At 43.0% G+C, this 118,628-nt stretch overlaps 7 protein-coding genes across 13 annotated transcripts; 1 reads left to right on the forward strand and 6 right to left on the reverse strand.

Moving 5' to 3' along the window:
* Positions 1–8,211: 8,211 nt before the first annotated feature.
* LOC147197065 (septin-5-like) lies at positions 8,212–17,144 on the forward strand. 3 transcript variants are annotated; one of them, XM_086124642.1, is made up of 13 exons: positions 8,212–8,501; positions 9,588–9,690; positions 10,320–10,445; positions 10,716–11,036; positions 11,283–11,379; positions 11,490–11,576; positions 12,126–12,249; positions 12,324–12,458; positions 12,916–13,033; positions 13,147–13,248; positions 13,455–13,551; positions 13,642–13,804; positions 14,120–15,529. In XM_086124642.1, the coding sequence occupies exons 1-13, from the start codon at positions 8,464–8,466 to the stop codon at positions 14,364–14,366; spliced, it is 1,758 nt and encodes a 585-aa protein (XP_085980768.1). In that variant the 5' UTR covers positions 8,212–8,463; the 3' UTR covers positions 14,367–15,529. The 3 variants fall into 3 exon arrangements, with proteins under 3 accessions (XP_085980768.1, XP_085980767.1, XP_085980770.1); XM_086124644.1 differs by lacking the exon at positions 8,212–8,501 and adding an exon at positions 15,758–17,144 and having other exon boundaries at positions 9,395–9,690; positions 14,120–14,219; XM_086124641.1 differs by lacking the exon at positions 8,212–8,501 and having other exon boundaries at positions 9,384–9,690.
* A 3,818-nt stretch (positions 17,145–20,962) lies between these two features.
* mnta (MAX network transcriptional repressor a) lies at positions 20,963–35,160 on the reverse strand. Its single transcript, XM_086125893.1, has 6 exons — positions 34,885–35,160; positions 31,656–32,268; positions 31,482–31,523; positions 31,221–31,332; positions 24,696–24,888; positions 20,963–22,823 (listed from the first exon to the last, which is right to left on the reverse strand). Exons 1-6 carry the CDS (start codon positions 34,955–34,957, stop codon positions 22,174–22,176), a joined length of 1,683 nt encoding a protein of 560 aa, XP_085982019.1. The 5' UTR covers positions 34,958–35,160; the 3' UTR covers positions 20,963–22,173.
* A 1,760-nt stretch (positions 35,161–36,920) lies between these two features.
* Positions 36,921–49,871, reverse strand: mettl16 (methyltransferase 16, N6-methyladenosine). 2 transcript variants are annotated; one of them, XM_086126108.1, is made up of 10 exons: positions 49,783–49,871; positions 49,414–49,565; positions 45,689–45,876; positions 45,386–45,526; positions 44,805–44,920; positions 44,496–44,638; positions 42,709–42,778; positions 41,628–41,717; positions 38,670–38,843; positions 36,921–37,848 (listed from the first exon to the last, which is right to left on the reverse strand). In XM_086126108.1, the coding sequence occupies exons 2-10, from the start codon at positions 49,539–49,541 to the stop codon at positions 37,255–37,257; spliced, it is 1,644 nt and encodes a 547-aa protein (XP_085982234.1). In that variant the 5' UTR covers positions 49,542–49,565; positions 49,783–49,871; the 3' UTR covers positions 36,921–37,254. The 2 variants fall into 2 exon arrangements, with proteins under 2 accessions (XP_085982234.1, XP_085982233.1); XM_086126107.1 differs by having other exon boundaries at positions 49,414–49,577.
* A 344-nt stretch (positions 49,872–50,215) lies between these two features.
* Positions 50,216–71,373, reverse strand: pafah1b1a (platelet-activating factor acetylhydrolase 1b, regulatory subunit 1a). The gene is made up of 11 exons (XM_086125389.1): positions 71,205–71,373; positions 64,846–65,135; positions 60,456–60,540; positions 58,177–58,251; positions 57,732–57,938; positions 55,803–55,971; positions 55,134–55,236; positions 54,805–55,033; positions 54,056–54,157; positions 53,753–53,909; positions 50,216–52,988 (listed from the first exon to the last, which is right to left on the reverse strand). The coding sequence occupies exons 2-11, from the start codon at positions 64,875–64,877 to the stop codon at positions 52,915–52,917; spliced, it is 1,233 nt and encodes a 410-aa protein (XP_085981515.1). The 5' UTR covers positions 64,878–65,135; positions 71,205–71,373; the 3' UTR covers positions 50,216–52,914.
* Positions 71,374–72,245: 872 nt separating this feature from the next.
* On the reverse strand, positions 72,246–87,948 carry cluha (CLUH binding protein of NUMT mRNA a). 4 transcript variants are annotated; one of them, XM_086124960.1, is made up of 27 exons: positions 87,633–87,948; positions 83,281–83,459; positions 83,026–83,197; positions 82,655–82,798; positions 82,418–82,545; positions 82,093–82,247; positions 81,169–81,294; positions 80,883–81,030; positions 79,940–80,032; positions 79,352–79,786; positions 78,951–79,210; positions 78,510–78,877; positions 77,911–78,012; positions 77,623–77,723; positions 77,369–77,521; positions 76,799–76,861; positions 76,473–76,717; positions 76,313–76,397; positions 76,084–76,237; positions 75,725–75,864; positions 75,305–75,385; positions 75,088–75,213; positions 74,802–74,923; positions 74,625–74,718; positions 74,414–74,548; positions 74,260–74,333; positions 72,246–73,885 (listed from the first exon to the last, which is right to left on the reverse strand). In XM_086124960.1, exons 1-27 carry the CDS (start codon positions 87,769–87,771, stop codon positions 73,741–73,743), a joined length of 4,167 nt encoding a protein of 1,388 aa, XP_085981086.1. In that variant the 5' UTR covers positions 87,772–87,948; the 3' UTR covers positions 72,246–73,740. The 4 variants fall into 4 exon arrangements, with proteins under 4 accessions (XP_085981086.1, XP_085981085.1, XP_085981087.1 ...); XM_086124959.1 differs by having other exon boundaries at positions 87,624–87,948; XM_086124961.1 differs by having other exon boundaries at positions 78,597–78,877; positions 87,624–87,947.
* A 962-nt stretch (positions 87,949–88,910) lies between these two features.
* Positions 88,911–98,494, reverse strand: ccdc92ba (coiled-coil domain containing 92Ba). Its single transcript, XM_086124963.1, has 3 exons — positions 98,354–98,494; positions 95,016–95,063; positions 88,911–92,612 (listed from the first exon to the last, which is right to left on the reverse strand). Exons 1-3 carry the CDS (start codon positions 98,484–98,486, stop codon positions 91,906–91,908), a joined length of 888 nt encoding a protein of 295 aa, XP_085981089.1. The 5' UTR covers positions 98,487–98,494; the 3' UTR covers positions 88,911–91,905.
* Positions 98,495–99,995: 1,501 nt separating this feature from the next.
* tlcd2 (TLC domain containing 2) lies at positions 99,996–117,745 on the reverse strand. The gene is made up of 4 exons (XM_086125864.1): positions 117,180–117,745; positions 116,944–117,026; positions 112,608–112,690; positions 99,996–102,815 (listed from the first exon to the last, which is right to left on the reverse strand). Exons 1-4 carry the CDS (start codon positions 117,356–117,358, stop codon positions 102,435–102,437), a joined length of 726 nt encoding a protein of 241 aa, XP_085981990.1. The 5' UTR covers positions 117,359–117,745; the 3' UTR covers positions 99,996–102,434.
* Positions 117,746–118,628: the final 883 nt, after the last annotated feature.

Here is a 118,628-nt window from a genome sequence, read left to right on the forward strand (position 1 = left end):
CTAATTGAGCCCGTGTCTTCATCCAAGATCTGGGTGTAGAAAAAGGAAAGGATATGGGTGTACTCTGTTGGAGCAATTCGTGACGCGTGCTGTTGTACCGTTCAGCTTACCGTATTGTTGTAGTGACGCTCTCAGCATCACCAGGTGACAACACAGGTGACAAGAAACGAGCCCGCCCAGTCTAGGGAATAAGTAGAATTTTCTAGGGTTCCGTTGTAAAATGCTGTTCAAAAAATGTTGAATAATGATTTTGATTTCTTTTTATTGCTTCCCTCAAACAATTTGCTTTACCTGATTATCCGCGTATTTATTTCTGTCATGTTTTGTGTTGACGTAACGATGCTTCTCGGTGGTTTGTAAATCGACAAGGCTAAGCTAGTTTAATGGACTCTGTTCAATAAGACCAAGGGAAGCAAGCCACAGGGTGTGCTTTTGTGAATGTTAAGAATTCCAAGCCACACCATATGGGTCTTGTTGAAGGATCAAAGCAGACGTGGCCCCCGCCTCACTTGCTTCATTTTTTGAGCCTTACCTTCTCTCCTTTTTTGACTTATTTTTCTCCTCTTCCTGGACTTCACTGGTGTCTTCTGATGGAGCGCCAGGGTCTCTCTCTCCAAAATTGCCGACACCACTTGCAGGGATCACTCCCTTGGGTTGCTTTCTTTTTATGTTCTCATGATCACATACCTGTGGCCTGTGTTGACTCCCTCTTTTTTTTTTCTTCTGAACTCTAAAACCACACCGGGATTTTGTCTCTTTCTATGTGTCTCCACCCTCAATGGCCTAAACAAAAAGTTAGCTGTGAATTAAAAAAAAAAAAAAGTTGTTTTTTTTTCATTAGTCAGCAACTATATGCTTACTTGGCAGATTTGTCAGTTTTCCTTGCTATGCAATTTAGGACGGGTCTGCAATGTTTATGACTTAACGCCCAGGCTAGGGAGGGAGGGAGAGAGAGAGAGAGAGACTTCACTATTCTTAAGGTCGTTAATTCCATTTTGCCACTCTACTTTTTTATTTTTTATTTTGGTCAAGTTCAAATTCAACCCTCGAGCCGGCAGCTGCTTTCATTTCAGTCTAGCAGAGATACAACCCAACCATAATTGCTGTATTTAAATATTTCTGTCTTCCAGAAAATCACATACTCATTAGCTGCTGCTCTGTGTGTGGTAGTTTTAATTGCAGGTGTTGACTTCATTTTTTCGCGTGCACGTGTTTAGTTTGTACGCCTCGTGAACCGCCAAATAAGCGTGCATAGAGCGTGGCTAGCATTTACGGAGTACTTTATGGAGCCTCCTCTTGTATTTAAGTGCCATAAGCAGCTAATGACTTCCTTATTTTTACTGCTTGAAAACCTTTCCCGGTCTCCTTTTGACTTCCAGTCTGAAGGAAGGAGAGTTGAAAAACATCCGATAGTTTGAGTCGGTGAAGCGGTTGCCATGGGTAACGTTTTATGGGCTGATCTATTGTGGCAGCTCTTATTCAGACCGCATCCTGAGTATTTTGTGTATTTGTAAATGTTTTTTTTAATCAAACATTTTGACAAAAAGGAAAGAAAAGGGGGTGCTCAAGGATTTAGTGTTTGCCATCTGACATACTTTTCCGACAAATTCTTCCTCGACACATTCCAACAATACGCTACTTTAACAACCGTGCTCTGTTGTGAAAGCACTCCAGTATATAAATAAAGCTGAATTAAATTGAGATGCATCACCTGTTTGTGTGCAATGTGTCATTTGTGGCACTTTGTGAGGGAGAGTGAACGGCACCGTCATGGTCAAAGTCGTGAACCAATAAAAATTCAATGCATAATATCCCAAGACCTTTTTCACCATTTCATGCTAACTTAATTTGGTCAATTGCAACACTTGTGAATATTCCACTCGAAGCACACAGTAGTGCTAATGGATTCTATGTTGAACACCGTCTTTCTTTCTTTGCTCTGTGAGATTACTTTTCAATTGATCTACAACAAGCACTGACCACAATTTTCAGTACGAGTTTTTGTTTTTCAGTGATTGTGGAGACAAAAGCCTTGTGTCACTCCTCTGAATGAGCAGCCGCAGTGTTGCATAGCCCTCCTTCTATCTCGCTCGTTCGTCTCTCTTGTTTTGCTGCCCAGTCTCCCTGGGACCTGTGCCAGCAGGGGCCCCCCTCCCTCCTCTGCTGCATCACCATACAATGAGAGGTAAGGATAGAAAACTTGGCCATCTCATTTGAACACCTGCATTTGTGTTGTCACTTCACCTCCAGATATCACCCTTGTGAGAAATCTATGGCCTTTGTCACATACTATAATTCTGCTGAGTTTTCTTGTAAACTTGGAGGTATCGTTGTAGAGTAATCGAGGAGGTTGGAAATATTGTAACGATTCACATTTTTACTTCTTTCCAACAACTTTGTCCACATTGAGCCAAACTCAAACAGGGACTGATGAACAAGGCGTGTGTGCTGAATTGGAAGTTTTCCGCTTGCTAGTGTGTAGGCTATTATTAGATTTAGCCTGAGAATTCAGACTAAGGTCAGCGATCAGATTCCTGCTCCCAAATGGTGGAAGGGAACCATTGGGAACAGTAGCTCAGAGAAATGATCTCAATTCATGAAAGCCAACCAGTCCTTCCCATATCTCACTGTGATGTGTGACTACCTGTCAAGAATTTATTTTATAAAGGGATACTACCGAAAAATGGGCACTGATAATTTTCAGTGGGGGGGGGGGGGGGGGGGGGGGGGCTGAAAATGTCAATCAGAGTGGCAACATCAGATGGCTGCCCTCTGGCTTCAGCCATCAAGGGCCTATTGTGAGTCCACTCATTTACCATATTTTCCGCACAATAAAGCGCACCTTCAATGAATGGCCCATTTTAAAACTATTTTCATATATAAGGCGCACCGCATTATAAGGCACATAGAATAAAAGATGTAATAGTGGCTGCTGTAACAAAGCGCTTTACAGAAGATTTGGTGGTTCAACATTATATTGAGATAAAACACTTTTGTGTGTGTGCGTGCGTGCGTGCGAGCGTGCGTGCGTGCCTTTTAATGTTTTTTATCTCTGTTTATTTTGCAATTTTTTTTTTTGTTGCCTTTTACTTTGACACATTTGATTGCAAATTTAAACCATTCAATTGTCTCCATCTATCCAAATACAACGATTGGCAAACATCACCAGTCTCTTAATCCAGCAAGACAGTTGTGGATTGACTCGCATGGAGTCTGTAATACTGTATTGTGACTGGCTTTACACCAGATGCATGGAAAGCGCCCATCTAGAGCTGAATTTAAAGCCACACAAACGATCGCACCTCAAGCGAAGCAATCAGTCCTCGGTCACACGTGGCCTGCGTGAACCCAATAAAGCCTCTGTCAGATTAGTGTACCATCTGTTGCGCTACGGATAATTCATGCAGCATCGGGGTCAAAATGAGAGTGGTATGTCACGCCTTAAAGTATTTTCTGGGTATGTCTAGATGATAATGATTTGCTCTTGCAGCCTCTCTGTGTGACATCAATATGCTCCTTTTAGTTTATCGTGTATGCGCAGCACTTGCAAAATCAGTTGGGTGTTCTTTCTGAACGAGCCACGGTGCGGCTGTCTGCCAACGAACATTTTTGTAAAACTCCTTTGAGTTATGTACTCTTGTCTTATTTTGTGACCATTTTGTGAGCCATATTTAACTTTCTAACTGGAGGGTTGTATTCAAGTATGGAATGTGAGCTTTATGGCCGTTCGTCATAGTCAAGCCAATCATTTTTGTCCTTTTGGGGTCATGCTGTGGAGGGTAGTGCATGTGGAACGCCAAAAGGGAAAATCATTCTCCCACTATTCTCTCATTCAATTGTGATTCTCAACCCTCCCTAATTTGCCCTTGACATCACCAGCCACGGTGCCATCGTCCCTGGCAAACCATTGACTTGAAACAGTTGTCTTACCAATAGGAGGCTCCCTTGTCCCAGTTCAGTTGAAGTATTATTTCTCTGTATTGGCTTTGTTTCTTCTCTCAGTTCAGTTTAACTCACTTTAAACTCCGCTCCTGATGCTAAATCTGGCCTTTGCTGCTCAATAGAAGTGAAAAAGCAATGAATTGAATCAATGTTTCCCAACCTCGATTGAGTTAAGGCAGCGGTGGCAGCGGAGTTAAGGCAGCGGTCCCCAACCTCCCATTGAATTAAATGAATGTGAGAATAATTTGGCTGCTTAACGGTTTTTCCACTCAACTTGGCACCTTGTGCAAGGGCAGAAAGCTCATTGCAGACACTGATGTAATTTCTCACATTGAATCTGCTGGAGGCACAATGCACACACTGTTTCAGCAGATCTGAGACTCAAGATTGATTTCTTTTGATTTATTTTGACTTCAGTCACGTTGTGATAAATTGACTGTCGGTGCTGGACAGCACCCGGGCACTTGTGTTTTTTTGCGCCTGTAAATGGCAGCGTTTTTCACATCGCCATTTTGTTCGGCGGAGATGTCGGCGCTGTTGGACAATCTGCGTTGGTGCGGCTGGATGGATGGCTTGTGGAGCCGAGGATGAGGAGAGAGGAGTGTCGGCGCGAAGTGCGAATGCGTATTTGGAACTGAGAGTCGCCGCTTGGAATTGAAACGGATTTACATGGGACAGAAGTCAACCAATCTCTCTTTTTCGTCAATGGACGCTACAGCTTCTTGTTTACTTTCAAACTTGGCGTGTAGCCAACGTGTGCACATTTTGAGCATGACGTCTCCGATTCGCTGGTGAAAGGACACTTTGATTCTCTCCTCTTTCATCTAGAACTGCTTCAAACAACAAAGCGTTTGAGGGAAAAGTGGCTGAAATTGCAAGACCGTCCGTGTTTTTATGTTGTGTGTTGTTTATTATTTTACTTTATATTAACTGTTTTGTAACGCACCTTGTTACAGCTGCAGCTGTTGTGAAAGCGCAATATAAATCAGGATGTATTGTATTGAATAAGACATCATGTCGTTTTAACACCGGATTTGGATTAACTGTTCCCTGCAAATGCTGAAAGGAGCTCAGTCACCAGCACACTGACTTCCTTTCTCCTGAGCCGAGTGAAGTTAACCGCCCGGCAAACGGGCTCCATCTTTATCTATTCTCTCTCAACTCCCGTTACATACCCGCAGAAGTCATCCAAAGCAGAGGTGGACATGTATGTTGCGGTTCATCTCCCCATAGCTGACTTCATGTTGTTCTTCCTTGGACCACAAACTGATTGAGCTTTTTCCAATCAACTGCGCTTTCTGCTGGTTGCGGCCAACTACTTCTCTTAATTTTGCCTCGCTTGAACTATTCCGTATTTGTTTTCAATATGAATGAAAGATAATGACAAACTCATGTGTATGTGACTCCGGTCGTTTGGTTGGAATTTGCTCGCAACACACACTGTGTCATGTGACATTCTGTGCATGCTTGTGCTAATGATGCAGCGCAGTGGAAAGCAGTCAGAATAGCATAACATGAACGATTACAGCTCATTACTTATAAATTCAGACGGTTGGCCTCGCTGTTCTCTCTGGCTAATGTTGCTAAATGAGCCTTAGACAGATTGTGTGCTGGCAGGTGATCACACTCAGCAGGAAGAGAGCACATGGGTGTCAGTGGGCACAAAGACCGGGTCAGTCACAAGTGATAACAACCAACAGATAGATTGACATGAACTGCCCGCACTCAAGTCAAATAGGAGCGTCATTGCTTGTTTTTGTTGTTGTTGTTGTTTTTTTTTGGCTTGATTAATCTCACTAAGCCTTTTCTTGTAGCCATCAAGTGGAAGCCCCCCCCCCCTCCATACAAAATATGAGTCATTGTTGCACCATTCCACCGCATGGGGAGCGGGGTCCCGATATCAGTGTGATCAAGTGCTTGAATACCTTTCCAGCCGGAATGCCTCCATGTCGGATAAAGGATCTTGATAGAATAGAACAGGAAGTGTAGGAAGTCGAAGTATGGGAGAGTCTCGTCTCCTGGCTCGTTGCTATTGTAAAACAATATTTGTGTTCCGACAAAAAGGTGGTGGAAGTCTACTCGAGGGCACATTCGCATCCGCTGCATTCTACTTGGCAGCAAGGCATATCTCGTCCAAAGAAACTATTCACTCTGACTCTGCACGCAGAATGTGTTACCTCCATAGTTTATCCATCCATCCATCCATCCATCCATTTTCTGATCCGCTTTATCCTCACAAGGGTCACGGGGCTTGCTGTAGCTTATCCCAGCCGTCTTCGGGCTGCAGGCGGGGGACACCCTGAACCGGTTGCCAGCCAATCGCACGGCACACAGAGATGAATAACCTTCCGCATTCACACTCACACCGATGGACAAATTTGAGTGTCCAATCAGCCTGTCATGCATGTTTTTGGAATGTGGGAGGAAACCGGAGTACCCGGAGAAAACCCACGCAGGCACAGGGAGAACATGCAAACTCCACACAGAAAGGCCGGAACCGGGATCAAACTGTGAGGTTGACGCGCTAACCACTGGTCCGCCGGGCTGCCTGCATAGTTTCGTAGTTTCCATAATATATGCTCAAATGCTGACACACTCACGTCTGTCCAAATAACACCAGGAACAAAATGAAAAAGAGCAAGTGTGTCGTGACTTTTGCAGCACCATGTATATCGATTCAAACCTTTGACATTTTAAATCTCCCTGACGGCACGCCGTCATATAAGCGGTGATTGCCTTTTGGACAAATCCTTCACTTGTGAGCAGCAGGGGGCACTGTCCTTCCTTCCCTGCACTCGTTGCTTAGGGAAGAGTGGCAAGGCCGCAAACTCGAGCATCGGAGAGGTGCATTTTGGAACATTGGCACTCGCAGCTTGAGGGTTTTGCTGTGGTTCAGTGGAACTCCCTGTCTGTCTTGGAGCCTGGCCACATCATCTTACAATGTAAGCAAGTTGCAATATGATCCCCAGAGCCGCAGACACAGAATGTCACTTTCTTTCCATCTCCGACCTAAGTGGGTGTGTGTTGGTTCCTGTGTGTGCGTACGTGCATGTGCGTATGTGTGGGCACTGTCAGCCCTTTTTGGCAGTCTACAGTAATCAGCGTCGTGATGGCCAGAGGAGGATTAAAGTAGGCAGGAAGTAAAATCTCCTCTGTGTTAATTCACTCTGCCCTCTGTCGTCACTGTCACTTCTTGACATTAACATGTGCACACCTTCTGTTAGCTATTAGCGCAGCACACTTGGTGGGGAGCTATTAACTCGTTCAGTACCAGCCAATTCTAAACCAAGTCTGAAAAGACGTTTAAAAACGTCTTTGGGAGTGAATGAGTTAAGATTGAGATCACGTTGCCTTTGGTCTTTCCTCCCATGGGGTGAAAATGAATTCTGCTGCCGTGCGTGCCCCTTTGCTCTTAAACAAACAACACCATTAGAGCTTTCGCCACCACTTCCGCTGAAGTTGTGCCGAAAGGACTGTCGGCCATGTATTGTGTTCTCTCCAATCCATGCTGTCAGTCGGTTATTCTGGTCTTGCATCAAGAGTACCTTCTCATCCCACCAAGATTCGTTGGACTAGTTTGAACAACTTCTGCACAAAAATCTGAAACAATTGTGTTTTTGTTCAGCAATTCATCATCGATTTCTGTTCCCGTTGCTCCTGGGATGATCACTTTTTTTGTCTTCAAGCTGTGTCCATCTAATTCGTGATCATATCCCTCCCAGATCAAGAGTATTGATTATTGTTGTGGGCTTGTAAATGGGTCAGTCGAATGTGTTCCCTCCAGAGCTGAAAACTGCTTTCCTCACAGACGTTCAATAACATGTCATATTGTTTCGAAATGAGTTTTGGTCGCATTTCCCATGTCACAGAAGGGAGCATTAGATGCGGGCTACCCCCTTGAGAGCTGCCATAAATCGTCGTCAATCAGCGCGGCTGCGGCAAAAGCCCACAGCCACCATCCAACAGTAACAAGGCACCGCAGTCAACCTCGCAACTGGTTTATTTTTGCGTTGGGCTTCTTGTCCCGCCATTGTTTCTCAGGGCCCATGTGGGATTCCCATCATAACATTCCTATACGTTCCACGTCTTTTCTCTCTATTGGGACTACAGGAACTGATGGAGTTGGTCCTCAGATTGCAGCCAAAACAGTTTCTGTTCAACTCTGAATGCTTGCTACACAATTTTGGTGCGTGACTGTGAGATTTCTGTCATTACCTCTGAAAGTGCTTCGGTGGAGAGGGACTAGTCCGATCGAGCATAGCATCAAAGTGGAGAGTGAGAAAGTTCATGCCTGCATATGGGCTCATGATTAGCAGCGCCGCTGATTTTCAAAGGCACGTTTCCAAGGACGCAACTAACTCTTGCTTGAAACATTGGCACCAGCATCTTGCTGAGCCTGAATCTGCTGCGGATTAAAGTCGGTGTTTGTCTCAGTCGCTGTACACAAAAGCCTGCCATTGGCTTTGCACTTCATTTGATTAAAGTCATGCATTTCTTGGTCTACCTGCGTACAACCATCAGATGACGAGACCTATCATTTTCCACCCCAACATTTTCAGGTTAGCTAATATTATTATAATATTATATATATAAATATTAGCTAATTAAGCGGTGCTTGAATGACATTTATTTCAGTTCGGGAAAACCGAATTGGTCCATGTCTCCGATGAGACTGGCCGCAGTGGGAGCCTGGGGCTGCCGTTCTAATTATAACCTTTGGAATTGTCAGGAACTGTTTTTTTTTGTTTGTTTGTTTTTTAGTCCAATTGTAATAACTGCTGTCAATATGGTGTTGCACATCATGAAGGACAACGGTGCCATGTGAACGACATGAGGTTGAAGTGAGATTTTTGTTGCGAGGTTCCAGTGGGTCAGGTTTTACTTGCTTGCTTTGTTGAGTCTGTTGAATGACTAATCTGTTCCCTTCGGTGGGCTTAAAATCATCTTGATACACATTATACAGTACAGTACCAATACAGATAACCTGTGTTGAGCTGGGCTAAAGGAAAGACGACGGCAAACCTAATCATAGTTTGACCTTGTGGCATGAAGGTGATGTCGTCACAAAAACGTATTTGGTCCTTGACCCACTCCACTCTACGTTCAGTCATGCTTTTCTTGTTCCCTTTCAGCCATGACTGAGTTTTCCCCACGAAGCATGCATTCGATCACATCAAAGCGCAGCAAGTCAGTTTGGTTCTGTGAGAGGGGAAAGGCTTGGGCTATTATTTAGTTTCGAATGTAGTTCCACAATTCCCTTAGTATCAACTCGGAAGAAAATATAACGGCAAGTGTTTTGACTCACTTAACATTCTCAGGACCTTCAATGACTTGACTTTGGCGGTGCCTTAAAGGATTCTGTACCCTTGACGTCTTCATCTTGAGAGCATAACTTTACCTTTTTTTTGGTCCTGGAAAAGGTTCAAACCATTATTTCAGTGTCCAAAAGAGCAAGATCTTCTCTCTATCAATCTAATGGGCTTCGTAGTGCATGTTCCCTCTGCCCCAGTGCCTTTAACTCATCAATGTGTGCGATCGGTATCCTGCGGGTGCTGAGAGGGTCGATGCCGATGTAGGACGCAGCATCCGGCGGTGGCGATGTATAAAAACCGAGACTCATGCCTCCCTTTCCTGTTTGCTGCCAGAGAGGCCTTGAGGAGAAGATTGTGGAGAGAAGTAGAACGGGGCTTGGAATGCTCTCGTAGACCTTCAATACCCTGCATGAAAAAGCGGCCGCTTCTGCAGAGGGTGAGCAGGATTGCGTGATCTTGTTTGTTGTGACCTTACTTTGATCATTCCATGTGTGGGGCTTTCATGAGTTAGCAGAAAGCTCCTTTAATCGGCTGGTATCTGTGAAACTTCATGGCGTGAAATTGAAATGTGCGCACAGTAACGAATACTGTAACCTTGCTTACTTTTGAGCTTCAAATGGTTTTAGGGGCAAACATGTCCCGTGTCTGCGCTTATGTAGGTCACACAACTGAGCGTGTTGGACATTGATCTCTCAGCTTTGGTCGTAGCACAGCAAAGCGGGTCACTCGTTTTCCAAATCGAGTGCAACTCTCAATTGCTCCGCGCTCCAAAGGTGTGCTTGCCTGCCTCATGACAAAACCATGGAGAGATTTTATGAACTGACATGATGGGATGATTGCAACACACGCACTCTCCTCCATCAACACATCATTTTGCAGTGAATGACATTCTGGATTTATTTTATTTAATACCCACCCCCACCCCACCGTCCTTATTGTTCTTATCGGTTTTGACGTTTCACGTTATTCTGTTCACTGAGCATCTGGTTTTCCCACCATGTGGTCTTGACCCCCCTTCTCTTCCGTATCAAACCATTCCACATCCATACTTGCTTGCGGTTGGAGATTGCCGAATTCACTGTCGCCCCACTTGCAATGGAGGACAGTGACCATGAAATTCCATCTTCATCAGACGAGCGGGACTCCTGTCCCGTCTCCCCAAAGCCAAGCGGCAACCATGATGGCGACCAGGTACGGCTCACTTGGTGATTCGTCAAGTCACAGCGCCAATGTACCGTACGGGTTGACTGATTGGCCACAAGGTCCGTAGCACCGATACCAAACTCCTTTTTTCATGAATGAGCAAGGACGGTTGTAAAAAGGAAACGGGACGGTGAAGCGTTCGTACTTTTGGAGCTCTTTGAAAAGCTCGTCGCCAAAAGTAACACTTGGCCATCTACCACCTCCTTCTCCCTCTGCGTGTCTCCTGTTCCTCCTCATTCAACCCTGACACGTCCGTAGCATTCCAGCCACTCCGAAGACTCCGAGCTGGAGAACATTATGCAAGAGCCCTGCCGTCATGTCGAACATGAGCATGACCACAGTCCGCAGCAGCGCCATCTTGGCCAAGAGGCTCACGATGCAGACAGGGCAGCCGAGGGCCAAGACCTTCCTCACAGCCCGTCCTCTTTGCGCCCCCCTGTGGCGGGTAGGGCCCAGTCGGATTGGGGTTCTGAGCCCGCTTTACCTCCTCTGAGTGCGGACTTTGACTTGCCCTTCCCCGTCAGTCCCTCCAGGCCCAAAAGTCCATGGGCCCGTTTTGATCCGTACAGCAATAACGAGGTAACATACAGTGGGGGGCACCGAGGAGAAGATTTCTGTCTCTATGTGTGTGTGTGTGCGTGAGTTTTAGAAGTCGGTTGTTGTTCTGGAGCAGGAAGTGAGTGTTGCTTTGTTGCCGCTCGTGCCACTGCGTTTGTGTTGACTGATTCACATAGCGCACATTTGTCACAAGAGGTCCACATTATCTCCTTCGACAACCCCCCCTTGAGTGTCATTGTTTCCATTTTCTTTCTCGATGATTTTCAGGATCAGGACAAGGAATACGTGGGTTTTGCAACACTTCCCAACCAGGTGCACCGCAAGTCAGTCAAGAAAGGATTTGACTTCACCCTAATGGTGGCGGGTAAGGCCTCGTCTCAACGAATCCGCATCAACACTTGACCCAAAAAGCCAAGACCCAAATCGTAATATTTGACCTCGCTCGTCTTCTCTTTGATGGACGTGTGCTTCTAGGCGAGTCTGGCCTTGGAAAATCCACCCTGGTCAACAGTCTCTTCCTCACAGATCTTTACAAAGACAGAAGGCTGCTGAATGCCGAAGGTGACCGCAGCACTGCCTCAATTCTTCTTCTTCCGGTGTTGGATTTCTTCACGTTTGGTGTCCTCACCACATTCACCTCAATGTTGAGGTGTTAAAAATACTTAAAGTGCACCGTTTTATCACCACTACTTTCTAAATGCAGCGTTTCCCCAGCACAGTAGCAGCTTGATTCAAATAATTAGGCTGCATTGACCACCTTCGGTTGGAATGAAACCTTTCGCAAACAGAGACATTTTGTACCGTTTTATTTTTTGTTCAATTTCTTGCCGTGTGTCCTCAAATGTCATGATAGTGCAGTCACAGTCAAGCCGCTTGACTAATGAGTTGACCGTCAAGTCACTTATATGGTGTCAACTTGGAATGGGCTTGGAGGAATGGAACGTCGTTGACCTTGTTTTGCGAGGAGCGACTCGCGCCGTGCCAAACCAAGTTCATTGGCGTTGGGTGGGAAACCCACTTGTGAATTGGAATGTGTGGGGAAAATCTCGAGGGAGTCGTTGGGGTTTGTTAACGGCGCATTTCGAGCTATTGTTTGTGTCGCACCTTTAGAACGAATCATTCAAACAGTCGAAATCACCAAGCACACTGTTGACATTGAGGAAAAAGGAGTCAAGCTGAAGCTGACCATTGTGGACACCCCGGGCTTTGGCGATGCGGTTAACAACACAGAATGGTACCGTATACACACGCGGTCCGTTTCTGCCGTCGGTTCCTCGCGTCCTCACAAAGCGCTTGTCTCTTCTGTAGCTGGAAGCCAGTGGCCGACTACATCGACCAGCAGTTCGAGCAATACTTCAGGGATGAAAGCGGCCTCAACCGCAAAAACATCCAGGACAACCGCGTGCACTGCTGCCTCTACTTCATCTCCCCCTTCGGCCACGGGTACGATAACGCTGCCGCGTCCTTCGAGGGATGACGTGCCTTTTATCTGGGCCCCGAGAAAGGATCATAGTTGACCCACTTGCAACAGTCTGTGTTTACAGCCTCTCTGTGGCTGGCAGTCGTGACAAATGAAGCCTTAGCGTCGGCATTCGCTGCACTTTCGCTTTCGTTTGCCCTTAAATAACGAATCGAACAAGCGGTTCGTAGCCCATCTTCAGGACCGCCTGCTGTTCTTACACTCTAATCACGACATAATGTTTACGGAGTACATTTTAAGACCACCACAAGGCAGAAAGTCATGCTTCAGGGGGGCCCTTCGAAGTCACGGCGGTTGGTGAAATTGCTCCCCCTGCTGACATCTGGTGGTCATTGCACAAGCCCAACAGTGACTCATTCTCCTTCCTCATCCATTCGCACACTGACAAGTCTACATTCAGACTCATGTGGTGTTTTGCAGCCTTCGGCCACTGGACGTGGAATTTATGAAAGCCCTGCACGAGAAGGTTAATATTGTTCCAGTGTTGGCCAAAGCAGACACGCTCACCCCGAGTGAGATCAAGAAGAAGAAATTAAAGGTCGGGCTACTTCCTGTCTGGTGCCTGTTGATCTGCGAGTTGCATAGATGATATTGGGGGGGGGGGGTTCTAACTCGTGGCCAAAATACTGATGTTGTCTTAACTTTGTGTAGATCAGAGAAGAGATCGAGCTATGTGCTATTAAGGTATACCAATTCCCCGACTGCGACTCTGACGAAGATGACGACTTCAAGCAGCAGGATTACGAGCTGAAGGTGAGACTGAAGCCTTTTGTGCAGCCACAAGGTTTTTTGTTTTCGTTTTTGGGGTTTTTTTGCGCCAAGAGCATTGGGCATTGGATCCACACGATATGGCGCTAGGAGGGTGCTACGTTGGTGATGACTGTATCCCCTTCCCTGGTTGCTCTTCCAAAACCGGAACCACCTAACATTGAAATCTTTGTACTTATTCCCGCAATAAGGAAAGCATTCCATTTGCCGTCATCGGCAGCAACATTGTGGTGGAAGCCAAAGGGAAGAGGGTGCGAGGTCGTCTGTACCCTTGGGGCATCGTCGAAGGTAAGGACCCCCTCACGCAAATGTCCAGACACTAAATGTGACGCACGGGCCTTGAACTTGTCGCCGGTCCTCACACCGGTCCTTCTGCAGTTGAAAACTCGGCGCACTGTGACTTTGTGAAGTTGCGCAACATGCTGGTTCGAACGCACATGCAGGACCTGAAGGAAGTGACCCGAGAGACCCACTATGAAAACTACAGAGCCCACTGCATCCAGAGCATGACCCGCATGGTTGTGAAGGAGCGGAACCGCAAGTATGACGCACAGACGTGTTGAACAACAACATCAACCCCCCTCCCCCCTACCCCCCCCCCCCTTTTATTTCCTGACGCTCCGACAATATTAAATGTTTTGATCAAGTACTGTCAAAGCATTGGGAAAGATGATTCGTGCAATCATAGTCTTAATCAGGCTCAGGAATTTGCGAGTTGTGTACAAAATCAATGATGTCAACAACAAATTGAAGCGGTTGTTTCATACAGTGGTGCTTCACGCGCCTGTGTGTGTGTGTGCGCGTGTGTGTGTGTGTGTGTGTGTGTGTGTGTGTGTGTGTGTGTGTGTGTCTCCAGTAAGCTAACCAGGGAGAGCGGCACCGACTTCCCCATCCCCGCAGTGGGCGACATGACCGACAGTCAGACGGAAAAGCTGATCCGGGAAAAAGACGAGGAGGTACGGCCGGGCGACCCCCAAGCGGAGTCGGCCCACCTTCTCGGGCAGCCGCCGGCCGATAACGAGCAGCGGTCACAACAAAAGTTTGAGACGGAGTGCGGAAGCCACACCGGGGCCCGCTCGCATCTGGAGGACGAGGCCCTTTAAGGGTCCTCAGCTCGCACGTTTACCCACAATCCACCGCGGCTCCCGCTTTCGCTTCAAGCTCCGCATTTGAAATAAGATGCTGTTGTCGATGCTTGGTTCTTTCACTTCTCATGATTTTTTTGGGCTTTTTTTTTCTCAATGTCTCTACTCCTATTGGTCACATGATCGCCGTTCATGTTGTCACTCTCCACATTGTTCCAAGTCCTGATCTCGCAGTTTAACTTCTGGCTGCTCATTAGCACTGTACCGTCATTGGTCATTTCCCCATCGGCTGTGTTCTTCCTGTTAGTCGTCATTCTTTTTCTTACTCTCTCTGTTCTTTGGCTCACATTCTCACTGTTGACATTCTTCTTCAGAATTCTTGAGAGCCTGTGCGTCACATCCTCCTTTTCTGAGTTGTTTCTCGCCACGCCATTCAAACTCCTGTTGTGCGCGTTTCCACTCATCACATTGCACTACAACGTTGATTTGCCAAAGATGAATTTGAGTGACACTTTGTTCTTTCACGGGCTCATTCAGTCTTCTTAACATAAGCACTTAAGCCTGATGAAAGTAGAAGCCTTTTCCTTGCTCTTGCTGTCAAGAAACGGGAGACAAGAGTATAACATCACGTTGGGTAAAGGAAGTCCGTCTCTCACAGAGTTCTCCAAATAAGAAGAATTTAAAAAATAATCAGGATGATAATATTTAAATGGCCCACCAAACTGTATACTTGCCTTACAAAAGTCCGCCAGTCCAATGGGAAATGCTATCCGCGAAAATAGAAATTGGCTTAGTAGCATCTCAGACAACTGCTACTGCAGCAACTCATACAAACATTCTCTGCGCTGAGGGAACGACTATGACGAGAACTTATAGCTGAGGAACTTCTCTGCCTTTTCTTCGATTTTTTGCTGCTCGCCATCCAGTAGACCTCACGCCGAAGGCACACGACTTGAAATTGGGTGCTTGCCTGTCAACTACTCCCATTAAAAAGTGCTCTCTTAAGAATCCGTCGCGAAGGGTGTGAACGATGAGCCGCCATCTCGTGGGGGGGGGGGGGGGGGTTGACTGCATACTGAACGCTGTCGTCGATTACGGAACAGCTCGTGGTGCATCGACTTCCTTTTTATCCCACGTGATCCTATTTATTCCTCGAAATAATAAAGAGACTATTGTTTCAATGTTATTGTTTTTTCTTTTATTATTTGGTCATTATTGGTGGATACGATCTATCAAGCAGTATGTCAAAATATTGAGTGCTCACCCGCTCAAGCTGCATTTTGCAACGATAAGTGTGGCGGCGCATGGGGTCACGTGACCTAACAGGCGGCCGCGTTATCGACTGAATGTGGCCTTTCGTGCCCAATCAGAGCGTGTAACGGCTCTTGTGTTGTGATTTGTCCCGTCAGTTGCGGCGCATGCAAGAGATGCTGCAGAGGATTCAGGGCCAAATGCACACCAAGAAGGACGCCTTCTGACACGCCGTGTTGCCCGCTTGGACTTTCGCCTCCCATCCCGTCCCAACGACCTCATCAACCTCATCGGTGCCCATCGTGGCACTCGGCAGGATGAGGTAAGAAAGCGCCACTCTGTAAATGGGATTGGAAAAAACAAATTAGATGCTTGTTCCAAAATGTCAATGAATCCATTTCTCACCTAAACCTGTCAAACGTTTGTTTATTCTTTTGAAGGGCATGTGTTTTTTCATTTTCCTGGTGCCGGTTTTTTGGTTATTTTTACTCTTGGTCAATGTGACCTTATCAAATCTGTCATGTCTTTTTTTTTTTTTTTTAATATAAAACACCCCAAAAAATGTCCTACGGATTGTCTGCAGAAAACTATTTGGCAAAACTGTTCATCATCATGCGTTGTATGAGTTGAATAAATGAAGATTGTTTTTTTGGATTTCAAGTGCCACAGTGTCGTGTTAGTGGCAACACTTGCAGGTGCCGCTCAATCAATTACAGTATTGGAGACATATTTATTTAGTTCAAAAAGTGGTAGTGAAAACTTTGCAGACGGACAATTCCTACCTGATTTCTACATGATAGAAATACATTTGAGTTGTTTTTTTGTTTTTTGTTTTAACTAAACAACTTCCTAAATTTTGTCCTCCCTATTTTGGAATTGAGATGCATCTGAAAATAGGAATGTTACATATCATAAACGCAACACTGCCTGTCATGCTTTTTTTTTTTTTAATTCCCAGGGATAGAAAAGCATGTTTTTGTATCGCCTCAAGAGTTTATAGATCCGTGAAAACCAGTTAAGTCGCGAAAGTAATGAACAGACAAATGTTACTGTAACAACTTGCCAAACTTGACGCCGTTTTGTTTGCCTTTCACAACATATATGAATCATGTTATTTATGGGCATTGAAGAAATGTAAAAAACAGTCTGCTTAATTATAATGACAGGAATGGAGTTTTTGGGTGGGGTTTTTTTTTTTTTTTTTTTTGGTACCACTTGAAGTGATCTCTTGTGTTACGACAAATAGTAATGTTGCCATTTTAGTCCATTATCTTCCTGGACTATTAAAGAGAAACATATTATTGAGTTAACATTTTGAATGTTTTACTAAACATTGTGATTGTGAACCTCATTTGTTATTCATCACAACTTCCTGTTTTTTTTAATCTCTGGCAACCTTTACTTTTGTGTCTTTATATTTTATTTTTTTTAATGCTTCTATGATATTTATGTTATATCTAAATTGCAAATTGAATGGCTGGGAAAAATATGCAAAAAAAAAGAATAAATCCAGTGCTAATAAAAGTATAATTTCATGTGTCCCCACCCCGTGTGCATATTTTCATGTGACTGCTTTTGCTTGTGATACTTGATGTATGAATGGGACATAGTGATGCAATAAGAGGTGCAGAAATATCCAATTTCAAATGTGAACTGTTAATGTGACATGACAGCAAATTTCAATGTAAGATAAAGCTCTCGACATTTGCAAACAAAAAACATTTTATTAAGTCATGTTTGATATAGTTCTTATTCCATATAATTTTCCCAGCCTTTTTCATGATAGTGACATCTAATTCAGCCCAGCTTTGACAGGCTATTTACAAGTACAACTTTCACCATAGGGAAAACACATGTAAAATTATTTATGTCTTGCAGTGCCACCTTCCGATACACTTATAAGAATAATAATAATACATTTCATTTATAAGCGTCTTTCAAGAGACTCAAGGACACTTTACAACCAAAACTAAACTAGGTGTGACGCCGTGGGGCGGAATATTAGCCACCAAAAACTAAACGTGAATAACTTTTAAATAGTTTATACTGAATTTGAATTACGTGAATTGAAGGTCAGTGGCTCGGATTATGGATGGATTTGTATATTTTACTCTGAATCATATTGAATAACTGAATCTGGATTGTACAACCTGAATTTGAAACGATAGACTTTTTTTCTTTGAAACTGTATTTGATCTTCACTGAAAATTAAATTTTATTTATTTTCATATTCAGTCTTACAAATACAAAATGACGTTTTTTTTCAACGTCAGATTTTGTTTTTGAATTGAGGTACTAAATTTTGAATTAACTTTATGGTCAAGTATGAAGTATTTGGTTTGTACTGCAGCAAAAGGAATCAAAATTAATTTCATTGTATTTCAGTGCAGAAAGGGTTCTTTTAGGCAGCACCTCTAACTGTTCAATCACCAACGTTTTCACAAGTGATCTCTTTGAAGTGAACGATGAGCCGTTTTTCGACGAAAAAAACGACCATGTGTAGTAAGGCGTTTTTAGCTGAAAAAACACGACCATGTATAGTAAGGCGTTTTGAGCCGAAAAAAAAGGAACATGTATAGTAAGGTGTTTTTAGCTGAAAGAAAACGACCACGTATAGTAAGGCGCTTTCAGCCGAAAAAAATGACCATGTAAAGTAAGGTGTTGTTAGCCGAAAAAAACAACCATGTATAGTGAGAAGTTTTTTGCTGAAAAAACCGACCATGTATAGTAAGGCGTTTTTCGACAAAAAAAACGACCATGTATAGTAAGGCGTTTTGAGCCAAAAAAAAGGACCACGCATAATAAGGTGTTTTTGGCCGAAAAAAATGACCATGTATAGTAAGCCGTTTTTATACGAAAAAAAGACCATGTATAGTAAGGCGTTTTTCGACGAAAAAAACAACCATGTATAGAAAGGCGTTTTAACTAGAAAAAAACGACCATGTATAGGAAGGCGTTTTAACTAGAAAAAAACGACCATGTATAGTAAGGCGTTTTTAGCCTAAAAAACCACCATGTATAGTAAGGCATTTTTAGCCCAAAAAAACGACCATGTATAGTAGGGCGTTTTTTGCCCAAAAAAACGACCATGTATAGTAAGGCGTTTTTAGCCCAAAAAAACGACCATGTATAGTAAGGCGTTTTTAGCCGAAAAAACCCCGACCATGTATAGTAAGGCGTTTTAACCCGAAAAAACGACTATGTATAGTAAGGCGTTTTAACCCGAAAAAAACGACTATGTTTAGTAAGGCGTTTTTAGCCGAAAAAAACCCGAACATGTATAGTAAGGCGTTTTAACCCGAAAAAACCGACCCTGTATATTAAGCCGTTTTTAGCCGAAAAAAACGACCATGTATAGTAATATGGTTATAGCCGGAAAAAAAAAATGTATAGAAAGGCCTTTTTGGCCGAAAAAAAAAAGACCATGTATAGTAAGGCGTTTTTAGCCGAAAAAAACGACCATGTATAGTAAGGCGTTTCTGGCCGAAAAAAAACGACCATGTATAGTAAGGTGTTTTTAGCCGAAAAAAACCCGGCCATTTATACTAAGGCGTTTTTAGCCGAAAAAAACCCGGCCATGTATAGTAAGGCGTTTTTAGCCGAAAAAAAACGACCATGTATAGTAAGGCGTTTTTAGCCCAAAAAAACGACCATGTTATGTATAGTAAGGCGTATTTGGCCGAAAAAACGACCATGTATACTAGGGCGTTATTAGCCGAAAAAAAACGACCATGTGTAGTAAGGCGTTTTTAGCCGAAAAAAATGACCATGTATAGTAAGGTGTTTTTAGCCGAAAAAAAAAAGACCATGTATAGTGAGGCGTTTTTAGCTGAAAAAAACGACCATGTATAGAAAGGCCTTTTTGGCCGATAAAAAAAGACCATGTATAGTAAGGCGTTTTTAGCCGAAAAAAACATAGATGTATAGTAAGGCGTTTCTGGCCGAAAAAAAACAATCATGTATAGTAAGGCGTTTTTAGACGAAAAAAAACGACCATGTATCGTAAGGCGTTTTTAGCCAAAAAAACGACCATGTATAGTAAGCCGTTTTTAGCCGAAAAAAACCGACAATGTATAGTAAGGCGTTTTTAGCCCAAAAAAAAGACCATGTATAGTAAGGCGTTTCTGGCCGAAAAAAAAAGACCATGTATAAGAGTAAGGCGTTTTTAGCCGAAAAAAACGACCATGTATAGTAAGGCGTTTTCACCCGAAAAAAACGACCATGTATAGTAAGGCGTATTTAGCAGGAAAAAAAACGGCCATGTATAGTAAGGCGTTTTTAGCCGAAAAAAAAACGACCATGTATAGTAAGGTGTTTTTAGCCGAAAAAAACCGACCATGTATAGTAAGCGTTTTTGGCCGGAAAAAAAAAGACCATGTACAGTAAGGTGTTTTTAGTCGGAAAAAAAGACCATGTATAGTAATGCATTTTTAGCCGAAAAAAAACGGCAATGTATAGTAAGGCGTTTTTAGCCGAAGAAAACGACCATGTACAGTAAGGCCTTTTTAGCTGAAAAAAAACGACCATGTATAGTAAGGCGTTTTAACCCGAACAAAACGACCATGTAGAGGAAGGCGTTTTTAGCCGAAAAAAACGACCATGTATAGTGAGGCATTTCTGGCCGAAAAAAAACGACCGTGTAGAAACGCCTTACTATACATGGTCGTTTTTAACCAAAACAAACGACCATGTATAGTAAGGCGGCCTTACTATACATGGTCGTTTTTTTCATCTAAAAACGGCTTACTAGACATGGTCGTTTTTTTTCCGTCTAAAAACGCCTTACTATACAGTACATGGTCGTTTTTTTTCGGCTAAAAACGCCTTACTATACATGGTCGTTTTTTTCTAGTTAAAACGCCTTACAGAAGTTGGTCGTTTTTTTTTCGGCTAAAAACACCTTTCTATATATGGTCGTTTTTTTCGGCTAAAAATGCCTTACTATACATGGTCGTTTTTTTCTAGTTAAAACGCCTTACTATACATGGTCGTTTTTTTTCCGGCTAAAAACGTCTTACTATTCATGGTCCTTTTTTTCAGCTAAAAACGCCTGCCTATTTATGGTCCTTTTTTTCGTCTAAAAACGCCTTACTATACATGGTCGGATTTTTTTTCGGCTAAAAACACCTTACTGCACATGGTCTTTTTTTCGGTTAAAAACGCCTTTCTGTACATGGTTGTTTTTTGCGGCTAAAAACGCGTTACTATACATCACTGGTGTCAAACTCATTTCACATGGTGGGCCACATACGGCCTCGGTAGATGTCAAGTGGGCCGGATCATTAAAATGATACCATACTTTGCTATATACAACCAAAAGAATATGTCTTTCCTTTGTTTTGGTATTAAGAAGCACAAGAACATTTGGAAAATGTTGAAATTTAATGAACGTATCTTTTACAAAACATTTCATGAAGCACCTTACATTTCCTTCGACAAATGTACAATTTATTTTATCATTCACATATATGCATTGCAACTGATCCCACTGATTGTACAAACTTTAACAAGTAATTGGTCTTGAAAAATATAGTAATGCACTTTATGATTAAACAAGATTTATAAAGAAAGGAAGTTTTAAACCATTTACACGTGCATATAAAATCTAAATGTAATCCCTGCCTACACCTTACAAACTAAGGAGAGTGCTATTAAATGTGTAAATGTGAGAGTGCTATTGATAGCGTCTGCTGTCATGGGTCTGTCTCAGTGACGGACTGAGGCTGCTGTTGTCTTCTCTGGTCAAAGCAGTGTCCCCTAGCGGATACTCAATGAATTGCACCTTAATTGTGTGTAATCAATGAATTGTGTGTGTGTGTGTCTGTGATGAATGGAATTCCGCATCGGTGTGCAATTGTAAAACAAGGATGGGTGTTGAAAAAATAAATCTGAAACTGCATTTAAGGGTGGCTCAATACTGGCTGGCCATATACGGGCCGCAGTTGTAAATTGATTTCTGGCCCAAATACTTCACTCCACAACTGGCCCTCATCTGGTTTGCCAGAGTCAAGCCAGTGCCTCCTTTGCCACTCCTGGGCCGTGTTCGGCCCACATGCATTATGCCAGTGCCGACTCAAGGCCAGCTGTTCCAGCTTCATGCCGAATCCGGGCCAGATGCCTTTGCTGACTGGGTCAAATGTAAAATATCTCAATCAAGGTTGGGAAACAATAGTTTAGTGTAAACATCTGACAGGACAATGAGCCAACACAAAAGCCGGAGAGAGCAATGAGTGTGTTAAATTAAGGTACCTAACCTTAGGGGACAGCAGGGGGCGGTATTGCCACAAATGCAAGTCCCTGAGGACTGCAGCTCTGCACCACAGCGAATCCAGTCCACAATTTGAATGTGGCAGAAGAGCACGAGTTTGCAGGCGGAGGGGCGGGTCTTCAGTTGACTCCCATTCTCAACGTGCTGCTTATGGCGGGTCGAGTCACGTCGAGCCCTGCCATTGGCCCACGCCAGCAGGCCCTTCCTGTCCCTGACTCGAAGCAGCAGACGTGACACCCGGATCCACTGAGCCCTCCTTGACAGTCGGCGCGATGTTCACGTACAGAGGGGTGTCGATGAGCTGCTTCAGGCGAGTTTCAGAGTGCTGATGGGAAAGGAGGGCATGGTCACCATGGTGACAGGGTTGAGGACAGTCTGGCCCACAAGCTGCGAGTGGTGGGCTACTACGGTCTGTTTGCCCATGATGGCGGCACCAGGTGGGGGTGGGTTAGCAGCGCCGTTGACGTGGCCCAACGTGTGCGCAATGTGGCTGATCAACGCGGGCTGTGTGACAGCCACTGGCTGAGGGTACAGGGCAGGGAGGTGGGGGCTCAGGTGGGCCACCGGGTGCACGGTAATGTGGCCGATGGGCGGCTGCCCCGGCGCCAGCTGGGCGATGTGTTTCGGCCCACCTGCCTGGATGACATGGTTGACCGCTTGGATGACGGACGGGTGTGAGGCAGATGCGTGGGCGATGACGGTTGGGTGTAAAGTGGGCTGGCCAGCGGCGGGGGCCGCGCCGGGGACAGGGAGCTTGGCCGGCGGCTGCAGCGCCGACACCTGATGGGCGATGAAGGAGCGTGTGGGGGCGGTCACAGTCAAGGAGAGGGCGGCGGTGGCGGGCGTCAGGTGGAGGTTCTCGCTTTTGTGGGCCTGAGGGGCAGCGGGCAACTCGCTTGGAGGTCGCGCCATCACTTCTTCGTCCTCATCGTCCTCGTCCATCACCTCTTCGCCTTCTGCAAGCACACACAAACGTCACTTGACCACCTGGTCAACATACACCGGAGTCAACCTACATACACCAAATAGAGAAACACTAAACAATATTTAGTATGCTGAGAATGACTGCATGTATTAGGGCTGAATCATTTGGAAAAATCATCTCACAGGAATTTGTTTTCCTTACTTTTTGCCATTTTATATGCAATTTTTTTTTCCAAGGTCCACTTCCCAAATAACACTCATCAGCAATCAATTTGTCTGTATGACAAGAAACAATATCAGATTTATTTAACATCTTTTGGTTTTATGGTTTACTCTTAGGCTAAAATAAGGGCATGTGAAACATGAATTACATAATTAAAATGAATTAAGTAAATTCCTTTCTATTACATTCTCATTCAAGTCAAGTACAACTTTATTGTCAAATGTGCTGTATGTGTAAACAGCATAGATGAAATTTCCTCCCTCTTAAACAGACAACAAGAGGAGCCGCTGCGGGTGCCCGCGCCGCATTCTCGTCCACATCTAATGTCTAGCGGGCACCTATGTATTTTTTCGCCATACTGTAACTACAACTACTTCCTGTTTTCATTTCTAAGAATCATGGGAAATGTGTAGTCCTCCTAACCTGATGCTGCAGTCAGACCGCACGCAAGATGATCATTTCTGGCCACGAGATGTTACTTACAATGGGGGGGACAATATTATTGCAGTCTGTGTGACCGAAAGGTAAACTCAAAGTTAAATTCCTTACTATTTACTTTCACATTCATGTTCGCATTCTCATCAGCATCAAATTGCTAGCAGGCGTCCATGTTGCCATCATACAAGAACTAGAACTATTTCCTGCTGCCTTGACTAAGAATCATGGGAAATATCGTCCTACTAGCCTAATGCTGCAGTCAGACCCAACGCAAGATGAGCGTTTCTGGCATGTTTCCAATGTTACAATGTGACACCAACGCGAGGTCAATGACACAGCCAACTTCCAAGAGCTGGCGTGGCAGAGCAAAACTAGGTTGCATACTGGTGAGTGTGGTTTTGTTTTTTTACAGCAATTGAACTGTCAACCAAGACAGCATTTCTAAGTCAAGTCATAATAACCGCCGGTCACCAGACTAGTGAGGCTCAAACTTATTTTTCATCAATTGGAGAATTCCCTCCTCTTTTCCACTTGAAGCAACCCCTGCAGAGTTGCACGGTGAACTTTTAAAAGCAAGTTGAGACACGCGGCGCTAGTCTATGTATCGGGTCAGGCCTGAACCTAGCATAGTTGTGCTAAAGCTATCAAATTAACATATGGGACAATTAGAATAATTTATTGAACACTTAACTCATTCACTCCCAAAGACGTTTTTAAACGTCTTTTCAGACTTGGTCTAGAATTGGCTGGTACTGAATTAACAGCAAAAAATAAAAAATAAAATAAAATTTAAAAAAAGAACCCGGTGCCTCTTATGTAGGAAACGTTTTCAAAAAAGACCCATTGATACTGTGCCAAATAATATGGTGCTACTAGAGTACAGAGTATGCAGACTACTTAGAGTAGTAACTTTGTCAAAATAAACAATAATTGGTTAGTGAACAGTAACCGGGGGGTGAGGTTGTAATACACTTTAATGCAAAAGAATTTTATCCGATTCATCGATGCAATAGTCTAAAAATATATGATAGTGATAGCCCTCAATAGTATACCAATATCTGCACCACAGTCATGATAATATGATCATTGATTTCGCACGATCTGTATTGAATTTGAGGATCACCTCCCCCAGGATGCGTGAAGACATCAAAATGACGGCGCAAGCCCACATGAGTGCCTCAAGAGTAGCAATTGTTTTCGGTCCCGTAGCAATGACTGCTTCCGAGCGCTATTTTGTGCCCACCTGAGGCAGTGGAAGTGGAAGCTTGATCCTCCTCGGGCTGCGCCGTCTGCCGCAGCACGCGCTCAATCTCCACCACGTCCATCCACTGGCTCAGCTCGTTCTTCAGCTCCTGCAAGTGCTGCTGCGTGGCGATCTTCTCGCGGGCCAGGCGCTCCATGTCGTGCTCATACTCCTTCTCTTTGCGCTTCAGCGTCTGCCGGGCACACAAACTCATGAGGGCCCGTGGAACAATACACTTACTGCCTTTTGTAAATTAAAAAAATAAATAAATCAAACATCCACCCATTTTCCATAAATTGCTTATTCTCACGAGAGATCATTTGTTTGCAGAAATTGCACGCCCTCTTATAACCGAATACGTGGATGTGTTCAGACTCAACCAATCCCCATTTGTGTTTGCTTTTTAACAGAAGCCTGAAGGGTTTGTGCCAACACTGACGGCTTTTTGGAACTGTCGGTAAGTCCTCCTACTTTGACGGAAGGCCCCGGTTCCATTTCAAGAAAAACAAAACATGACGTGTCTGGATGGCGTTCTTTTTGAGATGAGTAGTGTTGTGGATGGATCAAACATCTTTTGCTATGATGGCCAAAAGGTTCAACAACCTTCAACGAAGAAACTGTGTGTAGACTTTATAGTTTATGTACTTTGAAGCATTTGATTTTAGATTCTTTGATGTTTTTAAACTTGTGTGCTGCTGTAAAAAACTGGGATTTCACAGATGTGGGACTAATAAAAGTTTTTTTTCCTTGAATGTCACTCGGCACACAACCAATCCTGACCTGTTAAGTGAAATAAAACGTGTGTGTGTCTGTGACGTGTCGCGATATGATTGTCAGTAAGCAGACAACTTCTGGTTCCATTGTAACTGCGGGTGTGGACCCTGCCAACCAAGTATACTATTTACTAAAGAAATAAGCCACTAAAACAACTGTCATAAAATAAAATGTCGGGAAACCGATGCAAAAGGAATTTGTTTGATCCTGCGAGTAATTCGTTTTGTTATGAAGCACAGTTTTGGTTTGAGGGCACGTTAGGCAAGATGAGGCGGGGCGGGAGAAGGAAAGTGGGCGGTGCTTCCAGGCACTGACTCGATGACCCAGTTTCCCCCCCTGAGCTGCAGGTCAGTTGACACACAACTCAGCACTCTTCCTAAATCAAACATCAAAACTGGCTGAGAAAAGAGCAGTAACTGTGTGACACGCATGAATATTGTACAGTTATTTTGGAAAATCTAAATCCATGTGCACAGGGAGGGAGTACGCAGAGTGATATCGAGTCCAATGAGCATTTCCTGATCGGGCGGACTTCCTGCTTGTGCTCACTCGACACGGCTGTGTGCGCACGTCAGCCTAAAATGCATGCGCCCCGTCCCCGCGTGTTTGTGTGTTTAAAGGGCACGTTTCGTCAGGCAGCGCACGCACAACACATGACTACATGAGAAAAAAGGCGGGCACCTGTCCCTTATCTTCATCCTGGATTAGTGGCCTCCCGCCCCGTGGGAGAAACATTGCAGCCCAACCACAAAGCTTCAAAGACCTTCGAATCACAACTACAAATTCAACGATAGTTTACTTCATGAAAGACGAGGTGGCATACAAATGCTGAGCTCCAGTCAGTCATGGAAAAAATTTGAGCTCAGTAAGCACGAAGCAAACGTTTGGCATTTTCCTTCACTTTTTTGTGCACGTTTTGGAAAAGCACACACCACACTTACATTCACCAAACTTGAGGCATAATAATAAACATGTTAAATCAACACCGCTCTAACAGTGCCATTCAAAACTGAGCATTAGTTCATATAAAGGATTTTTTTTTTTAACAGTGCTTTGATATATATGATCAGAACACGCAAAACGGATTTTCAGCTGGTCTTCCTCACAAAGTTCAAAGACATGCACGATTGGTTCATTTCCGTCTAAATTGTCCATACGTGCGGATGTTGTCTTGTATTATTTTGTCATTTTTTTGTTAACTTTTCTTTTGATGGCGGCGCGGACACCCGCAGCGGCTCCTCTTATTTTATGTTGAGAGGGAAAAAATTTCATACACATACAGCGCATTTGACAATAAAGTTGTATTCAATGTCTGTGTGAATGGTTGCTTGCCTCACTCTGTGACTGACTGTCGCAATATGTGACGGTGGCCCCGCCTCTGGCCCCAAGTCAGTGGCTCCAGCTCATCCATGACACTTATGAGGACAAGTGCACTCACTAATATGAGGACATGATGTGATGTGAGAAGCCTTCCTTTCCAACTAGCACCCAATGACAGACAGCATCCCTTGTCATCATTGGTTGTCAAGGAAACAGCTCCAAGGTTCCCTCGGCAACCGAGACCATTCACAGCGTTGAATACGCAAGGTATTTCTCAACTGACGTCTAGTCCATCACAATATACAATGAGGGAAAGACTTAAAACAATGACTGCCACGGCGACGCACCTCCTCGCGTCTCCTCAAACAAACTATGAGTCAAGGAGATCGAAAAAAGAGGGCAAGGTGCTGCGCAAACACAGTGACCTCACAGAGCTGCTGTGCGTCCGTGTGTGTGTGTGCGCGCGCACGTGGCGGAGACAACAAATGCGCCCGTCCACGTAGAAACAAACCCTTGAAACCTGAGAAGCCACTCCAAGGCAGATGGCCCCCACATGGCGTCCCGCTAATCGTGTCGACATCGACATCGGGTTCCAAGCACCTTTAGTTTACCAACACATGACTGACACCACCTCTGCCCCCCCCCTGCACCCCCCCCTGCACCCCCCCCCCCCCACTTCCCACAAACACAATTCCTGAGAGATAAGACCTAACCAACTTTGTTTACGTGGTAATCTAGATCAGGGCAGGAATCGGCCGCGCCGAGCATGTGGGTGTGTGTCAGGCAAACACTGGTCAAGCTGGCTGTCACAAGGGAGGAGTGGAAAAAAACAAAAGCGCGGCGCACATGGCCTGACAGAGGGGGGAGGGGGGAGGGGCGGGCAGTGTACACCCTGACTCACTTGTGCAGCAGTTGAGGACAAGCTGTACTGCACCATCTTAAAGGGCCAGCAGCGTGCGAGCGAGGCCACGTTGCGAACACGCCGCTAAAGCCGGATCTCGGGCCGGTGGTCTTGTGACTGCGTGCTGAGACTCATCTGGCCGCGCCTTCCAGCTGGAAGGGGGCACTTCGTGTGGTGCCCGACAGCTCACAAGTGAACCTTTGTGTGGAGAAAATCACCTTTTTGTTCTTTGACAATGGAAATAAAAAGTGGACACACCCGTATTTAAATGTTTTCAAAATTATTTTTGTGACCCCGCCCCCCCCCCTCCTCTGCCTCTAAAAAATGTGCTCACGAAAAATATATATACACATCTATAAATCTATTGACATATTTTCAAGAGGGGAAGTAAGGGAAGTAAAATTATACAACTCAGATGAAGTGGTTGCACAAGTGTGGACTCTGGGTCGAAAAAAAAAAATCTCCCAACACGTCAGACAGTACATTATGGTCTAACAAAACCAAGGATGAACTTTATGGCTATAAAACCAAAAAGGTATGTTGGGCAAAAACAACCCTGCTCATCACTGAAAGCGCACCAAACGCACAGTTAAGCATGACGGTGGCAGGACAATTGCTTTGGGGCTGTTTTTGATCAGCTGGAACTGGGGCCTCTGTCAATTAGGAACAATTCCAGAGAGCAGTCAGTGTTGGCAGGAAACCTTCAGAACCGTTTTGATATCGACTGGATTAAAATGTGGTCGTTGATAATCCAGATTTTACCCAGTTTCCACCAAACCTGACAATCCAGTGGCGATATAGTAGACAGTTCAACTGTTGCGTAATTTGTTTTTGTTTTTTTAACTTACTTTTGACCTTCTATTCATCACTACTCAGTTCTAGGCTCAAATCCAGCCTTACTTCCGGGTCGCCCTCCCAAGTAGTCTGTCTACCCCCCCCCCCCCAAAAAAATCTACATTTTAGGTCAATTGGTAATGACTGTACATTGACTGAAGGTTCTGAATGTGAAAGTGGATGTTTGTAAATGTTCCCCGCCACACACGAGCAACCAGTCCAGAATCTGGCGCCTCAAACTGCGAGTACTCCCGAGTCATGTCTGCTGCAGCGCTGGGCGGAGGAGCAGCACAGGCGGGTGACGTCAGGCGGCTCGAGCTAGCCATGTGCTCGCTGCTCATGTGGCCTTAAAAGCTCAGCGAGGCCCGCAAGGGAGGGGCGGGGCATGTGGGAGGACTCGTACTGCATTAGAGATTAGTTTTCAGCTCCGACGGGGGCCGCCTATACGGTTTTCTTGCTCCGCGCACAGCCTTTGTTACATGGCCGACATTCAGAAAAGACAAGAGGGACGGATGTTGACCGCAGCTGCCGATTGACTCGCAACGAGTCGGTTCACATGGCATGAAAGAAAAGCTCATTTGGGACCATCGATGTAAAAAACATTGGTCTGAAAATCCTTTCCTCATAGATGAGCTGAAGCACTGCAGAATTCAGTTGACTGCTCACACTTGTTCTTGCCTTGGACGTCGACTACAAGATGTTGAGTAACTCGCAAGAGCATGAAGAATGACGCGTAAATTAATTAAAAATACATGTCAAGCACATGACTGACTTGCCCTGAAGATATTTAAAATGAAAGTAAAAAAAAAGCCTCCTCTCATTGGTTAATGGGCAACAGCATAAATGTTCAACTTGAAGCCAATCTTTGCCGAACCTCACCTGTGCTCCCTTTTGGGAGTTGGAAATTTCCGCCACAGTTAATGTGCATTTACACTTACATCAGCTTCATCATTGTAATTGCTGTAGGAAGGTTACGACAACCATTCAGACGTCTCTGGCAAAACAACATGATTATTTGTATAAAAGGACTTCTCTGCGGGTCAAGCTCCACCATTGGCAGCGGGATTGGGTAAAAAGCTCTGCACTCACCCTGGCCTACTTTCCCTCTGTATTATTGACAGTCAGACTGCAACTATTCAGCATCGAGCGTTACCGGCTTCTTCGAAAGACGATTATTTTCCACAAGCCCTCAAGAAGCCACATTATTCTGTAGTAAGTATGGGAACAGCTTGTGGACTGAAACATTTCAACTGCCTGAAGACAAGAGAGCTGAATGGTGCTAGTGGTGTGTGTGTGTGGGTGGGGGGGTTAAGAAAATGAAGAACGCGTATCTCAGTTTGAAGCTGGAACGCAACAGGCATGTGTAAACACCCTAATTGCATGTAAACAATACAACAATACATTTACACTACAAATATTATTATATAAATAACGTTTAATTGCCGCAGGCTGACTCTTCCACTTAAATAAGGCATACGTAATGATCAACACACCTCTAATTTGAAAATATTTAGACGATAATTATCTAAGCTTTTCCTGTAGATGGAAGACGCCTGATTCGATCTGACGCTGCCCTGACACATACCGGAATAGCGCCATTTCAGCAAAAAAAAAAAAAACTGTCGTTTTATCGTTTTATGTTGAGAGGGAAGAAATTTCATCCAGCACATTTGACAATAAAGTTGTATTCAATTCAAATTCAATTCAATCTGTGCAATACAATGCCAGTCTACTATATTTAACAAGAGTGCAGGCAGACTTTTTGATAAAGTGTCTCGCTAGATTGCACCGGTGTAATTAAGTGTCCAGTGAGTTGAATTTGAAGCGCAATTTGGAAATAAACATGACAGAATATTTTTTTTTTAAATAGTTCGGGACCATTTACAGACTAGTAACAATGTTGTGATGTTTTTTTTAGTAATGGCGAGCGTCAACACACCTGTACTAATTTAAAAAAAAAAAAAAAAAAAAAAGTTGAGCCCTTTACAGCTCAAGTCAGACCTCAACTTTTGAACCAGTTTCTGAATTTGGTGTGGCGCAATAAATCGCATGTGATCCGGACAGGCCTCGGTCACTTCCTACTTCTCCGGGAACCATTTCCAGATGTTTTGAATCATTTTGGGATTCAGATTATGTATTCTTGTTGGACAGACGCTCTTTGAGATTGTGTGCTGTGCAAAGAAGAGTGACATCGTGGCGGAAGTATTATAGGGTAAGGTGTGTCATGTACACAAGGTGCTAAACCTTTGAGCGGCGGACAGTAAATCTAGCAGGAAAGAGGACACGCGTCGTCTTTTATGTTAAATGTTGTGTAAAGTGCTTTGGTTTAGCTGCTGCTGTTATATGCTCTCGTGGGTGAGTGTACAGTAGTGGTACTGACCTCTTGAGCAGGTTAAATTATAACATGCACATCATCATGTCAGTCAATTTAAATCCAGCACAGAAAGAGATTGTTTTTTATTTTTATCTTGTATGCAATTCCATGGTCATTTGAAAGATGCGGGCATTCGAAATCGTCTTTCAACACAAAGGCACGACGGCAGCCCAATGTTGTCACATTGTGTATTCCATACACAAGCTATGCTATAATGCCTTTGAGTTCAGAAAAAGCTCATTAGTGAAACAATCGACCGCCATTAGGCATTTCAAACGCAGTCACAACGGGATCGGAATCAAGTGTCAGCCTGCATTCCTACCTGGATGTATCTCAGAGCACTTCTCAGCACACTTAAATTGGAGGTTTTCTTTTCATCGATGTTGGGGATGTTCTTTTTCAGGGTCTCAAAGCACTCCTTCAAGTGGGCTCGTCTGATGGACACACACACAAACACAAACACACACACACACACACACACATTTGAAACAGCCCGCTCGTGCACTTTTTTTGGCGCGTCCACATTGTGCAATAACACGGGAGAAATAAAAGGGAGCATTTTTGAGGCGGCGCTTGAACCCACCGGTTTTTCTCGAGCTTGTTATGCACTTCTCTGGTACCTGCCCTGTCGGGAGCACACACCAGAACACATTCAGGTTTTGACATTCCAACACGAGGAGGCTGATTTGAGAACCGCGTGTCAGGATGCATTCCTGACGATACACAAACAAGTTGAAGGTCAATTTGATCGCCTTACCCTCCGGGTCGTTTCTTTTGGTCAAGTAGTCGCCCGTCATCAGGAGGACTCGCCCGACTGCTGGGGCCGTTGACCAAGGGGGTTGGCTGTAGGGTCTGGGGGTGCACTGCAGGCGGATGGGGGGGTGAGACGATGGAACCTGGATAGCGCTGAAGGAGCTGTTGGGGAGTCTGCTGCTGTTGTGTGTGAGTGCTGTTGGTTTGAGCGAGGAGCTGCGTCGGGTGATGTTGATGGTTCTGCGGGGGCAGTTTGTGGTTCGGGTCATGCGGTTGGGGTTGGGGGGAACGCGGCGGAGCTACGACACCTTGTTCCTGAGGGGAAGGAGGCTCCCTTTTGGGGGAGGCTACAGGGGGAGCGGCGGGGTGGGAGAGCAAGGCCACAGGGAGAGAAGGGGAGCCGGCGGGGTTGGGTTTGACAACCGGGATGGGGATGACTGCGATGGGCATGGAGGGGCGAGGCAGGGACGGCGGGATGGAGGCCGGGGGCCGCTCAGTGATAAGCTCCTCTGCTTTAAAAACATTGTTGATGTGGCCTCTGCAGTTGTACTTGTTCACGTCAGCGAGTCTTTGCTCTGTCAGCAGATCCAGCCGCAGCTTCTCTTTCAGTTCATCCTCTGCGGACAACATCCAACACAAGACTTCCCATCACATACGTTACGTCGCAACATTTAATTGAACACCTCTAAAAGTGTACCAACGCCTCACTCATGGATCGACTGCAGAAACCTATCCGACTATCCCTTTTCAGTTGAGATTGGAACCCGTGACTGTACAGCAAACACAGTTCAGCCGCCTCCTGGAATCCTTGAACACAATTACTACCCACTGGACCTACACAATACCATTAGCCATAATCGCATTATTTTGCCAACGCAAAGCACTTAGGTGAAAATGAAAGTCCATACTGAAGCTGCAGGTAAATTGATGAGTTAAGCTGGTGTGATTAATAATGTTGGACAGGGAAGTAATTTTTACAGTTAAAAATCAGGTGACTGAATTGATGAATTGATCTGTAGTGGCTACCATGCTTCAATGAGCAGTGTTGTGTCAGGTGTATGTATTGAAGCCACAATAATAAGCACAACACTGCACAACTGGAACACACACACACACACACACACTCGCACGCGCTCGTGTGGCATGTGTGCACACGCAGTGTTTCCGCATGCAAAGATTGAACTTTTGAATATTAAATGCAGCACTCTCCAATTCTACGCAAGTCACCGGTGACGTATAGATCTTGATGAAAAGGTCTTGTTGCTATGGCATCCGTGATGTCATTCATGGAACATGGTGACTAAAAGTCACATTCAGACCCCCACATCCATTCGCACTTTTACATCTGGTTAAAGACAAAAATGAAATCAGCGAACGTAAAAATGTCCTTTGTATGGTAAGAAGTCCATTCTGAGTGCTGCGCAGTCGAAAGAAGTCTGATGGCAGATGTTTCTACAGGCTACAAACTAAGAGTGGCACCACTTGAAGGCATTCAGAAACAAGGGCTATTACATAACTGCAGCACATAGCAAAACTGGCCTAGTTGTCTACATGCAGTGACCTGCTGCACAGCAGCTAGGAGCAACAACAGCAGCAGGAGGAGCAGCAAGACATCGAACCAAATTGAGCAATGCGGGGAGGAGCCACGTGGAAGAAGTTACGCACTCACTCCAAGGCGATTCGAAAAACTGTAAACATCTCCAACAGGCAACACCAGTGTTTCAGAAAACGTATTCAATCACGGCACATGCTTCACACCAAACAAATCTCACCGCATAGCTCCAAACTGAAATGTCACAAATGAATAAAATAATCGATGGCCTCAGGCCAAAGCCAGTGACGTTTATTGATTTAATTCTCCGATGCCACAGTTTGGCAAAACATTTCTTCACCATGTGTTTTTACTATTGGCCGATTCACGTGTATTCCTGTTAAATAAATATTGAACAATGTCAAGTTTCGAAAATGTTTTTCTCTCTTTGACGATGCAAAGTTAATGGTTGAGCAAACCAGCCAGTTTGGGGGTCCCCTGAAAGGTGACGATTTTGGAGGTACAGGTATGAGGATTCCAGGGCATCAAGAAAACAACATGTTTGTTGAGCCATGAACATTGCAAGAGTGCAAACTATTATCAACACTAAAGATTGGTCAGTCAGGAACTTGTAAAAACAACATACCCATGTGAGGAATGATAAATAAAAAAGATTTTTTTGGGGTGGGGGGTGAATTTGGACATGGGTTCCTGGTCAACAGTGCCGATCTTTAAGACAACGATTTACAGTGACTAGTGAAACAAATTACCGGTAAATGCTCTTTCACTTGATGGTAGAAGGGACAGTTAACTCAGATCCACTTTTTGCCACTTATACAACAGAAATATTGCTTTGTGTGCACCAATGTGTTCTTTTTAATTTATTATTATTTTGTTGTTACAAGCTTGAGTTGTGAGCTTTTAAACGCCTAATTCAAAAAGGTACCACTGTACATACGTTTGGCGATTTGGCTCAGTTGGTATGGCATTTTTTTCCAACCATATCCCTTTAAAGGTTCGGGGCGGGCTAATGTGATAAACGGGCATCAAAACAAAGGAACTTTATTAGCGTATCATCACAACAAAAAAGTATCATTTCCACACATATCAAAAATAGATACAGTCTACTAGCTTTGCATGTAGCATCGCGTCTCCGTGCGGTAGTGAGGCATCTGCTGCTCATAAATAATCTTCGGGAGGGGTTGCCCGGCCCGCACGTGGTAAAATGGGCGTGTCCTGATGTACACGTCATCGTCAGACGGCGCCCTCGGGAGGCTATTTATATTTTCACTAAATACAAACAGTCAAAGGCTGCAGCCTGTGGCGCGCAGGCTGGTCTTAAAGCCCGCGCTGCACCACGCAGTCGACACCGCAGGGGGAAACCTGACAGGAAAACGTAATGTGAGCCACGCGACGTCGGGGTATTAAACAGTGACACCGCCCATTCACACGATCACCGCGACGGTGCGAAGAAACACCCAAGAGCTCCACATATTCGTAGACCTACACTCAGATATACTACCTGTGCAGAAACACAAAAACCTTTTTTTTAAGTGCACTCTAGTGCTATTCGGCATTCATGCGTCAGCGATGATTGCCAAGAGAGTGAATCGTCAAAACAAACTTGAAGGTATAACTCACGTGGTGGACCAAGTTAAACCAAAAAGAGGATATAAACGACTGTAAAAAGACAACTTCTTACCACGTGCTCTCTGTTGTTGCTGGGCTTGCAATTCCAAAAACCTGGCAGCTTCCAGAAGCGTTTCGATGCTCATTTCTGTCCGCTTGGAAAGATTCCCAGTCCAAAAGCAAACAAAGAAGCGATGGGGGTGATGTAAGCGAACGCGTAAGAAGTTGAAGGGTGAAAGCAAGCGAGATCGAGATACCCGCGCAATGGAGGGCAAGAGCGGGGTAACCGGAGTGGACACCCCCTTGAGTGCAAACTAGTGGCTAGAAGTTGCGAACAAGATGGCGCTCAAAGTAGTAGGAACAAATAAGGTTTGTGAATCACGCAGCGGCGAGTAACCGCCCACTCACCCCAACGCCACGGGGAGCCGTCAAAAACACGGAGCGAGAGCGCACTGGACGGGATTGATGGCGATGAAAAACATCCACAAACTATGAGCACGGAATGTCACACAAACCCAGAGTTAAGTACAATATTGCCTTTGCTTACATGCTCAGGAAAGACCTGGCACGTATTCTACAAAGATCTTCAAATAATGCTAACGAGCATGGCTTCTAGAATGTAACGCGACGATCTGTGAAAGTAAATTTTATATTAACAAAAATGTCAGGTACTTGCGAGTAAAAGTATTTTAGACATGCCAACGGGAGTTTCCCCACGTGCTCGACGAAGCTTTTCAATTCAAAAAATACTAACTGCCATATAGCTCGTGGGATGTCACGCAAAAGGCTTTGTAGCGACTATTTTTGTAAACGTTATTGTTGGAATTCCACCTCCTTTGACAAAATATTGCGAGAAGGCCGTCAAAAAGTTGTCAGAAACGTGTGTGCGTGTCACACTCAAGGATCTTCGCGTAACGTTTGAAGCTGTTCATGAAACTATGGTGACGTAATTGGCGCTTTGGCTGGTTCTATCGCGTCAAAATGCCTTCTTGTGTGATGTTTGGATGACGGTTTCAGAGCAAAAACACACACACATACTCCGCATTCTTGTCCCGTTTCCCGTCTCCAAAGAAAGAGAGAAGAGGAAAACTAAAACGTTTGATGGCCACGTTTGTATGACTTCACTTTTCCGGGGAGAAAGGATAACATAACGAAAACAATTCACAATTTGGCGCCAGTCACAGGAAGCAAAGAAGGGGTGAAAAGTCACGGCACGTTTGTAAATATGCTCCCTCTTGTGGAAGATGGAAGAGCTACTTGCATCCGGAGAAATGTTTTTCTAAAGCCTATGTACTGTCCAGTATTTCAGGTTCCCTTTACATTATCGACATTCAAGGACCACGAATAGCTCGCGGGCCTGTTCTGAAAATAGCTCACGAGTGATAGGACATTGTGATTTCCTAGGATTGTTGTGTAAATCATAATCTGAAAATGGAAACAGATTTATAGAAATAAAGTGCTGTATGTGATAAATCTGCTTCTCAGTTGTTAGAAATCACCAATGTCTTCACACGAACGATTTAAATGTTAATTATGAATAACATACAATATTAAGGTAATTTGAGCAAATGGGTTATTTCACATGAGCCCTTCGCAGTAATCGGTTACCCAAGAAGTAGTTCTCAGTTTCAGAAAGGTTGGTGACCCCTGCACGAATGCAGTCTGCAATAAGAAGAAAGTTTTGAAGCGAATTCTGATTAAACAGAAGTCATTACCAGGCAAATATATGCCATATAATATCAGGATATTAAATCCATCTATTTTCTGGTGCACTTGTCCTTGTCCTTCGAACAGGACCGGGTACAACTTGGACTGTTTGCCAGTCAATCCCAGGGCACATAGTAGACAAACATTCACACTCACACTTCTACACTTGAGTCTTTTCAATTAACCTAACATGGTTTTGGAACGTGCGAGGAAGCAAGAGAAGACCCACCCAACCACAAGGAACAAAACATGCTCACCTGTACACAAGATCAGACGCAAGATTCAAACGGTCGACCTCAGAGATGTGAGGCACATGTGTCAATCACAAACGTAGCGTGCTACCTGTCAGGAATACATTTCCTGAAAAACTAATGGCAATGTTCAACATAAATCATACCCATGTTTAAGATATAGTCCATTTATTTTTGGGTCCATCTCTTAACCCTGTATCAATGTTTTTATTTTTTAATCAAAACCAAGAGAATAGTAATCCCTGTGTAAATCCTGAAAAGCATCACGGAGCAGCCAACATTTTATAAAATCACATTTATTCCCACTGCTTGGCAATAATGTGTAGCAGTGATTACCTAAAAAGGTAAACTGTCAAGTCCAACAAATTTAAATCACTGACTCACACTGGTTCACGTACAAAACGGTGGGCTGCAATTGTTTCAACATGCCAAAATCATCTCAGATACAGTTTTGTATCCATGATCTCAACTGCGGCTCTCTCTGTTCATGATTTGGCAACAGCCTTTAAAAGAGTGTTCCTCAGATAGGTGCACAGCTGGTTCATCAGATCTTTATTCTGACCTTCCACCCAGTGCATCTCAATCATTGCGTCGCCCTCCTCCTGCAGCACATTCAGCAGACATTTAAACAGGAAGTGTTCCACTGACCCCGGGCTCGCTGGTTGTTTTGACGCCATCTTGCTTGTGGCACTGGTGCCCTCCTTCAGGCCACATGTCCCTGCAGAGCTGCACTCGGGCATTATTTCCCCATCTTCACGTGCAACCTTTTCCAGGAGCTCCCGATTCATTTCACCAGCGGCCTTGGTAGCCTTCATGCTTTCGACGGATGGGGCACTGTTGCCAATCGACTCTGCAGTTACATGATGGTCAGCTGACTCCCGAGTGGCATCCTCCTGTCTGTTTTGGGCGAGGGAGGGCGGCGCGGCGGCAGCAGCGGTGCTGTGATGTGCTCTTGGCAGCTCTCGCAATTGCCGCATTTGTTCGCGTCGCTTCTGTCGGCCGTGGATCCAAGTGTTTTCCACCGCGGTCAGGAGAAGGCGCTGCTCCTGCTCCCTGCATGGAACGCGCTTGTGAAGCACCTGCAAGCAGAAGAAACAAAATATATTTTCACTGGATTCAAGGATCTATTTTCATTAGGAAGACTGGTAGGATTTTTTTCCTGAGAACATCTGGCATTAGTAATAAACTAGTACAACCGAAAGTGTTGCAGCCCTCTGCCAAGGCGTGACATTTTATCACCATCAGTCATTTTACATTTTGCTCGCTTGAGTCAACAATTATTTGTTATTCGACAGCCCAACTATTAAAAAAAGCTAAACATCCAATTTGGCCTTATAGAATTTCCGAAATATGGTTTATATGGGAAGCATGGTGACGTATCGGTAAGCATATTTGCCTCAAGAGTGCTGAGGTCCTGGGTTAAAATGTCGGTTCAAACGTCGGTACGGGTCATCCTGTGCTGAGTTTGCACAGACTTTCCCTGCACCCAGTGGCTTCCTCCCACATTCCGAAAACAATGTCAAGTTCATTGCGGACTCCAAATTGTCTGTCGGTGTAACTTGGAAGCGTCAGTGTGAATGGTTGTTTGTGCATAGGTGCCCTGTGAATGGCTGCTCAGTCCGGAACAGATCATGGTATAGCCCGCCTCTCACCTAAGATAGGATCCAGCTCATCGGCGTCCCGACTGAGGACAAGCGTTTAAAAAAAAAAAAAAATTGGGTTGATATTTAATAATAATAATAATAATAATAGATTTTATTTATAAGCGCCTTTCAAGACACCCAAGGACACTTTACAATAACAAATAACACAAAACAATACCATGTTTAAATATGATTTTCTGTGTAATTAAGTCCCCAAACTTAATAGAACAGCCTGCTCAAACGAAAGAACAACTGACCCGCAGCTCCGTTAGCGCCTTCTCCATACGAGTTGTGATGGCTTCCAGAGGATGGCGGCCAGTGCAGCCCAGACCACGGGACTTCATCTGGAGCTCCCTCAAAGCCACATGGGGAAGGGTGAAGGAAAGAGGTTTACGCGCTCTGTCCAACTTGCGCTTCTTACTGGGTGGAGACTGACGCAGGCCGCAGGAGGAAATCACAAAGAGAGAAGTGGGGTCAAGTTTTTACTGATGCTCTCATTGAAATTGAAGTATTTCGGGAAATCCACACGTTTGCACTTCATCTCGTGATGACTACAACGGTGAGCCATTATTATGTTGCCCATATTTGTAATTCCAGTGCACAGACGACTGCATAATTTGTAGTGGCCACAGTTAGCCTAATTACAGTTAAATGTTGATTTTATTATTTTTTTTCTACTTATGCCCCTGAATCAGTCATGCATGTGCGATGTCAAAATGGGGTGACTACCTTCGACACGTAACTTATTTTATGGTACATGTTTGTAAATTGTACACGCACCTCTGCCATGACATCTACTGCTAAGTGTAATACAGCTTAGTTGACAACATATAAAGATATTGCAAAACAAATTTAATTCAATTGTTCTTATTATTCTTATTTCTTACCATCTCAACAATTTTGAGGTCAAACAGCATCCTAAAAAAAAGTCAATTTGAACTCAAGATATTCCACTGCATTTTGAGTCCAGGAATTTAATGTACTTTGACTTCATGTACACTCCGTGCCTCGTTTCTTTGATATGAATATAAAATGTTCGTGTGACATAAGAATCATTATTACTGTGAGCATAATGCAGCGAATGTCTGTGGTGGTTGTGAGAAAATGGATGACTGGATTCATGGACACAAGAGGGAGCTGTGAGCACATCGGCTGGACCTGCAGGGCCTTGTAATAATGCTCCTTACGCTTGTCCTCTGAAGTCAAACTGCAATGGCGCTAGAGGTCATTCGCCAACCGTATCTGGGGGACAACATGACTAGTGCTGCAACGCTTCCCTGCACACCCGCATGCCAGCGACTGTGCGTTCCACGTCACTCACAAGGGCTCTGCAAGCTGGCGCAGGGTCTGCAGTGACAGAGCAGACAGTATGGCCGACTGACCTACAAACAGCAGTGGGGAAGGAGTGGGCTGTGACCTTCACGGGTTGCTGCCGTTCTGAGAGTCAAGTTTGCACACCTCAGGGTCTCTATCGTATGCCTGATGACTTTGTGTGTGTAATTGCCATTCTTAATGTCAGTGAAAGATGTATTAGTGGTCCTTGAGAGCACAATTGTTTACAGACAGGAGAATTAGAAGGATGTCTGAGGCAGTGTAGTCCTCCATCACAACCAGCTACAATAATAAGCACTGCTTGAATAATACTTAGTTTATCAAAGACAGCATTACAGTATTTATTTATTTTTTGGTATCAAAAGCAATCTGATTGTGCAGAGGTACCAAATGTTACAGCCGGTAGGAGGGGACCACATTGTCCCTCCCTGCTCTTGTATTTAAATATACTGTAACTTGCGCTTGGTTTTAAGTACCGGTAATTTACGTTCCCAGAAGACACAGTTACAAAATGTTCTCATGTTTAATTAGGGGCTTCATAATGGACCTTCTCTGATCTGTCGGTTTAATAAAGCTTCTTTGCATTTCATATTTTTTAACCCCACCACACACAGGCACGCAAGCAATCTCCCCAACACATTAGAACGAGACAAGCCTTACATGTAACACTTTGATTCAATATATCTCTGCCAGTGTTCCCATATTCAAACGATGTTTGTAGCATTTTGAGGAAATCACATTGCCCCATCAGTGGTGAGCTATTTTTAGAACAGGGCTCATGTGCCCGCATGCCCGTTGGTGATGCCTGATTTATGGCCAATTAGCGCTTTTTGTACCAAGACAGACATCTTGCTAGGTCACCTGCCATGCGCTTGCTATGACTTTCTGCACCTAAGCTGTATGTCAGCATAACAATTATTAGCGTGTTAGCATTTGCGAATTTCTCCATTGTGAGGCAAATAAAGGTTTTTCTTCTTCTTCTTTGCAGCATTTCTCATTCAAAACAGTACACAAGCACAGGGAAATTGTAAAACTCCTGACCAGTGTATCTCAGTGCTTTACTCACTCAGGTCCCTATTTTGCTAATTGTTTTTTGTAACTCTGGATAAAATGGTTATGTGTACTGTATACTGGTCTATAGTAGTATATTAAATTTAGAATTGACCTGGTAGTAAAATGGCGAAGTAGGTCACAGTTGCATGCGCGCCACGTATGTGTTAAGACCACATGTAACATTAATGAGCCTGCCTCATGCACATACACGTATAGCTGACATCCATAGGAAGACATGCATCTGGGCAGAAAGAGTCAGCCATGCATTGCTTTCTGTGCATGCAGAAGCCTCTGTCAAAACAACACACATGCCGCGTGAAGGCAAGACGAAAGGAGCATCACAGGAAAAGAAATATAGGGCAATCCTTCTGCTCAACTGATTTGATAGCGGAAAGGCCAAAATAGCCGAGTCCAACAAGACAGAGCTCATGCATCTACTGAGCAGCCAATTCCAGTTGTTTTTCCTCTAGCACACACAAATGAACACCATTCCTGTTGACTAATACAGTTTATTGTTATGTTTTCTCCAACACTTTCACAGTCAACACAACTCAAAGCCAGTGTGCGCGCACATTTCTTATACCCCGGCAACTGTTGCCAGGTTACCGCTAAACTAAAACCGTATAAAGCTCACCCTGGAGGAGGAACAAGAGTGTGTGATGGAAGATTGAAAGATGCAGTTGGGGGGCAGGGTGGGTGGGGGGGGGGGGGGGGTGGAGGAGGAGGTACATTATATAGTAGATGGATTCTGGGTGTTGGTCTGGCTAACCAGCAGGCGGAGACAAGCTCGAGCATTAAAGTGGCCCACCGTGGCCTGCAAAAAGACTTACCGGAACGAGGACATCATCATAGAAGCTCCAGGCCAGCGCCCACCGCATGGTGCGCCCCTGGCAGAACTCTGTGTGCGTCACTTTGGGTACCTGGGGGGAAAATATAAATACAAATTAATTGCAGCGGTCTATATACACGTGCTGGTTTTTACTAGACAACTTCATTCATCTATTTTTTTTATAGCTCTTGTCCTCATTAGGGTTAGGGGTGAACTGAAGCTTATCCCAGTTGACTTTACCCAAGAAAGAGTAGAGATGTTTTTATTGTCTTTATGAGCGCTTACTTTTTTCCACACTGGGGGCTCTGCACGGCAAGTCAGAGCCGCTCTAGTTGCATCGCCAGGGCTTCAGCAGTGTACTGGGTGGGGCGTACGGTTGCTCACATGAGATTGGGCTGCCCAATCAAACAGGCTAATATTAGCAAGTCATGAAATTGGGTTGTCAAGTGTTCTAGAATATTAAGACATTTTGACAAAGGGATGTTCAGACATCTGATAAGTGGAATGTGAAAAAAAAATCAATATGTCTCCTTGAAACGCATATGCCGACAGACATGGCTACTCCAAAAGAAAATATCTATTAGCATCTTAGCTATGCCCAATTTTTAATTTTTTTTTTATTACACCCCCTTTAATTTGGATAACAAGCCTGCTCTCTGGATGCTTGCCAAAGATGCACTCTTGTTGATGAGCAGCCATGGCAGTCTAAATCCCTACGAGGGTGCAGGTGCAGCAAACCATAGGACTGGATGTCTTGCTCTTTCAAGCATGTGAGAGAAGCGACTAGCACGGGACTATAGGCGTGATCCAGTCAGGAGTCACGAGCTGGGCTATTAGTTCCAGCTAATGACGCTCGTGGCTGTTAGCTGCACACCGCCTTGTGAGGCAGTCATGCGCTGCTAACAGAAATCAGCGCCTGGCCCGCTTGTGACAATTTTTGGTTGGCATTTTAGACACAGGAGATCCATTTTGGGTGCCTGCTCCCCTGGCAGAAACGACTGTTAAGTTGAACTGCTTTGTAAGATTCAGCTCTTGTAGCACAGTACACGCCAATGGCATGTTGACTCCGATGGGCCACTCACCCCTTGCTTCCTAAGCTCCTCCTTCAGCGGGGCCAAGCTACATTTCTTTCCCAGCATGCAACTGTACCACCTGCAGAAACAAGCATCCACATTAACCTGTTGAGCACATTAGCGGTCGACTACTAAGCATAGATTCGAACAAGCGGAAAAGATGCAAGACGTGAGAAACCCACAGTGGAAATACTATTCTTGACAACACTTTCAGGCAACCTTCCCACAATACAGGGTCTGAGAAATGTTGGAAGTATTACAAACAGCACACTGATTTATCATAAGGCATGTGACTCATAGGGGGCAGTCTAAATTCAAGAGGCCTGCTAGGCCACGCACATGTTGCGCCTCCTATCTTTCAGGTATTTTTAAATGTGAGTGTAAACAATACAATCACAATTTCACAAAACAATTTAAGCCAGAGAATATTGCAACATCTGCATTTCATGGGCAGGGGAAGTTCACTTCCACAACTGCATGGAGAAGGTGTTTTATTTTAATGGGTAAGATCTTGATTTGGATGAGTTTCGAACAAATATGGCATTTTAGAGCAATATTAAATATAATAGTTTTGAAATGTGTCCCCAAGTGCAGAATAATGCTACAATAAAAAACTGTACTGTTCCTTAATTTCTTACGTTTGAGCAAGAAGCGGTGTCCACTTCAGTGTACTTGAGAGCGTTCTTTGTCGTCCCCCCCACCCCTAATTTTTAAACCCAATTCTTAAAACAGTGAGTTATCAGCGGATTGCTGCATGTCGCTATAACAGATATATTTGGAGGTCATAAAGGCCATTTGAGTATGAAAATGCTGAGCTGATTGGGGCAGAGTAGGTTAGTTGTGACATGTCCGCATTAGCTGACACAATGAAATATTGAACAGCTCTGACAGTGACAGATGTTTCCCACAGTGGGGAGCAACAGCCAATGTGGCTTTTCAGTCAACTTTGAGTGTGCAGCTGCTAAATGATGCTGATCACATTCATGCTGTTTTTCCAAGTGCAAATATTTTTACCTGAGAAGAAAATCTTCATACCAATGGCATGATAAATGCAGATCATTATCTTTGAAGAATGCATTTGCACATGCCGTATTGGGCGCAAAAAGGGCTTGCCCCTATAACACAGAAATAAAATGAAGAGGGGGGAGAAAGGAGGGTGGGTGTTGGTGAGTCTCAAAGGACCAATTGGTGAAGCTGGCAGTGTTGCCATGGACACCTGCAGGCTCTTTTGTCCCAGCATTATTTCTGGTTGGGAGTGACAGCCGGCTGCGGTTGGATTGGGCCAAATGCCAATCCTTGAAAAGAAGGAATCATTTACATGCTCTCCCACTCTCTCTCTCTCTCACACCTGTAAACATGCATCACCGTGACACAAGAGCAGGCAGGTGTTAACATCCGTCTTTCTGGGACACACCGGTGTGGCATGTCTAATTTGTTTTAATAGTCCCTTGCTGCAGCACTCTCTCACTCTGCTGCCCTGGTGACAGCACTGTGATGAGGGAGGGGCTGCTAAAGTGGTACCCACCCAAACACACATGCTCCCCGTGGGGTGATTGTCTGCCAAAATCATTAAAGTGACTATACGTGACAGCTCCATCAATGTGCGCGCAACCATAATTTGCCCACTTCCCCACTCTCAGGATGCATTTCAACCTCTCAGAACCTCTCGAAAAAGTCAGAATCCATCTGCCACTTCAGACATTTTTAACACTCTCTGTGACAATTTGGCTTCATATTTTGACACGTTTGGTTTGATTACCGCTATCCCTGAAGGTGAAGTTGTCTTTGTTCCTCACCTCAAGCGTTTCTTGAGCTGCAGGCTGTCATGAATGATCCTCTTAACAAACTCCAGTTCGCCGCCCTCCGCCATGATTTCTGTCACCCCACCCGTGTTCACCGAGCTGGGAGGAGGTCGCCGTGCGTTCCTTGAATTGACCCCCTGCAGCGAGCAGCAAGACAGACAGAGATTAAGATCCAATCCTATTAAATGTCTGTTACTAACTGTGTAAACAAATATTGCTTCAGACAGCCATGCAGCGAACATTGGGATTTCTAAATGTTCATCCCGCTGCTCGTAAACCAGTTGAAAATGAGAGAAGATTCACCTTGGCTTCAAGCTGGTTGGCAAAAAAAGGAGGGTTGCACATGCAAAAGTCATACACAATTTCCGTCTCTTCTTTCAAAGCGTCCATCAGCAGAGTCTTCTGGGGAACTTTGACCACTGTCGTAGATAAAATAACAATGCTCAATTAGCAATGCTACAAATTGCCCCTCAAATCAAATCTGACATTGATAAATTAATGTGACAATAGAAGCAATCCTCTATATCCGGGTTATAGTTGTCTCTCCTAACACACACACACAGATCAACAAATTAACTAAAATATAACATGAACTGGCATGCCATTCATCCATTTTCTACCCCCTGTCTTTCAGGACAACTGGATTATGGATTAACATGGACACATCAATTATTTTCACGTAGTGCTTTGGGTTATTAGAAAAATCAATACTGCAAGCAAACCGGTAATTGAAATGAATAACTATATTGTCTTCCAATTTGCTGTTGTTTCTCTCAGTTGCCTATATCAATGGATTGGATTTCAGAATGAACTGCAGCCATCTCTAAACAGTGACAAGCACCTAACCAGTGGCATTGTTGAAATGTTGCAAATTGCAAACTTACCTTTAACCAGGTCAGACAAATGGTTCTGCTCCACGTTCCTGGTAGCGTAGTCAAAGCATATATCATCCACTTCGGTTGCAAGGAAGTACCAGCCGTTCATTGAGGCTCCCAGCAACGGGTAGATACAAGATGCACCAGTGCCTCAAAAAATAAAAATAAATCAAAGAAATCTCTTGGGAATGATAAATTCTGATTATGAGGCAATGTTACAATATTATTCAATACAATATAAACCAACAATAACAATGAATTACATCCGTGTGATTAGGACTGAGCCACAGACTATTAGAATGTTTCGGCTACCGATGTCAATGCCTCTACGCAATTGCTTCTGGCCATCGATGAGATCCTCCACCCAGTGGATGTAGTTAAGGCGTAGAGGGACCGTGGGTATGAGGCGCTCCAGAGGGATCTCGATGCTCAAACCAAAGTCCTCCTTCAGAAGGGTGCAGGTCAGAGCTCGCACGGCCTCTGGCTCCTTGAAATTCACTCTTGAAGGTACACAAGAGAACAAGATGCAGCAACGTTTATCTTCTAATTAACATTACAGGGCTCATCTTCAGCAAACAGGTGAGGCGTGATTGGTATGTGTCTGCCCAGAGCAACTATGATTTCATTTTCATTCGACAACAAGTGGAAAAATGGCTGTACATTAAAATGGACAAAAACACCTGATTCAATTTCTACACAGCTTGCTGGTGAGCTGATTGTTTGAATCAGGTGTGTTGAAGTAAAGAGAGATCTAAAACAGGCAGGATATGGCTCTCGAGGAACCAGGGTTCCTCACCCCTGATTTAAAGCAAGGTGTGGGGAAGAACACATTAAGTGTAATGAAGGGTGCTGATCATTTTGTGTCAACTCTGTAGCAACATCTAATTACCCCTCCAACCGCTACCCGTCCACCTCCCGCCACACACCATAGATAAGCAGCTCATTAATTTGCAATCCACAGTTGAAGACAATGAAATTCACATTTTCCACACAATTAGGACCTCACGCATTATTTGCCTAGGCCCCAAATGTTCATCGCTGTAGTTTGAACTGCTACAGCTGTCATATAAGCAGACGCGGTGGCAGCAGACTGAGTGGGTGGGTGAGACGCTCATAAATGAAGCTTTGCCAAATGTTTTTTTGCAGCTTGGCAGATGTAATTAGACACCTCTCAGGGCTGACAGCGTCTGGCACGCAAACCATTCAACATGGGCAGTTTTCAATGGATAACAAGGGAGGGGGGAAAAAACCCACGAGTGAAAGAGATGCAAATACCAACTACATCAGGGATGGGCAATTTAAATGACAGGAAAGGACCACAATTTTTACACCAGCCCACAAATGACAGAAATTCATGCAAAACTGATGGCCATTAAAATGCCCCCCCCCCCTCACCCCAAGACACTTATGAACTGCCAATGCACATTTTACACTAAAAATGGTGGTTGGACATCCCCGCCCCCTCCCCCCGTTTTGTATTGATGGTGTGGAAGTGTTTTGTTTTTTTAATTTATTCAAGTACTGTACTTACTGCATTTATGACTATGGCGTAACTTTTAGTTTTATTTTACAATGAACCCCTATTTATTGCGAGAGGTACATTCCAAACTCATGAAACCCATGATGAAGGAGAAGCAAAGAGCCACTTTATTTATTTATTTTTATTATTATTTGGGTTTTAAATCCATAGCATGATGGTGAGGCTACAAAGCACAATGAAAGAGTGGACGACAAAAAAGAAACAAAGCAGTTGCACTGTCTCAGATCTTCTGACGTTCCTTCTTCCTCAGAGGCATCATTAGAAAAAGATCAATATTCAGGCAGCAGGGCTGCTCAGGCCAGACCTCTATTTTTAGCCTTGAGGTGTGAATGCGAGTGTGTGTGTGCGCGCACACTATTAAAGAGGACGAGCAGCGCTGCAAGCGGCATCTCTATGGCAACCCCATCTACCGAACAGATGAAGGGAGAGCACGCAAGCTCGGCCACGTTGGAGCAATGGCCGGCGCCAGACTGAGCACATGAGCGTACCCGCGCTTTACGTTTACGATGTCACGTGGGTTTACAGCAGTGAGCTTACGTGCTCATTCTTCGCAGCGGAGAGGAAACGACTTGGGCCAAAACAGCTCTATGAATAAAGTGATCAAGTGACACAATTTGCTGCTGGACAATTTGTTGACATGTTTTAGTATACATAGTGAACAAGGTGACTTTCAAGGTACCGCTCAGAGTACATCTGCGATGGCACACAGTAACTGTGAGGCAAAAAAGCAATGAATGATTTCAAGATGACATGATGGTTCTCATGCATGTTAGAAAAATATGGGCCATTTGGAAAATAAGCTGATGCAATGAAGACAGAGGGTTACTATTTACAGTGCATTCAGAAAGCATTCATCGCGTTTCCCTTTTTGTTATGCAACAGCCTCATCCAAAAACTTTTTTTTTTTCATCCCTCAATTTCTACACAAAACACTCCATAATGACAACGTGAAATGTTGTTTTGTTAAAAAAGAAAAACAGCATATGCATGTACTGTAAATATTCACAGCCTTTACCGCAATACTTGTGCATCAACAACCTTTGGCAGTAGCCTCAAGTCTTTTTGAAGACGCTATCGCAAGCGTGGCACGCCTCTCTTTGGGTAGTTTTGCCCATTCCTCTTTGCAGCACCCCCGAAGCTCCATCAGGTTAGATGGGAAGCATAGGTGTACATCATTTTCAGATCCCTCCAGAGATGTTCGATCAGATTCCACTCTGGGCTCCATCTGGCCCACTTTAGGACATTCATCGAGTTGTCCTGAAGCCGTGTGGCTTGACCGTGTGGTTAGGGTCGTCGTCCTGTTGGAAGGTAAACCTCGGCCCAAGTCTGAGGTACTGACCCTTCTGGAGCAGGTTTTCATCCAGGAGGACTTGTACATTGTTACATTAATCTTTCCCTCAATCCCAACGAGCTCAGTTGCCCCTGCTGAAAAACACACAGCATGATGCGGTACCACCATGCTTCAGTGTAGGGATCGTATTGGTCAGATGATGAGCGGTGCCTGGCTTCCTCGAAACATGACACCTCGCATTCATGCTAGAAAGTTCAATCATTGAAGTCCTGCTGGTTCAGATTCATCCATTATTGATCCATTTACAGATAATAGAGGCCACTCTCCTCACTTGAACCTTCAAAGCAGCAGAAATATTTCTGTACCTTTCTCCGGATTTGTGCCTTGAGATAATCCTGTCTCGGAGGTTTGCAGACAATTCTTTTGACTTCATGCTTGGTTTGTTCTCTGACATGCACTGCCAACTGTGAGACCTTACATTGACAGGTGTGTGTGTGTCTTTTCAAATCATGTCATATTAACTGAATTTATCACAGGTGGACTCCAATTAAACTGTAGGAACCTCTCAAGGATGATCGGTGGAAACATGATGTGCCTGAACTCAATTTTGAGCTTGGTGGCAAAGGCTGTGAATAAATACAGTCCATTCCAAAAGTGATTGTGATTAAAATCACCATTCACTTTGTTGAACTGTCCAACAAAGGACAAACACCACATTTACCAAACCAGTGCTTGCTCTTCAGCCTGTAAGTTGGTGATGCAACAATGGACGACAACTAAATCAAGGGCAATCATGGAGTAGAATTACATATCTGCATGTAAACCCAGTACGACAGTGATGATGGAGTGGCCATTACACAACCTCAGTATATGAGTCTACAGCCATATGCTCACACTTTGGGCCACATGGAGAGGAAGAAAGAATTGTCTCATGGCCAACTAGCTCTAATACTACGATCTGTGTTTGTGTATTTGTCAGCTATGTCCACATAGCATTAGACCTCTAACACGGATTGTACTGATTAGTTTCCATTATTTATTCAGCTGGTACAATTTTGCTCTTGCATGACTGTGAGCGCAGCCGATTAAAGCCTAAAACATGCACACGCAGATTACACTGCTACAACTACGTTCATTTACTCTACTTTAGTAGCTGGGCGAATCGTCTCCGTCGCATTAAATTGGCACACATTATTTGATACTTACACGGCCCGTCCACTCAGGTTGGTGTGCACATGTTCTTGGAATTCTGGGTACTTGGAAGCCAGGTAGGCAAAGTCTGGTGCTTTGTCTTTGTAGCGGTTTCTGGGATGCATGGACTTGTTCAGAGACATGACAATAGTCCGGTGGTAGGATTCCTATACACAAAACTAAAGATAAGACAAGGTTCGTTCAATTTTAAAGAGTCGATAGGTTCCGTTAACATTCTGTCTCTGTGGACAGCTTTTGAAAAAATTAATACAGTTCGTGCGTTTTGTACTTCAATGTCAGCTTGGCGCGTCAGAAAACACGAACTCAGCTAAACCATATCAAATACGTATTAACAACCATAACTCAACTCTCATGTCAACATACCTTTTGCAATTCTTATGAGAATGCCAAGTTGCTTTAACACAAGAGGCTCGCGTTGTCCACACGTTTCCCAGCTTCACTCGCGCTTTTCCTGTTTGTGTGACGTCAATACTCTGCGCCGCAGCTGAGCCTTTCCACAAGCTTAAAGCCAATGTCAGCAAAAACTCGTCGGAGCCGCCCAAACATTTATTTATGGCTTTATTTCGCTTCTTTGTATAGTGTAGTTACCTTCATTGTCACAGTTGCAATAGGGCACTAGATAGCTTACGTTTTACTTATTGTACTAGATAGTACCCACTTTACACGGTGTGCCACTTAAAATTCAACGTTTTACGGAATAAAATCAAATGCGACTCTTCCTCCGAGTTATGACGTGTTTCCAGAACATCTCTAGTGAATCGCATACCCACCAAAAAAACCCACACAATTACACAAATAATGCAATTTGTTTTTATTATATTGCAAACAATAATGACATCCAGGTATATTAACAGTAGCGTGATGAGTGAGACCATAATAGTGAAAACATCATGAACTCTCAAGTAAGAGCTTGTTGTGCAGTCTGAAGCCCTCAATGAGGTTCACACGCATGTTAGAGAGGACTGGTTGACTTGAGGCAGAAATGACACACAGACAGCAAAAACTCAGTCAGGCCACTCAGAAGCCAGACCAGAGAGCAAAAGGATTGCTTGGGAAAGGAGAAACTTTGCATTTAACACAGCAGCTCTGATCCATAAATTCTTAGAAAAAGAGCTCCTAAATGTCGTATCAATTTTCTATTCAAAATCTTTCATTTAAAATCAAATGGAGGAATAGTATAATAAGGCCTGACATGTCTTCGTGTGGCCCTGAGGGTGCGAGCATATTTTTCTAAAATTGGTCACAATGCTGGACCAAATGAGGCTGGTTTCTTGGTTAAACCAGATTATATTGACTTTTTTTTGGTATCAGCTTTGAACACAATACTTTGTCATTCTCATGCCAAATTCAACTATTTTCCCACTACAAGTCAGGCAGAACATACCTAAGGGATAGGTGTAACACTCCCTTCGAAATTGAGATTTCTCCTTTGGATCATCCTGGTCTGACTCACTGTCTTTGAATGTGTAGGGGTGAGAGGGGTGAGATGTTGGTGGAAGAGCCACACACAAAAAAAAAATCAGTCCATTCATCAAGAGAGGGATTGAGTAGTCTAAACATACTAGGCCATCCTCTTCTCAGCACCAGTCATGCTACCGTCTCAGTTAAGCCACTGTGTACCTTTAAATGTGTTTAGACAACTCAGCCTCAGATGTAGGTAACCATGCAGCAGCACTATATATCAACAGATCATGTTTTACATCGCGAGCAGGAGCTTCAGCAGCAAAGCACCACATTCAGTACACAGGTGAAAAGAAAACTGCAGCAAAGAAGCTTATGAATTTATTGAAGCAATCAAATTCTTTATAAGCCAAGAACTTCAATTGGAAAATATGTTTTTGCAATTATCAACATCAGTAAATTTGTTTTGGATCATTATGACAGGTCCAAAGATTTGGTGGAAACGGGGGTGTGCAAGATAAATGAACCATAGCCTTTGATCATTCATTTCATTTCATACGAGGGGAAAGTAATGGTTGGTTATGTATATATTTTTTTCTATCCCATTCTATCCGCTGTTCTTCCCAGTTAAACATGAGAAGAATCCCACTCAGAAACATGTCAAATGGTCCGGGGAGTTTGTCGGTAGAGATGCTTATATTACAGAGAAGATATGAAGCAGATCACTTAGGATGTCCGCAGCTAACATTTTCTCAATAGACTAAAACTACCCCCCACTTTCATTCAGGTCATCCTTTGACACATTACAAAACTGCCAAATGGCTTAACTAGCTAAATTTACACTTCATATTTTCACAGAAAACCAATTTAATTTATTTTTATTGAGCTGAACATCTTTTTCACCCATCAGAAATTAAGATATCGTTGCAAATTCCAAGTATCAAACCTGGGAGCATGTTGACTCTTCATGCTTTTTCCTTTCCTCTTTTTGGAAGAGAAAGTTCATGTTTGTAGCCATTACAGGCCCCAAGCGACAACTCTGTATCTTTAGTCTATACATCCTTCCTACATTACACAAACACCATAGCAGGGCAAAATTGCTGGGAGCTGAGGGGTAAAGGGAGGTAAGAGGAAGCGATCTTACAAAAGAGACACCCCCAGCATCTTTTATCAAGTGCTCAAAATTAGAAATTGTGTGATCCCTGATCTCCACTCAGGCACGCACACCGACAGCCTCCACCAAACTTCAGCAAATAGCTCAGCGGTGCTATTCTTAATAGGATGGTTCACCTAAAGTCTAATATTTGTTCATATGCCACCATGACAAGAGTCAAAGCTGCAGTTTATCCACCCCCTACTCACCTTCCCCCAAGGTCCAAAGACAACTGTTGGAAAAATGGTATATACAACCATCAAAATATGAGCAAGCTCCACATGAACAGAAATTGTATGCACACTTAAGAAATGATGGTATAAAGCTACAGATTATTTCAGTAACAAAGGCCGACAGACAGTCTCATCATATATGCTTTTTCTGCCTGATTGCTCAACGGTTTTAACAAGCTAGGCACCATCAGACTAGGACAGCAAGGGAGAGAGAAAGAGCGGGAGGGGGAAAAAAAGTTCTAAAAAAATAATGGACGAAAATAATCTTACACATAAAGACACTGTCATTTCTTAAATTATTTTTTTGTGCCCTACATCAAAAACATCTGCCTTCGGTTGGTCAGTAAGGCTGCGTGACAGACGGCCAGCCCTGTGTTAAACCTATGGTTCTTCTAGACGTTATGCAAATTTACAGTATACAAGTTTTGATTACCATGCAAGAATACTTTTTTTGTGTGTAACATTTAATATTTGATCTACATCCAGGAATAATTTACACAGAGGGGGCAGATTATTAGACCAGAGAGCGCGCAATGGGTAAGTAACCATAGTGGCAGGTGCAGCCGAAGGAGATGAAGATGTGCGGGTGAAGTTTAGCTTAGGTGAGAGGGGGTTTGGGGGTGGGGCTGTAATGACAGGGTGGGTGGGAGAGGATCCAGAAGACCATCTGGGTAGTCGGGGTGCTGGTCCAATCTTTGGAGGTCCTACTCAGCGGCACTCCCACACTTTTACTGTCTGATCTACACTCCCAGTGACCACATAAGGAGCAGCCTTGTGGAAATCTGAAATGAACAAAGATCACAACACAACAAAAGTGCATTACATGACCTTTACATAGACAATAATATGTAATAAATGCAAACTTTATGATCAATTAATGTGCAACACATGGAAAATGCAAGGTCTTTTAGTTCCTCAAATAGTTGTCTAGCACTAGACGTTCATTTGAAAGGGAGGCCTTCTAAATGCTGTGGTCTAAATGCTTGCCTAAGGAGCATGACAGCATGAGAATTATTATTCTGTGTAATGATGGAATGTGTTCCTGCTCATGTGCGCGATTTCTGTTCATGTGTCCATTTCCACTTGGTTCCTGCAATCCGCCAATATACTACTTCAGACCGAATGTGAAATATCACGATGCGCCGGATGTCTCGTACGTGTTCACCGTGTTTGTATGCAGGAGGGAGTGACTTCACTTTGCTTCAAGTGGACAAGAGGAGGAGTACTGGTCCTCTGTCCAAAAAGGTTTACACACCGCCAGTCAGTCTGGTGACCAACAGTGCGTTACATGACAGAGACAATTACCATAGCATCTTGACATGCTTCAATCAGAGAGAATCCAGTCACTTTTCAAAAATATATATATTTTCAGCCTCGAATAATGAACCAGAAGTACTGAATTTATTTATTTTTATTCTTTCATCTGTGTGGTGCGGTCAAAAATGGGCCATGGCCCCACGGTGGTTGGGGAACATTGGTATAAACTACTGGCAAGGACAGCAGCTGAAGACATAATATCCGGGTAGAGGAGGGCAGGTCTGCTTACCCAAAGAGGTAACAAAGTGTTCGTGGGCACTCAGGGTTTTCATGCAGCGCTTGTTCTTGTAGTCCCAGATCCTTAAGGTCTTGTCATCTGCACAGGTCACAATAAACTTTCCTCCTGGGTGGAAAAGGAGGCCACGCACCCAGTTGTCATGGCCTACCTGTGATACAGAAAAGACAGCATTCACAAATGAAGCAACTTGTCTTTGACTAAAAAGAGAGAAAGAAATAAGAGAACGAAATAGAGAAAGAAGGGAAGAAAGAAAAGAAAAATAGAAAACATTTATGCGCTTGAAATAGACCTCACCAGTGTCATAAGGCACATGCCTATGCTAACATCCCACAGCTTGATAGTTTTGTCTCTGGAGCCAGACAGGAGGAAAGGGCCTGGCTTACCACTCTTCTTGCTCTGGTTGGACAAAACACACAAACAAACAAATCAATCTATGTGGCAAAATTACTGCAGGGTAAGTAACTCATTATTTGGTATGCTTGTATAGGTTTAGTCAAATAGATGCACAAAACAAAGGTATGCGAAATCCATCTGGATCTTAATCTTCTAACACACACACACACACACACAAAATTTGCCAATCTTTTTTGCCAATATGCTCACCCCGAGTTCCCTAATGATATACTCTGACGTGAAAGTTGCACTTGTAATTATGTTGAATAATTAAAGGATTATACATATTTATTTTCTTTTTTTTTACTATAAACAAATGATCTTGTTTTGAAATCTGTTCAAGTGAATGATTTATTGACCATTTAACCATGACCATGGAAAATGTCGATTTCAGGGGGAATACCAGTCGAGAGCCCGCGAGTTGAACAACATCTAACACAGGCTTGTGTTAGCAAAGACTACAATGACTTAAACCCAGAAAATAATACTTAACGTCATCTTACCTGATAAACCAGCCTTTAAATCAAGAAACAAGGATACGATTGTGTCAAGCAAAAGGTTGTGTAAATAACTTCCCACTTGTGCAGCTAGCTCATCTTTTTTCCATCCAATAATCCCTACTGATATTTAAGATCCAAGCAGGTCCTCACCTCAGAACCAGTGGCATCGAGTATGGTGGGATAAGCGCTCTCTGGCGCCCACGAGATGCACTCCACCACATGCTCATGCTCCCGCAGTTCAGCTTTGCACTCTTTGTTTGCCACAACCCACACGCGCACCGTTTGATCATTGGAGCAGCTGGCAACCAAAGTGCCATCCTGGTTGGGTCGCACCATGCGGACCCACTCCCTGTGGCCAGTGAAGGTCTTCACACAGTAACTGGTGGGCAAAAATATAGAGATGAATTAACAACCAGTGAATTTGACCAAAGAGAATGAATTTTGACCTTTTCAAAGAATTCAGAATTGAAAGACATTACCCAGTTGCCACCTCCCACATCTTCATGGTTTTGTCCCTTGAGGCAGAAATGATGTGATCTCCGTTGGGCATAATGGCTACAGATGATACATTGTGGTCATGTCCTAAAAAACAGAGTTGGATGCATAACTGGATCGGGATTCAGAGAAAGTGCTGCTCACAGGCACAAAAAAAAAAGATAAAGCATTATTTGATTTAGTTACTCCAATATCATACATTAATATGTGGATCTAATTTGAGTTTTGAAGGTGCACGTGATAAATCAGAAAACTGGAAATCCCTGGATCAGAGACCTGAAAACTGGTACATGCATCAATCATCCCCTTTCCAACAGCGTGACTGATCATGCACATTAGTTATAACAACACAGTAGCTCTCATTAAAATACTTAAGTGATTTTTCGAGAACACATTTTTTTGCTCCCCCAAAATTTATCCAAAATCAACATGCATTAATACACAAGTTCAACAAAAGCACAACATGTATTCACATGTAGACGTTTACCGATACCTAGGGGTTGCGAAAAAGGTGTATTTTCATTCCAATATTATATTTAATGTCCAATGTTACAAAATTATATCGAATAATGTGGTGTTTTTTACACAATTCCCCCATGTAACCCCTCATGTTTTTGTTTATCTAACATAAGGTGGCTTGTTAGAAAACCTACCATGCATAGTCCTGATGCACTCAAAACCTTGGAAATCCCACAGCTTGATAGTCATGTCTGCAGAGCAGGATGCAAGCAGTTTCCCAGTCTGGTCAAAAGAGATGTCCTGCACGGAATCTGTGTGGCCCTTCAGTGTGCGTTCAAAGTCTCCGGTCTCATAGTCCCACACCTTAAGAGCACATGAGCAACTTAGACCACACAAGTCCATTTTACAAACTATGCAATTTCTGGAGAATCCACTTCTATTAATTTCAAACTGAGACCATTTCCAAATAAGAAATGTCTAATCATCTGCACCCCCTCTGGGAATTTACTTTTACTGGGAAACTTTTCACACATTTACATTGCTAAATACAATAGACAAAAAAAAGTACAGCCTTAAAAGATCACATTAAAAAGTTCCAACAATAAGTTTGACTGGAGATTTCTAAAGGTCTCTATGGTCAAGAAGTAATTTAAGTACTCGTGAGGGGTCAAACTATTGTTGGCTAATATGGAGCACCGACAGTATAAGTGATCATCAGAGGAAGAGGGGTGGATTCAAGCCAAAGAAAGCTGCTCATGTTTGGCTTTCAAGCAGGCAGTCACAGAGAGATATATTCTCCTCGCCTCATTGCTTTCGGTGGGGGGAGTTTGTCCAGACGGTAATGGGAGACCCCACCGTCAATACTACAAACTCCACCGGTTCCTTCTTACTCCCTTCCATTCTTAGAGGGGCTAAATGTGCCAGATGGCGATGGTGAGGTACAAAATGCACAGATTCACTTGATCAGCACATCGTGGATTTCATCAGCATCCCGGGCAAATAAGGCTTTACAGCAACCTGTATCTTAAAGCTACCAGACAGACTGAGCATTATCACTGCCTCTTTTTTTTTTGCGACTGATTATTAGGTGGGTGGTGGCACATTGCATAGTAAAAACAAAAATGAATGAAAAAAGATGGTGCACATAATGTACTTTGTATATTCAGTTTAGTTTTCAGAGCTATTTTAGCTTGTGGTACTTGTCAAAACAATCTGAAGCATGCAAGTTCTACTCAGTTAAAAATTCAACAGGGCTCTTCAGAGGTAGAATAAGTAGGACACTGAATAAGTGCAGGCCAGGGGAAAGAGAGCGTAGCAGAATTTAAGATTTGGGCCCAGAGCCTTGCTCGTCTGATGGCGGGTGGGCTCGGTGGTACAGATGCTTCTTAGGAGGAATGGAAATGTGGTACAATGCCAAGAGGAGCAATTGCATTGTGGGCAAACTGTGGTTTTGGAAAAGGGAAGATGATGCCAAAACAGGGATCTGAACTACTGCTGTGTAGGTGTAGCCAAGGAGAAGACAACCATGTGCTCCATATTAATAAAATCTAAAGAACAAACATAATAGAGGTTGCAATTGTCTGGTGAGTAAAAGTCACTCCTTAGCAAGAGAAAGTGAAAGTAACAACATTCAATACGATTTCCGACACAATAGCCTGCAAGTTACTTCCATTTAGCACTGCTATATGTCAAATTCCCATTACATTTGTTCCTGCAAGCAACATCAGCAGAACTATAGGCTTCCCTGCCCAAAATTGGTTTTGCGTAGTCATGTCTTCTTTCAACAATGACATCTTAGAAAGTCTGGCTCAGTATGTATATTTATGAGGATAAACCTCTATTTTGGCTACTGTAAACATTAGCAAACTATGATCTTTACAGTTTCAAACAAACCATAAATAATGAAGAACTAAATTTTTAAATTTTTTAAAACAAGAAAACAGATTTGAATGCCATTTTCAAGAGAAATATTTTCCCACCTCTTTAAGATCGTTGCAGTAATGCATCGATGCAATGAGTGGCAAGATGTGGAATGCTACTCCAGACCGCAAAACATTTGGAATACAGTATTCGAAAACGATACACAGAAAAAAAAATGTCTAGTGCCTTTCAGTCGCACGAACCTTTATTGTCGCATCCTCTGAAGCAGACACCATCACACTGAAGACTGGGTGGAAGATGACTCTGGTCACAGGACTGCGGTGACCACTCAGCGCATACCGTTCTGGAGGGCGTGGGACCCACTCTTTGGGGTCTCGCTTTTGACTAACTGGTCCACCCAGGGTGATTTCCTCCTTTGCTTCATTCAGTTTAGATTCAAGTTCCATAACCTACAACAACACAGACCAAGCAAGAACGTTAGCAGATGGAGGTGTATTCAAACAATTTGAAGACAAGTTTCAATATTCTTAAAAAGCTTTAGGAGGGTCATTTTGTCTTAATTTAGTGTTGTTAAGCGATTACTATGAATTAACAATAAAAGTAAAGTGGATTCAGGAGTGACGTCACAAACTATTCACAAGACTGCAATCGACACAAACCTCCTTTGAAAGTAGCAAATAAACAAACCTTCTTTTGTAATCTGATGACCGAAGTCCATTTTTTTTCCAAAAGGCCGGCATACTTCTTGTCCAATTCTTCATTCTGTAAGGAGATGACAGTTGAAAAATCATCAGAATCAAAAAAGGCCAGTGAGAATGGACCAGCTGGAGTGGCAAGCGAAGGACATGGCTTACATGAATGTATGTTGCACATACAGCGCATTTGACAATAAAATTGTACTTGACTTGACGAAAGAAAAAATGTACACGCGCACATGCAATCACACGTCCTGATCATTCTTATAATTGCTCTTCTGCACACAAAGTTCATGCATTCTGCATAGTAGAACTGAGGAAGTTAACCTTATGCACATCTGCAAGATGTCTTGGCAACTCCTCTCAAAGCAGATTACAAAAAAATAATAATAATAATTTACATTAACAAATAACAGTTGCATACTTTGCTTTAACTCATTTTGGATGACAACATGACAAGTCTGTTGAATCATTTTTCATTGAATGACAAAAACATGTCAATAACTGTATAAATCAAAAGGTAGTTTGAGTCTCATTTACCCTCTCACTCATCACTGAAGGCATCAATATTGAGTGGTTGCATCACTCCACAATTTCAGGATTTCTGCTTTTGTTCAAAGGCAAGGCTGACGAGCTAGCTGTGAAATTGGACGATCGTGGCAATCATCACCCTCACAGGGCTGTTAATGAGGCTTTTTAATGATTTCATAGTTACCAGCAGCCTCAAGGCACTGTGCGATGGAGGAGAATGCAAAACTTCCAAAGAAAACTCATTTCGTTTATTTGTGTGTGTGTGTTCCCCAAACAAGCTTGCAATCATGTAATGGGCCATCTGCCTGGATGCTAAGCAACATACACATGATGCACAAAAAGTGCCAGACTACACTGCAGGGGGCCAACCTCTTACCAATGGGCATTATGGATCCAAATGTCTAAGATAGGGATCTCCCAATCACGCTTTACCATCCCAGTTCGAATCCAAGTCTTAATCTATTTGTTCTCCAAAAATAAGGATATATTCAGTGCTTTTCCGATATCTCTAATTAAGGAGGAACTGGATGAAATGAAATAAACTCATTCACAGTATCAATGAAAACACACTATATAGCCTGGGCACAATTTGAAGATCTACATTGTGAAATATTGCCGTAGAACATCGGTGTACAATGTTTTGCAGAAGATGCATGAAGCTATTTAAGATATTAAAAAATTAGCTTTTTTTTTAAATCCCGTAGCACCCACCGCAAAGCCTTCAACTTCAGTTTCACCATCATTTAGAAACATCTCATGAATCCTGCCACAAACTGCAAAGATTCATTAAAGTTGGATGTACTGTCACCTTAAATGCCGATTTTTAATTTGCAGATACCTTAGAGAATTCAAGATGGAAGCTACTGATGGTGATATAAGAGCTAGACTTTACACTGATCTCATCGGCTGGATCAAATCGGACGAGATTTGATGCAAAATCTGTGATCAAATGTAATCTCATTATTTGCTGATCGATCAATGCCAATGATCGAAAAGCTATTTTTTATCTATTTTTAGCTTTGTCATTGAACAAATAAGATTTTTCGACCGTTTTTAATTACTTTCCCAAGATATGGTTTGACAAGCTTACGAAAGACTAGCTTTGTGGGAAGACCTTAAAACTTGTGGCATATACTCGCTGTGGTCATGGTCGGTTCCTTTCCCGTAATAGTCTATTCACAGCTTCATCCAAAACTCTGCAGATTCTGAGTTGAGAACTATAAATAGGCTTTGTCCAACATGGAGTTGTGTTTGTAGGCTAAAACACACACAAAGACAACAGAAAGAGCAAAGTGTGCTGTGACAGTGACAAGACGGCCATTATGCTTGTTAGTATCGAGGGGGACCGATACTGTTTGAGCTGATACCATTAGGATCTACTTACTAAGGTCTTCAAACTTTAAATGGAAAAATATTGATACAGTTGAGACTTCGTCATTTAGGGCAGTGTATTTGCAGTATCGTACCACAGAGGAAATCGGTTCTGGTACCGATTAGCAGCCTCACACAAGAACCACACAAGCAGCAGCTCTTTTCTGTGCAGCAATGCCAGTTGGTGCAACAGTTACATATTGACAGGTAGCAGCACAATCTTTTAGTACCGGCCCAAATTAATTTGTGGTACCCGCAAACAAGTAAATGCGGATGTGGGAAATACTGCACCTGTAATGGCTTATTTCGCATAAAATGTAAAACAACATCACTCTAATCCTGACGATAAGATTGGTGTAGTCTACTTACCATGTCTAATTCTGCCTCCTTCTTGAATGTGGAATATGCTCCTTCATATCCATTGGAACGCAGATAATCAGCTATGGCTCGATTTCTGGAACAGAAAGAGGATCCTTAACTAACGCCCTGATTACCATAACCAAGATGAGGGCTTAGTTACCTTATGTGGAGCAAAGTACATGCATGTTGTTGGTACAGCACGTATATGTATACACCTAAATGCATTGTCACACCTACATTATATATTAGAATAACATTTATTATGTATAAATCAGCTAAACATGTACTACAAGTCTATAAATACGTGTATGATTTGTGACAAGCCCCTACTATCTATCCAGCACACTGGATATCACATCTGCCTGCAGTCTATAATGAGCTCCTGTCCTGTGGCTGTGGGCAAATAACACAACACAGAATGGATCACTGTAATGGTGCACGGAGGGACGGGAGATCCCGGTGTGCATGCCCACCACCATCCAATACAAAAACTAAAAAAATACACTTGAGGTGAACAATCTGTTTGGGCATGACAATTTTATCAAGTCCATCACAAAATAAGTCATTTAATGAGAAAGCTGAAAGAAGCGTGGTGAGATGTGTCAATAAAAAACAAGGGCGGATCGCAGACAGGCATTATTGCAGGCCGTCCAGAAAAGTCTTCAACAACAGCTATGAGCCTGCCATGAGGGAATCTCATCTAAATAAACTTAAGGTAAACAAGCAAAACACAAGCTAAAACAGACAGGCATTCAATTCCTTCAGAGATTTAATTATGTCCAAACGTGAGAGTTTGAATGTTGGCTTTTACTTAATTTCCTGTCCGGGTACAAAATTCTGTGGAGTTGGGAAGTGATTTTTTTTTTTCAACCAAATGCTGCATTAACTCCAATATTAAATTCAGCGTTACAGGTACCTTGTGTATTGTGGGAGATTTTTACTGTGACTTATGATGCGACCAGTAGGCTATTTTCTGAGCAGTGATCATAGTGTATTTGAGATTAAAAAGCACTTTGAGTGAAAGCCACTATTTGAGAAAATATCACATGAACCTGGAACTGGATTGTTATTTCCGTTTCTGTGAGTTAATTTAGGACTGTTTTTAAAAAGAATGTTGCCTGTGACCGAGCTTGGCTCGATTCCACAGAATAAAATTGAGATCTAGGTAGAGTGAGCGACTCGACTCGGTAAAACCACTCGCCCTCAGATATGAATTGCCCTTGAGCAAGGTACTACTTGCAAGCCCGTGCGTGTCACTAATGGTATGTATTCATTATTAGGGGTTACTCATGATTAAAGACAATTAGACAATTAGATTAATAACATACAGGTATATTTTTTGTTTAAATCAACTGCTGTTAGTATGAGAAAAAATAAACAAAATAAATCAAAGAAACCAAACAAAGAAACTGCACCCCTCCGGCACTCTCTCACATTGGGTCTTGGGTTGTTTTATTCACTGCAAACACCACCAAAATCCAGGAAAAGCAGAACAAGAGAAAATGTTTGAAGGTGCCCATATGAAGGGGGAGGAAGTTGCAATCTGTCAGACCAGTCTGTACTCCGTGCACCTCACCTTCTGCCTACCTGAATACCCATGACAACAAGAGGGGGGCACTAATTAGAGTTCAAGGTTAGCAGGTTGTCTACCCTCCTGACAGGCTGCCCACTTAAAACACTCAGGGAGAGCGTACACATCTGAGAAATAGCATGCCGAGGTGGGATTAGCTAAAACAGAGGATTATTTGGTGTGGTGGGTGTGCGACACGAGCGGCTGTGTCCAAAAAGCTGCCCATGTCAACTTCAATTGATTTTGAATAATATAACTGCAATTTTTTTTCTCAAACCACATAGCAAATGACTCCAAAGCGAGCAAAAAAAAAAGGCTCACTATCTTGAAAATAGTTTTACATAAAAGCAGAGAGAAGAAATTGAAAGCACGTCAGCTGACATGAAGTCGTGTTGGTCTCTAGTGGCATGACATGACAGTATCGGTATCACTTTCACAAGGCTACACTGGTTGTCACATTATCTGCCAGCGCTCATCTCATTAACAACAAGGCCAATTTAGAACATCCTTTGTTACATTACATTATTTGTAAATATGCTTCAATGTCACGGAATTGCAGTCAATTCTTGCGTTGGTACAATATCCTTGTTGTCTCCTCAGCCAGTCTTTTTTGACAGCAAATTGCAGTCAAGAGGCAGGTTTTCATGTGTCAATACATTGTCACGCAGCATAGGAATCAATTGTTCCGTTCCGACCTCCCTACAATATTAGCACAGGTTAGTGATAGACTTAAGTACACGTTCCTTTCAGGGGGCCACCTTGATTCAAGGACCCCTGTATACTTTCTGCTTCTGTAATTCTCTTCTACCTAGCAAGATCGTTTATTCTGTGTGCAATCACATCCAGAGGATGATGTACACAAAGCACCTTATAACCAGTCTGGGAGAGGGCCCCGTGGGCGTATTCTTTGTTCAGCGAGGAGAAATGATAATAAATAAATAATAAGTAAGGCGCCCAGCATCACACGGGTGCCCGCCAGGTCTTTTCTGGAACTAACATGGTTGTGTTCTTCAGCTATTTTTACAATGCGCTTGGGGCAGTGAGTCCCCTGACACTGTAAAGATGCACAAATGTGCTTTTCATTGGTTATGGATTTAAAAAAAAAAAACAGAAATAAAAAATTTGTTGTTGTTGTCAATAGTTTACAGAATCACACAGCTGACTGTTCCTCCCCAAATAGTACCTTATTATTCGAAAAATACAATTTAAAATATAAATATAAATATCTTCAAGCAAAGGGACCTGAAATACCATTGGAAAAAAAATATACATATCAATTCTTGGGTGGAATTTAAGGTTACAAGGGGCTTAAAATTGTACTATGCAAAGCAACTACATTCTGCATGTATTACAACATTGTGGCTTTGTAGTAAAAGACTGCCCTGCCTGCAGTCCAGACCTGTCTTCCAATAAAAATGTGTGGCGCATTATGAAGCATAAAATACAACAGAGAACCCCGATACTTCAGCATTATCGTATTTTCCGCACCGTAAGCCTTACATTTTCTTAAAAGTCATCCGTGCGCCTAATAATGCGGTGCACTTTATGAGTGCATTGAATTCCAAAATCTGTCATGCTGAGCGACTTCAGGAAGTGCTCCGCTTGAATGACGGTTGGGACACAGGGACATCATTCGCACACAACGTTCGCTGGCAGCAACAAACCAATCAGGGAACATTACGTAATAAGATATCTTCTGTTTCGAATTCAACATTGATTACGAGGAGCTCTTGCTTGGTGGTTGCTTTATGACAAAGCGTTATCTCACATTCCGCACAAGAACTACCATCTCAAAGAAACTGTTTTGTGTGGTCTATGTGCAGGAATAGACCGTTGCGTCTTTTGTTGTGGAAAATATGGTACATTAAATTTTTAAAAAGTGTCCAAATTGTCTCAAATGAATAGAGAAATGTACAAAAACACATATGCAATACATAAATATGTATACATGATAAACGCGGTCAATTTAGGTCATTTTTTTGTTCTGAAACTCTTCATAGGTTTATCAATTACACAATTAATCGATGGAGCAACTGACAGAATAATGCCATTTTAAATTACTTGTTTGTGACAGCCCTACATCAGACTGAGAAAAGAGGGGGTTTTGGCTGGGGTCTTGGAAGCTTCTTTTGAATAGTCCAGAGCTAATGAAAGCTTAGCATTCCAGAAGAGCTCCCCATACCAACAGGCCACACCCACAGCACTAATCTAAAAACATAGAATCATTGTTGGGAATGTTAGGCGCCTTGTCATGTATTGCACAAGTGGATGCATTCCACAATACAGACCAGCCACCAGACCACAGTCTTTTTTTTTTGGAGGGGGGGGGGTGTTGTTACATATAAGGTTTACTCTCTCTCTCTCCCCAATGACGACGTATGTAAACAAACACATTCTGTATATAATTGACCATTTATTGAGTTTGAAAAAACTATCGTGTCCATTTTTTGTCATTATCAATTCGGTAATTATCGTGACAGGCCTATAGTCAACACTATACAATATCAGCGTCCCACTTTATTTGATACTGCCATGCAGCTGGGGCAGATAAATCCATCGGTTCGTCATCTAAATAATTCTGAAAAGGTTTCAAATATTGACATTTGTTATACTTTTACATGCTGCATGTTTTGAAAGCAGTTAAATTGTTACAATTTTTTTTAATTCGCTGAAGGCTGTGTTAAATCTAAACATAACCCTATCCAAACTTTACTCACTCAAACAATACAATGACAAACTGAACTTCATTAAGAGGAGACATGACTTTGACATAATATTTAAGATTCAGCACTACTCGTGTCGTGAAAAAAATGTGCATTGACCACTTACAGTTCATCTCGTTGCCGTTGTGAAAGCACCATGGTGACAGGATGGTGTGGGCGGGGCAAGGAGAGACCAGTTGGTAATAGATGATGTAGCTGCCACGCTCTCCTCAGTCAGGAGTTGAGCTATGCGGATCCGAGCAACGCGAGCAAGGGTGAGCCGTGTACTCCTATAGCGTCAGTTAGCGTAGTCCCAACACCGCCTCAGATAGAGTGGGGACCACAGGAATCGGGCCCCCTGGGGATGAGAGAAGTGGAGAGTCTGCAGACGAGTCAACACCCGAGTCTACACTGCATCTGAAAAGGAGAAAGGGAGGTCTGTATTAGGTATGCATGGCAGATAACATGAAGGGTGGGTAGGGGTGCAAACAATGTACAGGTCAAAGAACTGCTGCATCAATTCCCACAATAGTTTAAATGCAAGATAAAATGCATGGAAACTACCAGTAGGTCAATGCAGCACTCAGAAAATATTAGTTGAGAGCCCATTTATGAGAAAAATTACATGAAGCCATCCACCTAACAAAGTGAACTCAATCACTCATTCCATGGATTTTGAGATGCTCTCAAAACAAGCCATCCACAATAACAATACATTCCAGGTTGCTCCTGCTGCAAATTCCTGTGCAAGAGTTGACCCAGATTTGTTGGGTGACAAATTTCCCATCGCAGTAATAAAAAAAATAAATAAATACCGGCTGCATGCTCGTCAAATTCCAACACGTCATTGTGTCATTATCACACCTCCTCAAGAACTGCCGAGCGGAGTGATGAATGGGGAAATCACAATGAGTTGACAGCACAGCTTTTACTGGGGCGAGGGTCAATGCATTGTCAATTGGGGGATATTTTTGCCAGGTACATTAAATGCAGTGGGGTTAAAATATGACTAATTGCATACGGCCTTGTAAAAACACCAAACTAAACAGCCAACGCTCTCTCTTAGTCTACTGAGACCACAATGACTAATTCTCCAACTAACCAGGAAAAAAATGGATACACAATCACTTGCTTTCTCGTTTACATATGCATGTTTTTTGTGTTGAATTACATACAGTAGATATCACTTACAAAAAAAAAAAATTAAAAACAAAAACCACAAATGTACAGATACTTCATTTACATCCATATCCATTGTACCTTACAATGTGTGCCTCAGGTGCATAATTTAGTCAGCAGTCACAAATTTTACATTTGTGACAATGGATAAGGGATCGTTATAAAGGAGCAGTGGAGAAGAGGACTGCTTTTCCCAAGTGTAGCAGTCTCCCATGTATTTCGCACTCGTTTTTCTTTCCAATACAAGTGACAGGAAACACCAAGGCGGCAGACATTTTTTCAATGTTTAGCAGCCAGCTCGACTGAACAGATCAAGCTACAAATATAGAATGCGTTTGCTCATCTACTCGTACTAACTGACATTTGAACACTGCATAGAACCTGCTCCACAGGAGCAACTGACACACTAGCTGACGGTTAAATACTGAGCTGTGATGTCAGCACCTGAAACCGGTCCAAATAACAGCTTACCTCTCATACAGTGTTGATTACAGCATGCCGGGAGTTTCTGGATGTTTCCCAACAAATCCGCAATGGTTCACGGTCACAAAAATACTACAACACGAGGTCTGAATAATTTTAGGAAATGACTGAGTTGAGATTTTCCTGACATAGCTGCGATTTTGATTCAATTCATGATTTTTCGTCAACTCAAACCTCAATGCAATAAAGTTTTAAAAATAGTTAATGATTAATGCGCACAATAAATAGGCTTTTTCTAGGTTTTCAAAATGGTTGAATATAACAAGACCGGCTGCTTGCTGTGATGAATGTATAAATATGGAATTATGTGTAATAAGAGTATGTAAATCTGTTTTTTTTTTAAAACATAAAATTATCTACATTTTGTACTAATGACCTAGCCTGGCAAGCCGCACCCACAAAGTGGGTCTGGAGACCAAACCTTTCACCGCGGCTGGGCCTAGAGTTCAAAACTGTCTTAATTGATTTACTTGCTGTGACGTATCCTGAGCGAGGAGCGTCATTCTTCGGCCGCTGCAGTCAATCCTCGTAACATTCAAAATGGCGCTTGAGAGAGACAATAGTTTGTTTCATTCAGTATTAAACACAGTTTAAAAAAACTGAAATACAGAGTCAATAAAATCCCAGCAGCTGACGGCACATATATCATGGTATAAATTGAACAGTAACAGTGAGTGTGAAAATCATAATTCAAATACTTCTGAATGGGTTATTTAAATGTCAACGGTAAATATTTCCTTTAAAAATGTTCATTTACTCTGTTTCTTGTCATTAAAATGTTTCATTTTCATGTAAAAAAAAGCCTGCTTTTTCTTATAATTAAAATCAACTGAACAAATCAAAACACAGAGTCCCTTAGCTAAAGATAAATTGATTGAGATCTCAAAACGCTGGATTTTATGGTGCTGATAAACGTATCTAACACATTGTCGATATTATAAATATGTAATATACGGTGCCGTTGCCAAGTAAGTGTACTTTTAAACTTAAAAGCTCCTTGTCATGGCTGACATAATCCATGAGCGATTCTTTTCTGGTTTATACGTGGATATTCGCTCTTCATGCGCTGGACTATGAATGAAAGGCATTGACTGTAGTGTATATAGATATTTTTTAAAGAGATATATTGTTCCATCTTCTGATTGAATTGATGATCAGTTATTGTCCCCCCCCCCAAACTAACTGATGGGCCCCAAAATCGTGATTGTGTAAAGTCTCGAAATTGCACGGTCTGAGATCACGATTTTGAAAACAATACAATACAATCAAATAAATCAGTTGAACTGGCTGAGCTCAAAGGTGGGAAACGAGTGATAGTGGAGAGGGAATAATCTGCAGTCAAGGTGCATCCATAAATCTGCTTGTTCATTCCTGCTATTGATTCTGTCTGTGTCCTCAGTGGGAATCGTCATAGAAATGGTGCAGAGTGCTCTGGGGGTGTCATTTAATTCTCAGATTTATCCCACCAGGTCAGTGCCGCTCTTGAGATGAATAACAGAGAACATCCTGTCACTTTAAGAAGAAGCTGCCGGCCACCAAGTCACAACTGGACTGAGCCACACCCAATGCATTACAGAGCACATATTTGTGGCGTTACGTCAGTGGTCCCAAACCACTGGCCCAATTGGTACCAGGCCGCACCGAGACAGGACCCCCTCCCCCTTTTGTGTGTGTGGGGGGGGGGGGGGGGGGGGAAGCAGCCATCTCCCCCACCCCGTTCACTACCGTTCAAAGGACAATATAAGCAGAGCTGGGTGATTATTTAATGGAGCAAAGTGATATTACATGACCAGCACTATCAGACGCAGCAGAAATGTGCGTAACTGCAGCCAATCAGAGTGCGGCTTTCCCTCTAATTTTGGTTTGCAAGCTGAAGTCAGCAGAATACGTTAATAAATAAAAGAAGAAGCAGTAAACAACAAGAGCAACAACAACCCAACATGCAACTAAGCGCGCAGCTGATGGGCGGCCATGAGTTGGTGTCATCTCCCAAAGATGAAGAAGCTATTTTGACATGGGAAGTGCCTCTCCATCGCTTTTGTGGACCAGAGCAACATGAAGGTCCGTGACGCAAAAAGTTGGCGACCACTGCTTTATGTCATCAAGCTTACAACATGGTCTTGAACAGTTCGAGAGTGGGGCCTTCTTAATGCATGAGCTACATCAACTAAATGTAAGCATGCAAAGCAAGGATAATGAGGAACTTGTCACATGATTATTTTTGTGAAGTGAAAAATAATTTAAACCAACAACATACAACCGTACCTAATTACTGTTATTTTGCGGGGAGGCAACGGCAAAGGTTTGCAAGAGTTTGTGATTGTAGCGGATGTTGTTTTTTCGTCAGGGTTTATTCAAGGACACAATGATGTTTGCAAACCGTTCTAGCAGTCGCAAACAGTTTTTCCTTGCACCAAATTTTGAAGATGGTCAAAATTTCTTTGTGACAAGAAATCCTTCGCAAACCCTCACCGCTCAGTGGGATACGGGCTTAACAGTGGCATGAAGTGAGGCTACCGTTTACACAAACTGACATGCGACTACCAAACAAAATATCCATCCATCCATTTTCCGAACCGCTTGATCCTCACTAGGGTCGCGGGGGGTGCTGGAGCCCATCCCAGCCATCTCCGGGCAGTAGGCGGGGGACACCCTGAATCAGTTGCCAGCCAATCGCAGGGCACACAGAGGCGAACAACCATCCACGCCCACATTCACACCTAGGGACAATTTAGAGCGTCCAATCAGCCTGACATGCATGTTTTTGGAATGTGGGAGGAAACCGGAGCACCCGGAGAAAACCCACGCAGGCCCGGGGAGAACATGCAAACTCCACACAGGGAGGCCGGAGCTGGAATCGAACCCGGTACCTCTGCACTGTGAAGCCGACGTGCTAACCACTGGACTACCGGGCCGCCCCCAAACAAAATAAATAAATCGAAACACCAAATCACTTTAAAATCAGATATAACATCTAAGTGGAGATAGTAATATAAGAAATACAGTATACACAGATGCACGAGTATATCTTACATATTCCCTTTTTTTCTTTAGACCTTGTGCAATTTCGGTGATCAGCATTCTCCTTCAGAGACGTGTGTAAGCACTTGACCTGTCAGCAGGCAGATTTGACAGGCGGCATGCGCGGAAAGTCCAGCGACACCAAAAGTGCACAATATCTGAACAAAGTATTTTATTTGTGTGTGTTAGTTTATTTAAGTAGTTGTAAATTGTACAATTGTGATCTTGAAATAATCAAATAAAATGTATATAAAGTATTTTTTGTCACCCAAAATGTGTGTCACAGTCTGCGACAGCCTAACAAGACAGCAGCATACATTTAGTGAGACTTTCAACCCCAGGCAGGCCAAAGATGGAGAAATCTTCAGATCCACACATGCATGTGAGCAGCTATTTGCCACCATGAACAATGTTAAAAACAAACACTGCTCAAGCCTCACAGACAGAAGCTTACAGTCCTGCGTAGAGATGAAGGTGACTTCCTAGTGCTCTTTTTTTCCCCATTGTATTTTTTATTTTAGATTTCAGCTTCATTGCACTTTAGATAACTCGTTTCTTTCTTCACATTCTCTTTGTGATATATCGTTTTTGTATTTTACAATGCAATTCTATTTTACTTTACTCAAAACGTAAAACAAAAAAATAGCATTTCTTTGATGGCTGGCACAGATTAAGTGTATTTAAATTGGGAAAATAGTATTATAAATCAGGCTACCACGCCCGATCGACAAATTCTCATTAAATTACCCCTCCCCCCAACAACATAACTGTAAAAGATCATGAGAAAAATCTGATGTCATTTCGCAATGGAATCGCTGCTCTGGGTGAAAAAAAGATGCAATCCTTTTGGTTTTCAATCTCGGAATCATGATCGGGCAAACCCGTAAAGGGGAAATGAGTTTGGTAAAGCGAAGACGCAATTCAAAGACCATCATCGACTAGCATGCGCTCCACCCTGATTTCCTCCCACACATGACGAGGAAGCTCCAGCTGAGCCAGCCCGACGCCCACCGGTGAGACAGCAAACAACCATGTCGTTCACGGACACCCAAATACCAATTGTATATCCACTATATAAATCTGCATCAATGTAGATGCAATTTACACAACCAGAACCGATGTGTAAGGGCGAACATTACCGTACGCCCTTCCTCCATGCTAACATCCGACCTAGCAGTGAAGCTAATCAGCAGAGTGTAGACTACAACACATTCGAATTATGTCTAGCGGTGGCCACTTCTGGAATAAATTTATCTTGAGCGGCAGTGACGTAGTTGTCAAACGGCACGGACACGGCTCCAAACCATTTTTTATAATGACAACGCTAAAAGCAACAGCGCCCTTCCAGCCCAGCCCAGTGACATGTTGTCATGTCGTTAGCACATATAGCGTTTATTAAACTACATATGACTCAATAAGATCCTAAATGTGAACTATGCTAGCTAATTGGGTGAATGTGAACCTTACCCTCATTAGCTTACTGGTGATGCAGTCAGAAAGTTAGCTTCAACGTTAGCTCGTTATATGAATGCAGGCGGGAGTGCCGTTATGCACTCTAGTTCAATTTGCGACATTTAACATGTTCACTGAGGCCAAATACTCGAGAATAAAGTCAACGTTGCATGTATTTACACGGTAATAAAGTGCGACGCTGACATGCTACCTGCTGCTTCAGACCAAGCGGCCTAGCCGCCATTTTGAGGCATAAAAGGAGGTGCAAAAAAATTACAGCCACATCGTCATTTTCCCCACCTAACGTCAGATTCCTTCGACCATCGGCCGGCTTCGTAGACTAGCACTTACCCTATTGTCTCTGTCCGCGAATATCCACACCAGTCTCCGGTGGCAACACAATCCAGCAGGGCGTGAAATGTGCGCTCCAAATCGAGATCTTGTTAGCAGGAGGTAAACTGCGCCCCTCTCGTGTCTCCGGCGCCGCTCGCTTGTTTTTTCGTAGGCTACTGCATTCGCCTTGTCTCGGGGGCGCGCACTGAGCTCGCGTTCATGAAGAAGCGGGAGCGCGCACGTCCTTGACATCAGAAAATAAAAAAGTACAATCTTTGGCGCCGTTTTATACGTTGATTTAAAACACTTAACATCAATTTGCGCGCATTGCGAATGTAAATGCAAACGTTATTATTTTTAGTTTTTTTTTAACTGATTCACGACTCCATGATTCGTACGTCGTGTTCTTCTATTAGCTGTTCGTGTTTTGTGCTATACGTAGGTGTATTTACGTATAGAACTTTATGGCATTCATATTTGTACAATTTTATTTAGATGTAGGACAGCCTCCATTTCACGTAAATATTAATCTGGTGGCATATGACTAAATGGTGAATGGGCTGTCACTTATATAGCGCTCGTTACTTTGGGTACTCAAAGAGCTTCACACTGTTTACCTCATTCACCGACTGATGACGCAGCATCAGGAAGTTCAGTATCTTGCTCAAGAACACCTCGACATGGTCGCCTCAGTGAGGAGACACTGGTCAATACAGCTGGTTTCTACTTTTTATTTAATCAGTTACTTTTCAACAGAAGCTGCTGTTTGTTCCCAACTCACAGTGAAATAATTCTCAGTTATGTATAAAAGTAGGAGGGTCATAACAAACGAAAATATATAATATGGACAATTTTCGCACGTTATCAGAAGCTGACGACAACATTCTGCAGGACAAATGGATCCAAGTGTCATTCGATTCCTTGTTATTCAAAGTGCTTGCGTGCCCCCTTCTGGACATTTATTGGTAATGATCGAGGGGCACTGGTCAAGATAGTATACTGTACTTGAAAACAGGCCAAATAAGATACAGAAAGCAAGTGAATCAGACGAAGCCATAGTTAAGATACATAAATCGCCTTTATGAACAAAGGTTTTCACCTGCCCGCACTTTTGACTCATGATAGCAATGAATGACTTGAGTGTGAGCGGCTCATCTTGTTTCCTTTTAAAGTACCGGTATTTGAGTGACTCAATCTTCCTTTTGCATTCCTAAATATTGCCAGCACCATCTCTATATTGCTTTAATCACGAACATTTATACACGGCAGAAGTTACATTGCATGTATACAAGCTCAAACTGTCAAGTCTTGTTTTTTGGTACATCTCAATCAAGACAGCCCTTCCTTTTGTCCATTTCATTGGTGTTGAAAATGTGCGGTCATATTCCTGCGTAGGCTCTCTGGGCTGCATAAATGCGAAAACATGACAATCCAATATTGGGGAGAACAAATAAACGGAAAACCAGGACCAGTCACTGCAATCAATGAGGAGCACCTCTCCATTAATGAGAAGAAGTTAATTCTTGTCACCTATGCATTTAGAAAAATAAAACATTTGGAAAAAAAATGTTCATGTCACACCACTCGTTAGCCATCCTGTTGGATTACACAGAAACTCAGAAAGTCACACGTACAAATTTACATGCACAGCCATATCAATGTGTAAAAATAGATTGAACACAGTTAGTACATGGAGGAAATTGCTTTCAAGAGGACGGTTCATGGATCTTTTTCATCAAGCAAAAACGTGTTTAAATCTGATATAGATTAACACATTTTTTCATTCTATACATTATCTATAAAACAGTTATGGCTTAAATTAACAGCTCTAAAATGTCATCAACTTTCCTGTACATATTCACCGACAGGAAAAAAAAAATCCAGCACAGGAGCCCAATTTTCACGGTTTGCTTGCAAGACTCGGCAGGCAGCACACATGATTAAATTCAATTAAAGAACGTTCAACGGTGTGGGAAATGAGCAGTACATTCTGACAAATACAAGGCCCACTGTTTTATTCATCTTTTTTGTTTTAAATTCGATTTTAGTGCACAGGAGAAGGTAGCCTTTTCTCACTCAGCTAGGCTCCATGCCCTTGGCTCTTCAAGGCTCCTTTAGGAAAGAACATATGGTCATGGGCTAGCTGGGCCTTAGAGCACAAAATGTAAGGCTCTGGTACAAAATGTCACTCTGGGTCTTGAGTCCAAAACTGGGATCTCTTGCGCCAATGCAACCAGATTACTTACCACCTCATGGCAGGATTCCCTAACACTGCATGTTACATAGATTCAATGTTTGTACTTGTTTTCCCCCTATCACATCCTACCTTGTAGGAATTACCTGCTCAGTTTTCCTTTGTTATACACATCATACAGTGTGTTCTCTGGACATTTGACCCATACTGTATATCCGTTTCAGTATCATAATAAATTTTCTATTTTAATGCTGATATAGTCTGCTCAGTTCCTGGGTCAGCGGGCATAATGACAAGACTGTTGCGGCACGGTCTTCACCCTTCGTAACGGAAAAGATTACTGTTGAACGCATTGGGATGTTAATCAACAGGAATTTTGTCCACTAGTTCCAGTGGGCTGTCTTCCAAGGGCTGCTCACTCTTCTCCAGCAGCTCATTCTTCTCGGACTCCTGCAGCTGCTGTCGTCGCTGCACCTCAGCTTTCAGGTTCTCCAGATCTTTTTGGCTGAAAGGCACAATCAGCAATGAAGTGATTACACGCAATGAAGTAGTATGAGCTGCAGCCTTTACAAACGCAATCCAATGTGGGATGCTATTAAAATCAGTTTGTTCAAATTTACAAAATTTTTCACACAGTAAATATTGCAAGTTGATTTTGATGTTACATCTTTAACTCTACAGATCATAGTTTCAATACCATTTTAATTTTTTTTTAATTTGATTTTTTTTTTTAAATTATCAACTGTATGGTGCAGAATTACATTTGAGGAAGGTCATTTTGGATGACTACCACGTTGATCCTCTAGTTGTGCGACTCATTAGCCAGTAAGAAGCTATTTCAAAATGACCAAGCATACATTTTCTTTGTTGTACATATACCTTAGAGGGATAAAAATGATGCCATTGATGATGTTGAGTTGTTCCAGGATGTTGGCCATGCTGGGAGCAGTGAACTGATCAACAAGGCGAAAATAAAACCAATGTTTAATATTTATTGTCAATTAAACAAACATGGACAGTTTCGGTCAATCACCTTGAGCGGCATGATGCTGGCACTGGAGCCATTTTTATAGATCTCGTTCATTGTTCTCTGCAGAGCTACGGCCTGTTGAGTGAGGGACTTCAAGTACTCTGAGCTTTCCTTGGTTTTCTCGTGAGCCTCGCCCATCTAAGAACAATAATGCACATTTAAGATGAGGCCATCCAGATGAGAAAACTATAGGAGGAGAAGAGAGCTCTGGTACCTGGTTCTTGTAAATAGTGTAGCCTTCCTTTTCATGCTGTAGCGCCGAGCGGAACTCTGCTTTGCTTTCGTAAACCCTAGCGATTAGGTGATGGCTGGGAAGAAAAATATCACAGATGATCTCCCCACTGAATGTGAAAGCATATGGATGTGGATAAGTGCTGTATTCATTCCCCACCTGAGCGCTACTTTGAGTGACCGTGGTCCATGGTACTTTGAGTTGATGGTCAGAGCATTCTCCACGAATCTCAGAGATAAATCGTACTCCATCACGCTGTGCAGTACCAAACCAATGTTACTCTGAAAACAAGAATTACAGTTGTATTACTTGCTCGTTACTGATGGCAGCTTGAACCAAAGCAAGTAAAAAATTAAATGCATGGTAACATAAAAACGGAACCTCCTCAGCAGAATTTTCATGATAAAGAGGTAGAGTGGCTTTGTCACATTCAGTTAGAACTTACATCTAGTAATGCCATCTCCGGGTGGTCTTCACCGCACACCAACAACAGGAGGTAACGAGCTCTGTAAAGCAGCTTCAATGCCGTGGACAGCTGCCCGTTTGCAAAGCAATACAAAGCCAAGTGCATCTGGAGAGCAAAGAAAGCAAGCAATATATATGTATATTAAAAAATCCTTTGGCACAATCAACAACTGTGGACAACAGACCAGACAGCTTACATATTCTTGAATTGTGTTGGGATGCTCGATGCCAAGAACTCTTTCACTCATCAGAACAGCCTTTTGCTGGTTGCTGAGTGCCTGCAGGCAAGTAGGAGATAGTCATTTGGGAAGTAAAATCAATAGTAAACAAAAGTGAAGATGGTTGCTGTGTCCCAATTCGGGTATGACACCCCTTAGAAGCTGCAGCTGAAAGTCCATTACATCACAACACAGCCTGGAATCAACTATTCCTTTAAAAGCGGCTCATAAACAGCTTTCTTTTTGTATCATCTCATTCAAATTTCTTTTAAAGTACGTGACACAAGTCATACGCCAACATGTAGTTATCTAGCATCGCCATATTCAGCGTCGCCTCCTTAGACATCCGGAATTGGCACACAGCTGTTCCATTTCATTCATTTAATTGCCGGTGTGTACTTCGGCGTGGTCTCCCATGATGTAATTAAGGCGAGCCAATAGGCGCAGGCAGGCACAGATCTCCACATGCATAGCTCCATATACGTTGTTGAAGAGGTTGAGGGCCTCATTGATCAGCTCACAACCTTCCTTCAAAAATCCTAGGAATCAAATAAGGGAGTTTTGAATCAAAACAGAAATACATATCTGCAGACAACCGCAATGCACCCGACTGGGCATCCTAAAAATCATTTAAAATACAGTGTGTGCCTTGATATATACAATATCTACCATGTAAAGTAGTGGAGTTTGACGCCTGTGCTGTATATTAAAGAGTCGTGGTGTAAAGCGGGCCCAGGTAGTGAATTTGTGAGCCTTACCTTGCTGCACCTTGGCCTGGCCACTCTGGAAGAAGTGGAAGGCATCTGAGGCTTTGGGGTTGACGTGTTTTACCACGGGGAAAATGTTAAGTATGTCCTCCTCTGTAAAGGTAGGCTTGTGGCGGCTGTCGAAGTTATACTCCTTTATCACAATCTGGAGAGCAGATGAAAACATTAAAAAGCTATGACAAGGTGATTTTAATTTTTTTTTCAAAAAATTACTACCTACTTGGATGCCTGTTTTGACTGATATTTCTCTGAGTAAAGTGATTTTCTGAACGCCGTATTTCTCCACCACCTGGTCCACATTTTCACTGTGGAAGTAGGGAGGTGATAGACTCAATCGTAATGCACCAGCTCAAGAAAAACACAGGCAGATGAGTTGTTACCATTGGATGATGAAGTGATAGTAGCTCCGCGCTTCAGAAGCAATGTTCTTCCACAACTCACTGGGCAGTAGGCTTGCCCATGCTGTGTTGTCACCACTTCCAGGAACCTTGTTGCGACGCTTTCGGCTTTTGCGGCGGGACACAAGCTCGTCAGCTGGCAAGTGCCCAACAGCATCCGGGAAGGAACTCAGGAAGCAGTTTAGGAAATGGCTTACAGCGGCAGAGAGAGCTGACAGCTCCACACCCTTTGTGAGGTTAAAAAAAAAAAAAAAATTGTCAAAACACAAATATGCAAATATGTGAAAACTACATAAAATGTTATCTACCTGCAGGTATGTCTTGAAGATATGTTTTGCACATCTGGTGATCAGTTCAATGATTCCTATTCTCTAAAAATGCAAAGAAAAAATGTGAGAATGGCGAAAATCAAATTCAGTCACACTGGATGTGAAACAAACATTTTCACACACATTTATGCAAATAAACGTATTATAACAAGTGTTGTCACTGGAAAACTTAAGTAACTTCACAGAGTACTTCATTTTAAAAGTAAATTATGATTACAAGTTACATTCAGTTGCCCCCAGCCTAACCCAAAAATGAAACAAGATTTTGTGAATACTGTACTTCATTGGAACTGCATTTTTTTACAGTAACGTTTAAGAATAGCTTTTATTAAAAAATAAAGGTGGATTTTCTTTAATTCACAAATAATGTTTCATTTAGAAATAGATTCGTTTGTGGATTTCACAAAAAAGTGGCCGATTATTTTAACTAAAAAAGAAAAAGTATTTCTCGACTTCACTTTTTTCCCCCATACAGTCGTCATGATATAATATATGTTTATTCGTATGTCAATCCAAAATATTTCACAGTCCTAAAAACATTCGACCTACATAGAAGTGTTCCAGCTGGGCTTTGGCAGGAGTCTTGTCCACAAACTCCAGTACGGTGCCCAAGTAGCGTACATTAATGCCTCGCTGGCGCAAGGCCTCTGTCAGAGTGGCACCATCCATGGGCAGAGCGCTTTGGTCCAAACAATCTTTAACCTAGTGAGAACATAACCACCCTACATTCAGACGCGCGGCCTGCAACTTGACCTCAAAAAGAAATGCAAACAGAGGCAGTGACGACAGTACACATCACTGACCAGTGATGGAATCTGGCAGGAAACGAGAAAGGCGGCAGAATCTTTGAGTAACTGCTTTTGCTTCTGGATGTCATCTGCGCTGTCGTCTGGGAAGCGTACTCCTGGTTCAATAACACACACTTATTATTGACAATTCAAGCCACGGAGGGTAAAACGGATAGCCTCATGACAGCTGTTGTACAAAACCTTGAGGACACAAGTCGAAGAGCTACAATGGAGCATGCATGTACACACATGTATACGCACGAACGCACACACTGAAAAATTAAATATATTGTCTGATCTTACCTGGAGAGAAGATGTCAGGGTTGAAGCGGATGTCGAAAGATGTATTACTGATGGAGCCGACTGCCTTGCAGGCATTGAGGACAACCTCACGGTTTTTTTGGTCTGTTTGAAAAGGACAGACCCATGAGAAAGAGGGCAAGTAAAAATATTGAGCGATGAATTGAAACATTAATTTGGGAATATTTTGTCCATCAGTATCTACAGAATTCACAACATGCAAAAAGCACTACAGTGTATCAGTGCAAACCCAACACCGCTGAGAAAAACGTGTCAACATGCATATCATACAAGGCAAGTGAGCAAATCAACCATTCAACTGTCAATCTCAAACACATTTTGATGGACAATAAACAGTATGATTGGGTTTTTTTTCTTTTTTTTGTTAATTCTTTCAGCAGGCTGGACCATTGATGTGGGGGCATTAATTAACATTTTTTCCCCATGCAGGTTGAGGACTGAGCAGACACAGCTAGCCAGGTGGATTGAAGCCACTTGAAAATTTGATGTTCTTTCCAATACTCCAACACCTAAACTACTTCTCTCTTTGCGACTATCCACCAGAGTAGCTGTCTCAGCCTTTAACGTTTTTTTGGACGTACCAATACCAGATCCATCTTCGGCAACTAAGGTCTCCGCCAGCTCTTTGGCCTGAGCTAATCCTGGAATACTTTCCTCAAGCTCCTTACCCTCCAATGGGCTCTTGCGTTCCCCATTCTGTGTGGCTGTGGGCTCCATAGGCCCATTGGTGGCAGCCTTTGAGGGTGTTTCCTCCCCGCTGTCCATTTGGACCGGGCCATCTGTCGAGACCAGCGTGCCTGAATCTGAAGCAGTGGTTTGCGTTGCATCAGCACTGGCCTCAGTTTCGGACGTTTGAGTGATGGCTGCAAGTTTTTCGTTCCTGCTGGCATCCTGGTTCGCTTTCTGCTGCATGAGTTGGAGTGCAGCCATCTTCATAAACAAAAGATACCTAAAAAGGGACAAAATCCACTATTACACTCTTGGTGTATTACAAAACAGCAGAGTTGCGGACAAACACTAACCTGTGCTCAACAAAGGCCTCAATGAGTTCTTGGCGAAGGCAGGCGAGGCGGTGACGGTGCTGGCGGGGGAAACCCTGACGCTGACATTCTGGAGCTAACTCCTCTCCCTCCACAGGAAGGAAGTTGAGGTCAGGTGGGAAAGTGCGAAGAAGGTCCAGAATATAGTGACGGCCATCATTTCCAATGATGCCTTTACATTCGACCGATGAGCAAAGCTCCACTGCCTCGTTCTTCTCATTGAGCACATTGTACCTCTGGACCTTTGATGAAGAGTCAGAACAGGTCATTATTAAAATATCAGTACTACAAGTAACTGGAGGAGGAACATCTTTCAAGTGGATTGATAGTGTCTATTGAGCGGCAGCCACTTTTGAGGAAACAACAGTAGTTCTGGTACTGACTTTGAGGGGCCTGCTGGTCTTCGCCAGAAGCTCCAGGTATTTGCTGTGGGACACAACTGTCTTTCCAAAGTCGATGGAGCCATAGATGACACTCTGCTCCTGCTCACGCTCCAGGATGCCAGGGATGATTGACTGGGCGGTGACACGGTAGCCTCTGTAGTCCACCACCACTGTGCCCAGTGTGTATAGTCCTTCCACATCCACTGCACCGTACGCTCTCACGCCATTCAAGTCATTGGTGGGTGCGGCGTGGGCGGCAGCATCCCCACCCAGCTCGCGATAATGGTCCCTCACATCAAAACCCGGGCTGAAGAAGATGTTGTTCCAGATGAACATCTGCATGTGCGTTTCATCACCGGGGTTGATGGCCATTACGTTTCCGTCGATGACTGCCATAGCGCCGCGTGTGGCCGCTGCTGCAAAGTCACTGTGAACCTGCAAAGAGAATAAATGTGAAAAATATTTTACACAAGCTGTTTGATAAACTGTCCACACAGCAGTGATGGTTTCTTTCCAATTAACGTGAGACTACCTGTATGGTCTCATTAATCTTTTTTTTTTTTAAATACAGAAAAGACAAAGAAGCACCTTGAAAATAGCTCGCTCCCTAAGCAGGCGATCAGGCAGGTTCTTCCGAGGAAGCTCTCTTGTCGTCTGCAGCTCCTCATTCCAATCTCTAGTCTGAAGATAAGCATAACCGCATTGTTAAATGAATACAAATCTCAGCTGCAATCAAAATCTATTAACCATCCATCCATCCATTTACTACCACTTACAGGGCTGCGAAATGAGGAAGAGAAAATCCGAGGAAAGTTAAGGGGGGGACGGGGATACTTCTTCCAGATCTTCCTGGGGGATCCCAAGGTGTTCCCAGGCCAGCTGAGAGAAATACTCTCTCCAGTGTGTCCTGGGTCACCCCTGGGCCTCCTGCCGGTGGGACATGCCCGCAACACCTCACCAGGCAGGAATCCTAATCAGATACCCAAGCCACCTTATCTGGCTCTTCTCGATGTGGAGAAGAAGTTGCTCGACTCTGAGCCCCTCCCTCATGACCGAGCTTCTCACCTTATCACTCGGTTAGAACCCAGACACCCTGCGGAGGAAACTCATTTCGGCCGCTTGTGTCTGGGATCTCGTTCTTTCGGTCATGACCCATAGCTCGTGACTATAGGTGAGGGTAAGAACGTCGATGGATCGGTAAATTGAGAGCTTCGCCTTTTGGCTCAGCTCCTTCTTCACCACGATAAACGAATCCAAAGTCCATATCACAGCAGACACTGCACCGATCCGCCTGTCGATCTCCCGCTCCCTCCTGCCCCACTTGTGAACAAGATCCCAAGAGACAAACTCCTCCACTTGGGGCAAGATCTCTTCCCACACCCGAATTTTTGCCTCGGTGTCCGCTGAAGCTAATGACAGCTGGCTATCTATGAAAATTTGTTGCAGTACCTTGCACACTGTGCAACAGTTCCATCGCATTTTGTCATGCAGTAAGCAGGGGCCTAATGTTGTGACAAACCAGTTGCCATACCTGTCCTGGTATGTGCTCTTCATAACCCAAGCGGGAGGTGTAGGCGTCCTCGGCTCGAACACAGTCCATGGAATGGTCGACCTGTGGTGATGTCCAGCTGTAGACCTGGAAAGGCGTGGCTATTCGCTCAAACGGATGCCTCTGGACCCTGCAGCCCCACCGGGAAAGTAATCACTTGTATGATGGCGTGTTTCCTCATGCCAATCCAAAAAGTATTTCGAGTGTTGGCGTCAACCATGATGTGCCCTGGCACCAGATAAGATGCAGAGAAAGGAGACATTTTCACCTTTTCTTTTGCAGGGCAGTGAAGTTCTTCTTGAAGGCAGGGCTGATCAGGCTCAGTAGTTCCACCAGAGAATGGCTCAAGAAACTCGGGTTGGCTGGTTTGGGACTGAAGGTGTAGGTAGTCGACCTGAACAACACAGACAAAAACACAAACAACTAAACCAGTGTAAAGTCATTTTGTTTGTTGAAAGACTGAGGTGACTGTTCTGGACAGCACAGCACAGATTCTGACCTACATACTACTGCCAAATGTAATTCAAGTCGACCTAATTGATATGACTGAGCTGTTTTGGCCTCGAAAAAGAGGAGAATGACACAGCAAAATAGACGAAGTTGCACGCTTTTGAGTCACTACTTCCAACATAGTCCCTCTTGTTGAGTAAAGCCGAAGAAAGACACTCACTATACACTCACGCAATCTAATGAGGTGTATTGATATTTTACAAGAGGTGTATAGAGATTTTTATTTTGTATTTTCAGTGGGTCGTGAGTTGTCCATTATGTATTGATAAGTCGTTGATATTATATGTTTTTTCTTTTTCACACCTTTGTGCCCCTTTTCATTTATTTTTCTTTAAATAAAGGGGGGGGGGTGAATGAAATGTTTACCATTTCTTTTCAGCTGAATGAGATGAATACTGTACAGTTAAATATTACAAATAACTCTGTATGATTCAGGCCAGTTGGGCAATGGAAGCAACATCAACAATGTTCACTTAATCCCACCAAGTCTTTAATGAAATATCATTAATTCATAGTGGTGTATCCGATGTTGTGACTGGTGAGTAAATATTTTCACATTTAAAATGAGGAAAACTAATGGTGAAGGTTCCATCTGAAGAACATACTTGACTGTTAACTGCAACAATAGCTTCACTTGAGCCGTTAAACATTAGATTACTATAGATTGGAGAAGTAGACTAACTGGTTGAGGTAGAAGCCACGTGTTGAGGCCGTGACACTGATGTGGCGCTCTTCTACTGTCACAATGTACAGGTACATGAGGTCACCATGCATCTTCCTGTTACCGGGGGGAGGGTTCCAGCCACTCATGGTCAGGACCTTCAGGCACTGCATAGGCTGTTGAGAGAGATATGCGGGTCTACATTCCATTCGACTGCTACAATTGGTATCACAATAAAAAAAAAAGCAATTGGTATCACAATAAAAAAAAAGTGCTCAAAACACTCACAGCACTCTTGAAAACCAACAATACCGACCTAAACTGCATCGTGAAAACAGGGTTTTACCTTCCAGTCCTTGTTCTGTGGCTGAAGGGGTATCAGCGGACGCTCTTTACTGCCAGGGAGAATGTGCTCTGGGGGGGTGCAGTCAATCTGCTCCAGCTCGCTCCCCTTTTTCTTCCGCTTCCCACTATCTGCAGTCAAAACACAAACCTCATTTCCACCGCAAGTTGTCATCGTGCAAGATCTGACAAAGGTGCGGTGTCTCCAACATCAGAGGATGCTGCAGCAATCTCAAGGTACCTCCAAGGTCTCCATCCGTGAAAATACTTAGGAAGGAAAGAGAGTTGCAGTCCACTCCATTGTAGGCATCTGATGGGTCCAGGCTCTTCAAAAGGTCTCTGATATGACGCACGTGGATCCGGGCTTCACGCACAGTGTATGGCTCTAGACAAGCGCAACAAAAGCACTTTCAAAAAACAAGTGTGTACCTTCGGAATGTGTAAAATTTGGCATGGGTGGGGTTTGTCTGTGCTCTATTCATGTTACTCAGCAGAATTTTGTTGGTCAATCGTTAACAATTAGACTTCTCTGTCACCTCCCGTGTAACAAATGACTTTATTTATGCGCCTGTACAGGGTGAAACAGTCACTGCAGATACAGATCACACTGACCTTCCACCACTTTGAGCAGTGAGCCTTCCTGTAGGCCTTCAATGGACTTCAGCTCAGAAAAGTTGGCCAGCACATTTCCGTCTAGCTGCAGCGAGAAACAGGTGCGGTGGCAGGTGTCCTCTCTGTCTATCAACACCTGATGGATCTCCTGCACCATCTCCTGAGGAGACACCTGAGAACGAAAAAGAAGAGGGAGGAGATAAGAGAGAAGTACAACATTCTTATCAACAAGCTTTTAATTCTTTTTTTCTGTACCTGAAGATCAAAAGGCTCTGCTCCGGGCGCCTGGATCTTTACGGTGAAGCCCGTGTCCTGGATGACAATCACCTCCTGCTCGTTGGAGTCGTCGCCTCCATTAATGTCACTGTGCCTGTCCTTTGATTCCAACTCATCCATGTGATCATTTGCCCCTCCACCATTCACCATGACTGTGTCTGCAGAGAAACGCAAACACAAAGCTCACTCATTTGGTTTCCGTGGAGCACAAGCAAAATTCTGTCACGCTGCAACAATACCGGCGGCACAATATTCAACTGGTTAGCACGTCCGTCTCACAGTGCAGCGGTGAAGGGTTCGATTCCGGCTCCGACCTTCCTGTGTGGAGTTTGCATGTTCTCCCCGTGCATGCGTGGGTTTTCTCAGGGTTCTCCAGTTTCCTCCCATGTTTCAAAAACGTGCATGGTAGGTCAATGGAACACTCTAAACTGGCCCTAGGTGGGATTGTGAGTACAAATGGTTGCTCATCTATGTGTGCCCTGCGATTGGCCGGCAACTGCCCAATGACAGCTGGGAGAGGCTCCAGCATGCCCGCGAGCCTTGTGAGGATAAGCAGATTCGAAAATGAGTGAATGGATGGATACAACAAAACCTCAAGACAATTGAACCACATGATTGGCTGATGTGCTGCCAGGAAGTCGCATCAGTAACAAAAACACACGCAGTCGGAGGCTGGATGAAAGGTTAACACTAGCTAGCAAATGGTACTACGCAAGTGGATGGATTTAAAATCGGTCTAAAAGAAGGCCCTGGGTTCTGCCGTTGGCCAGGGATCCTGAAGGTTAAAGCAAGTTATTTTCAACTAAAAAGGAAAACCGTTCCTGAGATTGACAGTTGCATTAGCGCATCAGTGTAAAAATCTGACATGTTTTGAAACAAATAAATATAAGGGGTGCTTTGATCGACATACAGCGTGTTGTAGACAAAATACCATATAGGTGCACTCCATCTAACATATAACATTTTGATCAAATTGGATTTTTCGTTTTGTTGGACTATGACATGTTTTTCGGCAACAGTGCAATTAGAAACCTATTCAGGTTGATTTTGATTAAACAATAAATAGCAAGAGCGAATTTTTGGTACGAGTCTGAGCTCTACGAAACACATTATCTAAATTTGCAAACATCTCCTGCCAATTCACGCATCATTCTGGTCTCCAGGAGTAAATATCAGTGACGTACAAAGGAAAGGGTATGGAAATTGAGCGGTAGGACTGAGTACTATTCGGAGGGATTCATGCATTAGGGATTCAGCTGCTGTCAGTGTGTGTGTGTGTGTGTGTGTGTGTGTGTGTGTGTGTGCGTGCGCATGCACATGCACATGTGCGTCCTTGCTCACCGTCAAGGGTAACACGGCTTCAGGGTTGCTAAAATAGGGGGTGGAGCTTCATAAACTAGACCCTGACTGGCACTGGCAACAACTGAAGGAGGGAGGCTGCAGTCATTGGACAGAGCAGCCCAGCTCTGAATACCAAAAAACAGTTTCACGCCAAACTATGCTGCCGAGCCTCTCTTCCTCTGATGCCAGATCCATAACACACCAAATGGGCGATCTGGAAAAACAACTGGCAGGAAATTGCTATGTTTGGGACTGTTGCATTTTATTTTTATAAATTACAGAAACCTCGCTACACGCTCAAAGTGCACACACTTCAGTGCAATGAGGAACAATGGTAGTGGCACAAAGTGAAGTTTCATTACCAGATAATTATGTCCAATAATGTTAATAATTATGGATGGATAAATACGATGACACTGCACTACTGTCATAATAGTAATTAACACTTGTTGAAATACAAATGTCCACGTCCCATGGCTTGTTGAAATGTAGCTATGGGTGAGTGATATTTTTTAATTGGTCCTTGAAGTTTTCTTCACTTGAAAATGGCCATGAGAACTAAAATGTTTGGGGTCCCTCTTCCGTACCTACCCAGCGAAAAATATACATTTGTTGATGGCAGTAAACTGTTTAATTTCAGGTGATGAATAAAAATAGACTCCAAAGCCAATAAGACACACCATCTATTAAACTGGAGGCTACTACCTGAGGAGCTAAGTCATTGCAACACGAACCATGTTTGTCAAACGATTACTGAACAGTTCAAAGCAGTGAAGCGTATCACAGCTGAAAGCACAAAAATCAAACATGTGTCCTATTCCAGGGATAAGTAGGAGGGCCAAGGCAAAGGGATAAATTGAACATTAATCTGACAGAGAAGCAGACAAGTAGCAACAACAAGACTATACAAGTGCTGAGCTCTACAATGACCCACTTCCAAAATGCACAATCAACCAGTCTGAGATAATTGGCAAATGTCATTGACTGCATAAATGAGGACCCTGGCAGCTTCCGTGACATCAACCAACAAGAGGACAACCATGAAAAATAACATGCGAGGTTTTATGTGATTCACTGCACCCATGACGAAGTCTTCTAACACATTTAATGATTAAGTCACTCCATCAATGAGGTGGGATTGTGCCTGGAAGCATAATTATCTTGTCGGATTGGATGTTCTTGTGACCTGAGGACGAGTGTGAGGGTGTCTGTGAGTCTCGGGATTAACCCAGTCACCCTTCACCCACCGATGCAGCACAGACCAGCACAGCCACAGACCGTCATCCTTGACCAATATATCATGCTGGTCCCAGAAGTAGGAACACAGTTTTGGTCTTATTCACCCAGCAGGCCTCGGGCATCGGAAGAGCAACAGTTGGACATCAATCGACCTGAACTGGGATGTTACATTTTAGAGATAATGATAAAATGATGCCCTACATTTGAATTGCAAAACTAGGAAGAGGTATGAACTAGGACCAGAAATGTGGTCTTCTGCTTGTTAATAACCACGGACGTGCCTATATTAATTAAATCTGTTTAATTACTGTGACCACGGGTTATTTCACAGATGGATGAGATCATTTATTGTTCAACTGCTAAAATTGCATTGTCAAAGAGAGCAAGATAATTTCAACACACACACACACAGGGTTGAATATTCATAGAGAATTGGGGAAAAATATTCAATTGACCAAATTAGTACATTTATTGGAGTAATTAATTAAAGATAAAATAATGCCCTCAAGTTGACAGTCGTAACAGAAATGCGGGCGCTCTGCTTTTAGAAAAAAAGACATGCATAACTCTGTTGTGAAAGCACTATAGAAATAAAGATGTATGTACTGCATTAAATGTGTCTTTAATTGAAGTACAGATGCCATGGGTTCTTTTTCAGATTGGCACGAGATAATTGAGCCCTAACTAGAGCAATAATGTGAATATTTAAAATGGTAATGAATACTCCATCACACTCGTAGAGGCGAGACCACTTGATAACGTTTTCCTGTCAAACAAGGGGAGTCAATGTGCCACACGACAACCACGCAGGCTGCGGCGTCTTGCTTGCCAAGTTGTGTAACTTCTTTCCCGGCTGACTGCCACCCCCGGTTCGGTGTCAATCTCGAAACATTAACACAGTGCTCCGGGTTCCCCGAGAACGGACCAACTTCGGCACCCAGAGTACTCACCAGTTTGCATGTCTCATTTGAAGCGTAACCTAACTTTCCCCGTGAACGCACCTTCACGACTTTTCCTATGTAACCACCGGCTTCCGCTTCCCGGGCGCGGAGGGACACTCAATTTCATCCTCACCGGTGGGGGAGGACAGGAGGTTGGGAACGTGTTTCGACAGGCTCACGGGTGCTTTGCTGGCTTAACAACGATTCGTCTTAGACAAGAATATGACTGCAATAAATGTGAATTCTGAGATAAGTTCGTGACGAGTGGGACAGAAATTTAAGGGATATGTTTATTTATCAAAGACCCCGTGTTCATGCCGAAAGTGTGCGACGCCATTGAAGGTGACCTTCAGTAACCATGTACGTCACGACGAGTTTGCGCAAAACGAGTCCAACTTCAGATAGTTTGCCTTTCCAGTTCTCAAACTGAAACTGGCGATTTACGGTTATTCCGTGTGCAGAGAAGCTATGTAACAAATTTTCCGCTAGCATGGCTAAAGCACTTGACAGTGGGGCAACTGTTATGTTAGCCTGTCAGCTAAACTGTTTGGGTGAGTTACATGTGCATCGGCATGCATTGTCACGCACTCGTCGCAATTACCGACTTGTGAAAACCGGACGATTTTGTATTTTGCTGAGAAGCTATAAAAACATTGCGACGGTACCGTTAGCATGTACTCCAGGTGCAGCACTCGTCATATAACACGAAGCAAAGAAAGTAGAGGTGAAGTGAGACAGGGACATTTGGCCAAATTTCAACGCGACAATCCTAGTCTTTACGCATGTAAGAAACAGACATACTTTGCTCACCACACCCGCGCGAATCTTTCAAATGCGCCCTGCTGCTCTCGTGGGCGTCCTGAGCTCCATGCCCGGCTTCCGACACAGCAACATCAGCCGGACGGCAGCCGGGCTCAGAAGCCTGGGTGTCGTCCGTCTTGCTCACCATGGTCACAAAGACAAACGGGAGACGTGACAGTGTTGGAAAAGAGCTATTCGCAAGTCGTCTTGATATGCTTTAGGACCGGTTGGCAGGGGACGGGCTTACAATAACGCGTACGCTTAGGAAGGACAACGCTGTATGTATCACACGTGCTTCTCTCTTCTCTTGACCTCTTTGCCTTTGCCACGCTTGGCCCCGCCCACTGACTGAGGATACTACGGAAAGTCACACGCGACAAATGTCATTACTAAAAAATGCTGTTGTGTCATGATGTAATACAGAACTGCATTAGTTTTTCGTTCACTTTTTCCAGTCAAGGCACATTTTTGAAGTTATGATAATCTCACCTCGAGTTATTTCCCAATTACTTACTCAAAGTAAATTTGCGCCTGTTTTGTTGAAAATATGTTACATTTGCATGAATGTAAACAGATGAATCAGTGACCAAACAAAGATGTCATTTCGGTGTCCGACTGTCCTCTTTTTTTGGAAATCAAAATACTGTATGGTCACCCTACTGTACGGGTTAACTGCACGTTCTGCCATCAGGTGGAAGATCATTTAATTGCTCTACCTGTCACACTACGTCGCAGATGAACAAAGATGCTACATTATTTGCAGTGAATACAAAATTTTTCGGACCAGTTAAGTGAGAAGGTGGTTGGGCATCACTAGTGAACGTAACAGATAGTACAAAATGGGTGTAAAGACCACAAAACTCAATCAACAAATGAACTTTGACCACTTTGACTTAAATACTGTATAATCAGTTCTTGACAATCTCATTGTGGAGTCAGACAATGAAGGATATCAATTGCGCTCACATCACATGCATGCATATTGTAGAATATGCCAAGTATAAAGTATATCTTACAGCTGCTACTATTCCATTCATTTTCCAAGTAGCTGAAGTAGCGATAAAATCTATGAAATACAGTATTAACTGAAAGTGTGGTTGGTGTCCTGTCTATGAAGAATACACTTGTCGAATGCTTACTTAGGTACTCAGCATAGTATCATAAGGTCTACCGTTTTACCATATGTGCATATTTGATTATTTATTATATTTCTATTGTATCTCATTCGATGTCCTACCAAATGAACTGTCCAGGGTGTGTATTAGCAAGCATTCAACACAAGCAGACTGACAGATCTTGTTTGTTTATTCCAATCATGTTTACAGTGCAGCTTACAGAGTTGATGCAGTTTTCAGATCACCCCAAGACATGGACCATTTTAGGAGTAGCTAACTTCCCCTTTGTGATTGATGGTGTCAAGCACATATCAACTACTAGCGTGTCACAGCAGAAGCTTCTTGGGGCCACAAAGAGTTGACTGAAACTGTTCTAATAACTCCAAACTCGATAAAAAGATGGAAGACACTTTTTTTATGGCTGCTGGACGTGGGAATACATGCAGCAAATTGAGCATTATTGATTTGAAATAAAAATAACAAACATATCTCATTATAAGGGCACTCGATTTAAAAGATAAGCTTGCTTTGGCTCATTCCTGTGATCATACTGAAGCACAGATGCAAAACAAGTTAAAGCTGAATATGTAGAAATCCAGAATGGGACCTATTATACTGTCGTGCTACAACCGGATGGATAAAGTTTTTGATCTACCTGATGTGTCCTTTTTGGATACTGTGTTCTTAACAGTCTTAAATTAGAATCCTTCTGTAAAAACAACATTGTACCAGGAAGTTGTAAGAACAACCCCCTACTACACAGTTATACTATCATGGCTTATGATTTGGGACAATGGTTTTAGCTGGCATTCTATCCTGACAATCATGTGGCATAGCGGCATGCCCACATGTTTATTGCTGCCACGACTGCAGCAGCTAATCGGTCCTCAAACCTTCAGGTAACTACTACTATTCATCAGTATAACAGAATACGACAAAAGTCAAACACTGAGGCATTACACATGAAGCAAAATGGACAACAGTTTGTTTGTTTGTTTGTTTGTTTGTTTACAACAGTAATGATATATGAACAGATTAAGTCCGCAGAACAGCTGTCACAACCTAAAAACGAGACATAACTATTGAAGTATGGTGGTTGACTGAAGACAAAAACACAATATTTAAATGCCGATGTCAGTATTTTGGACAAGCCTCACACGTCTCATCACAAGTAAATTAAGTTTCAAAGCAGGACTCGGTCACATTAATTACATAGAGAGGGGGAAAAAAAGCCAAAATATAAACTTCAATATATTGTTTCATACAAAACAAAACACATTGTTTGCTGTATGATAAGGCAGCAATTACAATGGAGCTTTGCATGTATCACAGAATAAAGAAATATTGACCAAAAAAACTATTCAGTTTACTTATTGAATTCAGTTCAGTCATTCTCATACTTGGGGGTTTCTTCTTACACTTGCATAACTACATACCAATATTCTGTGCAAAGCTCCTGTCTAAACTGACAATCTCCCTGCATATGTTGATATCGCCATAGTATTTAAGAATTAGTACACTTGGAAAATGTTACAGCCACACCATCAATTGGAGAAAAAAAAGTCCTCACTTAACCAACGGTCACATTCTTGTTGGTCCATTTTTCCTGAGATGTAAATAAAAGAAAGTCCCTCAAGCAGATTAGTTGCCAGCTAGTGTTTTTGTTTGGAACACAAAATTCAAGTGCAGTGAGTGGTTTGGGCTTGAATAATAATTGAGCAACTGTTTATACAAAGCAACTCATGTATCAAGCACACACAGTTTAAAAAAAAATACACTAATTCGCGAAGAATCGTTTAGAAGAACGTTTGGTACTCAATTTTAAAATTGGATATGAAAAGTTACCAATTAAAACAAAAAAGCCATGTCCACTTCAACAAATAGCCTTCAAGTTTCATAAAATGAAAAAAATCTTCCCATTTCACAGATTACACATTTGACTTGTCAAGAGGTAACAACCGTCCACAGTGAGTTTAATTCAGTCATTAAGGAGTGGAACATTTGCTGTTGATGTGCATTTGTGCGAGGACTGTACAAATTGCAGTACCATTCCTCAAAAGATATTTTGCGTCCTAATCGAAACCCATAACGTGTTCTACAGATATGGCTCTAGGAACTAAAGACAATTCAACATTTTTGTTGTCATCCAGTGATATACAGACGCACACACTCAGATCGTTTCAACCGTGACTGTCGTTTTGAGGTTACACAAACACACAGTGTGGAGTTGATTTATGGTTCACCTTGAAGGGTCACAGTTGGTCACGGCCACATAAAAAAAGCTTGCCTTCCACACAACATGCCTGCCGCAACCTCAGCTGGACTCCAAAAAAAATTGAATTGCTTTACTATTAAGGCCCCACAGTATACAAGTGACACCCGTGTAAACACATCATTCTAGTTCAAAGATGTACTTGAAGTGACACGTCTTGTAGTCCATAATATTAAAAAGGATATCCGGCAGAGGTGGGCAAACCTTTGATCTCAAGGGCCTCAATTGATTTTTAAATCAGACACTTGGCTCAGTTCATCTGGAGATGAGGTCAAAAGCATGTGTGTAAAATTACGATGAAGAAACACATATATTTGTCATCTCTTCATATAGATAAATATATGTTTATATGTTTTATATGCATGTGTTTATATATATTACAATTTTATTAACTGAATGTTTCGAAAAATGAATAAAAAATATTTTCTATAAATATGTTGCAAATTTCATCGTCCATCCATTTTGTAATCCGCTTATACTCACGAAGGTGGTGCAGGGGCAGGAGCCTATCCCAGCTGTCTTCGGGCAGTAGAGCCGGAATCGAAACCTGCACCTCCGCACTGTGAGGCAGACGTTTTAACCAGTCGATCACCGTGCTGCCACATATTTCATCATTTAAAATAAATGAATTAACCAATTATTTAATTCAATGGCTAAAAAATGTAAAAGGAAAAACACAGTCTTATTAACCAATTTTAGGTAACAAATATGACAAGAGTCTTGATAAGGTAAATGCTTGTTGGGCTGGATTAAAAAACATAGTCGGCCATATGTGGCCCCAGAGCCATACTTTGCCCACCGCAGGTCGACGTTATTCGTTATTAACCCAGTGTTATTCGGTCAAGGGGCGGCATAACAAAAGTGTTAACAGAAGCAAAAAAAGATCAATCCTTTGCTAATCTGCCTGTGCCTCAGCACCAGGGGGCGCTGTGGTTGCAGACACCAGCCTGGCTGCGTCTTCTTGAGGGACCACTGGCCCTTGCTGACCCACTTCCTCCTCATCCCTGAGCGGAAGCGATCTGTGTGTTCCCGTTTGCCTGGTGCGTACTCGGAGCCTCCAGGGGTGAAGGAAGAGGGCAGGGTCTGGCATGGCTGCAGGCTCCGCAGGGCCCGTCACTTTCTCGATGGGCACACATTCCCGGGCGCGCTCCATTCGAGAGCAGGCTCTCGCGCTCTTGCGCTTGGGTTTAACCCCAGGAGAAGAGTTGGAGGCTCCTGGGAGCGACTGCTGGGGGGAGATGTGCTCGCTGTCATATTGCGGGGGGGCCTGACGGGAAGCTCTGGTCAGGATCGCATGTCTCTGCTGCAGCCGCTGGTGATGCAGCTTCTGCTTGGCAGCGTGAAGCTGAAAGGAAAGGTACGCCGCTGCCTCGGTTTGTTTCTGAAGCTCGGTGTTTAAGATGGTGGAGCAGTGGCTGCGTCGTTTGAGCTCCTCAAGGAAGTGGCGCTCTTTTTCTTTCAGATTGGCTCGAAGGGCTCCCACCAACGCGCCCTTGTGGAGCAGTTCCTTGCGAATTTCTCCAATAGTGCACTCCTGCTCACACAGACGGTCTTCGACACCCCTGCAGCGGGCCTCCAGCAGCTCCTCTTCCTCTTGTATTTCTAAAACGGGCAAAGACAAAAGAGTGATGTCAAATGTCTAAAATGCTACACAGCACACTGAATAGCGAAACGGGTGAAAGCGCTAGGGTGGCACGGTTGTCGACTGGTTAGGACGTTGGGCTCACAGTGTAAAGGTGCAGGTTTCCATTCCGGCTCCAGCATTCCGGTGTGGAGTTCTCATGTTCTCATGAGTTCTCATGGGTTTTCTACGGGTACTCCAGTTTCCTCCCACATTTCAAAAGCATGCACGGTAGGTTAATTGATGACTCTAAATTGTCTGTAAGTGTGAATGGTTGTTGGTCAATGCGTGCCCTGTGACGAGCTGACAACCAGTTCGGGGTGTCCCTGGCTACTGCTCAAAGTCAGCTGGGATAGCCTCCAACACGCTGGCACCTTCGTGAGTAAACGTGAATTAGAGGGGATTATTTATTTATATTCCCTGGAACAGATTATTATCACTTTCATTCATATCATTGGTAAAGACTATTTGAGATTGAATATTTGAGTTACAAGCATGGTTGTGGAATAAATGAAACCCAACACAGGGCACTACTACTGCATGTTGTTGATATACTGTATGTGGACAAAAATAAAGTGCGTATTCCCACTCTAAAATGTATGCTTATCTGCGATCAATAACCTTAAAATAAAACATAGTTGGACTCAAGGAATGTGAACTCAAAGTTCATTCGGCTAGTTCTGATACATATCGTCTCAAGAGACATATTGCCTACAGCGCCCTCTTCACAAGAAATTAAAACGGACAACGGTACATTATTTTCATTCTTGTCAAACTCTCGGAGAGAAAGGATAAGAGCGATGCACATAAAAAGCAGAGTTCGAAATGGGCCTCGGGGCTGACTGAGCAAAGCTGGCCAGAGGAGGAGATTACATCTTTGAGGCCACTGCTGATGTTTCATTACCAGAAATAGGTCAGATTTGATGAAGGGGAGAATCCCAAGGGTAGGGAGAGGTTCGGTCATTCCTCAAGGTGAATCTATACCTACATCTATCTATACCGACATTAGACATAAATATAGTGAAACCGCAGACATACTGGAATGAGAAACAACATACGGTACTTACACTGGAGCAAATTAGGATATCATTGGAAACCTAAATTTCAGTTGTGCAATTTGAAAAGTGAAACTCATATAGCTTCGCTACACATAAAGAGAATATTTCATGATGATATTTTTATGAATTTTGATGAATAAATCTCACAGCTAGCTTGATGAGGACTTACTTTTGATTTTTCATTTGGACTCAGCTCGCCATCATGATTCAGACAAGCTCACAAAGTGCTATCTGCAGTTTCTCATATATGTATACATAAGATGTATGTGCATGCCTTGAGATACGAGTTACATTTGGTCCACAATCACGCCTGTAACTAAAAAACACTCAAGACGATGGCTAGAAACAACTTCTAAATTGTGTCACTCGTAATGTAATTTATTGAGATCGTCCTGATATTTTTGGACACAGTCTCTCTCTTTGGTATTCCGGGAAGGCTCATCAGACTTTGAATCGCGGGATCGCTGTCGCCCATCATCACCACACCCAGGTTGAGCTCATAATATTGGAGACTTGATAATGTGATCTTCATATCACCCCACACGCTCCTTCGCTCCACTCCTGTCTGCCGCCTTCTCGTTTTCCCTTTTATCACTCTCTACCTCCCCTTTCTTTGCATCTTACTACCTCTCATTGCCGACTTCTGTTTTCTCTCGCTGTCTGTTGTAAACAGACACCCCCCAAGGGACAACAAGGGGAGACGCTAGCAGAGGGAAAGAAAGAGGACGGATCAATTTGACGGGGTGGGAGAAGAGTGCATTCTTTTGATGATAGGCTCTAATGGCTGAGTAATGCAGCTACACGGGCACTGCTCGCCTTTCGACTCCTCTTTTTTTTCTGTTTCACTCCCGCAACCAAACGGTGCACATCTCCAGATTGAGGCTGCAATAAAAATATCCATCAAGGGCTGCATTATGTGTGTCACGACAGGCTATCTTAGCAGCAGTTTTTGTTATCGCCACTGCCCTCATGAATCCGCAACCCATTTGCTTTTTTCATTTGAGATTAGTGGGTCAGCTTCCATCGAAGCATATTCAGGATATGTGAAAAGATACGACAGCATTTGTGTGTGAGGTTTGTCAGGAAAGGCTGAGAGAGCGAGGGAGGGAGAGAGAGAGAGAGAGAGAGATGTTCTATGGGGGATGGCGAAGAGGCAGGGACAGATACAGGCATGTTGCTGATACGACATTGGGGGTTGTGCTTGGTTAGGGACTGAATGCTTAATCTCAGAGAGATGAAGGCTAGGTCAAAAATAAACTGACCATATAAATGTACAACAAATGATATTCATGCACCATAAGGGATTTAAATTATCTTTCAACATACCTATTTGGCTTCGACCCGGAGGTTTCACCTTCAGATCATTTGTCAACTCTGAAAAGTGGAAAACAAAGAAAAATGAATATGGTACAGAAATCATGTTGGAGTGTCAATGTTGAACCATAACATCTCATTAAAATGACACCGACATTTCAAGTTGATTTAATCTTTTCTTTGACAAGTTAACCAATGCTGCATGTTACTCCAAGCACATTTCCACATGTCCGTACATAAATAATGAAGCTAAATCTGAGACTTTGCATTAAGAATCACTGTTAGAGGCTTGGCCAAGTTCCCTTACTTTGTCAAAACTGTTTTTCTTGCAGGCAGACATACAGCTGCAGCTTTGAGAGTACTGTATTGCGCCCTCAAATCGATATGTGCTGAAAGAAAAACTGCTGCCGGTGCACTCTTGCTAAGCATGATGTTTAATGATGGAAGACCGAGTGCCACAAAATGATGTTATTGAAAGCAAATTCAGTCAAGTTCAAACTATGCAGTTGCAACTGATTTTAATTATATTCCATGGACAAGTGGTACACCCCTTCGAACTCAACTAAGGTTTGGGCGACTGCATGTATATATTTTGTTCTTTTTATAAAGGCATTTTCTATGCTCACATGCTTTGTGGGAACAATTTAGCACAGGAAAATTAGACAAGGTGTCCAAATACATACAATGTTCATATAACTTACGGTCAATTTCATCACAACTTGAGAAATGCTGTCCACTCGGGATAGGTACATGGTTGTGGCCAAAATGATAATTATAATTATTTTGATCAATATTGTAATCATTAATCCCAATTATTCATCATGATAGGGAAAACCTCTGTACTTTTATTGCAACATATTATACAATATGTTGCCATTTTCAACGGGACAAGAAACTTTAAAACAAATTAATAATCATTTTCAAATAAATGATAAAACAACAGAAAAAAATATATCAGGGATTAAAATTTACCACGGGCTGAGTAAGTAAATACACTATTACCCTTTGTTTGATGTCACTCGAACTGAATCCAAAACAAGCCTTGCATCATGTGCATGCCCCCTGGGAGCTTGGCTCACTATACTGGTTGATAGAATGCTTGATTTAGTTATGCAGCAGAGCCCATATTTTAAATGATAATAAGGTTGATATCATGCATCCATCCATTTTCTGATCCGTTTATCCTCACAAGGGTCACGTGGTGTGCTGGAGCCTATCCCAGCCGTCTTTGGGCAGTGGGTGGGGCACACCCTGAACTGGCTGCCAGCCAATTGCAGGGCACACATAGACAAACGACCATTCACGCTCACACCTAGGGACAATTATGAGTGTTCAATCAGCCTGCCATGCATGTTTTTGGAATGTGGGAGGAAACCGGAGTACCCGGAGAAAACCCACACAGGCCCGGGAGAACATGCTAACTCCACACAGGAAAGAACCCTGCACCTCTGCACTGTGAGGCCGACGCGTAACCAGTCGATTACCGAGCCGCCCCATTTTGCTCTTCTAAAACATATTTAAAATGTATGTATAAAACCCTAAATTAAAAAAAAAAAAACAAGACTAAACCAAATAAGCTTTCTGAACAGGTTTTAATTTAAACTGTGCAATTTTTGATTCCTAATTAATTCTGTTATCAGGGAGACAGAGGGACATGTCTTTGCCAGGAAAGCGAGCCAACATTCTAACGCTTTACGACAGCAGACATCAGATCAACCTCGTAGTGACCTTCAGGAAAGAGCACATGAGCAAGCCAGCAGAAAGCTCCCCTTGAAGGACAGATCACAAATTCTCAACTCAACAAATGATCATCTTTTCATCAGTGTGGGGACACAAAGCTCTTCAAGTCCCTGTCAGGTAGTAATAAACAACACAGGGGGTTCTCACAATACTGGTTGTTGCTTGCGATGGCTTATTCATAGGCTGAGTGAGGTCAAAAGGTCATTCACTCTCTGGTCACAATTAATGATAAAACCGAATGATTTCTCTGAGCGTGTGTGATATGGTGCAAGACCCCATTGATACAGAGGGGAGAAGAGAACAGAAAGTCCTAAACACACAATTATAGATTAGCGCAATAAACTGATGGAGGAGGGTGTTTTCGAGACAACTGCTGACATTGGCTCTGAGCTATCACACAGGCATGCACCCGCACGCACTCACATACTCACATACACGGCCCTACCTCTCTATTAGACAAGACCGCATTCATGTGGATTTCTAAAACAATAGATTAACCGAATAGATTAACCATGGAGGAAATACTTTGCATGTCCTTCTAAAGCCTTACCATATACCGTATGTGTATAGCATTTACTATATGGTTAACATTTTTTTTTTAATATTCAGGAAGCTTTAAAGGTTTTAGAGAATAAATACCTTACAATATATTTTATTGTATCCACATCTATCCTCCCCAGTGTGCGGTGATTGTGTTCGTGTTAGCTGCATTTGATCAATGAAATTCACTGGCTGGTAAAATGATGTCATCTCCCGGAATTGTAGTATGACATCACCACGTTGTCACTGTCGGACAGTGATTGATGCCAAAGGGACAGTATGAATCTTGGCATAGCAGCAAGAGTGGAGGGTGTGCCTGTTTCTTGTTAGCAAATCAAGCTTTGCCATGTATTTTCAGGACTGCCAAGGTGCCTAGTCACTGTCGGATTAAGGACCTTGCTTGCTGTTCGCTCACAAGAATTTTTTTTGTCACCTCCTTCATGTTTATAGTCGCTCTTGTTTCGATAATTTTCCTGTTTCGTATTTTTTGTTTCTTGTTATTTTTGGATTAAGTTTCAAGTAATTGAACTTTTGCTATTTTGCGTTGTGTGTTTTCGGATATCAAAAATTCCTGCCATTTGCAAGCATTTTTTTTTTTTGTGATCATGTTGACTTGTTGACTTTTCCTGGTTTTGTGTCGCCAGCGCTTTCCGTTTATATTTTGTCAGTCCTTCGTTTTTCTGCAAATACATTTTGTACCGTCGTTTGTCTGAATCTACGTTTGTGGGATCCGCTTACCATCTGTTCCATTTTTGGATCGTGTCACTAAATTAAGGCTCCCTCAACTTTGGTTGACTACAACTCTCGCTATTTACATCTTTTTTTTTTTTTTTTTTAACAACTGTGAAGGTTGATAGAAGTAATGAGCACATTTTTAAAAAAAAGAGAACAACATGCAGGCATCTGTTTTCAGTGTCGGAAGTGAAAGTAAAAACATATTCTCATGTAAAGCACAGACACGTGAGAAATATACCGAAGTACATTAACAAAATACTTCCCACCAATGCATAAAATAAAAAAAGCTGAATCATAATTTCATGCATGCATTTTTAATTGAATAGCCCACTTACCTGAGCATCGTCTCTGCAGGGCAAGAATCTCCATGTGGAGCCCGTGAAGCAAAGTGAGGTGCTCCTGCCTGAGGAACATCATGCTCCTCTCCACGCTCTCCAACTGCCGGGTCACATTACTCTCTTCGGCCATGGCTGGGTTTGCACTCACAGGAAGACGGACGGGGGTCCAAATGGGGTTTACCAGGTTGGAACTAGGCTTGGAAGTTGTTAACTTTCCATGGAAAATAGCAGGAATGAATGGGAAACAACAGGAATACACAAAATTGAAGGTTGGCTCTTAAGTGGGAACTTTGATCAAATTAGGGAAAATATATTTGAGCATAATGCTGAGTAAAAAAAAAAAAGAAAAATCAGATTTCATCCAAGTACAGTGGTACTTTGATTTACTTGACTTGTGAGTTATGAGCTGTCGTTTGTTGGATTTTTTTTTTTTTTTGCTTTGAGTTGCAAGTCAAAATTTGAGGGAAGAGCCAACTTTTACGAACTGCATCTCGAACGAAGTCAAAAGCAAGTCGAGTCAGCCAGTAAGGCTGTCATGGCCCTCAATGTGGGCAAAGAGCCACAGGGCACCTATTTTGCATGCCAATACAAAATTGTATTTCTTTTTTTACCCGCAAATTCCAGGTGAATCCTCATTATTATTCATAATTCTCGTGTGAAGTGTCCGATTTGGAATATTTCCAAAATCCTCAGTTTTTTATCCCCCTGCTTTGAAATTATTAATGGTACATACATTTTATGCAACCCCGCGGAGCTTCATCACGTCTTTGAAATACGTCATGGCCACTGAAGTTCTCGGTGAGGTTCTGCCCTCGGGAGGAAAGGAAATTAACATTCGGTGAAGCTGGATAGAAAAATGTTTCAACTTACCTTAGGTTTTAATATAAAGCATTTCAAACAATAGACTCCCAAGGCATACAAACATGCAACTCTCCAGTATCGATCTTGCAGGCTGCATCCATTATGCGGCTCCGATTGACGTGAAGCAGTCTCAAAGTGATGAATGTGTTCACTTGTGGCTGCACATAATAACCGAACATGGTTCCCACTCCAACTCGGCGTCTCCTTCGTTTCTATTGAGCACCAAAGCGCCCACCGTCAACGTGCGCGACATCCTTTGGGCTCCCCCCCACGACCTCCGGTGTGAGGCGTCGAACGACTAGGGATGGATGAGTGCTGCTTGTGTGGGGGAGGGAGCTGGTTGTCTGGGTGGAAGGCGAAGGCGAGGGGGGGGGGGGGGGGTGAACAATCACACCGTGATGAGATCACGCGAGAACTAGCATCGGGCCACGGAGGCGACGTGGCAGCTGATTGGAGACACGTTAAAGTGATTTAAACTGTATTCTGTTTCCGAACTAAGGCACGTATTTTACATTCAATAAATTCTAGGACACATCTCAGAAAACGAATACATACTGAAATAACACGGGTCAACAGCAAAATGGAAGAGATGGCTTTTTGTGTCCCTTAACGTAGCATTTTTTGACGACTAAAATGTTTTTATTTCTAACACAAGATAATTGAGATATTCAATTTTTTTTAAATTTGATTTTAATCAAACCTGCACAATATCGAACGTAATCCAAATTTATAATTGCTAAATATATTAACTAAGAACTAATAAAAGACAAGGTAAACGTTCTAGAATGATTCACTTTATTATAACAAGATACAAAATCATCTTCGCCAGAAGAAATTTACATTGAGCAAAGGCTGCTCTCAGGCAGACAAACTGGTATCTTGTGCTTTGTAATTCATGAGATAGTCTTCAATGAGATCACTGAAGTCCATTAAAAAATTAGGCCAAGAGTTGCAGATTTTCATACACTGTATTTACAATATTTAGTTAATCAAATAATTTTGATTAACTAAATACAGTACTGAAAATATAATTTCAATAATGTCATGATGCATGTTTGAAAATAATAGAAATGATGTTAAACATCCATCAAATTGTCAGAGTGTACTGTACATGGTGCCAAAACTGCTGCCAATTATCAAAACGCCGCTTCACAATCAGAGGTCAATCACACTCACAAACTCACGTCTAGTTGCAAAAAAATGACAATTACATTACACTGGTCTAAAGAGGTACAGTAAACTGCCCACATTGGCTAAATATTTTTTTAAAATAAGAACAGTATTTTGATCTTTATGTAAGGCTGCTGTGATATAGACCCAATAGAGATTTCATTTCCTCATTTGAACTTGGAACTGCTGGTGTGCGTTCATTTGCGAACAATTTGGGGGGGTCAACTGCAAGTTAAGACCAGCCATGGTTTACTAGTCCTTCTGCGTCAGTGGATTTCACACCTACGCAGATGGACTCGTCCTTCAACAGCAACATGTTGATAAATATGTTAGGTAAGGGAGACAACAAAAACACAATTACTCGTTTCAAATGCTTTGAAGCAATCAGTTAATTTCATGTTCAACGCAACACTACTTTCAGAACAAATAAATTACAAATATGCACTATTTAACCCCCCAGCCCCCAAACAAAACGACAATATAATTTCCTATTTTTGTTTTTCCTCAGGCCAGAGCAGATCAAGTGCGACTTGATGGTGAAATTTATGTGTTGAATAATTTAACTTCCTATACAGTCGTTAATGCAATACGGTTTCATGAACGTCTGCATGGTGCTGATCTTATGTCAATCCTCTCTGTTTAACGGCTTTGTCGCCATCTTGTGGCAACTGTTGGCTACTTCCGACAGAGTTCAGTCCCTGTCCCCTGCAAAGAGCAGATAGATGTTCAATGTATCCGGAGATGTCATCTGTTTTTATTCCAACATTAACCTCAAAACCTGGCATCAAACATAAATAAGATAACACGTCTACAAACACTAATTTTTAAGAAAGTGAAGACACTTCTCCTCTTTTGCCAATAAAGGAGATGTATCCAAATATGAATTTGTTAGTTTGCATTGAAATACTTGGGTCTCTGGAGTGCCTGCCCACCTATCATGCCTGACATTATGAAATTAAACCATGTTTAAATAAACCAGTGGGTGCCCTTTGCACAAACGCTGTTGATTTGACATCTGGAGATAAAGGAGTCTCAGATAACATCACAAAAACTGAATACATTTGAAGTCGCTAAGTTGGCTGCTAGATCTTCCTCTGCTCAGCTTGGTGAGAAGTATTTTTAAAAAGTGCATTGATTGGCATGAGACAGAACTGCCCTCTACAATTAAGTGATTCCAAAACGGTGTGTGACATGTGGATTTTAAGTGTGCTGTAATTCTTTGTCATTTGTGTACTTCAATGGAATAATATCACAGATATGTTACTAAGACAGGTAGGAAGCTTTTTAAACTATGAAAAAAATAAAATAAACTCATGTCCCCTTTATTGAAGTAATTGCTGAGTGTGCTGCCCTCTAAAGGCCATGTTAAGAATAGCACTTCCCACCAGTCTGGTTATTGCAGCAACGGCAGACAGACAACATCCAAGAACGCTATTTATAGACTATTTCACAGGCTTCCCGTTTGATTACAAACATAGTGGTGACACTTGGTTGTTGCATTCCAACATTTGGATTAGAAAACAGGGCATTATGGCGCTCATTTGAGATCTTCACTGCTCAGGATAACTTCAATGTTAGTCCATGGGCCAAGTATAATAAGCCACCACCCTGAATTAACATTTTACAGGGATTGCTTGTGTCCCATTTGACAATGATTAACAATGCTCGTTCTCAAAGAGGCAAACAAGTTTTAAAAGCTTCCTGAGGTAGCAGGTGGCTTGAAATTAAGAAGATGTGGGAAAATAAGAAAAAAGACATCACTTTTGCATAACTAGTTTAAATAAAGTTTAGGTCTAGTTGATTAATTCATTCAGTGGTCAAGGAAGCCACAGCCATACGTCATATATCATAGCATATACTGTACGATGATATGCATTTAACGCCATGAAGTCTTGCTTCAAATGGAGGTAATTGTGGGCTTCACTCACCATAAGCTACATTTTAGAACACCCAGTGGGCCTTTGCAATGATGCAGTAGTGAAGTGTTAGGATGTAAAGGAGTAGAAAAACAAAAAATGGGCAAACGTAAACCCAAAATGGATTCCCCCTATGTTTCTTTTTCTTTCTTGGCGTCCCGAGTACTGCTCTTCAGGAAGTCGCTCCTGAGCAGGCGGTAAAACAGGACGATGTTCATGACCGTCATGATGGCTAGGCCCACGCTGCCCAGCGTGTAAGCCATGAGGGGCACCTTATCTCTGTTGAGCACCAGCCAGCGGGTCATCCAGGCCAGCGTGTTGATGCGGAATACTACATAGGTGCCCAGGTTGATCATGCTGTTGACCCGGTAGACGGTGCTGGCGGCCCGATTGGCCATGCGCAGGATCTGCCTGAGATGGAGGAACACCGAGTTGATCTCTACCAACAGGGCCACCACGGCGAACCCGATGTAGCAGGATGCAAACACAGACAGGCCAAAGCAGGTGATCACCTAGGGGGGAGACACAGGAAGGAACCATGTTATGGTGGAGCACAAAACGAAGAAAATGCAATTGTGCCTTGACCTGTGAGTCTGAGTTTATTTTGTGATGCTGCCCATAACTCTCAACACTGCCATCATAAACGATCTCTCCTCACTGAAATAAATTGAAACATCATCAGATTCAACCCGGTAAGTGTCACGTCAATGCCTCTGAAATGTCATAACACAGAAGTATTTTTCAGAAACACGGTTGCACAAAACTGGTTGAAATTGCAGACATGAATGTGAGATAAAGACGTATGGAATCATGAACTTTGTGTTGGTTAATGGAACAGTCTAAATTGTCCTTAGGTAAATGGATGTTTGTCTAGTTGCCCTGTGACCGACGGACCGGTTCAGGGTGTACCTCGCCCACTGCCGAAGATGGCTGGGATAGTCTCGGGTAATGGCTGGATGGATGGGTGCACTTTTAGATTTTTTCCTGCTTCTTTTTTTTTTTTAACTCTTCCACCCATTGATTTAAATTAGGGTGACAACAGAGTTATTCCATTGTTTACATTTAAAATTATTTTTTCTTATTATTAATAATGGGACACCTCCACTGCAGCATATCTACACCATATTTAACGGTCTATAATTTCTCTGATTTACAGTGAGCGTTTTTCTTTTTTTTAAAGCTTGCAAGCTTGCACTGATGGGTTAAAAGGTTTTAACCCCCTTTTATACTTACATGATAGTGAAGAATGCTTAAATGTTACTAAATATACTGGACAGTATAAAGCTTGCTCTTGTCAGCTGGCTATGTGTTTTATTTATAAATGAAGTTAAAATACATCAAGATATGAAGGAGTATTGAAGACCCTGTCGAGACGTTTCAGTAGGTGACAGGGTTTTGGGGAAAGGCTAAAAAGAAGGGAAAGGTTCAAATGCTGTTGAATAACAACTAAGACTAAATAGCCACGAGATGGCAGCATCGAAAAGGCATGCAATTGAGCGATGAGGGCCTGAGGGCTTTCATGACGTGTGACAAAAATGACAAGGTAACATCCGATGTTTGAGCCCACCCACTCGCCATCCCGACTTAAGTGACGCAAATGAACAAACAGACTGACAAATAGGCATCATGGGACTAAGTTGAGACAGTTGCAAATGGAGCAAGTCACCCATGACAACTTGGCTTTGTCGGGTCAATTTGATTTGTCTGGCCGCACTACAGTCAATAGTAAGAACAGGCTTGCTTATTTTCAATATCTAACATGTAATTCGGAGGAATGATTATTCCATGTGTATTTAAAAAATGGGCCACTCCTTGGGAGCGTGGCAAAGTGCAGAACTTTCTCCATTTGTAAAAATTCTGTTTTCCCGGAGACCAGAGGTGTCCGAACTTGGTCCTCAAGGGCCGCTGTCATGCCCGTTTTCCAGCTCTCTCAAGAGCAACACGCTTGAGTTTAGATGATCAAACCCGGGCAATTTCAGTTTATGTAAAGAAATAGAATAAAATTTACATTAACATTTAAGTGTTCCTAAAACATTGCGGGGAAAAATGAAACTTGATGCTCAACAGTCATCATCTGCAGGCATATAGTTATGCTCATATTAACAATTTATTATGGGGAAAAATGACATTTTTGAGAAATTTAAAAGCATTCTTTTCAGCAGTACAATGTCATTGTAATTGATGTAATAACAAGTGAGTTTGTGTTATTATCATCAGGAAAACTACGGAAAATGGCTAGATAACAGCACTTAGATTGCCAAAAGAAATGAACAAGAAACTGAAGAAAATAATGTTACTAATAATGTTTTCCATTACCATGTTATCTTTCTTTGGTTACAAAATAAATCGCGCATGTTTTCTGCGGTTGTCTACACAACACTACTATTCAAAGAAAATTAGAACACCCAAAAAAAAAAAAAAAGGCGCACACAAGTGCTGGTGGCCCACATATAAAACAAGCATGATAAACATTATGACTCTTAATAACAATTAACAATCAAAGAGGAGTGACCTCTTTTTGGAAATTAAAATTAATCCGAATTTGCTTCTGTTTCTATTACACACTCTAACGGTATACATCCAAACTTTCAACTCTCTGTACTAGATGACAATGGTGACAAACACCATTGCGTTTCTGAGGACAGAGTGCACCAGCAGGGTCACAAGCAAAGGCTAAAGAGCAATGTGTATAGGACCCAATACTGTTGAGCATGGAACAAAAGGCACATTGATGAGTTGGTCATTTTAGAGCAAAAACACTGGAGGCCACCAGCACATATTTGGCTTTGTTTTCACCTCCTGCAACAGGAATTTTAGGCAGAGGTAGCACTAGTAACATGGCGGGTATTTACCGCACTGCCTAATGTCTCTTTAAACTGCAACTGTCACCACTGTGCAAGAGGAGTCTCATAAACTGAAAGCAGTGGGGCAAATGGGCGTGGCCAAAACAAGGATGGGTCTATCAGAAGACGGGTGTCAGCTCTTAGAAGACATCACAAGACTGAAAAAGATCCGCATTGACAGTGATTTGGGAAACACTCCAAGGCGATTTTTGACTAACATTTGCATGACAACGCTGAAGGTCCACAAAACATCCTGATGTCACACAATCTTGCGCTGTTCAGAGCATCAATGGATGACATCAGCGTGGCTTTGCATTTTTGTGGCAACATTTCATTGAAAGGAATAGCTTGCGCCGGAAGCGCCATAAAATAAGCAGATTCACATTCAAAGCAGAGACTCCAACATGGAAAACACACAAACTCGGTGCACAGACAAGGGACTTATAACACATGCACCTCAACAGATCCAGCTGTCAAACTCATAAAGTTCGCTGACGACACCACGGTCATCGGTCTCATCAAAGACGGCGACGAGTCTGCGTACCGCCAACAAGTGGAGCAGCTGGAGCTCTGGTGCAGCCGACACAACCTCGGGCTGAACACGCTCAAGACTGTAGAGATGATCGTGGACTTCAGGAAACATTCTTCTCCACAGTTGCCCCTCACACTATCCAACTGCCCCGTGTCAACCGTCGAGACCTTCAAGTTCCTGGGAATCACAGTCTCCCAGGACATGAAGTGGGAAGTCAACACCATCTCCATCCTGAAAAGGGCGCGGCAGAGGATGTACTTCCTGAGGCTGCTGAGGAAGCATGGCCTGCCACAGGAGGTGCTACGACAGTTCTACACGGCAGTCATCGAATCAATCCTGTGTTCTTCCATCACGGTTTGGTTTGGGGCCGCCACAAAAAAGGACAAAATCCGACTTCAACGGACAGTTAGGACGGCGGAAAAAATCGTTGGCACCGCCCTACCCACTCTTGAGGACTTGCACACTGCAAGAATCAAGACAAGGGCACGGAAAATCCTCCTGGATCCCCCGCACCCTGCCCACCACCTTTTCCAGCTACTCCCCTCAGGCAGACGCTACAGATCCATGCGCACCAAATCCAGTAGACACTTAAACAGCTTCTTCCCTCTAGCCATTAACTCCTTAAACAGTCACTGACGTAGTCACTCTTCTTGTACTACAAATACTGCTACTGGTTACTCTAAAATGGTTCAATGATTTGTTGTTTACGATGATACTAATGCAGCGTGTTATACCGGAGACAAATTCCTTGTGTGTTCTACATACTTGGCCAATAAAGATGATTCTGATTCTGATTCTGATTCTGATGCTCTTTAGATTGATGGTGGTTTCCTCCTTTAAGGTTATGGTGTTTGTGCATATTGCCAGCAGCCAATCACAATCTCCCATCCTTATCTTGGTAGTTAAACCCTAATAGATGAGTCACTATCATGGCCATTGCATAGGGCAAGTGGCAAGGAATGTCATTAACCTCACACTCAAAAGATGCACCGTAAAAAGACACGAAAAGGGAGGAAAGTTCAAACGGCCCGGAAGCCATTCATGGAGCAAAGAGGCCAAGTTCTATGCTGCCTTTGGCCATCCTGACAGAAGGGGAATCCCAGTAATCCTCAAAACAGCTCTTAGAAACGCTTAGACATTTGGAATATTTTACAACGGTTGGAATTTAACAGTCAGGGAGCAAAAGCAGCCGCGCTGCAGCCAGACAGATGTTGTCGGACGCCTGGGCTTTGAAACTCACAACTAAATGGGGAGTGAAAAGACAAAATGAGGAGTTGTTTCCCAGCAGCCACTTTCTTAGGAAAGGCTTTGTACAAGATTCCACAAAGGTTTTGGAGTTACGTCTTCCCTTGGAGGGCCATTACAACAGTGAAATGTTTAAAATCATCACATCATATTCTTGTACACCAAAAAAAATTTGATTCCTAGTTTTGAAATCAGTCAATTATATTTTTGTTTTTTTTTGTTCAATTATTGTTCAAGTGAGTGTGAACGCCTTAAAATGATTGCAAAATCTCAACGTGGTTTGTTACACATGACAATTTGACATTTTGGTTCAGATTTTAGTAACGATCATGGAAGTTGACACACTTGATTTGCTTTCGCGGGCCACATAAAATGATGTGGCGGGCCGGATCTGGACCCCGGGCCTTGAGTTTCACACCTGTGAATGAGAGGATTCCGGACAACACCTTTGTGTAGAGGAATTCTGCAATAGCAGCACAGGTGTGTGAAGATTATAACACCTGTCGCTCACAACTCCCGCCCTGTTGTTTTGGTTACACGTGTTTTTGATATGTCATATCACACACTGTAGCTGAACATTATCAGCATGGAAAATATTGACTCATTTCATGGAGTAAAAGCGCAATGACAAATCGATGTAAATGGATTGGTTGAAATGTTCAGTCTGGGAAGTGAGTAATGTGTGTCAACCAAAATTAAATGAAAGCCAACAACACTGTTGTAGCATTTTGTGCCTATGCTGCTTGCAACACGAATGCGTCCAACATTACTTGCACATGTATGTCAAATCCATAGCGTAGGCCGTCGAAGCCATGCATATAGTGTTTCTGAAGTTAAGATTGCACACTAACTACAAGAAGGAGAGATACCGCCGCTCGTTCCTACCGACTGCTGTCAGGCTGCTGAATAAAAATAAAATTACCGGTACGTGAAAAACAATTGTAAATAGCACAGCCACCTTATCTATATCTATATTTATATTACACTTAATTGAACTGTGTACATTGAAAATGAAACATTTATTTTGTGAATGCAAACACTTTGTTTTTCTTCTTTCTTTTTTCTACCCACAATTTTGCTGCTGTAGAACTGTAAATTTCCCCAGTGTGGGACAAATAAAGGATATCATATATCTTAACTGGCCTGGCAAACAGATTACAACACGGCAAGCAGATTACAACATATGATGTCTTTTTTTAAGGTATATGTGAACAGTAGACTATTATGACAAAACTGTTGTCTTTGCATGATGTTCCCCCCCCCCCCCCCCCCCGAGTGTAGATCAAAAAAAGAATGGTTGCTTTTTCAGTCAATAGAGGGATTGTCAACCATGCAGCCGCTCCTTAGGAACAGTAATGATTAAACCAGAGTTCAACGTTTCAAAAGACAGGAAAACATCTCGAGGACAGCAGGTGGTGGTGCCCGTGACTGCGATCATGCGACTTGAATCAACTGCTGTCGCCTGACAGCAAGTCACGTTAAAGCTATGGGCATATTTGGATCCGATTCATCGGATGAGCCTTAAGGGGGTCATCCATCATATTTCCACGTTTCATCATAATGATGTTGTTGAGGAAATGTTCTCCTCTATTACAGTTGGGCCCGAATACCAATAGTAAGGACACTAAATTAAGAGACCACAAGAAGAGCACTCAGTAGTGCAGACTGTCCTCCTGTGCATATATGAAACGATGATTGGAGCCATAAAACAAGGTGCGGTTGCCTTGCCCGTCAACATAGCTTGAAGGGAATAAATTCCTCCACAAACCGCTCATACGTCAGCTCTAAATAAATACCGCCTCTTTGTTGAATTAATTCATGCTTGTCTTTCCCTCTCTGCAGCCTCTTTGGTATGGATGGCACATAACGTGTTGAACCGTGCGACCCACCCTCGGGCCTCCTGAAGACAAACAAGACCGGCTTGCTCAGTTCTGTGTGGCGGAACAGGACATGTAGACTGACACTCTTGTCTTCTAATTCCAATTGACTTGACAAGTGCCAATGGATAACAAGTATTTTTTGTTATGTTCTGAACCATACACTCCCTGATGAGTACGTCCCATTACAACAAGAAGTGCAGCTATTGGTTTATAGTTTTTTGAGGGGTTGTACAAGCTGCGAAGAGTGGGGGGACTTGAGGGGATGGTGTAAGATGTTTTGAGGCAGTACAAGCAGAGAGTACTGTCGGTAAAATATGGAGTAGAGTTACAACACAGAAATATAGGGGGTGTGGGGGGGGTGTGTGTACGTCTTTATGGAATGCTACTCAGGAAGTGAGAGGTTTGGTGTTGGGTGTGTTTTTTTCACAAGGGAGTCTGAGGCTCAAGTGAACACCAGATGTCTCTCCTGTTGAGTGGGTCAACACACAGAAAATGAGGGAGGACCCGAGGGGTCCCGCACTAAAGGCAAGAGACAGCTGAGGAATAAACACATTCATTATATCGTTTACTGCACAAAAATGTCCACGTTGTCCTCCCTTCATTGTGTGAAATGTTTGCTCTTCATGCTTTGTGTTTAGGCCTAATCTAATAGATTAATGGTGGAGGGTAAAAATGTCAGGAGTTCACGGTTAGCCAAAGGATTGTCAAGACCTAACCCTAAAAGCAAGTTGGAGAGCCATTTAAAAAAAAAAAAGACACTATGCTCATGTTCAACATACAACACTGTTTACGCAAACGCAGACTTTTGTCGGACATCGCGCTTAAAAGTGACAACATGAATGAGGGCCTTGTATTTTTAAAAAAACTTTACTTAAAACATTGTTTAGTTTTAACCTTGGTTTGATCTTTGATTTCAAAATGAGTTATCCATCAATTGTGTACTGTATGTGTACTAATACGAGGAGGTGATTAAACATTTAAACTGTTTCACAGTCAGAATAGCCCTTCGAGGGAAACTGTGACCACAATGAATTTGACACTCCTGCTATAATGGATTGCCTCGGATGTTGGAGATTTCCCTGCATACTATTTTTGTTTGTTGGTTATACGAAACGGCTCTTGGAAATATCCATTTTAAGGCCTGTAAAACTGAGACTCCCATCTGAGGTTACCAAATCAGATGACCCTGCCACAAGAGGAAGAAGAGCAGGTATGTACAAAACAATTTGGACATAAAAAAAAATAATAATAATTTGGAAAAATTGTTCTCCTAAAAATAAAAAAAGGGAACCAAGAACTGTTTTCAGATTGAATGACGGTCATGTGGCGATTAATGATGCAGTCTGCTGATCAGTTCTGAGGTTATGGTTTCCAACGTAACACATTCATAGCACTTCGAATGCAATACCAAAAAAAAAAAAAAAAAAATTCAACTATACCAAATAAAAGCGGGATGACATCGATTTCTGGAGACAAACATGGTTCAAACAGAGACAGAGCATCTGATAATAAGAAACTCACGTGTTAGTGCATGACAAAATTGTGACCTAATCCGGTGGAAGTCCCCCTCCCATAACCATGACAATTAACCACAAAGTGTGGACTCCACAAGACAGCGAGAGATGGCCTACGGTATCCGGCAGCAAGATTTATTTCTTAGGAGTGGTTTTTATCCTAGAAAATCCCACAGCTGTTTGATTGTGTCTAGATTTGGGTAATTTGAATGTTGCATCAATGCTTTTTATTCCTCGCTTAAAGCTTAAACCATCCATCCATCTGATCCTATCTGAGCCTATCCCAGTAGACCTTGAGCAAGACCGCAGCATTTCTTGTGGGTCGTCAGGTACATTAGCATCCAAACTCTAAAAGTATGGTATGTTTCCATAGCTTTGTTTTGTTTAAAAATATTTTTAGATAGTGTCACAGAAGAGCACTCAAGATGGCCAGGAGGAAAAATAAAAGGATGACCACTGAAATGGCATTGCTAAGGCAACAGAAAAGTATTAGACAGGTCTAAGCCAGTGATAATCGGATTTTGGATTTACCCTTATGCAAAGTACAAAAATATACTGACCACATTGAGGTCATAGGTGACTAGCCTACTTAAAGCGCATGCTTTTCACATCCTTATTAGGGGGGTGGGGCAACCTATGTCTGGCAATAAAATAAGCAGACATCATTTCCCAGATGAAGCAATGTGGAATGACCATCAATAGATTGTGGTATGACCCCCATAGCTCTCAAATAGCAATAAAAAGCAATAATATCCCTTTCAGTCATTAGGAAAGGCTAAACATATTTTTTTTCCATTTGAGTATTTGCCCTGGCTTGAAACACTAGGAATGAACCACTCTCACCACAAGGCATCTTGCAAATGCTCAAGACAAAAACGGCAACTGTCAAGACGACTGGTAATGATACAATGACATTTGTTCTACATTTGATAGGGTAAATACAGATTGTGTCAACAAAACAACGACTCTATTTGAAATAGAGACAGCAAACCATTGCAATCCCAATGAGATTTTTCATCTGAGGCGCATTGTGCAGCATTCATTTCACATTCTGTGATAAGGCGGTGATGTTTGCGCGCGTGGAAAGCCTAACCCTCTTGAACCTTAGTGCTAACCCAAAGAGGAGTCTCCCAGGACATCATGTGACGTGTGCTGTCATGCTGGGATTCAAAACTTAACTTGAGTGCACAAATATTGGAGAACCTCCAGTTTGGTTAGCTCACTGACGATTATGTGCTATTGCACTATAGCCGGAGGAAAAGAAAGTCTCAAAGCTCAAGTTGGTTGAGAGTATTTTTATAGAATCAATACTTGGAGCAAACGTGAATAACAGTTGGGGAGGGTGGCGGGGGCACTTGGATGAAAGCAAAATCTCATCCCTTCATCGCTCTGGTGACAAACTGCAGCCAGCTGGCACAAGCACGGCTTCCATTCATGGCCTTGCAGAACGGCAAGGAAAGAAATGGGAGAGGGAATCGTCTTTTAACCCAACACTGAGATGGTGCGGAAACTGTTCAGGGCAAGTCTTTCAGAATGGTGTTCTTCAAAAAACATTTGAGAAAGGTCTCCTACAATGATAATATTTGAAAATATTATATGTGGGGTAGGGAGAGGAATTACATAAACGGTTCTTTAAAAATAAAAATAGTAATAAAATGCACGCTGTCGGTAATTACATATTTAGAAATTGTTTGTTTGGTCGCTCATTGTTCCGCTTATCGATTCCTCTTGAGTCACAAATGAGTGATGCCATTATACGCAAGAAATTTTAAGTTCCACTTTTTAGACAGGGCGTCACGGCAGTGGGACTCTAAACTTTGCTGTAATTTGACACGGAAAGATGTTACGGGGGAACTTCAAAGGGTTTCTGGAATCATGCAGAACATATTTTGCAAACGCAAGTCAAATATGCTCCTTTTTATTTTATTTTTTTAATAGGGCACTTGGTAATGTTAAGCTGATCCAACCTGTTCATGTTGATGACAATGATGTGCTGGCTAGAGAGTGCGAGTTTGACTTTGCGTTTCCCAACCGATTGTTGCTTTGTTCCGCCCTCACTTGTTCTTTGTAACAAGACAAGAAAGACAAGTATTTCGTCGTCGCCTCATTTACGCTTCTTGAGGGCCTGCTGGAGCTTGGGTCCAACCTACTTCTGTGTGTGTGTGTGCGTGTATTTTTTTAATGGTATTGCTGTGTACAGCCAGATTGTCCTCTTGCAACCCCAGGCAGCCTTTTATTGCAACCAAAATTAACGAAGAGCGTTAAGAGCTTATTGTGTTTTATGACTTACAACAATATGATGCGAGGCAAGCTCCCAGAACTGACTTAACTTCTGGTGTGTCACCATATCAAAGAGGTCATAGATGAAGTAACCTGTTGAGACAGAAAATGAATGTCACGATTATTTTTTGAAGGTTGTTCATTGATAAAAACACAATTCACTTTCACAACAGCCCCTATGGGCATATCAAGGCAATCCGGGGGGCTGCTTCCATGACAACCATGATGGCAAACATGATGCGCCTTGGAGACCGGAGCTATTCATATCCACCGACACCCACCCACCCCCTCACAACCACGAGCCGTATCCATGGTGACAGCTTCTCAGAATGCTGTAAAAATAATGGTGTGGTGAGGTTGAAGGCGGCGGAGTGTGGGCGAGCGAGGTGCTTTGATGAGGCATGATCAAAGCCCATCACGTTGGACATATGACACAATGTTTTTGTTTTAGGTTTACTTTGACCTGTTGGGAAGGTTTTAGGTCCTGTACATCGCAGCAAACCAGGAAATAGTGCCTCTAGTCATCCATTCAGAAAATATTCGGACAGCTGTTATGGTGACATTAAAAAAAAAAACATCATTCACTGTCAGCATTTCAAAGCAGAGCTGCCCATATTGTCGGTTTTCAAGAATTCTGACTATTTTTCCAGATCCTAAGATTATGCCAAAAGAAAGGGTAGACTCTTTCTTCACCATAAAAAAAAGTTTGTTTCTACTTTCTTCCTTTCTTTAGGAATCAGCAGAACATGAGTTGGTTTCACCAACGGTTACTGACCAAAAAGCTGAGAAAACAAGCTTTTAGTGAAACAGAACAACAGTGACGCTGATGCTGATATTGTTTACTTTTTTGATGCCCCAAAATAAACAAAAATGAAAAACAAAAAAAAAACAAGTCAGAGAAAGAACATATGATGGCCTTTTTTAAAAATTAGTTAATTTATTTACAGATGTAATATGATGTGAACATGACTGACGGATGGCTTGAGTTGGATGCCAAGGGCCTTTTTACACAATCTCAGAAATGGGCGACAGACGTGCTAACCACTACTCACCTTGCCGCCTGTGTTTCTTCCATTCCGGCATATATTAATAGGAATAATTGCCCACCAAAATACTGTGATACTTTTATGTAAATAATCAATATTTGAATGAGTTTACCACGAGTCTGCAACATTCCATCATTCCATTCATCCATTATCCTCACAGGGGTGTGCTGGAGCCTATCCCAGCTGTCTTCAGGCAGTAGGCTGGGTACACCCTGAACTGGTTGCCAGCCAATCGCAGGGCAGACATCAACGAACAACCATTCACACTCACGGTCACACCTAGGGACAATTTAGAGTGTTCAGTTAACCTGTCATGCATGTATTTTTGGAATATGGGAGGAAACCGGAGTACCCGGAGAAAACCCGCACAGGCATGAGAAGGACATGCAAACTCCATACAGGAAGGCCGGAGCCGGGATCGAACCCACGACCTCTGCACTGTGAGGCGTATGCGCTCACCAGTCCGTCACCATACCGCTTCTGCAATTCTCCCAATGGAGGGAAAATTGAAAGGGTGTCTAAACGTTGCCGATGCCAGAATAATGTTTCCGCGCATCATCAGCACAGGAGTCAGACAAGTTTCCACTGACTTCCATCCAAACCATGATTGGAGCCGTTGGCTGAAAAAAAAAAAAAAAAAAAAGGCTTTCGATGGGGCGTTTTTCCTCTCAAGCTCTCACAGGATCCTTAACTATTTAGTCCCATTTACAGAAAACCGCTACCTTGGACACATTGTCAGTCATCATAACCCTCACATTCAAGTTCAACCATTTAGTCTCCAGTACAGTGACATGGATGTGGATGATTTTTTTTATGAGTAGAAAATATTGTAATAATTAGAAACATAAGACAGTCAATCTGTTCTGTCACTGACAAGTGCAAAACATAAACTATTACTCCTGCATGTCTCCCTTGTGGCTGCATTTTGTTTATGCTATGAGCACACCCATGAAGAGAGAACAGAAGCTCATATTAACAGTAACACAAGCTGGATTTATCCTTGAGAGGGCGGTGGAGTCGACAAACAAGGCCTTCATTCACCAAGCTATGATCGACTGATGAAATGCCATAAAAAGGGTTGTGCGGTGTCCCAGCGAATACGCGGGGCCAACTTCTCTTCAAAAATGAGCGTAATCTCAGAATCACACCCCAGTCGTTGAGGGAGGCCTTAAATAACCAGCGGAAATAAACATCTTGCACTGTTGTTGCCCCAGTGACCTCACACAAGTGAGTGGGTGTGACATGTGGTGCCACAGACCGGTCATAATGCCCTCCATTGAGACTCGTCTCAGCAACACACTGCACACTGCGAGTTTGCAGGGCGGGGCTTCTTGACGGAATGTTAAGCATCCTGGGAATTCTTAGGGAAACCCAAGCAGCGTGGCACATGGCCAATTAAGCGGTGTTTCAGGGGGCCGGGGGTAACCCTTAAACTGTTGAAGGATTAATTAGAAAATAGCAACAGATGCTATTTTAGTACCATGGGTGGGCATGTGGACTCTGGTTTGGCAGATTGTTATTTAAAAAATAACTCAAGAACATCTCAGAATGGCCTAAGCAGACAGTGTCACATGCATAACTTTTTTTTGCTGTGAGGTAACCACTGCAGCTTGGTATGAGACAAAAAGGGCACATTTGATTTACGCGAGTCAACAACCGAGTTGACATGGGAATAAGTCAATTTTAATTGGGAGTATAATGTGTGGAAGAAAGTCAAGTTTAGCAGGTAGGGCTTTTTTTGGAGACAAAATCACACTATGAAAATCTGACAACTCAACAGCAGTGCTCACGAAACATGGGAAGTATAGGAGCATTGGTCAGTAATCACTACTCTCCATTCCGGGTGGATGTGGTCTTTTGACGGTGTTGTTTCATGTTCATTTCTGCATATTTTTATGGATTCTTTATTTACACTCTATTCTTATGATGACATGTTTCTGGCGGTAAGCCTGGTTTCGGATCTCAGCCAACCTCATCCAGATTCCTCCTGGTACTTGTGTGGGATTTCTCCTAGGACTTCGGCTTCCTCACACACTCCAAAAACATGCATGTTAGGTCTGATGCTCACCGCACAATGTAGCCAAAACTGACTGGAGTGTTGTACAACATCATGTGTGGTTGATGAATCTTTTCTTCTGAGTAGCTGTCTGCATCTGGTTTTGTGGCGATTCCAAAATGGGATTGCCCATTACTGGCATCGCGACGGTGCAGGCACAACAGCCAATCTAAAATATCCATGAAATTTCATGAGGAAAATAAATAAAATGTGTAAGCAGGAAGAACACTTTTTCTGTTGCAGTGTGTGTTTTGATTGAATGTTGTAAATTTGATCAGTATTTACTCCTGCCCATTCTGAATGGATGGGTAATCTAGCGCTCGTAGTTTTCTGTTTGTAATTGTACAATGTCCCTTTATTTTCTTTTATGCATCCTGTTACGTTAAATTGTATGTACACTTTTCTTTTTTTTCTTCTTTTTTTTATGTTCACAGTGTATGGTTATGATGTGAATTGCGCTCCATCTTCAAGGCCGGATCACTTTTGGATAAAAAAAAAGACCTTGGTGTCACAATGAGGGGTTTTGATTTATGGTTAAATAAAGGTTTTGATTTGATACTTAAGCCGCATGAATGGCTATTTGTCCATGTGTACCCTGAGAATGACTGGCAACCAGTTTAGGATGGACTCTACTTGTTGCATTGCTTGCCTGAAGTCAGCTGGGATAGTCCAGCTCATCTCAGAGCCAAATGAGAGGATAGAAACAGAATGGCTAATATATCGGAGACAGCATGACTCCTAATATGTAACCAAGATATGGCTGTTGTTGACAAGAAGGAGGTTGAGTGCTTCGTGTGTCAACCTCACAGTGCAGAGGTGCAGGGTTCGATTCCAACTCCGGCGTCCCTGTGTGGAGTTTGCATGTTCTCGCCGTGCCTGCGTGGGTTTTCTCCGGGTACGCCGGTTTCCTCCCACATTTAAAAGAAAACATGCATGGCAGGTTAATGGAACACTCTAAATTGTCCCTCTGTGTGAGTGCGAGCGCGGATGGTTGTGCGTCTTTGTGTGCCGTGCGATTGGCTGGCAACCGGTTCACGGTGACCCCCGCCTACTGCCCGAAGACAGTTGGGATAGGCTCTAGCACCCCCCTTGACCACCACACTACCCATTACATCAAACACTTTAATAAACCAGTACATTCTAAAAGTATGCTAAATGTGTGAGTGTGGGGGGGGGGGGGGGCGGTGTACACGAGGCACCTACCCATCTCGTTTTGTATCCGTCTGTGATAGTTAATTACTCACCAATTGAAAAAGACACCAGTGCATGAGAAAACGTAGAATGTGTTTCTATCAAATCTTCAGCCATTTCTGGTTGCAGGAAGAAGCTGGAAAAGAAATAGTGCAATCAGTCAAGTGATGTCTCAACGGTGTGCGAGTGTGTGTATAAAGACATACACACACACACACACACACACACATACATGTAAATAAATATATACATATATATAAATCGTTGATTAGAATAGGAGCCTCATTACCAAAGCACTGCCCATATCGCGGTGACAAGGCTGTGCACGAAGGACGTGGAGATGTTTCTCCATTTTGACGTATTCCTTTGTGCAGCTTCCGGTACGGGTAGTCTGTCCAATCCAATGTTGAACGATCGGAAAAATCCGTAGGATCCTCCAATGGTAAGAAGCACCGAGCTCAGCTCCATGGCCCCTAAAACTCGTAAAGAGCGCTAAGGGTTGACGGCCAAATGCACTTACTGTGACCCTGGCCGCCGTGGCTACCTAGATGTTGTCAAGAGTAGCTTTAAGAAATCACATGTCCGTGAAGTCACGCTCACACACTCTTGTGAAAGCCCAAAAGGGCGTTTGTTTTGATCTGCTGCTCTTCAGTGTTGAAATGAAGTGATGGTGAGTTCCGCGGCTTGCGAAGACTGGAGGTGTTTTGTGCCTCCGTGGTATCAGGCGAACACCCAGCTAGAGACGAATGGCCCGCCAAGATGTGACAACTTGTTCAAAGTTGTGAAACAGCTCCTGTAGTAAAATCTCGCCCCTTGCTTGTGTAACTTTTTGACACCGAGCAAAACCAGACTGCTTCTCCCCACCCTACTACAAGGGGGCGCGGCCACGACAAAGCAAGACTTGTGCTGAGTTCAGGTTCACCCAGAAAATCTACAATCGTGGGGTTCTAATGCTGTACGTACGATACAACGTCACGGAGAGAACATGCAAACTCCACACTGAAAGGCAGATAAATCGAACCCCGCACCTCTGCTCTGTGAGGCGGACTCACAAGGGTGAGGGTGTGTGTGTGTGCTGGAGCCGATCCCAGCTGTCTTCGGGCAGTAGGTGGGGGACACCCTGAACTGGTTGCCAGTCACCTCACACTGAGGGACAATTTATTTTGGAGTGTTCAATCAGCCTGCCGTGCATGCTTTTTTAGAATGTGGGAGGAAACCAGAGTACCCGGAGAAAACCCACGCAGGCACGGGGAGAACACCGGGATCAAACCCATGACCTCTGCACACGCTAACCACTGGATCACCGGGCCGCCGGTTGTCAAATTCATTTGACCAAATAAATGTTTAATCGTCTCATCGTATTATATTACTTGTACACAACAAATTGATGGATTAATAGTTTTGAAATCACTCAACAATGAGTTTGTTCAATTATTGTTCAAATGAATGTAAACAGAGGAATAAAATTATTGCAAAATCTCAACGTTATTGCTTGTGAGGTGGATGTGCTACCCAGCTGAACATCGTGCCGTCCTGTATTTTTTATGATGAATTGAATTCCAATTAACCAAGTCTCAGCGGGACCATGGTCGACTGGTTAGCACATCTGCTGGATGGAGAACTAAGTCTTCAATAAAAATAGATAAACCAATGTTAAATTAATTGTAATAACTTAAGGGAGGGTATGGCTACAAGTCACTCTGTGCGTGACTTGTAGTCGATAACATGTCATGATTAT

Source organism: Hippocampus guttulatus, chromosome 12 (assembly GCF_054856545.1).
Source record: "Hippocampus guttulatus isolate MCC_2025c chromosome 12, RoL_Hgut_1.0, whole genome shotgun sequence".
Lineage (NCBI taxonomy): Eukaryota > Metazoa > Chordata > Actinopteri > Syngnathiformes > Syngnathidae > Hippocampus > Hippocampus guttulatus.

Bases quoted from the DNA above. Each gene is read 5' to 3' on its own strand.
- LOC147197065 (XM_086124641.1), top strand. From the start codon at position 9,541: ATGTATAAAAACCGAGACTCATGCCTCCCTTTCCTGTTTGCTGCCAGA. The intron at 11,037-11,282 runs GTAACATACAGT...GATGATTTTCAG, and splicing joins ATCCGTACAGCAATAACGAG to GATCAGGACAAGGAATACGT. The intron at 11,577-12,125 runs GTGACCGCAGCA...TCGCACCTTTAG, and splicing joins AAGGCTGCTGAATGCCGAAG to AACGAATCATTCAAACAGTC.
- mnta (XM_086125893.1), bottom strand. From the start codon at position 34,957: ATGAGCATCGAAACGCTTCTGGAAGCTGCCAGGTTTTTGGAATTGCAA. The intron at 24,889-31,220 runs GTAGGAATGCAG...TGTGCCCGGCAG, and splicing joins GTGCTCTGAGATACATCCAG to ACGCTGAAGCGCAAAGAGAA. The intron at 22,824-24,695 runs GTGGGCACAAAA...GTGTGCTTGCAG, and splicing joins TTCCACTTCCACTGCCTCAG to AAGGCGAAGAGGTGATGGAC.
- mettl16 (XM_086126108.1), bottom strand. From the start codon at position 49,541: ATGTCTCTGAACAAGTCCATGCATCCCAGAAACCGCTACAAAGACAAA. The intron at 45,877-49,413 runs GTAAGTATCAAA...TGTACCTTCAAG, and splicing joins AACCTGAGTGGACGGGCCGT to AGTGAATTTCAAGGAGCCAG. The intron at 42,779-44,495 runs GTGAGGAACAAA...TTGTTTCTGCAG, and splicing joins CAGCTCAAGAAACGCTTGAG to GTGGTACAGTTGCATGCTGG.
- pafah1b1a (XM_086125389.1), bottom strand. From the start codon at position 64,877: ATGGTGCTTTCACAACGGCAACGAGATGAACT. The intron at 55,972-57,731 runs GTTCGTGCGACT...TGTGCTCTTAAG, and splicing joins CAGAGGATGCGACAATAAAG to GTGTGGGACTATGAGACCGG. The intron at 54,158-54,804 runs GTGAGGACCTGC...TTGTCCAACCAG, and splicing joins TCGATGCCACTGGTTCTGAG to AGCAAGAAGAGTGGTAAGCC.
- cluha (XM_086124959.1), bottom strand. From the start codon at position 87,771: ATGGTGAGCAAGACGGACGACACCCAGGCTTCTGAGCCCGGCTGCCGT. The intron at 80,033-80,882 runs GTATGGCAACTG...GCTTATCTTCAG, and splicing joins AAGAGCACATACCAGGACAG to ACTAGAGATTGGAATGAGGA. The intron at 75,214-75,304 runs GTAAGCTGTCTG...TTTGCTCTCCAG, and splicing joins CCAACACAATTCAAGAATAT to ATGCACTTGGCTTTGTATTG.
- ccdc92ba (XM_086124963.1), bottom strand. From the start codon at position 98,486: ATGGCCGAAGAGAGTAATGTGACCCGGCAGTTGGAGAGCGTGGAGAGG. The intron at 95,064-98,353 runs GTAAGTGGGCTA...TCCACTTTTCAG, and splicing joins CCTGCAGAGACGATGCTCAG to AGTTGACAAATGATCTGAAG. The intron at 92,613-95,015 runs GTATGTTGAAAG...TGCCCGTTTTAG, and splicing joins TCCGGGTCGAAGCCAAATAG to AAATACAAGAGGAAGAGGAG.
- tlcd2 (XM_086125864.1), bottom strand. From the start codon at position 117,358: ATGGAGCTGAGCTCGGTGCTTCTTACCATTGGAGGATCCTACGGATTT. The intron at 117,027-117,179 runs GTAATGAGGCTC...TTTCTTTTCCAG, and splicing joins GCGATATGGGCAGTGCTTTG to CTTCTTCCTGCAACCAGAAA. The intron at 102,816-112,607 runs GTAAGTCATAAA...TCTCCCCCCTAG, and splicing joins TTGCCTCGCATCATATTGTT to GTGATCACCTGCTTTGGCCT.